The sequence below is a fragment of the Cydia amplana genome, chromosome Z (genome assembly GCF_948474715.1).
Source record: "Cydia amplana chromosome Z, ilCydAmpl1.1, whole genome shotgun sequence".
Lineage (NCBI taxonomy): Eukaryota > Metazoa > Arthropoda > Insecta > Lepidoptera > Tortricidae > Cydia > Cydia amplana.
In genome coordinates, this window is record NC_086096.1 from 497,588 (window position 1) to 641,766 (window position 144,179).

At 38.0% G+C, this 144,179-nt stretch overlaps 4 protein-coding genes across 5 annotated transcripts; 1 reads left to right on the forward strand and 3 right to left on the reverse strand.

Annotated features, from left to right (window-relative positions):
* Window positions 1-3,517: 3,517 nt before the first annotated feature.
* On the forward strand, window positions 3,518-38,473 carry LOC134660920 (LIM/homeobox protein Lhx9-like). 2 transcript variants are annotated; one of them, XM_063516802.1, is made up of 7 exons: window positions 3,518-3,589; window positions 13,940-14,119; window positions 14,646-14,780; window positions 17,494-17,709; window positions 18,614-18,756; window positions 25,272-25,501; window positions 38,308-38,473. In XM_063516802.1, exons 2-7 carry the CDS (start codon window positions 14,040-14,042, stop codon window positions 38,461-38,463), a joined length of 960 nt encoding a protein of 319 aa, XP_063372872.1. In that variant the 5' UTR covers window positions 3,518-3,589; window positions 13,940-14,039; the 3' UTR covers window positions 38,464-38,473. The 2 variants fall into 2 exon arrangements, with proteins under 2 accessions (XP_063372872.1, XP_063372873.1); XM_063516803.1 differs by lacking the exon at window positions 3,518-3,589 and adding an exon at window positions 10,140-10,340.
* A 4,902-nt stretch (window positions 38,474-43,375) lies between these two features.
* On the reverse strand, window positions 43,376-50,711 carry LOC134661048 (uncharacterized). Its single transcript, XM_063516947.1, has 9 exons — window positions 50,558-50,711; window positions 49,165-49,317; window positions 48,029-48,164; window positions 47,594-47,721; window positions 46,829-46,954; window positions 46,022-46,186; window positions 45,613-45,755; window positions 45,202-45,283; window positions 43,376-43,497 (listed from the first exon to the last, which is right to left on the reverse strand). The coding sequence occupies exons 1-9, from the start codon at window positions 50,709-50,711 to the stop codon at window positions 43,376-43,378; spliced, it is 1,209 nt and encodes a 402-aa protein (XP_063373017.1).
* Window positions 50,712-56,776: 6,065 nt separating this feature from the next.
* Window positions 56,777-78,045, reverse strand: LOC134660944 (transient receptor potential cation channel subfamily A member 1). The gene is made up of 21 exons (XM_063516831.1): window positions 77,880-78,045; window positions 76,445-76,535; window positions 75,979-76,048; window positions 72,442-72,567; window positions 71,902-72,042; window positions 70,957-71,112; window positions 70,621-70,860; window positions 69,675-69,782; window positions 68,819-68,997; window positions 67,991-68,155; window positions 65,816-65,930; window positions 65,201-65,370; window positions 64,444-64,588; window positions 63,899-64,153; window positions 61,200-61,488; window positions 60,370-60,575; window positions 60,043-60,231; window positions 58,548-58,820; window positions 58,034-58,193; window positions 57,232-57,362; window positions 56,777-56,911 (listed from the first exon to the last, which is right to left on the reverse strand). Exons 1-21 carry the CDS (start codon window positions 78,004-78,006, stop codon window positions 56,777-56,779), a joined length of 3,471 nt encoding a protein of 1,156 aa, XP_063372901.1. The 5' UTR covers window positions 78,007-78,045.
* A 61,105-nt stretch (window positions 78,046-139,150) lies between these two features.
* On the reverse strand, window positions 139,151-141,279 carry LOC134660928 (probable NADH dehydrogenase [ubiquinone] 1 alpha subcomplex subunit 12). Its single transcript, XM_063516813.1, has 3 exons — window positions 141,119-141,279; window positions 139,821-139,946; window positions 139,151-139,350 (listed from the first exon to the last, which is right to left on the reverse strand). The coding sequence occupies exons 1-3, from the start codon at window positions 141,233-141,235 to the stop codon at window positions 139,153-139,155; spliced, it is 441 nt and encodes a 146-aa protein (XP_063372883.1). The 5' UTR covers window positions 141,236-141,279; the 3' UTR covers window positions 139,151-139,152.
* Between the last annotated feature and the right edge of the window lie 2,900 nt (window positions 141,280-144,179).

The window sequence follows — 144,179 nt, forward strand, 5'->3', positions numbered from 1 at the left end:
TTGCGATGGGTGCTAGTGCTGCACTCTGGCGGCAGAACATTGCAATAATACTCCCTATTAGTTTGGGACTAAAGATCTCGTGATAAGAATTATCAAAGCGCCCTTTAAAAGCCCAGATTTAAAAAAAAATACACATATCGAGCCTCATCGCCTCTTTGAAATCCTAAAAATTCTGCATTTAAAAAATATGTTTTAGGGTATGTCACATATGCCGTATAGCCCGTATAGGTAATATTTAAATGTGCCCTATAAAGGGTTTAAGAAAAAAATCGTGTCTTGAATTTGACAGCTGAAGTAGATGCGCACGAATCTAACCTGTCTTTTGTCAGACAGTCTATAGAAGCAGTCATTATGACGCTAGAGGTGACACCCCTAACGATATATTAATAGGTGGAAATATCAACGGTACGTTATTTGTCGCCGCGTCTGTATAGGGGTGCGCTTAGGGTTGGCGGTTCGATGAAATTAAAGATATTTAATAAAAAAATATGCAAACGATATAAGTATATAGTATTTTTCTGGGGTTCAAGTTTTAATTAAAATTTTGGCAGTTTTAATGCAGTAATAAATATGAATTCAGTCCTAGGAATTTATATTAGTAACATTTTCAAAATGACAGACTAACAATAATTCAGTCTTATCAGAAATCTTAAGAGCAGACCCAATTATTATTATTACTACTTATAATAAACTCAAACCTGGATAAGTGAGAGACAGAAAGAGAAGATATAGGTTTCTCACTAACCCGAGTTTCAAGCTTACAGTGACAGGAGAGTTCTGTCTCACATAGGTATACTATAGGTATAGAGGTTACTAAAAATACAGCAGATAGTTACGAGCGTCGGCATAACTATATGTATTACTGACACACAAAACACGGCCTGAATTTTTGATGAAGACGGAAATTTGTTACATAGTCATATTCTTCAAAATATGATTTTTATAAATTAAATCCCATCAAAGCGAATAAAGTCGTTATCTTGTAGTACCTTCATAAGCTGTAAGTAGTAAACTTAAGATTTTAAAACTGTAAAACATTTGAAATTTTGTAACCGCTGAATTATGTGACAACCCTAGCAAAAGACTAATGGTTAGAAATATCAAAGAGTAGGGGCGCCACGCTGTCTAACATAAGAGTGAGCTCTCTCTACCCACACTTGGTATGGTCCTACAGGTCACTCTAATTGGATATGCGCAGGAACGAAAAGCGGCGCTTGTCGTGGCTAAAATTTCTTACGACCTACGTATAAGATCAAATGTCATGGTTTTCGTAATTCCGGAGGCGGTATCCCGGACTAAATGTATGGAGTTGTATTTTTTTTTTAAGAGGATAATGATACCTATTAACTTTATGAAAAATATGTTTATATAATTTATTGTATAAAAATAGCTACAATACCTCTATTTGCCTCTATAATAAAGAAATCTAAATTAGTTAATCGAGGGGGAAAATTAATTTTTTAAAGTTTTTTGTGTGTCTGAAATAAAAATATTTAATTTATTTTTTTATTTTATTTTAATTGTAAATAAGTAAAATAATGTTCTAAAATTTAGTGTTTTTGACGTCATACCCAGTTTCCCTAGTCTCAATACAACATTTTTTCCGCAATCGATTAGACATGGTTTTGATACATCCTGTATAGGTAGGTACCTAAATATAACGTGGATTTGTGGTTATAATACAAACCACAACCACAAAAGGTCTGTATTTCAATTAGTAAGCACTTAAGGCCAATTTCATCGAAAAGAAGTTATTTTTACCCGACTTTATAACGACTAAAAATAAGACTCGTTTCTCAGTAGGTAAGTATGTATTTTGAGTCCTGTCGAGTCTTTTTGAATCGTGACTCAAAAAGACTCAAATCTTGTAATATAGACGGATTTGAATCTTTCTACATAGAAATAAACATAATAGTAGTCGGTATTAAGAGCCAACAGGAGTGGTCATTTCTCCATACAAACGTACTCGACGGTTTCCTCCGTGGGTTTTGAAGCTAGAGCAATGATTTTTTCAACACAGATTAATATTGTCAATATCTGTGTCGGACCGTTTTGCTTTTTTTGATATTTTTGTTTTTTAAGGCGCTAGAGCCCTTCAAAAATGGCCAAAATGGCCTAATTGACTATGCCGCAATGAGAGGCGTGCTATTCAAAACTGACATCAATTAGTCAAAAAAGCAAAACGGTCCGACACAGATAATGTCATAATCATTTAGATTTCCAAATTTGGTTACGATTGGTTAAGTTTTGGAGGAGGAAACAGTCGAGTACGAAACCTCGATTTTTGATATTTTACGCAGGATTTTTCGCCTTGTCCTTATCGCACTAGTTTTAGGAGCCGCTTCCGTTAGCGAGACGGGTATATTTACCTAAAATATTTTAAGTTTAGCTCCTGTTGGCTCTTAAATGATTTTGTTTATCTATTGTAAATATTGAAGATAAACCACCTTATTAATGATGGTAGAAACAACGATTGTGTATAACTTCAAACTCGGGTAAATCCATTCTACCCTCTCAGCAAATATCTACCCTATTAGGTACCTTTTCTTAATACCGAAGTCACATAATCTGACAGATGGATTTACCCGAGTTAGAAGTTAAGCGACTCGATTGTTCTATAAGAAAGGCTCGAGTTTCCACAGTAGCTAAGTAGACTCGAGTCTTGAAACTTTCAAGAAATTTTGCTTCAATTTATTTAGGTACTAAGGTCATAAAACTGGATTTATCTTTTATTAGCTGGATTGGAAACTGGGATAAAAACTCATGTCATACCTACACAGGTTTTTTAAACAGAAAATTATCTGGTGTTGGTAGGAACTTGAGTCTTTTGAGTCTAAATTTAAATAACTTACGAAACTCTTGAAGTTTCAAGTCGAGTCCTTTATTGAGTCTCGTGTCTCGAGTTGAAAAAAACTCGAGTTTTGACTTAATTATAAGAGTCTGAAAAACCGAGTTGAGTTTGAGTCACTCGAGTGACTCAAAGGACTCGAGTCTTAACCAACACTAATTTTGAACTTGACAGACCAGGTAACTCTTAAAACATAACGAATGCCGGCAAAATACTGTATCGATATCGGTAACAACGAACACTTAAATTAAATAAACAATAAGTACGAGCAAGGAACGTACCCAATTTGTTTGAGCACATCGATTTGCCCATCAAAACTGCAATGTATTCACTTAAGTTTTATTGAAAATCCCTTCGAATAATATTTAAATCAATCACTAACAGTTACACAGTAAAATCAATCATAAATCAACCACTTAAAGTTAAAAATCGATTAAAAGCAGATTATAAATACGCCGTTATGGCTCAGATTGTCATGTTTGAATTTCGAACGCAGTCGTATTCGAATACCGGTTTCATCTCGCTTCGCGCAACGATTTTTTTGGTATCGAAAGAGACGTCTGCCTTCTCGCAGTTATGGATTCGGTTTTCAAGCGTCGCGTCGATTGTCCTGATTGGTCAGCGCGCAGCGTGGGCGGGGCTTACGTCTGGTCTTGGCCCCTTCAGTTTCAAAATCCGAACAGTGCCGCGCTCCTAACAGCTGAATGCGTATTGTATCGCGCGACGTTGCCAGTTCTGCAGGTAAATTTAAATTTACGAATTTGTGAAGTTTACTTTTGCGTGGCAATTGAAAGTATGACTTAGGTAAGTGATAGTTTCATGTCATGACTTGAGAAACAATTTATGTTAGACGATATTTCCTATTGGAATCTTATTTGATATTAATCTTATTAGTATCGATAATCAAGTCAATCGGTTATTTTATGATGTTACGGCCCTCAATGTTTTTAGTAAAACGTTTGATTGTAGTGAAATGTTTCATTGTCTTCTTAAAATACAAAGCATACATTTATCAGTGTATGGATTTCTTACATTTTTCTATTAATCATACACTGAAATGGATGTCGTATACGAAAGAAACAGTGAGCATGGCCTCTAGTGCCCAGGGCCGGGATCGAACCAGCGTCCTCGGCGTTCGCGGCTGATGCCTCAAACCCTACGTCACCCGAGTCACGGCGATATGGGTCGAATTTTCTCGAGTACAGTGTAAACTCCATATAACGTCACTCGATATAACGAGTCACTCCCTATACCGTCGACATTTGTTGGATATAAGTATGTAGTCGCTTTACTTCAATATTAATTTATCTCTATAATAACGAAAACACTCTATAGCGTCAAAAAACGTCCGGTCCCTTGAGTGTCGCTATATAGAGTTTACACTATAGGTACTTATATGTAATCTCTTAAAGGCCGGCTTTTAAAGAGTAGAAAAAATAGTATCACAATTTCCTATAATAACGTAGGTAATTCCTATATACGTCTAATTAAGTTTGAAATTATTTATGACTCGAAATTTATTAGGCTCTTCTCACTGAAAAGTGTTCAGTTTTTTTATTCGTAAGTCGAGCCTATTTTACTTAACCTCTCATCTATGTACTTATGATAAGAACTCTGACCTCTGACCGAATATTTAGTATTTTATTGAATTTATTTTATTATTTTAAGATCGATTTTTTTGCATAAAGCACGACCGAGGCTTGCACCCACGGTTTCTGACCACCGTACTCATAAGTACCTAAATATGAGAATCGATTGAAGCGTGACTCAATAAGACTCGAGTCTTGTAGGCCTTCCTTTTACAAGACTCGAATCTTATTGAGTCTTGTATTATCAATGTTGAAGGGTCTATTTAAATAAGCCAAGGGTATAAAAACATGAAGTTTATATGTAAATAACTCAAATCTTTACAAAAGACTCGGGTCTAAAAGAGGCTATAAAGTCTCGATTCTAATTAGGTAGTAATGTAAACAATGCCAACATGAAAATAACCAGTAAATAGTAAACAAAATACATTAACGTAAAACACTGAAAATAGAAAGACTAGAAATAGGATTAAATAGAACATCGCCGGAAGCTACGAGGGCCAAGGTTCGTATAACGCTATCGATCTAGGGCTCCATCAGTCTCAGACTGGGACTTATTTATAAATCTACAATTCTAGACTAACAAGAGACACCTACCTACATACTTACCTACGACCTACTAATACGTAGGTAGTTAGTGTTTCTTTGAGTAATAAAAAAAATAGTAATTTATTCAAAGAAACTTAAATATAAATACAAACTAAATATATAAAAAATAACTACCTACTAAAACCCGTCCCGGGCTGCCCCCGACGCAAAGGTGCCCATCACGCTCGCTGCGTTGCCGCGTTGGATTGCTTTTGAGTAATTACTTTGAAAACTCGACTGTGTTTTTCATACTCCTATAATTAAGTCAACACTTGAGTTTTTTTCAACTTGTTAGTGACCCGAGTCTTTTGTATAGACTTGAGTCCTCTTCATACAACTCTCATTAATTTAAAAAAAATGTCTTCATGTAAAATTGTATTTACTGATAATTTAGATAAAACCTAGGTACCTAATTGATGATCTCTGTTCGTAAACTCAAGTCCTTTTGAGTGAGCTTCGAAAATGGGCGTTTTCTAAAATAAATATGTAAAACCTGATTCTTTCAAATCTGGACGTTCTTGGGCTCATTATACTCAGAATCGACAGCATTCTCCATCCCAGCCATTCGCCATTAAAAAAAGATGTCCCAAAATGTCCATTCCATTACGTCATGTTTTAGTATGAAAAAAAATTTCACTTGTTCCTATGTGCGTGACGTAGTGGAAAGTACAATTTTCATACAAATTTTTGGGACATTTTATCTTATCATCAGAATTGATTATGCTAGTGATTCTGAGTTGAAAGAACCCATAAACACCAGGATCTGTGAGAATCAGGTTTTCGATATTTATTTTAGAAAACGCCCAAATACTGATCGATTCAACTTGACTAGATTTAAAAGACTCGAAAGTTTCTTAAGCGCAAGCTTTCGTAAACAAATGTAGACTCAAACTCTCGAGTCTCGAGTTTCTACCAACACTATGTGGAACTTATTTTTAAATGTAGAAAAACGAGAGACACCTACAATCACAGAATACGTAGTACTTATATAGGTATCGATTCTCTCGTAAATAATGGCGTAGACAATCGCCATCAAAAAATATCGCAGCGGCCAAGGAGGTCACAAATATCTGAACGAAACCTCGATTATCATGTACGCACGCACTAGATCCGATCTCCGTCATCCGATTTCGGAAAGAAATCAGACGGATCTAGTGCGTAAATTACCATAGAAATAGTTCTACGGCTACTTCGGACCATATTTTCACGGATTCAGATCGGACGTAGTGCGAAACCGCTCTGAATCGCTGTCAAACTTCGGTTTTGTAGGTGTCCTTTCTGTACGGTAGTACTATTACTTATTCTGTGGTTGTAAGAAGGTATATCGCGTTTTAGTTATGACGATTTTATTAAATCAATAACACACACAAACACATTTTTCTTACATTTTTCCATCCGACATATACATTGGATCGAGCAGTGTGAAAACGCTCTAACGAATTGTTACAGATCCATTCGGATTCGGATTATTCCGCTAATCCGTTTCAGACAAACGCTCGGTTTGAGCACAATTCGAATGGAATTCCACTTGAATTTGCGTTTCAGGCGATTTTAGTACAATTCCTGAAATCATGGGTTAAAGCACGTGTTAATGGTAATTCATGAACTTAGGATTAACTAGAAGAGTACCTACAGTCAAAGATAAGATACATTCGGCCTAATTCTAACGTTAAGATACGTCAAATATTAGGATATGGATCGGATACGTCAGTGTCAAAAGTGGCGTATTTGTTTGAAGAAACATCACTTTTGTCACTGACATAGATCTAATATTTGACGCATCTTAAAGTTCGAATTACACTTAAACAAATTTAGGCAAATTTTTAGAAAATTTGAATTTTTCTCCAACACACGTGGGTTTGCCAGAACGCTCAACGTTCAACGCGCGGACACAGGATCGTGTAACATATATACCACGCGGTCAAGTCTTGTGACATACGGCCTTTTTGCGCGTGCGCACAGTAATTAGCCGCGTGTCTGCTAATTGCTCTCATTAAGCTAAACCCGATCGTGCAGGGCGAGTTGATGGAATCGTTTAGCGACTTTTGATTTCTCTGTCGTTTATTGTTCTGATTTTAATAAAAAATATAACTTTTGGAGCGTTCCCACATAGTCCGAATCCATATCGGACATATATAAACTGTAAAAAAGTGGCTATTTGTGTTTATTTATTCGTTATTTTTTATTTGATCAAAGGAAATAAACATACTTACCCAAAACGTATGAGTTGATGCCATGAGGCATTCTCTAGCAGCCATCCGATATTCGGTATGGGATCGGATCGGACAATGAGGAAACGCTTTTTTGGTGCCACGGGAACTGTGGGGGCACTACTGCATTTCTCCTATACACGGTGTTTTTATAAAGTTCAATTTCTATAAGCCAACATGAACAAACAACTCAACATTTCAATCAGGTTACTTTGCCACATATGTGTAAAATGGTAGGTAGGCAGGCATGGTGGTAGGTGGCATAGGTATAAAATGCATCTTTCTTATCAGTTTTTGAAGAACAAAGAGAGCTTTTACGAGCTCGTGTGTTGAAAAATAAAAAATCTTGAAATCTTTTTGTTCCGTCTCGCAGTTGCCTGTTCAACTTGCTATATCGGTACGAATTAAAAATACTAATTTTAAAATCCCGCTTTCATTACATGATTTAGTTGTTGTGCGTTCAACTCTTGTGCCCATACCTATCAATCCTATAATACCCTTAACACTATTGAATCGGGTGTGCATAGAGTCACGTTCGGCCCCCGGTCCCCTAGCAACGAGGGAGGGGCCAGCGCCGGAGGCTGTCTGCGAGGCTCGCGACCCCGGCGGGACAAACGTGCCGCGGTACTCGGGGAAAAATCACGAAAATATTGCTCATACGGCTCGGCTGGTTTCGCTGTGTGACGTGAACAGTTGTAAAAGCATTGTGGATGTACGTAAAAAGTGCGAAAAAAATAAGACAGGGAAGTTTTTAAAGATGATTGACTTATTTTTTTAACTATTTCACTTACCCTTAGGCGTATATATTGTTTATATTACTGCTGTTTTGGCTGAGTGATGTGAGCAATTAAAAAACGCTGCGTGGAACGTAAAAAGTGCTAGAAACTAGAAACTCATTAAAAGAGGTACCTTACATTAGCTTTGTGAACAATTAGTAAATTTGACAATTTCACAAATATCCGTGTTGATGCTGGTGGGAAAAAGCGCGAAAATATTGTTCAAAGTCTCGCGAAAAGTTATTAAGTAGGTGTGTGTGTCTACCTCGAAAAGTTGAAGAGGCAACTGGCACGAAGTATGTGTCGTGAATTTCACAAATATCCGTGTTGATGCTGGTGGAAAAAGTGCGAAAATAAAAAACGAAAGGTATATTTATTAGTCTGCGCGAAATACGTCATTTTTGACACTGACGGATCGGTATCTATCTTATCACTTATCAGTGTGACATCTTTAAAGCTTTGCTTGAATTGGGCCGTAAGGCAAATATCGCGCAGGTAATTTTGTCGGATGTACATACATATTATTATATTCCATTTGAGTTTCAACTTTACTTATTCTGAATTGAAAATATGACCTAGGCTAGGCCCAACTCACCTGAAACAGTGTTATTTTTAACACACAAACTTTTGTCATAATTAAGTCTTTTACATGGTTTGCTTTGATAAAATGTGAGTATTTTAAATAAGTACATACGTAAAAGTTTTCTTAGGTGTGTCTTGTTTTATATCGAAATTTCATTACTTTTACTCCAAAAATTAAAAATGTCACCAACATTCTAATACTATGTTAACACTACACAGTATTACAACAATAAAAATATAGTTTTTTCTATCGGGTACGCACCCGATAAGAGTTTTAAAAATAAGCAGCTCGATGCCACCTTAAGTTAAAATGACGTAAGTGCCAATTAAATTTAAATGGAGATACGACGTTTTTACGTCGTGCAAACTAATAATAAACCTTATCAGACTGAAGTTAAATTTAATAACCGCACTTTCCTAGTATGTGTTTCCGAATCGGTATTAGTAATAATAAAAACCCCGTCGAGATAATGATTAAAGCGTATTTTGTATTCTAACACTTTGACGAATAGGTACCTAATTATAATAAGTGGGTCATTTCATTACACATTTTACTTTATGGTCGTTCGTTCGCTGGTTTCGAAAAGTCAATTTGTGTACACTCTTATAGGCAAGATACTTTTTAGGGTTCCGTACCCAACGGGTAAAAATGGCCCTATTACTAAGACTCCATTGTCCGTCTGTCTGTCCGTCCGTCTGTCTGTCACCGGGCTGTATCTTATGAACCGTGATAGCTAGACAGTTAAAATTTTCACAGATGATGTATTTATGTTGCCGCTAACAACATCCGTGGGCGAATCCGACTTGTGCATTTTTTTTCAGTACGTAAAACTAAAGTAAAACGCATGAGTGTCGTGGAACACTCGGTAGGAACGAAGTATGTACTTACAATATTATTATTAATAAACGTAGTACATTATTGATTAACAAATAGTAAATAAAAAAAATATCGAATCTGCTCTCAAAATTTCACAAATCCGTTCAGAAATGCGACTTGAACGACTTTTCTTATGTTTGTGGACCCGAAAGGCCCCTTAACACGAATCTGAAGACAAAATTCAACATCAAATCTTATTTTGCGATTTCCCTAAAAGTTGCGATTATGCCTTTTGAAGTGGGAATAATAAAGTTTTTCATGCAACCTAAACAGATTTTGGGTAAAATAGGTACCTAAATATAAGTATAGCTTATGTTTTCTGATGTTTGATATCCTTATAGGTATGCCCTGTTTTACTGGCACTAATAAAGTGCCGACTAATCGGCCAATTTTGCTGACTAGTCGCCGACTACAAATGAGGCCGGATAGTCGGCTTTTCCGACCAGTCGTCGACTATATCCCTAGTAAAAAAAACTAAAAGCTTTACTAGTTATCGATTCATTTGTGAGTTCGGTTGTTTTTACTGGTCCAACCTCGTAAAACTATCGATTGTGCTAAAACGTCGTAAAACGTTATCAAATATTTATACAATTAGAGTCCGATAGCAGTTTTGTAAAAGTTTTTTTCTCCGTTTTTATGGCCTTTTGATTGGCAGTCGATACTGTGAAATTATATTCGATGTACGTGTTGTTAGTGTTGTTATTCACTTATAACTGAGTTACGTTGAAAGGTTTTTAAAATACTGCTAATTGAACGGCAAAATACTTGTGACTAAAATCGCATATTAGAGGACAGGCAACTACAAAATTGTGCCCTTCTGTAAAAAGGTATGATTCAACACATTGACGCTTACGATGCAAGGAATTGCATTAGGTTACTAGTATTAACATTAATATATATATTGTTGACATAGTTGTAAGACCTATGTAAAATCTGTTAAATTAATATAGCATAGAAAAACGACCAATATTTTAAGTAAAGTTTTTGAAGTATGAGTAAATCCACAAAATGTTTTTAGTATAAGGTTTTAAAATACCAAAGACCACACCCTCAACACAGTAAGTAAATTATATCTATAATGATCCCAGTAACAATAGTAAATTAAGTTTCGTGTCAGACGCCCAATTACAATGGAAGCCAACTTTTTTGTTGTTTTTTTCGACAGAGCCAAGAAGCGTGTCCAACGGACTAGTGATATAATTAATTATTTTCCTATGCATGTTTTGAGCAATGCAGTTCATTGCTACCTTTCTAAAAAAGATCGTATATCCATCAAAAGCAGGGCGTATCTGTATAAAGTTCCAAATGTCACTTACGTCCCTATTCATAATAGTGCGTTTTGCGGGGGGTCACCATAAAAGCAGATTATTTATAATTAGGGTTTTTTAGAGTCCGGAAAACAATGACGTATGTGAGAAGTTTTTGTGTTATGTGTACAAGACTTAAGTTATACCTAATAAATACTTACTTACTTTGAGCACGTACTTTTAACTGTAATTCACGATCATAGTTATTTACCTGTCAGTTTAGGACGTTCAGTGTTATATTTTGCTTTAAAAGCCAGAAAATAAACTGTCAATTAATTAATTAATAGCGATTAGTTTGAGCTGGAGTCACATTTGTTATTCTAATTCAGAAATTGCTTCATTTAGATATCGATAACGCTCTTGTCGATATCTAAAAGTAACTTTACAAGATGGCGTTAATACGAATAAATATGTATATTATTCCTGTATCCATATACAATAACTTATTTAGCATATCATTATTCCGTCCCTCTGTATACAATGGGAATAATAATTCATATTATGTACTGAAGCGGATCTAAAAATAAACAAACCAATTTCGGCAATAACCGTAGCCCAGTTGGCACTTACGTTCTTTTTAAGAAGAATTTAAAAGAAATGCGACGTTTTTCAACTTAAGTGCCAATCGTATGAAGGTCCCTTTTCCCAGTAAAGGACACATATCTTTTAAGTCGATAGTTTATGCTGTCTCCCGATCGCGAGGTCTCAAAGACAATGGAATGTTTTTTTTCTTTTTGTTTGGATCGGGCCTATGGGAATACCGAAAGCATTTCAAGCTATAATGTTGGGCTGGTTTTCTATATACATAGATAGTTATACTTATACAGTGGAACCTCGACAGCACGAATCTCAAGGGAAACGCCAAAAAAGTTCGTGATAAAGAGGTTTGTCTTATATGGCACATCGACTTAGGCCTCCCTACCCTTTTTAGGGTTCCGTAGCCAAATGGCAAAAAACGGAACCCTTATAGATTCGTCATGTCTGTCTGTCCGTCTGTCTGTCTGTCTGTCTGTCCGTCTGTCTGTCCGTCCGTATGTCACAGCCACTTTTCTCCGAAACTATAAGAACTATACTGTTGAAACTTGGTAAGTAGATGTATTCTGTGAACCGCATTAAGATTTTCACACAAAAATAGAAAAAAAAACAATTAATTTTTGGGGTTCCCCATACTTCGAACTGAAACTCAAAAATTTTTTTTTCATCAAACCCATACGTGTGGGTTATCTATGGATAGGTCTTCAAAAATGATATTGAGGTTCCTAATATCATTTTTTTCTAAACTGAATAGTTTGCGCGAGAGACACTTCCAAAGTGGTAAAATGTGTGTCCCCCCCCCCCCCCTAACTTCTAAAATAAGAGAATGATAAAACTAAAAAAAATATATGATGTACATTACCATGTAAACTTCCACCGAAAATTGGTTTGAACGAGATCTAGCAAGTAGTTTTTTTTAATACGTCATACGAGGGGCGTTCAAAATATTCTCGGTATTGATATCTTACGACCTCTTCTAAAATTTCTTTCGTTACTGGCCGCTAAGGTTTATTCATTGACATTAAAAAAAAGTATAATTCGAACCGAGATAGTCTTTTGTTTTTCTGCAATTGCTGAACAAACATGAACATCCTGTGCGAATTGACAATGTTAACTAAATTAGAACATCGATGCGTGATAAAATTCTTGACAAAACAGGGTAAAAATCAAAAAACCATAAAAGAGGAAATGGATTGTGTTTACCGTGAGTCTGCTCCTTCTTTATCTACCATTCAAAAGTGGTCAAGCGAGTTTAAACGCGGAAGGGAGAGTATTGAAGATGACCCTAGACCTGGCCGGCCTGTAGTAGCTACTTCACAAGAAAATATTGATAAAGTGGAAAAACTTATATTGGAAGATGGTCGAGTGAAGGTAAAATCTATAGCACAAGTAACCAATCTCTCTATTGGTACCGTACATGATATTATACATGACCATCTTAATATGTCAAAAGTAAGTGCAAGATGGGTTCCGCGAATGCTGACTCGGCTTCAAAAAGACATGCGTGTAGCTTGTTGTTCCGATTTTATTGACCTGTGCGGTGAAAATCCTGATGAGGTGCTGCAAAGAATAGTTACTGGAGATGAAACCTGGGTTCATCATTATGACCCAGAGAGTAAACAAGAGTCCATGCAGTGGCACATTAAGGGTTCATCCCAAGAAGTTCAAGGTCATCCCTTCAGCTGGCAAGGTCATGGCCACGATATTTTGGGATTGTGAAGGAGTATTACTAATCGATTATAAAGAAAAAGGTGTAAATATCACAGGACAGTACTACGCTAACATTCTACGTCAATTAAAGGATGTAATTAAAGAAAAGAGGCGAGGAAATTTAACCAAAGGTATTCTGCTTCTGCATGACAACGCCCCCGTCCATACTGCTCATATTGCCAAGGCAGCTATTGTTGAATGTGGGTTTAAAACTGTTACTCACCCACCGTATAGTCCGGACTTAGCCCCCAGCGACTTCTTTTTGCTCCCCAATCTTAAAAAGGATCTGCGTGGAAATAAATTTTCTGACGATGAAGCATTGAAGGCGGCAGTGGAGGAGCATTTTTACACGAAAGATAAAAAATATTTTTACGAGGGATTAAAAAAAATAATTGATCGATCTTTTAAGTGTATGAACATAGGGGGGGAGTATATTGAAAAATAAAAATATCAAACTTTTCGTACTTGTTTGTTTTCATTCTCATACCGAGAATATTTTGAACACCCCTCGTAAATCGCCTAAATACGGAACCCTTCATGGGCGAGTCCGACTCGCACTTGGCCGCTTTTTTTTAGGTTTTCATTCGTCTTAAAGAGGTTTCGACGAGTTACACGCGAGAGGTAAAACGCATGCAAAATTCATGCTAGAGAGGTAATTATAGAAACGCATAAATTACAGTCTTATTATATTTTCGAGTTACAGAGGTTCGTTCGGAGGTAACTTCGCGATATTATAGAGGTGGAAAAACAACACGACTATTTTTCTAATTGTAGAGGTTAAATTTAATTTTTCGAGTTATAGAAGTAAAAAATGTACTGAATAGTCGTGAAGGGAATCGTTGATTATTACTTCGTCTTAATTAGCGGTTCATAAAGTGTTCATTTAATTATAATATTTATGAAAATCTTTCGTTAATTCAGGACCCAAGACAACATGGCCGACTCGACCGCATCTCCGCCAGGCCTGGACCTTGTTATTTGAGACATAGAGTCCAAACACAAACAGCCCAAGCAAGAAGCGATGCTGAAGGACAGAGACGCGGAGGGGTCGCCGGGGGTGCCGGACGAGTGCGCGGGGTGCGGGGGGAGAATACAGGATAGGTGAGGAAAGGTTTCCACTGCTTACAGTAATTACCGGCAATGTAACCCATTTCTCACAAACAATAAAGATTATGATTATGATTATGATTATGATTATGATTACAGTGACATGCGAATTCGCTTACGTCTAAATCTTACGGCCCGATTCGAACTTTAAGATACGTCAATTAATAGATCTAGAAACGAAATGGATTAGACATGTCAGTGTCAAAGGGGCACGGCTCCTGCTCCCTACTCCTGCCCCTGCCCTGCCCTTCGACTGACCAACCTCTCCAGTCCTCGGATACTACCTGCTGGCGGTAGACCGCCAATGGCACGGCTCCTGCCCCCTGCCCCTCGACTGACCAACCTGTCCTGTTCACAGATACTACTTGCTGGCGGTAGACCGCCAATGACACGGCTCCTGCCCCCTGCCCCTCGACTGACCAACCTGTCCTGTCCACAGATACTACCTGCTGGCGGTAGACCGCCAATGGCACGGCTCCTGCCCCCTGCCCCTCGACTGACCAACCTGTCCTGTCCACAGATACTACCTGCTGGCGGTAGACCGCCAATGGCACGGCTCCTGTCTCCGCTGCTGCGAGTGCCGACTGCCCCTCGACTCGGAGTTAACGTGCTTCTCGAGGGACGGCAACATCTATTGCAAGGAGGACTATTATAGGTAAACTACTTATACAACTATAATTAAAGCTGCTGCTAAGGCTGCAATCTGGCTGGATAACAATGGCTGTAATCCAGCGGAGCGGAGAAGAGATGTGGATTACAACCAATGGTATAGATTCCTGCACGAATCCTCTCATCTCCGCTCGTTTCCTCTTCAATGGAAAGGCAGCCTTGGGCCGGCGACAAGTTGATATACAGGGTGCTTCCTGTAACAGGGGCAATAAATTAAACTGTAGGCTGTGCTCCTCAAACTGACCAACATTTGTTCAGCAACTTTTGAAAATAGCTCATGTTTCGATTTTTATTACACTTTAAAGTTTATTCTAAGACGCAATGTATTGCAAATTTTGCTATGTTTAAAGCGTGACAAGCAAAGTCAAACACACCAATGTCAGCGTACATTGAAGGCAATATTTATTTTGTATGAAAAAGAAAGGATCATAATTTGTCTAAAGGATTCATAATTTTTAAAAGTTGCTGAACAAATGTTGGTCAGCTTGAGGAGTACAACCTTTAGTTTAATTTATTTCTCCTGTTACAGGAAGCACCCTGTATGTATATTTTATATAATTTTGCCAACGTTTGTGGTCTACGTTGGCAGGAAAATTGTAATGAATTTATTGATTATTTTATCGTGTAGGTACAAATAACTTAATACCTAGTGAATGAAAGAATGAGTGAATGTGTTTGAATATTTATAATAATTTAAGCTGTCAAAATAATTAACAGCAGAAAAAGGTGCATCTGTAAGATCGATCCAAAGCTCCTACCACCTTTTTCAAATTGGCCACGTTTTTCTACTGTCAAAATTGATTCACCATACTAATAAAACTTACCTCAGACAAAGTACATAAATACATTTGAGCTCTAAAAGATGTATTTGCAATGCGAAATTTAAGCTTAAAAGCGAAAAAATGCGAATTGCTAAAAAGCAGTGCGATTTATAACTTTAATTTATTAATTTACTGAAATATAAAATTACTTGCCACTGTTTTAATTTTTATTTCCACACGTAAAATACATACACCAGCATTTCTTCCGCCATATTTAAGTTCTTTTTGATTACCTACTGGTTCGCAATGAGATTACCTATATAGGCTATATATCAAACAAAAAGACGTGAATTTAAAAATGTCGCTAAAATCTACGCTGGCGACAAACAAGCGTATCCACACCGCAGTTAACATTTGTGGAGCAACACTATAGATAACATTAGATAGCTTACCTAGGCACTTACTGTTGCCCAGGGTTGCCCCACAGTTGCTCCACGAAAGGTAACATTAGATAGCTTATCTAGGCACTTACTGTTGCCCAGGGTTGCCCCACAGTTGCTCCACGAAAGGTAACATTAGATAGCTTATCTAGGCACTTACTGTTGCCCAGGGTTGCCCCACAGTTGCTCCACAAAAGGTAACATTAGATAGCTTACCTAGGCACTTATGTTGCCCAGGGTTGCCCCATAGTTCCTCCACGGAAGGTAACATTAGATAGCTTACCTAGGCACTAACTGTTGCCCAGGGTTGCCCCACAGTTGCTCCACGAAAGGTAACATTAGATAGCTTACCTAGGCACTTACTGTTGCCCAGGGTTGCCCCACAGTTGCTCCACGAAAGGTAACATTAGATAGCTTATCTAGGCACTTACTGTTGCCCAGGGTTGCCCCACAGTTGTTCCACGAAAGGTAACATTAGATAGCTTATCTAGGCACTTACTGTTGCCCAGGGTTGCCCCACAGTTGCTCCACGAAAGGTAACATTAGATAGCTTATCTAGGCACTTACTGTTGCCCAGGGTTGCCCCACAGTTGCTCCACGAAAGGTAACATTAGATAGCTTATCTAGGCACTTACTGTTGCCCAGGGTTGCCCCACAGTTGCTCCACAAAAGGCAAAGATAACTGCGGTGTGGATGCACCTTGTGATCCGACCGATGGAAAGCTAACACCTGTTTGTATTTTTTAAATTGTACCATCGTCCACACTGGTAACTGACAATTGTGAGCCTTATTGGAAGGGTATAAGGTTTACCGATGGTCAATTAAGGGTGCCGTTCATCGCCGACCCTACCTGTCATCCAACATGACATTTTGACACGCGCGCCGTAAGATAATATTGCAATTATACCGTATGTTGTGCCGATGCTTCAAATATTGACTAAATATTATCATAACTTTAAAAGCTTATATATAATATGCGAATATGCGTTTCGTTCAGAACCGAATGAAGATGTATAGTTAAACATTACGTATATACTAAGGGCGTCCGCTATCTGGCTGGCGCGGGTGCACGGAGCGTGCAGTCGCACGCGTCCGCGCCAGGTAGAGTCTGTGCGGAAAGAGAAGAGTCGTGAAATGTATGGGATCCAATACATTCTACGACTCTTGTCTTTCCGCACAGACTCTAACATTGCTCATCTAGGTATCTTTCGTAAGCCCGCTCACCCGCTCCGTGTAACCGCGCCAGCTAGTGGACGCCCTTAAACGTATTTTTTTTTCCAAATTCAATTCAAAAGCCGTTGCATTGTGCCATACACGCCAAATATCAGTAAACAACAACCTTTTCGTAAACCACGATGCCATGGTTTTGCCAAAAAAATATCAACCGACTGTGCTAACGTTAAGTTAACTTAACTTACACACATTGATACAGTGAAAACTTTCCGTATAGCTTGTACGCTAGGGTTAACCTTAGGTCAGAATTTCCCGATTGTTCCAGAATGTTCTGTGTGAAGCGCTGCGCGCGCTGCGGGGCCGGCATCACGGCCAACGAGCTGGTCATGCGGGCCAGAGACGCAGTCTACCACCTGACGTGCTTCTCCTGTGCGGCCTGCGGGAGTCTGCTGTCGAAGGGGGATGTGTTCGGGATGAGGGACAACTTGGTGTACTGCCGGCCTCATTATGAGCAGGACTATGATGATGATAGCGTCTATAGGTAAGTAAAGGCATCGCGGCCAATGGTCATGCGGGCATGAGATGCAGTTACAAGAATCACTTTATGGGTCAAAATCGCATGAAAGTGCGTTCAGTAGTTTTTGAGTTTATCGCGAACATACAAATTACAAACACACAAACAGACAGACGCGGCGGGGGACTTTTGTTTTATAAGGTGTAGTGATAGTCGGTAAGGTTTAGGCGGAGTATGTCACTGTCTTAGGACGTTACGTCACTTTCTGAGATCGTCACTTTCTGAGTTCGTCACTTTTTTAGCATGCACGTGGAACAGTGCGCCTGCACGAACAATGGATCATAATTAGCATTGGAACCAGCAATCATAATTATTAGCTGTACGGCATTCGGCCGCTTTTATGTATGACGTATGACATATATACAGGCTGTTTTTTTTTTTATTTGCAGTATTGCTTTTGCAGTCTGAATCCGGACGTCAATGACAGTTTCCCGTTATCGTCTATAGATTCGTATTTCCCTTCTATGGCCACTGAAAAAAACACCCTGTATGTCATGCATTTACAAAAGCGGCCGTATGCAGAGCCCGTATCATGAGTCACTGATAGTGTCAAAACTGACATATACGCTATCGAGAACGTAATTTACTTTCTATACAGCTCGTTCACACTAATATGCGAGTACGAGCGAGATGTATAGAAAGTAAATTACGTTCTCGATGGCGTTTATGTCAGTGCCAAACTGATGGTAGCCGTACAGTACAACTAATATGATAGCTGGTATCTATTGTTCGTGCAGACGCACGTTGCACGTGCATGCTAAAAAAGTGACGAACTCACAGAGTGACGTCCTAAGAAAGTGACATACTCCGCCTAAACCGTCGGTAATCTGTTGTTTAATGTCATAATAGTGTGATTGTATAATGTCCCCAGGTGCCAAGAAATGGACAGCGAAGGGTCTCCCTCCCAGTTCTACGGCGGCCCGAGCCCGAAGGGGAGACCTAGGAAGAGAAAGCTCGCCCAGTCACCAGACGACATGCAGGTTCAGACCATGAGGATGGCCAGTACGGCGCTAGGTTAGTAAAGGGGAGGGGGGAGGGGAGACGGGGGTTAGATAGGGAGACCTGGGCTTAGCCAATATGACAATTTTAAGGATGACACGCTAGATCGGGCCGTGCCCCGGCCGAAGCGTCCGAATATGTCCTTACATACACGCAATATGTTTTCGTACATTACATCACGGTTATACGTAAAGTGTCATTCAATAGATAACTTGCTATATAACCATGTAAACAAAAGTTACTAGTAAATTGACATTCAGTGTGAATTTTAGTATGGCGGTTTTTTTACATAGTTAGAGTCTGTGCGGAAAGAGAAGAGTCGTGAAATGTATGGGGCCCAATACATTCCACGACTCTTCTCTTTCCGCACAGACTCTAACTAGTTTTATTGAATGACACTCTAGAGTTTAATAGCGTTCTACGGTATCTTCAACTCAATTATTACAAACTGGGAAATAACTTTATTTACTAACAAGATAATTATATACAGTAGTATTGATAAAAGAAATTAAAAACTAGCTTAAATCTAAAATAGGCCCTTGAGGCATTGTACCAACTGGCGACATTTCCTCGCTGTATAGCAATGCTGATACGTTGTTCGATCGTACGGTGTCGTACGTTCGGTCGGTGTACTTCGGTCACCAGTTACGTCAACCAGACGCTTCGCGATTTCTGCGAACAACTTATGCGCGCTGGGACCCCATGGACCTAGAGTTTCAACTCCAAACGGTACAAAATGGTACTCTCTACGGAGGTTCTTATATTTGCTACGTTTTAAAATTTCGGCGCTTTCCGATTATACAAACTGTGACGAACTAAAAAAGTATCCACGCCGCCAACGATACACAACTTTACTATAGGCTCGTCTAGATGCCGCTTAAAATTTAGCTGAAAACCTCAAAAAGGAAAATCGCGCCCCACGTCCCAAATGTCAATTCATCCCGTCTGAACCTACTAATGAATAGACGAGACACTCCCAAACATACACCCGTCCCGTTCTAACACTCAGCCACCCAGTTTGGGTGAAGAGTACGGGTGTAGTTTACTTCGTTCTGGGCTAGGTCGGGGTTGTTTTTCATGGCTCGCCATTGAGAGCGACCCGATTAAGCTTCGGGACAGTTATTTACCGTTATAGCGTTTGATTGTGGGGATTTTTTGTGAAATATAATTGGTTGTGAAAAATGTTTTTTCGGATTTTCGGGGTGATTTAAATAGTAAAAGCAATAATATAACTCTATTTATTAATCGACTTCCAAATCTCAAAAGAAGGTTATCAATTCGGTTGTGTGTTTTATTGTTTTTTTTTATTTTTGTTATCATAGCAAGTTTTATGGACAAAGAAGACTGATGTGCTTCGGCACACATATTTAAGAGTCACACGAGCATAGCGGTCACATGAACATTCAAGGGCTTGTGCACAAATTACGCGAGGTTCGATAGGGAAGGGGGGGGGGGTCACGAAAAAATCACGACAGATCACGTTGGGGGAGTGGGGTATAAGGACACCTCACGTGTATTTTAGCCAAAAACCTCACCAAAATATCACGAAAACACCTCGCGTGATTTGTGCACAACCCTCAAGTTACTTACTCCTATATTTGCTTACCTATGTTTGGGTGGTAGTGGTCGCTACTCACTAGATTTTATAATACAATACAATACAATAATGCACAACACAATGCTCTTTATTGCACACCTCACATAGTTTACAATAAATAAATATTATAGGGCATTCACACAGATTGACTAAGTCCCACAGTAAGCTCTTGTGGGTACTCAGACAACGATACATATAATATACAAATACATAAATACATAGAAAACACCCAAGAGTCCCAAGACTCAGGAACAAATATCTGTGCTCATCACACAAATAAATGCCTTTACTGGGATTCGAACCCAGGACCGCGGCTTCACAGGCAGGGTCACTACCCACTAGGCCAAGCCAGACCCAGTCGTGAACAACAAATGTAGAGTAACATAAACAAAGATCATTGGATAGAGGTACCAACAGGCGGTCTTATCGCTTAAGAGCGACATACAGTTAAGGAGTTATACATAAGTACTATAAGTAGCGAGTAGAACAAAACTTCTACTCAATGCTCAGTACACAGCACTGGCTCTTGTAATAATAGCGTTCAGCTCATTTTGAGCACCTCGCCCGCTAAGCTACAGTCGCCATCAAATATATCTGAGCGGCCAAGAGCTCACAAACATCGGAATACGCCTGTACTTACCTACTGTAAAGGTTTTGGAGTGCGTGTTCAGATACTTTTAAGCGCCTCGGCGGCTCCAACACAGAGTGGCTAAAAATAACTGCATTCTCGTTGCCAGAGAGGTTTTGGGTTTGGGATTATACTGAGCAACTTTTATTATGGGACCAATGCCGAAATCGCGCGAAAATTAGGCTGTTTCATACATTTTTGCTGGTCCATTTTCTATGGGAGGGAAAAACATCGCGCTTTCGGGGTTGGTCCTATACTAAAAGTTGGCCTCCCTGGCAACGGGAATGCAGTTATTTTTTAGCCACCGTGTGTATCTGATGGCGACTGTATTAGTGTAGGTACTTGTTTGCAAACACTGCTAAAATCGAACCCTTTTTACTGCCGTTTAGAATTTTTCAAGAGTTGACTAGTAAATTTTTCAAAAAGTGCTATAACCCGCATCAACTAGTTGACTTACAACGTTTTTCTTCTAACACCTTATTAGCTTTATTGATGGTTCGGTACACCGATGTAGATACGACACGACCTTCATATTCAAGAACGTCGTAACCGCCATTAACTTTGTATGAGATTGCGCCGTTTTTAAAGTTGTTTATAACAAGTGTGTGCTGTGACATCAGGGCTCTTGAGCTCTTGTCTTTTTAAAGCCACGTTTTTTAGATTGATAATGAAAATGGTGTTATGACACGTTTTTTGACTGCCCTCTCTATCGAAGTCCCCATGTATTTAGGTACTTGTATACAAGCACAAAAACAATTAGGGCCCGGTCCCACTAACCCGAGGTTAACCCCTTAACCCAGTGTCAAATTGTATGTAACACTAAAAATCGGAAAATTATTTATTGGCTTAACACAGACCGACACAGGTATCACTGGTCGTGGTGGCGCCTCGGGCTAACTAATGTCCCAGCTAAATATCAAAACAGAGATTTGTGAGACTACCATACCCGATGGAAAGTATATGAATAAGTTTGGGGTAGTTTGGGGGGGAGGGGGTAACCTAAACTAGTCGTCTGGAATAATATCTTGCACAATCCTTACTTATAAATTAAGTTCGAATAAAAATTACATAAACAATTACAATAACAGAACAAATCACTTGAAGTCCAAACCCGCCAGTTGGCGACACTCATAACAAATAACAAAATGATAAATATACTCCTAATAGTACATTCTTTGATCAAAAAGATAACTGACGGCCCCACAACGGCCTAAAACTAAATTTATAAATTTTTTGTGACTTTTACTTTAAACCGGGCACAACGCAACAAACGTCACACGGTTATAAAAGCTAATTTAATAATATTAGAGAATATAATCGCGTGAACAGAAATAAAGTTGAGTCTTTATAGTTTTTTGAGTAAAGATTCATACATCGCTGGCGTGTGGTTGAGCAGCGAAGTGGATCGACCTAATTATTAAGTTTATAATTAAATATATTGGACAGCCAGAGTGATTTAAGTTGGGTGTTGTGTAATTATTTTTTAGTGTCGGTTTCTTACAATTGGTTTGGATAACGGATAATTAATATTATTTATATGGGATTATTTTGGAGTTGTGTTTGTGCATTTTACAAATAAGTAAGACAGATTTAAAATATTCGATATATATCGAATACTTATGTCATATACATATGTATATTGCAAATTTTTTCAAAAACTTCTAATTGATATTTAAAATATGTATATATAATTAATTGATTGAAGTACTTGTTTTTTTACACAACTTTGGGAACAAATCAAATTATTTTATTAAATATTTCGATTTGTGTTTTTTTAAGTAGTCACACTTCTATATATAAATTATATACTGAAAATAGATGGCATATATTAAAGAAAAAGCGGCCAAGTGCGAGTCGGACTCACCCATGAAGGGTTCCGTATTTAGGGGATTTATGACGTATTAAAAAAAAACCACTTACTAGATCTCGTTCAAACCAATTTTCGGTGGAAGTTTGCATGGTAATGTACATCATATATTTTTTTAGTTTTATCATTCTCTTATTTTAGAAGTTACAGGGGGGAAGGGACACACATTTTACCACTTTGGAAGTGTCTCTCGCGCAAACTATTCAGTTTAGAAAAAAAATATATTAGAAACCTCAATATCATTTTTGAAGACCTATCTATAGATACCCCACACTTATGGGTTTGATGAAAAAAAAATTGAGTTTTAGTTCTAAGTATGGGGAACCCCCAAAATTTATTGTTTTTTTTTTCTATTTTTGTGTGAAAATCTTAATGCGGTTTACAGAATACATCATCTACTTACCAAGTTTCAACAGTATAGTTCTTATAGTTTCGGAAAAAAGTGGCTGTGAGATACGGACGGACAGACAGACAGACAGACAGACATGACGAATCCATAAGGGTTCCGTATTTTGCCATTTGGCTACGGAGCCCTAAAAAAGTGGCACATAAGCGTTGCCGTTGACGCCCCTTGGTTTTAGCAAAGCAATAGCACTGCCAATCCATGTTACTATTTTATTCAAAACCTTTTTAATTTTAATTTTATTACACCTGGCACAATTGTATATTATTAACATTAATATCTAACACACTATAAATATAAAGTATCTTCAAATGATATCAAGATTATCCTTATTTTTCAATTTCTCGGCTGAGGCGCTTCGTAGCTAATTAGCTTAAAAATAGACAGCTGATTTGCCTTTAGATGTTATCTTACAACCTTCTAACAAAAGCTTAATTACATAAGTATTCAATTAAATATAAGCCCTTTTATTAACTTAACTATTATACATCAAGTTTTTGTTAATGACCACTGACCACCCTAAACGTTTTAAGTTTTCGGTGTTTCGGGGCTATTAGAAACATTTGTCTTTCAATTATGTTTATTAATAAATACAAATGATGAATGACGTTCGTTTTTTTGTTAGTTTACGATGGGTTTTGATGTAAACAGCGTATAAATATTAAAATATTTTATTCAAAATGTAGCCATATTTTTTTAATGAATACTTGATAGGAACATACTGAGCAACTTTTACTAGGTATGCTGGGACCAACCCTAAAATCACGAAAAAAAAATACCTCTTCCGCAGAAGACTAGCTTAAGGGTTGAAAAACACCCTGTACGACACACTCATATTTATGTAAGTCCTACTTTAATTTGTCTTTTCCAATATAATATTTAAAACTTTTGCGTTTTGAACACATATTAACTCACATTTATAGACGGGTCTATCGCGAAAATTATTTTATTACTTACCTTTATTCACCGACGACGTTTCGACACAGGATTCACTGGTCATGGTCGCGGCTAACTGATGTCCCAGAAAAATGACAAAACAGAAATAAGCTATACCCAAAAAAAGTTAAAATATTTTAAGTAGATATTTTTGACATTCGGGATCACGACCCCAAAACCCCCCAGTACTAGACGGCAACTTTCTTTTAACATTGGGAATCGCCCACAAAAATGGTCTTATTCAAAATCATTAGATTATTAACACAGTCAACTCCGACGAGTCGTAAACCTTATTGCTAAGATAATAACGTCGACAAGCAATCAGTTTGTGTAGTGTGCTAGTTCACCGTGCAACCACATCCCAGGCGCGGGAAGTCTCAATGCGGTTTGGTTCGCTTTTTGCTGTAATCTTTGGTTCCGGCGGATGCTAGGACAATGGCATGGCATAGGCACAAGACTGTTTCAAGAAGGCAGAGAGGCCAATTCGAACGAAGGTACATTTTAACATCAAAATATGTATTCGCGCGTGCGAAAAGCGCTCGTGGCCTAGCGTTAAGAGCGTTGGACTTGCAATCCGGAGGTCGCGCGTTCAAACCCCGGCTCGTACCAATGAGTTATTAGAAACTTATGTAGGAAATATCATTTGATATTTACCAGTCGCTTTTCGGTGAAGGAAAACATCGTAAGCAAACCGGACTAATCCCACAATAAGGCCTAGTTTACCCTCTGGGTAGGAACGTCAAATGTCAGTCGCTTTCGTAAAAACTAGTGTCTGCGTCAATTCTTAGTATTAGTTGCCAAGCGGACCCTATAGGCTCCCATAAGCCGTGGCAAAATGCCGGGATAACGGGAGGAAGATCTCCGAAATATATCCATACTAATATTATAAATACGAAAGTGTGTCTGTCTGCCTGTCTGTTACCCTTTCACGCTTAAACCGCTGAACCGATTTAGTTGTAATTTGGTATGGAGGGAGTTTGAGTCCCGGGGAAGGACATAGGGTAGTTTTTATCACAGAAATCACCTTTTAGGGGGGTGACAAGGAGGGTGAAAGTTTGTATGGGGAATCCAAATTGTTTAAACTATAGTCTCCTTCCAGAAATCCTCCACCGCGGCGACCTGTCTTCCTCGATGGAGTCCCTGGCGTACGACTCCGGCGCAGCGTCCCCCGGCTCGGTGAGCAGCACGCGCACCAAGCGCATGCGCACCAGCTTCAAGCACCACCAGCTGCGCACCATGAAGTCCTACTTCGCCGTCAACCAGAACCCTGACGCGAAGGACCTGAAGCAGTTGGCGCAGAAGACGGGGCTTTCCAAGAGGGTGCTACAGGTACTTATACTGACTATACAGGGGTTAGCCATTGGACAAACCCTGAAATCCCACGATGTGTACCTGTGTATCTGTCTGTGGTGTCGTAGTGTAGGTCCCAAACGGATGAACCGATTTTCGTTTAGTTTTTTTGTGTCATAGATAATTTTATCCCGAGTTTTCTTAGCCATGTTTCATGAAAATCTGTTCAGCCGTTTGAAGATCATCCGCTCTTATAATCTTATAGTCGGGGGGTTTTTTTAATTTTTAATTTTGTTTTTTTTTTTCAATATCGACAACAAAAAGAAACATACTGTATTAATCATTAGCAGTGCTTTTGACAATTTGTTTTAAAATGTCCGCTGGTCCCTACAACTTTTTATACGGTTAATTCGCTTTACCACTCAAAACATTTTTTTTTTGCGTGGTCCTTCAAAATCTTCTTAAGCGGGCTTAGAAATTTCTTAGGTGGGTTTAAAAAAAAAGGTTAAATTACTAATTTTGATGAAATAAAACTGTTAAAAAGGATTATATCGCGTATATTGAATTTATACACATCCCGACTTTTCGAACCCTTTACAACGTTCGTGGTCATACTAATTTTGATACCTATATATTACTAATAATAACTAAATATGTATAAAACAATCCGAAAAACATTCCCGTATCGGGAATTGAACCCGAGCCTCCAGGGTGAAAGCCAGGTATCCTAGACCGTACAGGATTGGTGTGGCGATGCGAAATTACGGTACCAGTATCACAAAACAATTGGCGTCGTACAGCGCCATCTATTATTGCAACTGTCTATCCGGGGCTATTTTTAACAGACTTCAAAAAAGGAGGTTATCAATTCGACCGTTTTTATTTTATTTTTTGTATGTATGTTACCTCAGAACTCCGTCATTTTTAAACCGATTTGGAAAATATTTTATTTTCATCAATATACTCATTGCATTTTATAATAAAGCTTGTAAAAGTAGGTACCTATTCGTAATATTATGATAGATTGATAACAATTGCCGTTTCCTGTCAAGGGTTTGTGAAGGTATGTAAATAGAACCCTAATTTTTTTTTCAATACTTCAGAAGGCACCGCAATGTTTTTTAAACCTACATTTTTTTAGTTTTTGTATTTTTAAGCTAATAATTACTTTTATTACTGCGAATGCGAATTAACATATGTTATTTTAGCTGTCGGAACTCTCTTACCTATTTTTGATGTCCGTCGTTCTCATTTTCAGTACAGTCAGTAGCAATAGTTCCTAAGCGGGCGAGGTGTTCAAAATTACCTTGACGCGCTCTTATTCTCTTAGCAATAAAGTCGCGTCAAGATCATTTTGAACACCTCGCCCGCTTGACGACTACTAGTATTAGTGTAATAAGTAGTTAGAACGCCATTGGAAATCGTTTAAATAACCTTCCTTTGGTCCTAAATGCGTGTAATCCGAGTTTGCTTTGACCTCCGGCATCAGCAATAGAGATACGAGAGCGATAGAGATAGAAACAAGCGAGTTACGTGTACGATAGAGATAGAAACAAGCGGGTCACGTGTACGATAGAGATAGAAACAAGCGACTCACGTGTATGATGGAGATAGAAACAAGTGAGTCACGTGTACGAAATTCCTCGTACAAAGCGTCCTTTTTTAGGGTTCCGTAGCCAAATGGCAAAAAACGGAACCCTTATAGATTCGTCATGTCTGTCTGTCTGTCTGTCTGTCCGTCTGTCCGTCTGTCCGTCTGTCTGTCCGTCCGTATGTCACAGCCACTTTTCTCCGAAACTATAAAAACTATACTGTTGAAACTTGGTAAGTATATGTATTCTGTGAACCGCATTAAGATTTTCACACAAAAATAGAAAAAAAACAATAAATTTTTGGGGTTCCCCATACTTCGAACTGAAACTCAAAATTTTTTTTTTCATCAAACCCATACATGTGGGGTATCTATGGATAGGTCTTTAAAAATTATATTGAGGTTTCTAATATCATTTTTTTCTAAACTGAATAGTTTGCGCGAGAGACACTTCCAAAATGGTAAAATGTGTGTCCCCCCCCCTGTAACTTCTAAAATAAGAGAATGATAAAACTAAAAAAAATATATGATGTACATTACCACGTAAGTGGGAACCAGGCACAAACCTGCGTGATACATACTGCACCAGCTGATCACTACATAATAGGATGCGCGTGTGTGTGTGCGCCGCCTGGCAATTCACCACGGCAGGAGCGGCGCACGCACACAATTATAGACAATAGGCGCGTGTTATCGCTTATCAAATCTGTCGACTGGAGTGCGGGCCTCGCTTATGAGTGCCCCGAACAGGTGGTAGATTTTATTATTAGCCAATTTCAACGCATTTATAAAGACTGCGAAATAGTAGTCAAATCAAAGCGCGGTTATATGAGAAAATCATGTGAATGGGCAAATAGTAAGATTAAATTTATGAGTAAGAGACGAAACGAACTGTTTAAAATCTGGAAATCTGACCCGCACAATTTAAATAACAGAATAATATATAATAAATACCGAAATATGACTAATAAATATATAAATAAGGTTAAAAACCGATATTATCTAAATAAAATAAAGGATAATTTTAAAAACACTAGAGTAATATGGGGAATAGTCAACGCGTTATGTGGGAACATTAGTAAATCAATAGAGGACATTGTTATACGTGCATTTCAGTGCCAAGAAAAGACTCTGGCTTGTAACTTTGCTAAAGAATTTCAGCGTAATCTAGACTCAATTACACAAATGTGCAACACACCAATTCTAAACGAATCCAAATACTGTAACAAACCGGATGTAGTCATGAGATTAGGAAAAATAACAAATGACGTGACAAATAAAATTATAAGGAAACTTAACAAAAATAAAAGCCCGGGCTACGATGGAGTTCGAGCCGTAGATATTAAATACATTGCAAATGATATCACGCCTTTAATTACACACTTAATTAATACATCCCTAAATTCATGTACTTATCCAGATATATTAAAAATAGGAACTATCCGGCCGGTACATAAAAAGGGTTCAAAAACCGACTACAATAATTATAGACCCATCACAATACTTTCGTGCATTGACAAAATAGTCGAACGTTATGTAGGTGATAAAATTAATTTATTTTTACAACAAAATAATATTATTAACAAAAGGCAATTTGGCTTTCAAAGAAACAAAAGTACTGTTCAACTTTTAGGTCAATTTTGTGATGAAATAAACGGGCACTTGAACAAACAAAGACATATATTAGTAATTTTTATTGATTTTAGCAAAGCTTTCGAAACTTTGTTGTACAATACCTTATATAAAAAACTTGAACAGAATGGAATTCAGGGTCCCCTTTTAAAATGGTTTACAAGCTACCACAGCAACAGAGTTACCGCAGTTAGGCTAGGAAACTCTTATAGTGACATGATAAAAACATCAAAAGGCACGGCACAAGGATCAATAATTGGGCCGACCGAATATATTTTATATGTCAACGACATGTGTAATACGGTCGGAGAACAGTATGTGTACCAGTTTGCCGATGACACTTGCATAGTGGTTGCGGATAGGGATCTAAAGACTGCCTCACAAAAAATTCAAGATATATTCGACACCCTCTGTAAGTGGTCACATGACGTTGGCCTAATCCTGAATGCGGATAAAACGAAGGCTATGCACATACGTTCTTCACATAACAAACTTTCCTACATTCCAGTAATTAAGGCACACTCACACAGTTGCCTACACATACAACACATAAACTGCGACTGCCCTACTATAGATTTTGTGAAAGAACATATGTACATTGGTTTATTAATTGATTATCGGTTCAATTGGCAACCACATACTGAATACGTATGCAATAAACTTAGATCTGTCCTAGGAAGGCTAACAATTTTAAGACATAAGATACCATACAACACCTTACGAATGTTATACCTCTCTCTGGCTGAATCGGTAATACGATATGGGCTAAACAGCTACGGAAGATCATATAAAACCAATCTTGCTAAAATATATAACCTACAGAAAACACTGTTGAAAACCATTGTGCCTAACAATATAAAAGCAAAACATAGTGATGGCTATTCCCACCTTTTCCAATTTTGTAACGTGCTTCCCGTACAAAACCTAGTCAAGTTAGCAATGCTTAAAGAAAATTGCAAGGATAATATATCTGATTTAAAAGAATACAATCGTAACAGTAGGTTAAGAGGTTTACCTCACTCACATCGATTTATATTACCACCAACAAAAAATGTCTACGGTATGAGAACCAACTATTATTTGCTTCCAAAAATATTAAACACCCTTCCGAAATATTTACAAGATTTATACCTAACCAATCCTGAATCAAATAAAGATGTAAAAAAATACCTGTTATCATCTAGTAATTATGATTATATTTTATAAAACGTAACTTTAATGTAACATATGTACAACTTTATAACATAAGGACCTATGTAGTGCATTTAGTCCGAACTCTAGCTGTAAACAAGCCATTTTTGGCTTAGCAGTTAAGATACATGAAACTCTGCGATCCATTTAATTGTTTAGAACTTTAATAAATGAAAAAAAAAAAAAAAATGTAAACTTCCACCGAAAATTGGTTTGAACGAGATCTAGCAAGTAGTTTTTTTTTAATACGTCATAAATCGCCTAAATACGGAACCCTTCATGGGCGAGTCCGACTCGCACTTGGCCGCTTTTTTTAATTTAACCCTGGTTTTCAATTAATTGCAGTCTTGATAACGGAGTTTATAAATTATGTAGTTCTAAATAATTCCCAAACATTTTATTAAATTAAGGTGAAGTGAGTTCAGAAAACGGAGTTTTAAAATATTCGTAGCGCTTTTTTGGATCACCGTACGGCTGCCATGAATGGTATAAGCAATCTTGAGGCCTTTTTCTACGGAACTCAACGATTCGAATCCTAAGTTTTTGACTTTCGCTCGATAGAAAACAATCACGAACATAGGTCTAAAACGGACTTGAAATATTCGTAACAATTTTGGCACAAAAGATAAAGATATGAAATTTGCTTCTAATAACGCGCAATCTTATTCTTGATGGAACTCAGTGATTCCTTTTTTTTTAAATTGAACATTAAATAAATATATTCAAAGACATGATATCAGCGGTCCCGTGCACGCAACTTCTTTGATTCAGATGGCCGCTGGCCTCGGACGAAAGCGGACGCATCGCGCTTTGGAGCTCCATGACAGCTTACTCTTGACAAATAAATCATGTACGTATACGAAAAAGTATACCAGTAGACAGTTTGTATTAAAAGAAATAGGGTAAATAATTATCATCACGTAGAGCTCGAGTTTCATTTTAAATTAGATTTGCTGTTATTTACGGGGCATAATGGTTGAAAAACGCAGTAAACTAGAGACAAACCAAAGAAAGTCTGCAGCGCTAGATTAAAAGTAGTTTTTAAAAATCAGTATGCGACAACACCACAGAAAATGGATTAAATAGTCTTGATACTTGTGAAATTTCTACCATATTTACCGTCTATGAAAAAATTAAGCTGTATGCACAGCTTAATTTTTATGGTAAAATAAATTTCATTCCAACAATAGATGTCACTATTAATATGTAGACATATACTAATATTGATAAATAATATTGGAAGAATGTGACATTTGGCTTCATCAAAATTAATAAGCTTTTGTAATATCCGCGACGGCGGTAAATAGGTACAGAGGGCCTACCGCGAACACCGAAGCGAGCATCTTTCTCTTTTACTCCCATTAAGGCGTAATTAGATTGACAGAGAAATTGCCCGCAATTTGCGAACTAAAGTTTTCGGAAAAACGAAATAAACCATTAAAACAATAAACATATATTAAAAATTAATTTTAGCTTTAACTAGTAGGTACCCATGCCGTGAGCATAAGCATGGAGGTTGTGGGTTCGAGCTCAAAACACGGCTAGTACCAATGAGTTTCTCGAAATGTTAGAGGAAGTTCATAAGTATGCCTATACCTATTAGGTGTGTTCAATTTGCTGTGAAACCTTTGTCTAAACCAATATTATATTATCTAAGTAGGTACATATGGTGAAGTATTAAGATGTTTCATTCCACTTACCCGTCATCAACTCCAAATTTTGTAAACATTGTCGTTTTTCAGCTTGAATCGCCTCGTGCTGACTTTTTACAAGTGTAAAATTATTCGTCACGCGGAAAAGTAACTCCCGCACGCCGGTTTTGTAAGGTTTCACCATGTTTATTCCGTTCATCACAAAACACAATGAATATTTAAACGATTTTGACAAACACATACCATAGTGCATGACGTTTACTGACTGCTTAAAAACATTGCCATATGTAGTTTTTTAATTCGATGTCAAATTATTGCGCTGCAGACTTTCTTTGGTTTGTCTCTATCTTAAAACAATACGATTACAATATCATTTAAGTAATTTGCTCCTTGAAATTCCGCTTAAAATGAAAAAAGTTTGAAGTATCATTTTAACTGATTGGAATTAATTTTCATTATGCTGGTATTAATATAGCGTCATTTTAAAAACATTCCTACGTGACTTCTGTACGTCAATGAACTGTGATGACAGATGACAATTTTGTGATTTTGTATTTATGTTAGAGAACTTTTGTTCTTCAAATATTACCTATTAACATTCAGTGCCGATAACCTATCGGGTATTTTATGATTTCGTTCCCAGGCCGGACGACCCGATAGCCGACCCGAACGTGGTACTACAGCTTTATATGACGACATTTTTGCGGCCTATTTTGTTGCAGTTACATGCTGTTCTGCAAACCTTCATGAAATCAAGAAAAAATAAGCGGCTATGGTCTAGCCTCAGTCCTAGCGAGTTTTTGCGGCTTTTGAGACCGAGATATACTTACCTACGAGGCTTACAGGCTGGTTTGTGTTTGTGGTTGTTTGGATACATATAAACAGTATTATACAAATTTACTAGGTACCAAATAAACAAAGTTCAAGTTCAATGACATCCTGAGCATATTTAATTTTTATACCACGTCGATGACAAACAAGCATACTTACGTCTGATGGTAAGCAGTCTCCGCAGCCTATGGACGCCTGCAACTCCCAGAGTTGTTACATGCGCGTTGCCGAGCCTATCACTCCGTACCCTCGTTGATAACTGGCCACCTTACTCACCGGCAGGAACATAACACTATGAGTGGGGTAGGGTCTAGTGTTATTGAGCTGCGGTTTACTGTAAGGTTGAGCTCTGCTCTAGATCTGGAATGACATCCGCTGTGCTGTGCCCTACCAGTAGGTGATGATATTCACAGTACCCATACCTCTCTTTTGGACGTAGTTCAAGGACATACCCTCTGTCCATATACCTTAAGTATTTGAAAACAAATTAGAATAATTATCCTAAAGCACCCAAATATAATTTAAAAGTATAAGATAATCTATATATGTAAATGCATATACAATGTTTGCGTAATTTTAAGATTTTTTTTCAGATTAGTTTACTTTTTACTTTAGTAATAAATACATACAAACATGAACGCTGAAAACAATACACTCTTTTTGTTTCGGCAGTCGTGTAAAAAGCGGTACCTACCGTACTGCTTACACCGTAGCTAAATCAGTCCCCGCTTAGTGCAACATTCTATGTATATCAAATTTATCTGCAATCCTAATACATACAGTAAGTAAGTAGGTAGGTTACATTTCTACATGTATAAAATACAATTTACCTACATTAAAATTTTGATAATAGTACCTATTTTCCACCCGCCAATTTCCACCCTGCCAGGACTTTATTTATTGATAAAGATAAAGAAATGTTTATTTGCAAAAATGTAGTAATGCATAGGTGGACAGTAATTCTGGATGCGTACAGTTCACTTGTAGAAGCATGCAATTTTTTCTTATTAGCTAGGTACAGTCACCTGGAATAGTATCGATACCTTTGGGTTCAGTTGGCGTAAAGGGCAAAATTTTAGTATTCATAAGACGCGAAAAACAGCGATTTTTTTTAAATGTTGATATTTATATAATATTTTTGTTGTTTATGAAGCTACATTTTTAATGTGTATTAGAAAAGTACTCAAAATTTTAGTAACTTTACCCTGAATTAGCAGTCATTGTATGAATTAAATATGAAAGAAGTTACTCAATGTCCTTTACAATTGGTCAAAATCACTATGAATGTCTTTTACACCCATACATTTTTTTGGTAATTTAATGTATCTTGTTTAGTAGGGGGTCGTAAGTGACATTCTCAGACTATTTTATTCCAAATTCGGGGTGTATTAGTTACCAGTCACGGTAGTCACGTTAATGAAGACAGTAAACTAAATATCCCAGTGCTTAATGCTAGCCGCCTTATACAGGGTGGATTTTCTTTTTAGGTCAGTGAGGGCAGCTACCAGATCCCGTGCTGCTACGAGAAAACGGTCTTAGAAGACTTTCCTTCGATTTCAAATTAATGAAGATTGGCTTTTACAGATTTTGGAAAAAACATACAGGGTGCGAGAAAAAGGAAATTTTTGACAAACCTTTTTTTTATGCCAATCGATCCCATTCCTATTGAGAATCAAAAGCTTGTACGCAATCAGAGAAAAAATCCGGCTAGAAAAATCCCAAAAAGCGAGGAAAACTTTTCCCAGACAATTTGTATGACAATGAAAACTTTTATTTTTCACATGCTATTTTTGGATTCCAATCGATTCCATTCCTATCCAGTATCAATAGTTTCCTAGGGGGTCAAGTTACGGTAATGTACTAAAAACTACTAAGCCACAAATTAACTGCAGCCTATGGATCAACTACACTAAACGGGCTCTCAGCGCCCTACGCGTCCAATATAATAATAGCTTTAGGATGCTGTTGGGGCTGCCGCGCCATTGCAGTGCATCGGGAATGTTTTGCGAGAGACGTACGGATGGCTTCCATGCCATAATGCGCAAGCGCGTTGCGTCCTTGGTGAGGCGCCTGCGCGGCAGCCCGAATAGCCTCCTTCAGACGGTGGCAGAGCACCTAGACGGCCCTTTCCAGCTTCACTGGGATAAGCTGCACAGGGCGTCTATCTGACTGTTTTTATGTATTATTAGTTTTAATTTTTAATATTATATTTTTTACTTATTGTTATTGATTTTAATTTTAATGTACCTATTTATATTGTTTTTATTCTAATTTTGTTAATTAATTTGATTATTGTGTAATTATGGATCACTTATCTGAAATAAATGAATTTATTATTATTATTATTAATAAAAACTTTTTCCATACATTTACTAGAGTCTGGCTAGCCAAAAGATAGATAGCTTTGTTGAGAGATATTTCATTGTTGTATCACCAATTGCCTATGATAGAAAAAAAACTAAAAGTCAGTTGTCAATTTATGTCATTTATTCAAATTGTTTGGGGTTTATAATGGGTTTATTTTAAATAATATTAATAATGTCTATACTGAGTGAGGTCCGCAAACTAATATTTAAGCTCGTAAATAATTACGACAATGTGCGAAGTCGACGTGTAGCGTTGTATGACGAAAAACTGCAATGTTTACAAGTCGTAAGCAAATGTAAACAAACTAGGAGGTTGGGGCTCTATAAATATTATGATACTTAGCATTTAAGCAAATTTGGCATAGTACTTATGTATTTTTGGTGATGGAATAATAATACGGTATCATCGAGCTAGGTCTTATTTACACTACATTTAATTTTTCGACTTGTTACAATGGTATATGGTGAGAAAGTGTTAACATATGTGTAGAAATTATGTGACCTGATTTTGAGTGCACGTCAACGTATATTTAACTTATATTCTTAGGTACCTTACGTGTGCACAGAAAATGTAAAATGTTTTCTAGTATCAAAAATATAATTCCTACTACAAAAAGTGTGACCAGCCCAAGATTTTTTTAATTTCCCGCCAAACATTTGTGTAATATTTCAGTAGCCAGACTCTATGGAGAAAACGTGAAATAATTATTCACAATTTTCTATCTCGCCCATCAGTCCTACAGCATTGTCTTCGTACAGTATTATGGTCCTTAAATGTAACAGGGCTCATTGTGAAACAATTAAGTAAACGAATTAATTAAAACCGATTCGGTCTTTAGTCATTAAGTATTAATTATCAGTTCGTCCTGATATGTTCCAAACTTTGTGAGTGTGTTTGAAACGAAGCATTGTTCTTTATTTCAACTAGTTATTGTAGCCGAGCTCAACCAATGACACAAATAATTAAATTACCCACAAACAACAACAACTTCCACCGCTCAGAGACGGAAAATAAACAGTCATAACATAACCCTACGCCAGTCAAGCTGCGTATCCGATGAGAATCAGGAAAGCGACGCAATGGGCAGTCGGTGATACACATGTTTCGTTCTCCTAACCAACAAGAAATGCGAGCCGGAAAGGTTCAGAGTGTATTATGCACAGGCTAGTATGTTGTCGCAAGACTATAAGAGATTACACTGCGAGTAAAACAATAATAGTTGGGGGAAAAACATTTGAATGGCAAACATTATATTTTGGTAACAAAGGACTCATAAAACTATTCATTAATTTGGCATTATAGACCTTTACGTCCATAATCAAAGATAACTGCGGAAAAAACTCTTAGCGTAAATGCTTTCAAATTTAAGGGCAAAGATTACATTATAGTAATAAAGGTCACAGAAAACGACTTATTTGATATTATACACCGCTACGTCCATGTTATTTGTTTTAAATTTAGAGTTAAGAAACTGATTTGTGGTAGTAAACGACAGAAATATTAGAAAATTCCTTTACAACCTGGTTCACCTCGTATACTTATGGTTAAATCATTTTAGGGCGGGTCGTAAAGGGCAAGTAAAATAATATCAATAGGAAAATATGTCCTTTACGACCATCTTGACGATACGACATGGAAAATTTTATTATCATGACAAATGACGGGCTTAAAGGACGACAAAAGACTTGTAAGTCCTTTACAATAGTATTAATATTTAGTGGTAATAACTAGGGATGTACCGACTAGTCGGGAAAGCCGACTATGCGGCCACATTTGTAGTCGGCGATTAGTCGGCGACTAGTCGGCAAAAAAGGCCGATTAGTCGGTCTATTATTAATTACAGAAAGCAGGACATAAATAAAATAAAAAGCCAATATTAATCAAATGTTACATGCCCATTTTACTCAAATACGTATTTAGGTTACAAAATGAGCTTGTGTTCATATTAAATTCATGTATAGGTAATTATGTAGGTGTATCGTCGCAGTAGCATAGAACATCTTTCAGTTGATATTGAAAGCGCCACGACGCAAGGAACTTGAATAAATAAATCTACTACAGTTGCCATACATATATAATCTTTATCGGGAAGTAACGATTATGAATTTGGCCGACTGGCCGACTAGTCGGCTAGTCGGCCAAAACCATAGTCGGTACATCACTAGTAATAACCTTTACGATACTATCTTTGAACTTATAATTTATAACTAACTGGTCATTTACGCCCCTTGAGCTAAGCTGTTTTTGCAAGCTCATAGTGTAAAAATTGGGTCGTAAAAGCAACTTTTCTCGAAGTATCGAAATTTTAACTATGCAGAACGCCTAGAATTCTGAAAAAAAAATGTATACATAACTCATTTTCGTCAAACTGTCCTTTGCGCCAATTGAATCCAAAGGTATATATATAGATATCTATCTCTTTGAAGGCCGCAAGAATATGTGACGCGCTCTTATGGCTCTACAAATAAGGTCGTGTCAGATATTATTGAGGCCTTTCGTTGTGTAACATATTATTGCAGGTGACTGTATTAATAACTAAATAATAATTATATACAATTTGAAGCTAAGGTAAGTTATATACTAATAACATCATCGGAATACACATATGAGTTCATTGAAATTGTCATTGAATTGATTTTGCGCCTTATCGAAAGCCGGACAGAATACAGTTGGTACCTAAATAACGTATTACCTACATCTGAAGACTTCTGTATTTATTCGGTTTATTTAGTATGCGCAATGCGTATCTCAACAACAATCAAATGAATTAGATTATTTACATTTAAGTACGTCACGTTTGACATTAACAGACAAGGAAAGCAAGATAAAATGTATTGTTTCTCTTTCTTCTTTCAATGGAACGCTTTTACAGTTCCTGTTCCTCTAAAAAGGCCAATGGTTAACACTAAACTCAAAATGCTCTCATCTGCATCTTAAAAAAAACAGCTTGGGTCACTGACCTGTCCCAGTAAAGTGAGGTAGTGTGCGTGAAGTGTGCTTGTGTGTGAAATGGGGTAATTTGACAGAATCTGAAAATTTTCCCCGGGCATACCTCGCCTTAATTACCAAATAGAAATCTTACAAACATTACATTAAATAAACACTTACATTAAAATTAGCTATAAACTAAATCTGGGTCTATCGCGAAATTTATTTTATTTACCGACGTTTCGACACAGCTTTCACACTTCGGGAAATAAAGGTACTTAATAAAATAAATTACGCGATAGACCCGTCTATAAATGTGAGTTAATATGTGTTCAAAAAGCGAAAGTTTTAAATATTATAAAACTAAACTTAACAAGGTCACAACTTAGTCAAACAACTGGTCCCGCGTCCTTCCAGACGCAAAGGTGCCCATCACGCCTGCAGCATTGCCACGCTGAGTCGCGATAGACAGCCTCTGCATCAGGAATGACCCGAAACGAGGATCATGACCTCTCCCTTAAACGCTGCCCCAATTCGCCAAAGAAAATTTTGGCCTCAGCACACCAACACCCTACGGACACAACACACACCGGACGTCTTCACTGCTAACGGGACAAAAATATTATTAGTTCTAAATATAATTCCTTTTCCAGGTATGGTTCCAGAACGCCCGCGCAAAATGGCGTCGCAACATAATGCGGCAAGAGACCAACCCCACCCCCCACTCCATCCAGCCCCCCACCCTCATGCTGGACCTGCAGGCCCTCGACGAGAACCACCATCCTGTGCCCTTCACCGACATGTACTAATGACGGTGGGCAAAGATACATTTTGGGGCAAAGTTGTATGTGTAAACGAGCATGAGTATATCGGAATTATTGTGGGCAAAGATACCATTTTTGGGGTAATTTTATGAGCGTGCCTGTCTGAATGTGAATGTATATGAGTGAAATGAACTTTTATTTGTCATACCTTACTTGGTTACAAGCTGTATGATGAAAGTCTTTAGAACCAAACGTTATGTTTGAAGAGCCCATTAACGATTCAACGTGCACACTAGCGCCACTGCTAAATAATCGTAATAATTTAAATTTAACGAAAGATATTTTAAAAAAAAGGGGCCGCTACGTACTGTATTTTGTATTTAAGTACCTTTTGAATTGGTACATGTAACTAGTTTTTATGTATGGGAGCCCCTCTTCAATATTTATTTTATTTTGTTTTTTTTTAGTATTTGTTGTTATAGCGGTTATGTTCCTGTTAAAATTTCAACTGTCCAGCTATCACGGTTCATGAGTTACAGCCTGGTGACAGACAGACGGACAGACAGACAGCGGAGTAATAGTTGAGTACGGAACCCTAAAAACCAGTTTCATAAGTTACTGTAATAACATTCCTTGTTACACATTAGTACCTATACCTATGAAATAAAACATAATGTCATCCCAATCCAATCCTTTCGGAATAGTGTGTTTGATAAAAGATGGCCACTCGTGTATTTATACTCGTATAGGTATTTATTGTAATGTACTTTATGTACTTTTTATAGGTAGATATTGCCACTCTCGTAATTTTTTGCAAAATGAGTATGGTAATTTACAAGACGGAATTATATACTTACTTATAAATAGTAAAACAGTATTAAACCTAGCTAGATACATTATAGTTTTCACAAATGTAATCATAAATTAGTATTCCTAATAAGCTCAAGTTTCGACAGGATTATTACTTACAGTACAGTTTAAATTATCTTTAGTATTTCTAGAATACCATCTATTTATTTATGTTCCTGTAAAAATAGTACCTACTGTCATAGGTCATTTAGCGTAGAAAGCCTAATAATATCATGTTTGTTCCAATAGTTTTGATTATTATGTATATAAGTGATACTAGTCATGTTATTAAAACACATACTAAGCCAATTAGTAACCCGTTTTAGATATAAGTAATAAGCCGAAAGCGACTCTATAAAGAGTAACTCATGCTAGAACGGATCAGGTCCGGGCCGTGGCTTCTGGCACTTCGTTTTCTATGACGGTTCTTTTTCTATGGAAAACATCACGTGATTATTGCCATAGAAAAGTAAGCGCCGGAAGCTCCGGCCCAGATACGGCCCGGTCTAACGTGAGTCATCCTTTATATTGGTGCCGACTAATAACAGTAATATAAAATGAATTTATTGGTGTAGTGTAGACATTAAGAATATTGATCTAGATCCTCATAGTTTAATTGAACATGTAAATATAATATATTGTAACGAGTAGAACCATGTAGTGTGAGCACGAGTAAGGCCCCAGATACACTTGTAAGCTTTAAATGAGATAACGATATTCATCTCTCATTCTGTAGTATAGGTGTGTCCCTACTTAGGTAAGTAAAACACAGTGTATCTTAGGCCTAACTTACGTCATGTCGTAAGATGTCCCTGCCTTTGATGTGAGTATTTTTTGCAACACTTATAATTGGTACAGTTAATTGCTTAAGTCCCTACAGTTGTTTTAAATTTTTTTGGTTAGGTACTTTTGTAAATGATGTTGCACTAATGTTTTGAATGCTCGGTACTTATAATATGTAGAAATAAAATAAAATAAAATGTTACAATTGGGCAAAGTTCAGACTAGAAAAATGGGTACAATGGGCAAAGACGAATTATATAGTTAATACTTACATATATATATTCAGTTTTTACTTTTGAAGGTTTTTAAGTATTTTACAGTACATATGGTTACTTTACCGCACTAGTGCGATATGTAATTACCACAGTACGCAACTATGTCGAAAATTTAAAGGGCCCATGTACTTACTGTACCTACAACGTTGTACGATACATGTGCGAGTAGGTAATTCGCTTTCCCTTCGGCCGTGTTTTAATTTATCGCCACTCTTTTCGAATTTCCTATTTTTCGCACTTGTATCGTAATGTAGTATAAATTGATAATTATTATAACTTACAAAATGCATTCATATCAATTTTAACTGTTTAGATCGTAGCTTTAGAATTACGGAAACCTATTTATACATGAAAGTTTAATATATTGATGCAAAACATTTAAACAGTTTTAGTTAAATTCCGAATAGAAATATATGACTCTCTGCTCAAGATCGAAACTCACATTAAAGTATAGACGTGTCTATCGCGAAATTAAAGTATAGACGGGTCTATCGCGAAATTTATTTTATTAAGTAGGTACCTATATTCACAAAAAAAAATATCTTTGACGTCGATTGTATTACCTACACCAAATTCAACTGCAACGGCGTCGCCAAGCTCTCAATTCCTCCCCCCCTCCCCTCGCCACACTCTCGTTTTCTCATTTGCTATTTTGGCCCCTTGGCCCCTTGCCATTTTGGCGCCCCTCTTGCCATCCGGCGCCTAGAGCGGCCGCTCCACTCGCTCTACCCTAGATCCGGCCCTGAGCGGGCGAGGTGTTCAAAATTACCTTGACGCGCTCTTATTCTCTTAACAATGAAGCCACGTCGAGATCATTTTGAATACCTCGCCCGCTTAGCAATAGGCCTTCGATGTTATCAGAAAGGTATTGTAATATCGGAGAGACAAAGATGTTCACAAATATCTGAACAAAGACAATCATATCCAGACATTATAAATGCATATTCAGATATTTTTGAGCAACTTGGCCGTGCCAATTTATCTGATGGCGACAGTACACAGCCCTATTCTAAGTAGCAGTCATAGTATATTGTGTCGAAGTCTAGTCAAAGGTCCCACTTTATCGCTTACCATTAAGGACGAGATTTGCTTGTACTTTCATACGAAACACCTGTCAAATAGTCCGTATGGCAAGCGACAATGTGGGACGTTGCTCGGAAATGACACATATAGACTTTGTTATTTTAAATATTTATTATCTTTCGCCACATCAAATTAGTGTTTCCCGTGAACTGAGAGGGACCCGGCCCGGCCCGGTAGCTAGCTTATTAAAATGTCTACGTTGGTGATAAATATGGGTCGGTATGCTAACGAGATGACTCGGTGATGAATCTATTTCGACCACAGACAAGAGAATAATACAAATATTTATTAATGCCTAGAATGGTTAATATTGCTGCTTAAGAGCCCATCAACGTGCACACTAGCGCCACTGATAAATAATTTTGATTTTTAAAATTTAACGAAAGATATTTAAAAAGGGGGCCGCTACGTGCTGTATTTTGTATTTAAGCTTTTGAATACATTAAACTAGTTTTTATGTTGCTGGATTCGTCGGTCTGTCACCAGGCTGTATCTCATGAACCGTGATATCCGTTGCCGCTGTAACAACAAACACTAAAAAGTACGGAACCCTCGGTGGGCGAGTCCGGTTCGCACTTGTCCGTTTTTTTCAATTTGCCAAGAAAAGTTTAACCAGCTGTCAACCGTCCGTCAAGCTGATGAACCGATTTAAGTGTGATTAATTTCAAACGTGTCTTGAATCTTGATGTTTTTGATAGGTAATATATGGTCCTTAATTATGTTTGTTTACAGTTATCAATGTTATTATTATATTAGCTAATTATGTTTGTTGTACCTACGTATTACGTACCAATAATAACTCTTTGGATCTCTACAGTCAAGTTGGTACTCCAAAATAAAGCGCTAAGGGTCCAATAAATCTAAAACGAGTCTTGGGATATTGACATTATGCCAAAACAAAGGGCCCAAGGCGGAGGGTTCAGGAGCCCAATTAGCGAATAACTGACCCTCATAATGTATTTGACAGCTATTTTAAAGGAATTTTAATCAAGAACTATATCTCTGTCTTGCCACATTAATTTAATACCTAATGATGTCGATTTCTTGTCTAATAGGGAATATTACGCGAAATTCTGCGTAGGAACGCGACTCTCCCAAAATAAGTCACAATCTAAGGCTCTACCGCAAACGAGAGAGTCGAAATTTTGGTTATCTAACCTCTCTATCACTCTTACATATTCGAGAGATAGAGAGGCAGATTGCTGAGCTTTGATTTCGCGTTTCCCGGTAGGACCTTTGTAAACAAACCGCCTTTATGTATGTATGCTTAGATCTTTAAAACTACGCAACGAATTTTGATGCGTTTTTTTATAGTTATAGTGATTCAAGAGGAAGGTTTATATACAATTAGTTAACCCGTGCGAAGCCGGGGTGGGTCGCTAGGTTGATATAAGTGTCATCTAGTGACCAGTACTGGAAGCACAACGACTGTGAACGGTCGTTGCGTAAAACTTTTTTATGGTTTGTGATAGTTACTCGCACTTTACATAGATGGCAGCAGTAACAGATTCTTACTATACTTGGTTAAGGTTAACCTTTTGGACGCCAATGACCGATATATCCGCACCGATTAATCGGTCACAGACCACAGAGCAACATCGACCTACGTGCATATACATAAAGTTCAACTTCAGTTTTGACACTTCAATGATGTGGCGTCTGAGTGACAGCTTTTGTGTTTGACACGGCGTGGAAAAGGTTAAGTTATTGGTGGTTATTGTTTAACTTTTTTAAATTGTTCTAATATAAGCCGTCCTTAGAAAATGAACTGATAATATTGTTTCAGTCATATTATATTAATGAACACTAAATAAATGTTCAAGTATGAGACTACTTTCGCTGCTTGCCATAACGGTTTTCCTGTGTCACAACGAATGGCACTGTAATAAAGTTCAAAAGCAGACCATGCTTAAATCATTTATTGAATATTAACTTATAGTACAAAATGGAGTTACATATAATACATATTATATAACATTATTGGTGCAGGGCTGCTGTATGTAATTGAGACAGAAGCCGCGATTGGCGATATCTAACGGTGCTTCTATGTTGTCCGTGTGAAACCAGAGTCGGAACGGCTTCACTGTACCTGCAAATGTATAGGTATTAGATTAGTACATAACTATAGTTAGTAAGTAATCGTTATGCACATTATTACATGGAGTTTTACCAGATTTCTTAGACCCGATTTACACACTGATTAGGGTTAAGTGCGAGCAAAGAGTATAGAGTGAATAGAGAGTTACTGTCATGGTAAATTATGAAGCCCCAGTACATTGACTGCCATCTTTTGACAAAAGATTAAAACTGTTAGAACGCCATTTGACTTTGACCCTTATTCTTTCATTGATATGTGTTAATTTGTTAAATATTGAAATTAACGTAAGCGGACCCTACGGGTCAAACGCTAGGAGGATGATGATTGAAATTAACGTTAGAGTCTGTGCGGAAAGAGAAGAGTCGTGAAATGTATGGGATCCAATACTGGATCCAATACATTCTACGACTCTTCTCTTTCCGCACAGACTCTATCTACCCGAGTATAGGCCAAAGTTTATCGCGCCATCGCTCAAAAAAATTGCACCATACCTTTGGGCCTATACTCTCGGGTAGACGGCGTTAATTTCAATTTGTGGAACTTTCTGTACAATGTGAGGTGGCTTGGATACCTAGTATACCTACAAGAGATGTAAAGGAGGTGATTTACATGGTACTTGTACAGTAGGGTGGAGCGTCGTTGTATGGGAAAAAATAAAAAAATGATTATCAATGTGGAACCGGTACAAAAAGTTGCAGTTTGTCATGTAGATTATAGTGATTATATCAAGTTTCAAAATAAACACTACTTTTAGCCCTCTTCCCAGCCGCTAAAGAAATTAATAAAGGTAAATTTTCATCAATTATTTAAATATACTATTTCACTAATATGTTACATTTTATTGAAATTATATAATACTTAATAAGCATTTAATAAGTTATTACCAAAATGTTTGTGCCTTTTTCAATATTTATGAAATAATAAAATTTCAAATTTTCATATTAAACAGCAATTTCATGCAAAACAAGGAAAATGCTACAGTGTAAAAAATGTATATGAGTTATTTTTTTTAGACGTTCTTGTGCCAAAGTAACGGTGTTATTGATTACGAAAAGTATCATTTTACTGCAAAAAATGGGTTACTTATATGTTTAAATGAGCGTCAAATATTGCCCTTCGGCGTCGCTTACGCCCTTTTTGGGTCATGTTCACACGTATGTTAGGCATATATTTACTTTTACTAGTAGTATTTTTATTATCTTATCACGTTCAAAATAGTTTTCACGGTTCTGTAATAAGTTGTAAACTGCAATTTGTGCACAATATCCGGGTTAAAGGCCTTTTCCATAAAACCTCTATTTACGTGGTTTTACCATGTCATAAAAGTATACGTTATAAACAAAAATAAGTATAGGAATCGAGTATATCTGTAACAAAAAGATGTTATTTAATGAATAAAACTTGTTAAAAAAAAATAAGCATAAATTAAATTTATTAAAAATATACAAATATTGCTATATATAATCGAATAGTAGAGGGCTAAAAGTATATACCAATATTTTTTTTATTATTTTTCCCTTAAACAATAAAAAATTAGACATCCTTTTAGAGGGGTTCCATTGCTATATTCAAGAATTTTGGATTTCGCTCCACCCTATTGTACAGGGTGACACTTAAGAACTCATTTTCCTGGTGTTGTAAACCTCTCTGCTAGGTCTCCTGTTGTTAAAGTAATCATTTATAAAGGTATCTTACTCATGACGGTGGAAGCCTGCATGGACAGTTCGGCGGAGAAAGTGCCCCCACATATGCGGTCCGTACAGAGCGCTTGAGCTGGCTGAAAGTACAACAGAAGATTATGACACATAACACATTCATCAGTAATCACACCCTGGACCCCTGGAGCCTACTGGCCTGGCCACCACATGGTCTAAGGCGGCTGGCGGCGCGGCAGGCGGCATGGTACATGGCGTGCTTTATTCGTTGTCCACTTACCGCCAGTCGCCGCCGCCGATCGCCTTGGACCAATGTCGTGGCCAGGCCAAGGGTGCGGTCTCAGAGAAATTTTCTCATCCGAACGCTCCGATCGTGGAATGAGTCCACTGTCGCGGTTTTCTCAGGATTATATAGCACGTGGTTCTTCAAAAAATAAGTGTGCATACATACCTGTACTCGCCCAACATTGGACGCACACGGCACCAGTAGCCAATCATTGGCACACGCGTTTGGTCCAACTCCGGAACCGACCATGGCGTTCACTGGTCCATTACTGTTGCCGGAGATGGTGAAAGCGCGGGAACGGTTGTTCACTAAAAATAGCGGTTATGAATAAGAATTAAGTGTCGACAGTCGACACAATGTTTGTTAGTTCTTTGAGAAAAAGATCAAAAAATTGAACCGGTTTCTGATAGTGGGAGCTTATAAACAGGATCACTAATAATAAGAATCAAGAATTGTCTGTTAAGCTCACCCTGCACATTGATCGATCAGTTATCCTTCTTATCTAGTCTGATGGAAAGAGCTGGTCTTGAGTCCCTAATGAGGATTAACAGACCACATCATTAGAGTAACATACCCGTGTCAGGACACGCGGAGTACTGGATCCCACAGAAGTTCCTCTCCATCCTGACGCAGATGCCGTAGTCCTGGTTGCTGAGCTGCAAGCCTGTCGCCGGGTCGTAGTTAAAGGATTTCAGCTGCCCGGAGACGCCCGTGTAGTATTGCAGGCAACCTTCGTCAGCTGAAAGGTTGTGTTTTGTTACTTTGATAATTGATGGAAAAGAGAAAAAGCTTTTAGAACTCGAGCAGTAAATTGTGGCGCTCTAGAGTCATGACCAAGAAAAAAATCTTTATTCTTCAATGAGTATCTATATTTTAATGCACATATTAATGTTAAAACTACCAAATCGGTGGCTTAAGCCAGTAAGTTCGCAAAAATCATCGCGAGAGAACCTCTACCTATATGACCGAAAATTTCAAACGTGAGTCCAATCCAAACTGACCTAGTTGAAATGTATAGCCACCTGAAAAGGTACTTAACCTTTTAACCGCCGTAGACTGATATATAATACATACAAAATCGGGCTCATTTAATAAGACAAAACTTCGTGTAACTTCGTACCCCCCGGCGACACGAGCACGCTAGATGACGTATTCTATGGCGGTTAAAAGGTTAATAAACACTTAATTTTTCAGATGACGTTTATCTGTACTACAAAAATCTGGTAAATCTCAAATTGTATTTTCTGTTTATACTTAAGGTCCAAAAAACAAATTAATAACAAGGTCCATAAAACTAGGGAGTTTCCCTGGCTTCAAACTACGAACGGTTTGAAAAAAAACCCACCAGTGTCTAAGTGAATAATCTTCTACAAGTATATACCTCTATAGATGGTGCTGCACGGGATCTGTGTGACCTTGACCTTCCACATCCTGGCGAAAGCCGCCCCGCTGGTCACGAAGGTCAGTTTCACAGGATTAGTGGACCCGACCCCCGCGTCAATGTACACTGGAAAAATATTAACAATCAGACAACGGGTCTGTTTCATCTTAGCGTTTATGACGGCATCCTCAGCTGTTGATTTTTGTAGCTAATCTCTCTGAGTATTTCACCTGCACTTCGCATTATTATCGTTTGTTGTTTGTTGTTTACGTTTGTCGGAGATATTTATAACATAAAGAGGAAACAATAGGACCTAAGATACGGCCTTGTGGTACACCAGAAGAAATGATTCTCGGATCGCTATGATATTCACTTTGATACTCACATTGAATTTAGTCTATCAAACAACATACAAGTGACTTTAGTGAAGTATTTCGAAATCCGCAAACTTCTAGTTACTGGGCCGAGAACTGAATATGACAAAGGCTTTTACTGAGTCCAGGAAGGCCGACATAGGCCCCATCGTCATCGAATGAGTTGAAACAATGTCCAAACCTAGTAAGGGCATTTACATATTTGTGTGTTTATCAAAGCTTGCCCCTGAGTAATGGTTATTTTTTATGTATTTAAGTATTTATATTGTATGTAGTACCTACAAGACAAGCCTTATGTGGAACTTCGTCAATTTGTGTTAGTTGTCCTATAACATTTAAATTTTTATTGATTATAATTTCGATAAGAAGAATAACGGCATGTTTACTCAACTGTGACTGCCTTGGTTGACGCCGCATATAGCCGGTATGGGGTTGCCACCGGATACTATAAACTGATCTTGATTGCACACATTGTTGACCGGCTCGGGCCCGGCTATAGTGAAGCGATTGAAGTCTAACCTGAAAAACGCTTTTTATATCCATAATGTCATTTCGATATCTAAAACAATTAGCGCTCACCTACGAGCCAGAACTCTCTAAAAACCAAAAAATATTTAGATCAAGTGCCCTTTGATAATATAAAGCTAATAATATCATTTCTGCTCACTCAGTTTGAATGTACACGAAATAATACGTCACATTATTGTCACTACCAGTCCTTATTCGAAATACACCCGGACATGACTTAATAACAGTGAGAACCGGTAAGTAGTAGGACGAAGGATTCTCCCTGATTAAGCCGTAAGTATTATTGTCACAACCGTACCTTATTTGACATACATCCGGATGTGATTTTATCACGGTGAGCTCGCAAGAACCCGTGCCATCGTAGGATGAAGGATATCCGTTATTCACGAAGTAGGTCCCGTTCTCTGAAGTACTGCTGCCACATGACGTCATAACTGTGACATAAAGATTATTATTCAGTTAGCTGAGTGCTGCAACAGTAATGCTGCAATATCAACACTGCTGCGCTTACCTTTGTTCCACCACTTCCGAGTGTGTCTTCAGAACAGATAGTAGTACCTACTTCGTATGGCCTTACTTCTTTTCTAAGTAGGTCACAAGCTAAACTTACAAATGCAGCACAGCCCGAAGCCGTTGGTGCAGTAACCGTTAGCGGAGCTCCCGCGGGCGCTGCACTCCCGGGTCCCGGGCCGCGAGACGCGCGCAGTTGTCCGAGACTCCCCCGTGACTGACACAGATGTGACAGAATGACTTACAAATACAGCACAGCCCGAAGCCGTTGGCGCAGTAGCCGTTAGCGGAGCCGCCGCGGGCGCTGCACTCCCGGGCCGCGAGACATGTGCCGTTGTCCGAGACTCCCCCGTGACTGACATGGATGTGACAGAGTGACTTACAAATGCAGTACAGCCCGAAGCCGTTGGCGCAGTAGCCGTTAGTGGAGCCCCCGCGGGCGCTGCACTCCCGGGCCGCGAGACATGTGCCGTTATCCGAGACTCCCCCGTGACTGACATGGATGTGACAGAGTGACTTACAAATGCAGCACAGCCCGAAGCCGTTGGCGCAGTAGCCGTTAGTGGAGCCCCCGCGGGCGCTGCACTCCCGGGCCGCGAGACATGTGCCGTTGTCCGAGACTCCCCCGTGACTGACATGGATGTGACAGAGTGACTTACAAATGCAGCACAGCCCGAAGCCGTTGGCGCAGTAGCCGTTAGCGGAGCCCCCGCGGGCGATGCACTCCCGGGCCGCGAGACATGTGCCGTTGTTCGAGACTCCCCCGTGACTGACATGGATGTGACAGAGTGACTTACAAATGCAGCACAGCCCGAAGCCGTTGGCGCAGTAGCCGTTAGCGGAGCCCCCGCGGGCGCTGCACTCCCGGGCCGCGAGATATGTGCCGTCGTCCGAGACTCCCCCGTAACTGACAGAATGACTTACAAATGCAGCACAGCCCGAAGCCATTGGCGCAGTAGCCGTTAGCGGAGCCCCCGCGGGCGCTGCACTCCCGGGCCGCAAGACATGTGCCGTTGTCGCCCGAGGCGCCCGCGCAGCCGCCGTTCGGGAACGTCACCACCGTGAACACTGATAGGACTGCACATATCTTTATATTAATACTCTGACTATGTTTATATCATGTAACACCTTGAGCTATTAAGTTCATAGTATTCCAAAATATATGTACCTACACGACCTTATTGCCGGTGTCATAGACATGTGAACTATTTTTGGAACATTGGCTTGTAAATAATATTATGTTTGTGAACTCGACCGTATCTACGTACTAATAAAGTTTGCAAATAAATAAACGTTTCGTTTCTTTTCTAAATACTTTACGTCTTTCAAAATAGATATTTTAGCTTTAAGTTATCACCAGAGATGGGAAGCAGCTTGTTCAAATCAAGCACCTTGTGATATAGAGGATATAAAAATATCACTAAAATGGGAAAGACAACATGAATGTACATGTACATGAATGTAACAATAGGTAGAGTCAGTCCGAGATAATTCTGCAACGATTTTGATAGCACACGCAGTGCAAGTGTTATTTTAAACGTCAGACTTCTATGAAATTTTGACGTACCTTTAAATATCACTTGCACTGCGTGTGCTAACAAAATAGTTGCAGACTTACCTCAGCCTATCTCTAGCTGTCGGAGAAAATGTTGAACAGAAATCTTTCAAAATATATAAGTTTAGCTAAGTTATTTAAGGGCTTATATTATATAACATGAGAGATAGAGGAATTCAATCCAAATTTCCCAAATTACCAACAATTATATAACTACCATGAATGTAAACAAACCGCCATATTGAAATATGAATTTACTAGTGTCTTTTATTTACATAGTTAGCAAGTTCCACAGAATGACACTTTACGCCTGCACAATCCACAACACGATAATTTTGCAGATTGGGTTTGCACGACGAATCCAGATCCGGTTAATTTCATACATTACGGAACCGAATTGCGAACCCTAATTGCGGAGAACAATAGGAACATATACATACAATACAGTAAAAGTCTCTTTCTTAAGAATCATATCATAGAATTACCTATATTAAATTAAGCATACTTTTAAATCTACGATAATAATCAAGCATTTTATGACTGATCAATAATATATGGTAGGTACGTTCGCTGAGCGCGTTCATTGAATAATGAATAGTCAATGAAGGTGTTGGCATATGAAACCACTATGAAACTGCATATAATTCTAAACTATCTACTAGTCAAACACAGTCCACAGTCAGTTTAGTCACCTATTAAAAAGAAAAGTTCATTTTTAGCATGTCTAAAATTGAAAATAAAACAATTTTTCCTTATACTTACATCGATTTTCCCTCTGTGGCCAGAATCTCGTCTTTTCCTCACCACTCTTCAAGTTCCCGAGTCGCCATTTGGGGAATCCATGTTGTTTTATCCCGAACCTATCATTACCGTCACAGTTACCGAACACAAATACAAGAACTAATAGAACTATCATTGTCTCTGGCAAATAACACTTTAAAACTTACTTAGGTTATTTAAATACCTGTACTAGTTTTTACGTATGTTACAAGTATTTTTTGGCGCCAAAATTACTAAAAAATGGGTCAGTGTCAGTTTGTAAATGTGTCACATCCGCGTTTCGGAACAAAAATCGGTGAAACCGCTGTAGTTACTCGATGTCAATTTTTTTTTTTTAAAGATACATCTGTTTTGTAATTCTACTAGTAAATGGACGTTGGAAAGTGCGAATAGGGCATTTATGACGTACGTTCGGAAGGGGAACAATGTGTTTTCTCTATTGTGGTTGTACAAAGGGTAATTTGGTGTTAATTTTGTCACGCCGCGTAAACGCCGGTTAATGTACAATCGGCCACGGTTTGTGACTTGCTATCTCTTCCGACTCAACTAGGGATATAAAAACATATGTGTCAGTGTAAGTTATCAGATTAATAGGTTGTAATAATAGTTCAATGGTGTCAGAACTTACACGGCAGATGATTCTGGTGGTCTACCTACTGATTGTGGTGAACCGATCTTCGGCAACCACGTCTGTGCGTATGTGATGTGCAGTCGAAAAGCTTGCGTAATTTCCACAATGTAAAAAAACTTTCGGAGCCTTCTCATATTCATTAATAAGTTTCCTTATTTTCCTGTAGTTTTTAATTTTCCTAGAAATTAAATAATTAATGTTGTAGACCTTACGTGAAAAGATTAGAAAGTGTCGAAGTTTTTAGTCATCCTGTAGCTTTTTTTGGAGAGCGATTTTTCTGCTCTAGATATATACATGCAGCACAAGCGAGCATTTAACCCATGATATATGTTCCCCACACACATATCAAAGGTTAATTAGACCTGACTGTACCAAAGGTACACATTGTTAATATTTCACTTGTCAAACGATCCAATATTGTTAGCTCTCACAATAAACACGCATGAAATAGCTATTATATGAGATATATAATTGACATACTCTCACCACATCCGCATTGAAGAACCCAGCGTTAGGGTAAATTGTTCATTGTGCCAGTAATAGATGATTTACCCAACAGATGAACTATAAAGAAAAGGAATAAGTTCCTTAAAGGGATAAGTTCCTTAAAGGGATAAGTTCGCCTTTGTACTGCATATCCTGTGCGACGTTTATGTGTTGTACAATAAAGAGACATACATACATACATACACATACATAAGACGAATATAAGACAACTCTAGGTTACCAGTACCACACATAGGGTGCGGTAGCTTTTTCGTTAAATATGTAGGTATTTTACTACTTTATTAGCTTATTAAATAAGTAAACAAGTAATTTAAGTAAATACAGTCAAACCTGTATAAGTGAGAGCTCAAGGGGCCAGAATATTTTTCTCGCTCATAGAGGTTTATGTTATGTTATGTTTGTTTTCTCTAATCAGAGTTTCTCACTCTTAGAGGTAAGGGATCGGACATTTCTCGCTTAGGCAGGTTTGAAAAATAAGTTGCAGTGATATATTCTATTACTAAAATTACTTATTCAATACAGCTAAGTAATATTTATGGAAACCAAATTTACTGTGGATTTTGTTATCGTGATTTCCCGTTCTCGAAAGATATTGAAATTGTTATCGTTAACATTTATTTTTTATTTAGACAGAGATTCCTAGAATGTGTTCAACCATTCTACACAATCAATAGGTACGTAGGCAGGCACTGAACAAGTTTGATCGAAAATATCGGTTCACGACGCCCATTATAAGTAGGTATTATTATGTTGTAAAAATTAAACACAGGTTTGTAGCTATAAGTATTTATTAGTTTGGTATACACAAAATATTCCGTATGGCGTATATCTATTGATATTGATTCCTGTTAAATATAACTATATAAGTCCGTACTTGTATAAAACTATCATATATAATTAAATGACTAGTGTAAATCCTTGTATATGTCTTTGACATGTAATTTGACACTTACTTATAAATAATTTAATATTTATTATAATAACGAAGAATAGGTATAGTTCTAGCATAGTTATACAGATTTAATATTTATTTGTATTATGGGCGCTCTCAGAATATGGATTTCCAATAAATGTACTAATTATAGAACGAAAAAGAAGATACACTATTTACTGTTTTTTCGGAAGATGAAAAATATACACTTTCAAATTTAGTTTAATAAAACGAACATCATGTTTTCGGAAAATGCCCATAGGTACATATTAGATTAGATAAAATATTTTGGAGTTAAGTAGATATTTTTCGTAGCATATAATATAGGTATACTACATAACATTAGAATTATATAAAAACAAATGCTTATTTAGCAATTTTTTTAATTATAACTAAATGTTGGTATCTCTGAATAAGCTCTTAAAATTTCACATTTTATGTTTACTTATAATTTATAATCAGAGATCGGACAGATGGGCGTCATTGCTCGCAGTAATGTGGACAAGACTCCAAAATTGATTAAATAATTAATCATTTAATTATTTTAATTAATTTTTTACTTCAGATTTAATTTTGTTCCCTCGTCAATAAATAGCACTTAAATATATTATTAATATAAAAAAATGAGTACCTACAGAAAATTTGGAAAACATACTGATTAATTTCTTTAATAAATTTAAATTATAAGAAATCTTTGTGTTTTTTATTGATTAGGAATCAAAATTAAACCTCAGGTAAGAAATTAATTAAATGATTATAATTTAATCAATTTTGGAGTCATGTCCACATTATTGCGAGCAATGTCGCAAATTTGTCCGATCTCTGTTTATAATATATTGTATTTATTTTATCTAACAATAACAATTCTAATACGATACGACATACCCCTGGCAGGATACGAACATACAACTTTACCTACATGAGGCCTTCTCTCATGCTCTGGGCTGTAGTCCCCACGCTGGCCCAATGCGGGTTATGGACTTCACTTCACAGTACTTCAGACACACGCCTTTGAAATTCTTCGCGGTAGGTATGCAGGTTTCCTCACGATGTTTTCCTTCACCGAAAAGCTAGACATTACCTACCTACATCATATAATTTTATTAAAATTATAAATTAAATTCATCATAATATCCGACTTTTTTTTGTGTCTTGTATTGTCAAAAAATTTCATTTATTTATTTCGAAAGCGACTTTACCAATTTAGGTGATCCTTTTTTGTTTGTTTGACCGGAGTTGGTCCCCTTGGCATCAGGCAAGGATTTAACGGGATGCTGTAGGAATTAAGGGGATTCTCATTCCAGTACAGGCAGGTACAGTCAGCAGCGGAAGTTGCTAAGCGGGCCAGGTGTTCAAAATGATCTTGACGCGACTTTATTGCTAAGAGAATAAAAGCGTGTCAAGGTAATTTTGAACACCTCGCCCGTTTAGCAGCTTCTACAAGTCTACACTAATACCTAAGATTTTTTATAAGTAGGTACCATTTTAAGGTAAATTACTTGCTGACGGAAAGAGATATTTGATAAAGTTAATTTGCCGATGAAGACCACTATGATTTCAAACTATTTTGCGAAATCAAACATGTGTAGTAAATACCTATCCATACCTACAATTAACCAGTATTTGAGAGAAAGAGACTGCAAAGGTTTTATAATATACTTTTACTTTACAAATAGACAAATGTCATGCCTTAATAATAAATTCAATATTCTAAAAACTGCACTCCAAAAATACATCTCGTAAAGGCACTACCAACCTAGAAGACAAATTTTAGTAAAAAATCGGCAACTTCTTTCAGATGTCCCTAGGTGGCACTACCTTGCATTCATTAACATTTTACTTATATGTACTTACATCCGTAACAACATATTTACTTAGTTTATTTTATAAATAACAAGTGTTTTGTTTTTTTTTTTCAAAACTAGTTTTTGATTGATAGACGGTTTTAGTCCATTTGATTTTATACTTTAACACAAAAATAAGTAAATATTGACGACTTAACCTACGATTAGGTAAATAATTGTACGGTACGTCTTAAACTTGGAGAGATACACATTTTGATTGACTTACAAAGCGATTTTTTCTGATATTCAATAAAAAAATCTGTGTAAAACTACTAATTAAGTAATTAAAAAAATTGCCGTCCATCGGTTGCCGCTATAGGCTGGAACATTTCTAGACTGATCATAATCATAATCATAATGAGCTGAAAGGATAGTGTTATCTAAGTGATCTACAATCGAGTTCTTATAATCGTAAAGCTGGATTAAATTGTAAATTAAAATATTTTTATATCATTGACAACCCTACAAAGTTATTTACATTTTACATTGACACATGGCATGTCATTTAATAGGATCTACTTGCTAGGGTTGAAACATACAGATTTTTTCGCTAATGTTTAACAAACTGTATCTCAAGAATGGTTAGAAATATTAAAGTGATTAATGAGTGTAAAATAAAGTACGTAGCCTAAACAATTCCCCGTTTGCATAAAAGTCCTTCGTTCTGTTCCACCCGAAATATTTATGAAATCAAAATATAGGTAGGTACATTGTTATTAATTAACGAAATAAATTTAAATAATATAAATAATAAATATACAGCAGCGAATATACAGTCAATATTTAACAAAAATAATTTAAATAATATATAACTTGTGCTTATATAATACGTGACAAAAACGATCTTGGCTCTTAAATAAAGTAAAATTCTTATATTTTATAAAACTGGTCGTAAATATGTAATTACATTACTAAAAACATTAATACCTATTTGTCGTATTCTAGATTAATAGCATCTTAGTTTTACATAAGTTCCTAAACATTAAACAATCTAAGGTTCCCCTAAAATAAATATACATTAAACTTAATTAAGTATACTGTACAGCAAGAATGTGTTGCACAACAAAGGCCGCAAAAATATCTGACACGATCTTATTTGTAGAGCCATAAGAGCGTGTCACTTATTTATGCGGCCTTCGAAGAACAACATATTATTGCAGGTGACTGTACAGGGTAATTATGAATTGATCCGGTTTTTTATTCGACAGCCCAATATATTTACTATTTTTACCTAAATGTACAAGAGACTTGTACGAGAAGTAGACTCAATATACCATTGCAGAGCGCTTGTGAGAGAGATGGAGGCGTATTCTGATTGTTATTACTCGTATATGTTGTGAATTTCTTCAATCAGAAACGTCGCTTCTTATCAGTTTTTGAAGAATAAAGCAGGGCTCGGAACCGGTTTTTTTGTAAAATCCAAAATAGCCCATTATTTATTATTATTTTATGCTCTTTACGTAGGACTGAATCATGTATTTAGGTAACACCTTCGTATTATTAGATTGTCCCATTAAAAATGAAATAATAAACCAAAGAACGAAAAAGAACGAAATAATACCGGTATTTTTTGTATGAAGAAAAAACCGGTTCCGAGCCTTGGAATAAAGTGAGCCTTTACATTGTGGTGTGGTGAAATATAATAAAACCCGACTGATTATAATTATAAAGACGGTCCTGCCAATGCCAAACTCAGACGGTTGGTTGGTTGGTTTATACTTAAGTACACGGTGGTCCACTATTATAAAGTAACGGGTAGTCTATTTGTAGACGAATTAAATAGAAATATTTAATTTTAAAGTTTAAAGTATTTATTTTACTTACTGATTATAATATATAAATCAGCCTCAAGCTAAACTCAATACCGTAACTTGTCACTAACCGTCTGAGTTAAGCGGTAGACCTATTTTAAGCTATCCTACATCGCTAGTGAGACGAATTCAGTAATATATAGGTTAAGTAGGTTACATCTGAAATACGTTAAATCTGTCAACCTGAATTACGAGTATCATCCAAACCAAAGAAATATAGGTACAGTCGCCATCAGATACTTACATCGGAACTGTACATAAATAATATTATTTATTACCCACATAATAATCTAAAATTATTATATAGGTAGGTACCTATCTGCCTGTTTCATCAGTCGGATAGCGAAAACTCAATTCAAGTCCTGGTTTCAAAGACAAACATTTAGCTAGAAAGGTCTTTCTTATTTGTTCCGTTTATACAAACTCCCGTCGATAGATAGCGTTGTGTGTCGAGCGCTCTCAGTGACAGATGGCATTTTAGTTTTTGTTAAAAGAGGGCGCTGTCCGCAGTTTCTTGCGGATGCGCGGGGAGCTCCACCGTGGGACCACGCGGGTGTCACCCGGGGACACGCCCTCGTCTACGTCATCGGCTTCCGTTTTTATTTCCATTTTCTGAAAATAAATATCGGTACATTATGTACTTATTAGTAGTAGAGGGCAGCACAGGAGCCTAAGTGTCAATTTAAAGTTTATATATATCAAACATAGGTACAAAAGTGTCATATAGATCATCCAATGACAAATGGGCATGCGTTTACTGCAGGAGGCAGTGTTTGAAGAATCAATGTCGAGTTTAAGTTTTCTATGTACATATTTAGGCCAACAGGGAAATCAGACGTTTGGGGAATTAGACGTACAATAAACATTTGGAGATTGGACATATGGGGACTGGACATTCGAGGCCAAAATCGCCGGAAGAAGATTCGCCTTACCTGTACCACAAGCCGTATCAGCATGTGCTGTTGTTCTAGAAGTTGAGACATCTCCCGTAATCTTCTCTTCTGCTTGTCTAGTTCTGCGCTGATGTAGTCTTCACTGCTCTCCAGCACGAGATCGAGACTGGCTGGAATTTCAAAAACCACAGTATAGAGACTATAGAGCTTGTGACAATTTCAACAAATTTATCATATATTATAAATTTATAAGATAAATAATTATTTTATAAGAGCAGCCGATGCAGCAGAGTCACGTCGTTTTGTCGACTAAATAACTAGTGTTTAGTTTTAAGTTTATAAAATACATATGTATGTTAGTCTGTAAGGTATTTGTAATTTGGGCCTTGTAGCCTGATTTAAATTTCTAAATAAATAAATATATTAACACATTATACACTAATTTATTCTTAGAGTCTGTGCGGAAAGAGAAGAGTCGTGGAATATATGGGGCCCAATACATTCCAAATTCCTTCTCTTTCCGAACAGGCTCTATTGCAACTGTAAATTTCTAACATCGGATTGACTCTAGTCATTTTGACAATAAATAAAATTGCATGGTATAATAAATGTGAAGACGATAAACTTCTTGTATTGTTTAAAAATTATATACTGGTACTATCTTAGCACTGTCGACTAGGTAACGACTTATAGTAATTTCTTGTCGCATTTTTAAAACATAAAACCAAATTGCACCAATCAAACCAGGGTATACACAGACATAACACATTAAATCAATGCAAAAAAGGAAGATCCCGACGAAGTAAGAAATGTCCGTTAGTATCAATGATGAAATACGAACCGTCATCAGTAAAGGGATTGCAGAACCACTTCCTCAGTATGAGGTCCAGGAAGCCCAGCTTGCAGTTCTTGTTGTTGGGGTACTCGATCAGCTCGTTCTTGTCCACCTTCTCCAGGAGGATGGTGGGCAGCTTCCGCTCCAGCTCAGTGTGTAACACCACCTGGAAATTACAGACAAGACCATTGACTAAATGACCCCAGGAACCGCATATTACGACCGATATTGCTACATTGAATCACACACGCAATATCACGTAAATAGACTGATACTAGAAATCAGGTCTAATAAAATTCCTTTGTGTTTCAGAGATGTTCGAAATAACATATTATAACATATTACGCTATTATAACCTTTACACAGATAGATAAGAACTTTGTTGTAAGTGTAACAAAACAGTTCATATTTATGCTCAACGTAATTTGCGGTTTTGAACGCATAATAGAGGGTTCATGATATGTGTGTAGATGAACTATTGTACTCGTAAATCACCTCAAAAACTGTCTACACTACTCACCTGCATGGCCAACCTCTTCAACTGCGCGTTCCTCCTAACACTCTCAATGTCTCCAACCGCCAGACCGATCAGCAAATTCATCAGAAGAATTGGCATTAACACCATAAAGGTCCCCAGAATCACAAACGTCGGCATAGGGAACGGTAGGACCCTATCCGTCTCTGATTCATAGTAGGGCTGCACGTAAGTACCGACGAAGTCTATCTCGCCCAGCATCATTGCGAACGTCCGCATCAGAGACATTGGTATGCTGTTGAAAGACAAGTGGTGACCCTGAAAAGATTTAGATGTGACAGTTGAAATTCGCAATGCAGTTCGCTTGGCGGGTATAAAATGTTTTTTTTTTTACAAATTATAGACGGGTTAATAACTTTAAGAAGAATATTAAGAATATATAGCTTAGTAAAGAGTACTCGTAACGTAATAGTGTAGGTACTTGACTAAGTATTGATTGTAATTTGCTGAAAGCTTGTTATATTGTCACAAGTCTAAGTATTTGTATAATTTGTACTTAAAAGCTTTTTGAGTACCTATGTATCTATCTACCGTTCAAAGAGTTACTCCAATAACTAATTACATTTTTACACTATACGCTGTATAGTGCCACCATTTTTACCATTTTAACCACCACCATTTTTAATTTTTATATGGTGGCGCTATCTATTTGAGAATAACCTTTGGCCTATACTCGAGTAGATGGCGTTTGCGACACCGTTTCATATTTAACAATTTTAACACATATCAGCGAAAGAACATGGGTCAAAGTCAAATTAAATTTTCTTTATCTACAAAATTTACTATGACAATAACCCTCTATACTATATATTATTCTCTTTGATTATAGTAATATCGAATAGCCAGTTGCACTTCATGATCACAATATTTTATATAAGCAACATAATATATTATTTACTGTTAGCTCAAGCTTATCATGACGTCATGATCGCAAGCAAGCAAGGAATATTACTTACACAAGCGAGTCTGTAGAAATGATGCCAAAATCGCGTATACGCGTCCTTGGCGTAAAGAGCACATTTTGTCCAGTAATGTGTACAATAACTTATAAAGTATTGTTTATACGAATGATTGTTTTGTGTAGGTACCTATAATTAAACATATTTGAACATTTCTACAGCCACGCTTAAATAGCTAAAATACGAGAAAAGCCGTTATGCGACCAACCAATCCCTTTCAAGGGTCATTCGCAAAAAATATGTCTCTGGTCTAATTTCCGCGACCCATACAAAATGAAAAGAGTCGTGGCAGTGAGGTTGGCATTGGCAACTGTCAAAGGTATGCATAGATGGTGCCATCTTAGCTTGCCCCTTTTCCTATGAGATTTGGCTCAAATGGCTGGTATCCAGGGCATACCATTCCATTAAAAAAATTGACACAATTGCTATGCCGGTTCTGCTAAATACTTTGACCGGCCAACCCCATTAGACACCAGATATATTCTCAGAGGATGACCCACAAATAGGTAAACAAATGTTACTTTAGACAGCAGTATGAAGAAGGCGAGTCCAAAGGCGATGATCAGTATGGAGAAGACCATCAGGACTTTGAGCAGCGTCTGCAGGATCTCCAGGAACATGACCACGTAGATGCCGACCGTGTCGAACCTCTGCAGCAGGAGCAGCAGCTCGAACCAGGACAGGAACACGGTGATCGACGCGGCAGAGAACTGGAAATAGGTATTGGCAGGCAGTCAGCAGCAGAAGTTGCAAAATTACCTTGACACGCTCTTATTCTCTTAACAATAAAGTCGCATCAAGTTCATTCTGAACACACACAATTGTTTTGCCAGAATACATCTACCCACCTGTATCTCAGTGTAAAACCCAAGCACCGTCGGTAGAACCATGATCGTTGAACATACGTACAGCACCCACGACACCAGATTTGACGGATCGACCATGTAGTGCCACTTCTGCTCTTTCATCTTATACGCGCCTAGTACCAGGCAGAGCGCGTTGTGAATCAAGATGGCCACCGTACTTGTATACATGGTTACTAGTACCTCGAAATCTGGGGAGAAGCACATTTTAGAGCACATAGATATCAATGTAAGCAAACTACTGGCTGCCTTTCCATTGAGGCGGAGACAAGAAACCAATCCGTCGATTCGCGCAAGTCTCTTCTCATCTCAGCTCATCTCCGTTTGAGTAGAAAGGCAGCCTTAGCAAGTTAGCACTATTTATAAACGAGTAACGTACCTACGATTTTTGCGGGAGTCAGTAATGAACCGTTCCCACAGAAGTAGGAAAGGGCTCTAAGTAATGTGTTTGATTTAAACGTAGCTACGAGTATACAGTATATTATAGCATGAAAAATGTCTCGTTTGTCCTATTTCTCTGTCATTTGTTTTTCATTAACCAATGTCTGTGTTATACATGCGAATTCGATGGAAAAAAATTGAAGTTAGACATATTATACAATCAATTTTTGAAGTGAAAACTTCTTTAGTGGCGCTGTGCACTTTTTGTGATGGGGACAAAATGTTAAACTCGCGACAGGTCACGTGACCGTAAGATTCGTAAGACGGACACGTGACCTGATCGAAAAACTGTTACAATGTCATTGAGTTTTCACTTCTGCCGGCACTCCCGGAGTGCAACTCGTTGTTTTTTTTTAAATAAATACTGTACTTACTTGCATGAAAATCTCCTCTGTTCCTACAGTACACCTCCGTGCTATTCTGCCCTGTGTCATTTGTACCGGTCTTATTTGTATTCTTCGTCTCACACTTGGCGTCATCAAAGCTCGAGTCTGTATTAATCATCAGTAAGTACGAATACACCGTCACGAACGTCAGGAAGATGCTGTAGAACAACAAGTTGGCTAGGTGGAAGTATTTCCCGTACGAGTGCCATTTCATTTGAAGATATTTCTGGCTGAGGGGGTGCGCGAGGAGTTCTACTCGTCCGTGGGCTACCATCGCCTGAAATGTCATGGTTTAGTGAGTCCATTGTGAAGTGCCTCATGAGGTGATTCTCGAGGAACCACATGAGGCACCTCGAGAGCCTCGGGAAGCAAGTGCCTTTATATACAGAGAGTGAAGAGTGAAGTGTTTTATGGCACATTTTGTAATGTACAATAAAATTACTCTCACAATATAGAAACGATATGGATCGGATATGTCAGTGTAAAACAAGTGTCAAAAGTGACGTTTCTTCAAACAAAAACGTTACTTTTGACACTTGTTTGACACTGCCATATCCGATCCATATCCACGAGCGAAGCGAGGAGGAGTGTTAGGTAGAACTGCGACCCTACAGCGCGCGAGCCGAGCGAGCGAAGCGAGCGTGCCGCGGCAGCGACCGGCGAAGTGCCAGAACCGACTTATTTTATAATACGTTTTATTACCCTCTCGATTAGTCTCGATCATGAGAGGAGGCCTGTGCCCAGCAGTGGGGCGTTTATATTTTGCTTATCAATTTTCAGTAGGCGTTTATATTCTATGAACATTATATCGTTATGAGCATTAAATACTATACAAAGTGATCATTATACTAATTGCCTGTTATGCAAATACATTACTATGCAACTAAACTATTATTAATACTGAAATTATGAAATTTGTTCTTATTCATTTTGTTTTTATACTAAATAATCATTTCTGCTTTCAAAATTATGCAAAATGAAAATTCGAAAATAGTTGTTATTAAAAACATTACACACCCCGTTTCTATATCTAATATTTGACGTAAAGTGAAGGCACTTATCCCTTGATTGCCCACCTAACATTGTTTGATTGTATGTAACACATAGTGAGTTGTATTTTACATGTGCTTATATATTATGTGTGTGTTTGATACAAGTGTGTGTAACATGTACAACCCACAACCGGTGCTTATAAGCTTTGCCATGTGTTTTACCATGAACTGAGGGGAAAGGGAACGGAATAATGAGATACTTACAGGGATTATGTTACACTTCGATGAGGTTAGGTTGGTAAATGTTAACTTTCTATACAGGTTGTTTTTTAGTCACCTGCAATAATGTACAGGTACTCGTGTCGACTTAAGACACTACCTTCGGTCGTGTTTTAATGTATCGCCGCTCGTTTCGAATTTCCTATATTTCGCACTTGTATCATTTAAAGTATTAATTACGAAATGTTCTATAACCAATTTTATTACTTAAGAAAGGTCAATACGGGTAAGACCGAACAAACCAACTAACTAATAAATAAATGTTGGTATCACGGTATCACTCAAATTTTCGACAGTAAAGAGTTGATTAATTATCTCTTTTATTATGTTTATTACACCTAGTGTTGACTTCTTCACTCATGCCTACTTTCTTCCTCATGTGCACCAACAAGTTTCATTTGACCTCAATTCAAATATCTGTAGAAATTTCGTTTGTATTCAAAATTAATCGTCGAACGATGTGATCAATGCCGCAATGTTGACACATGCTGAGTGGTATCCTCTTTGGGACAACAATTGCATAACTATGTAACATGTTTATCATCTATTAATATAAATATTGTGTTGTTTCAAATAAATTATTTTCATTTCATTTCATTTCAATGGCGGTCATAATTTAAGTTACTATACATACTTATATTATTAAATTAAACTCTTTGGTCGCAAGATGCGATTATTACGGTTCCTAAATACATCATAGAGAGCTTATGACTAAAAAAAGGCCATGATAAAGCAGTGTATGTATACATAATAAAGATGATTGGATCAGGGTTAAATGATATCAGGTCAAAGTTTAGTAACGCAAAGGAAAACCAAAACAACTAAGTACATGACACTATTTCCCAGTTCATGGCATTAGTGACATACACGTGACATACACATGAATGGTGACAACACTAAAATACATTTGAAACCTGGACATTTTTACTAAAATAACAGACGAGAGGACTAACAAAGAACGACCAATGGATTTCTTGTCGTATGAGGCGCGAAATATTGACCTTCAATGACAACACTCGTGCACTGAAAATTTACCTATTTCGCACCTCAATCCTCATCTCATCCTGTTTTACCCATGATTCTCAATAGCATCAATGCAATGCAATGCACTGGCAATTGGTCTTGAATGGGTATCACTCCTTCTCGACCCCGAATCAGCTATATAGCCACAAAAAAATAAGTAAACTTATTTCTCTATGATTATTGGTAACATTTCATTTGCTTTTACAGACAGAATTTTAGCGTAGCATTGCAGCAAACTGCATTGCTGCAAGGAAATGTCAATTATCTATGTAATTGCAGACTGCAAGATGTTCTTTGCTAGCAGATTCCGTGTCATAAAAGACACATGTTTGTCATGTATTTTAGTGTCCCACAATCCCATGGCTAAGCTCCAAAGTCAAGCGTCAGACTCACGTTGACCACAGACAACGGTTCGGGTCTATACTTCGGGTCGTTCAGCGCGACCCTCAGCGCCTCAATCTCCTCCTTTGAGTGTTGGTAGTTGCCAAAAGAATACTTAATCTGTGACAAGAATATACTATTAATAAAGTTTATACTACTTACGTTCAACGCGGGGAGCGGTACGGCCTGTGATTTGGGGACGGCGTCCTGTTTCTTCGTTTCGTCGTCCGTTAGGACAGGGCAAAGGGCTTCGAAGTTGTATTTGATCTAAAGTGGAAAAGCCGCTTAGTGTTTAAGGTCAAAAGTCATAAGAATCGTTGGTCGTAAATATCCAGGATTCTTGGTCCAATATTGTTTACATGTAGATTAAAATTGTAGATCATAAAATTAATCAAATTAGCAACAAGTAATACCTATTTATTCCGAACATTTTTTCACGCGGTCACGCGGAAGCTGTATACAAGTTTCCAGCTTATTATCTCTCATTCCGAGGTCCCCTTTTTCGGTTTTAACCCCCGGACCCTCTCACTGCAAGCGTTACCTGTTATTGTACTTACGTAGAAGCTCTTAGAGTCCTTCTTACAATTAGCCTTCGTGATGCACTTGTCCTGCACGGCCTCGAAAACGCGGGGCATGTATGCGATGAGGGCGAGCGTGACGCACGGGTGCCGGTCGGACCTCAGCGCCATTACTTCGTGAGCCCTGGATCAAAACGTGCAGCTGCAGGGTCACACTCAGGAGAACTGTGCCAAAACTTATATCTACATGTAAACAAATTAATTTGTGCCTATTTAAGTTTAATTCTAAGGCTTGTAATATTTTGTAGCATTGCCTGTAAACATTTTTCAATGTGGTGTTAAATAAAAATTTTCTATGTCTATGTCTATGTCTAAAATATCGGGCACACGCCAAAACAAATACATAGTAAATACCCTGGAGGCCTGTTCAATTGCATTGTATCATCAAAAACCGGCCAAGTGCGAGTCGGACTCACGCATGAAGGGTTCCATGCCATTACACAAAAAAAGCAAAAAAATTACGTTATTATATTCTGTTTTAGTATTTGTTGTAATAGCGGCAACAGAAATATATCATCTGTGAAATTTTCAACTGCCTAGCTATCACGGTTCATGAGATACAGCCTGGTGACAGACAGTCGGACGGACGGACGGACAGACGGACAGCGGAGTCTTAGTAAAAGGGTCCCGTTTTTACCCTTTGGATCTTTTTTAGTGTCAAAAGATGTCACCGCACCGTCGCTCTTGTCGAGGCGAGCGAGACGACGGGCATTAATGAACAACTTGGAAAAGATACCTCTGTTCGTGAGTGACCATAGCCAACGCGGCTTCAGGGAACTTGTAATAAATGGCGTAGTCGATGGCGCTCATGTCCATGTTGTTGTAGCTGAGGCGGCAGCCCATCGATAACAACAATGCAATGGAGTTGGGCTTGTTCTCCATCGTGGCCAGGTGGAGGGGCGTGTTCTAAGAAAAAAAGAAGTAAAACGTTTTTAAAATCAATTACGAATTCATTCGTCATAAAACTTCTTCCTATTATGAGTAATTCTAGAACTCTAAGGGCCTCTTGCACCATTCACTAACCCGGGGTTACCGGTTAAACCTGGAGTTACCATGGTTACCAGTACAATTTGACACTGGGTTAACCGGTTAAACCTGGAGTTGGCTGCTGCTCGGCCACGTTGGCGCAACTGCGCAGCGACGCCATTTTCCATAGCGCTGAATAGACACCGATGCTCAGAAGACGCTAGTGTGGGATCTCTGTGTACAGTCAGCAGCAGTAGTTGCTAAGCGGGCGAGGTGTTCAAAATTACCTTGACGCGCTCTTATTCTCTTAACAATAAAGTCGCGTCAAGATCATTTTGAACACCTCGCCCGCTTAGCAACTATTGCTGCTGTACGTAGTGCTTACCCCATCTTTATCCACTTGGTCCAGCAAATGCGAGTGCACAGATCGCAGCAGCTCGATGGTCTGCGTGAAACCGCTCATGGCCGCTAAGTGGAGCGGGTTCCTGCCGTTGTGGTCCCTGTTTTGACGGTTACAACATTAGTACTAATAATGGAACAATGGGCAACGTTAAAGGTGTTTTCAGATTGCGACTGAAGCATTGCTGATGTAGCATGTAGCGTTGTAGCAGCAGAAAACGGGTCAGGTACTTTTAATTTAATTGATAAATTATTAGCTACATGCATGAATCTTTTAGCCGATGATAATCGATTCAACTTCCCGTAAGATTTAAATATTTAAATGTGGCGCGCGCGCTGCGCACCACGAGTAAAAACGGGGCGTCTTTTAAACATGTTTAATATACATATATATATTATGTCGTAACGACAGATAGTCGTGCGTTGTGGCCTGTACATTTACATGGAGAACGAATCGTCCTGTGCCCTTCTCGTACATCTAGGACTGACTATCTGTCGTTACGACATACGTAGTGGGAACGGGAACGCAGCCTTACTGGTTGCTGTTGAGTTAGAAAGTTCAATTCCTCAACGCATTTTATCAACAATGTTGTAAATTATGATAACTCCCGTGTTCCAATGCTGCAACATTGCATTTGTAATAGCACACAGTCGTACCTAATCGACATGTAAGTACTTTAATCTTTAAAAGACTTCTTTTGTAAAACACGTTGACGCCCCGAATTTTTATTTAAAGGTGCGAGTGCGAGACGCTGTGGTTAGGTCGGTCCTTAATTCATACCTTGCCTGGTCCTTAATTCATTTGGTATTTAGGTATCAATGAACAATGCTTGCTTTGAAATCAACCACGAAATCAAGAAAAACATTTTGGCTAAGCAACCCTAAAAAGTTTCATAAATTTCGGCTGATCAGTCAATGATTTATAGTTATTAGACAGCCAAACGGTCTTAAGATTGATTCTATTGTTAAAGTTGTTTCGTAAAACCTAAGCTGTCGCAGTTTGGCAAAACTTTGAAAAACCTCTCGGTACTGGAACACTGACTTTATCTTTCGATTTAAAGATAAATATAATTATGAGATATAAATTTGTGACGATAACAAAACACGTACTAACATGTACAGACAACAAAAGCAGAAAAACAGAACATTCAGTGCACCACGAAATGGACACAACTCGTCACAATGGTAATATGGGGCATTATCTATGAAAAGGGATCTTATTGTCGATGGCGCTTACGCCGCACAGCGTCGCGAGGCATTGTATTTATATCGGAGCATCGTTAATAATGGCGTAAGCGCCATCGACAATAAGGTCCCTTGTCATATCACATACTCACATTCATCGACAACGACAACCACAAGCACTATACATACCTCGGCTGGGATAAAATTCACCCGCAAGCCCCTATTTTTCAGCTTTTATAGTAAAGAATAAAAGTTACCTACCATTAAAGTAAGAATATGCCTCGATTAGGATTCCTATTATGTCCCTTCGGGTAAGCAAACGAAACAAATTGTTAAATTGAATTTTCTATCAGAAACCCTTTCATTCTGTTATCTTCCAACTGTTTCCCTTTGGTTAAACAATCCTAACAAAGTGTTACGTCTAATCTTCTATCGAGCTCTTACACTCTCTAGTTTGCCATCCATTCCCTTATCATACTCCCATATCTAAGCAGCACCGCGCCTAGGTTAAACACCAACCTGGTGTGGCCGCCCGTGAGATACAGCCCATTGGCAGAGAGACGAATAGGCGAACGGACAACGTAACTCAAACTAAAATGATTAAATTTAATCTTCTAGGAATGTCCTATAACGTAAACGCATGAGTGGTCGACCTAAGAGGAGCTGGCAGAAAAATCCAACCATGTTTTAACAGCTGGCCAGAAATTGCACTTAATCGGGAGTAGGGTTTGCAATCCGGATCCGATATGTATGAAATTATCCGGATCTGGATCCGGATCCGCGGATCTTCCCATACATTTCGGATCCGTCGTGCAAACCCTAATCGGGAGGAGTGAAAGTATAAAATATACAGGGAAGCTGTTTGGCCAACGGTGGGACACTATATGTATAGGCTTAAAAATGTATCAGCAACTCTTTCATTCTCTTTACTTTCATCCGTGCCCAAACAATTTTAACTGACTTCAGAATCCCAGACCTATGCAGTAGTGCCCCTCGGTTCAGCAGCAACTGCACGACCCTAGTGTGGCCCTCGCGCGACGCTATGTGCAGCGGCGTCAGGCCCTCGCCGTCGCTCTCGTTGATGATGAACGTGCCCTTATCAGAGTCTAGAAGTTGGCAGGCTGTGTGGTAACGCCCGTATCTGAATAATGTCAAAACAATTTAAAATGCGATCATTATATGGTCTTCACTAGTAGTTCCACTTTCCCAAGTGATTCTCGAAAGCACGAGATACTGTAAAAATACCCAAATCACCAAAGGCGAGCCTAAAATATTTGAGGAGTTTGTCATTTCTCTAGGATCCAATGATCAGATTCTGAATTGATGACAATTCGACAAACTTTGAAGTAAGAGTTACACACGGCGACATTTGCAGCTATTCCTTAAGCGATACTGTCGCAAAAATGCCACGATACAGTCGCGATGCTGTCGCTGGTCATATATATACACTCGGACATGTAAACACGATTCTACATTTCTACTTCAATACAGCCCCGCGGGCGGACCGCGAAATCCGATATTCGCAAATTGTGGGGATCCTTCCCTTTTACTCCAATGAAGGCATAATTAGAGTGACAGAAAAAGATGCCCGCCATTTGCGAACTTCGATTTTCGCAGTTATAGCCCTGATTCAGCGCGATACAATATCGATACAGTCTCGACGTAATCCGCGGCAAATGCCTTCAAACATTTCCAAATTGGTACCGCCATCTTCGAAAAATTTATCAAGAAACACAAAAAAAAAATTGAAAATTAAACTCCTCCTTCGAAGTTTTCAAGGAATGCTTAAGATATCAAGTCATACCTGGCAGCAAAATGCAGAGGGCTTTCGTTATTGTTGTTCTTCAGATTGATACAGGCTCCTAATTTGATGAGGTTCTCTAGGGACCGGATGTGGCCCTCGCGGCTCGCGTAGTGGAGGGGGGAGCAGCCGGCCATGTCCTTCTCGTTCAGGAGTTGGGCTAGGCTCTTCTCGCAGCGGTCCTGGAGGGGAAATTGGCAAGTGACGGTTTTATAGCGATGTTCTCCTAGGTCTGATATGGTTAACATGGTATTCGACTGTACTAGGTATTTAAAATAAATTATTTTACACCAGCATGCAATAAATAAAGCACCAGAAATTAACAGAGAAACTTAGACAGCAGCTATTTCTATACACAATTTCTATTAAAGAACCCGTATAAAATTATAGAGTAGGTAATTTGATCGTGACGTCAGATGCTAGTGTTTCAATAAATTCCATAGAAGCATAATCGTTTCAGTTGACTTGGAAACGAATTCTTCCAGCCTGCTGTAACGTTGCGAGAGTTGATGTACAGCCTTATGTCCGCGGATCTGGCATATCTCTATCGATGGTTGGTTAAGAATTCTGCTATTACCTTGCAGTTGGCAGCGAATTCTTCCAGCCTACCACCGTTCACCACGACCAGGTACAACACGTTGCGAGAGTTGATGTACAGCCTTATGTCCGCGGATCTGGCATATCTCTATCGATGGTTGGTTAAGAGTTCTGTTATTACCTTGCAGTTGGCAGCGAATTCTTCCAGCCTACCACCGTTCACCTCGACCAGGTACAACACGTTGCGAGAGTTGATGTACAGCCTTATGTCCGCGGATCTGGCATATCTCTATCGATAGTTGGTTAAGAGTTCTGCTATTACCTTGCAGTTGGCAGCGAATTCTTCCAGCCTGCCACCGTTCATCACGACCAGGTGCAACACGTTGCGAGAGTTGATGTCCTTCAGCCGGATGTCGGCACCCAGCCGGATCTGGCAAGTATACAGTTGGTAAGAACTATATTGTCATGAGATATAATCTAATGGCGTTATTCATAAACGTCTGCTAAGTAAATCAGCTTATGATCATCGTTTCTCCCTCTCTATGACATAGCAACAGATTGGGACAAACGACGATCATCAGCGGATTAACTTATCAGACATAATTGTCTTCGGTTACCGCGATAGTTACTCATGAAATAAAACAAGAATAAAACTATTAAACCTGTAAAGGGTTCGAAACGTCGGGATGTAGTATAAATTCAATATACGCGATATAATCCGTTTTAATAGTTTTATTCATAACTTATCAGATGTTTATAAATAATGCCGTAAATATACAAGAAGACTTTATTGAATTTGTATTTTGAGATATAAGTGTTAATTAAATCAATTAGTCAATAATGTCTGTAAGGAAACAACCCTCACAACCCTCGACAGAATCTCGTGGCGCAAAATAATTAGGAGAGCCGACCTCATGCACTTAAAGTGGGATGGAGCAAGGAAGAAGATAAAAAATGTCTCTAAGGAAATAGTATATTACGATACAAGTGCGAAAATTAGGAACGCACGTAGTGAAAATTACAGTACAGTAGTGAAAATCTTCCTTAAAATATTAAGATATTGTCCATCTAAATATTTTAGTATTCTCTACAAAGTCGTTAGTTTTCGGGATGTTTCTGTTCATAACCTTCCCACCCAGCATGTGTACCGTCCGCCGTCCCTAGAGGCAGCGAAAATAAAGGATTAACTTCTTTTCTCTTCTAAAGTGTTGTCTGAGCTCTCTCGGACCAAATATCACGAGCAGATCTGAAAATCTTCTTAACTTTACCAGAGTATGAACTGTTCTCCATCCAGCTCTGGAGGCGGCCAGAAGAAGGGGCGATCTTCTCTCCTTGTCCAGGGGGTTGATGTCGGAGCCCTCCTTCACCAGGTAGTCCACGATGTCCGGGTGGTCGAACATGGCGGCGCAGTGGAGCGGCGTCATGCGCTGCACGTCGCACGAGGTCAGGCAGGCCAGCTTCTCTTTTGGCTGCATTGTAAACATCAGTTTGACGATTTCAAGAGCGCCCTGTGGAAAACAGAGGGTTTCGAACATTAAAATTGAAGTGGACAACTATAAATAAAATAGCCTACCAATCCTGTAAACATGCATAGGTTAACCAACTTGGGCACACGCCAGATGCACCGGTGTAGACAAGTCATGTTGTTGTGTAGATATTTTCGCTCCGGAGCGCAGGCACAGCTCCACGGCCTTGATGTCGCCGCCGTGCACCGCCGAGTGCAGCGGCACGTTGCCCTCGTTGTCGTATAGCGAGATCATCTGGACGATACAAACATAAGAAACTCAAAATTCACAAATAAACGGGACTGAAAATTTCGTGTCGTTTTTTACCATAGATGGTAGGATCCTAATAGATGTGATATTCGCGTGCGTCCGTAAGGGACAAAACGTAGGCAATGCGACACTATGATTGGTCGAATTTATTTGTTGCCCACCATAATCCATACTAATTTATGGTGGGGAATAAAAAAAAGGGAGACTGTGACAAACAATAATAGCGCTTTCTCTGCTACTCCTACTGAAAGATACATAAGACTATCCCGTTCGGTCATTTCCCCCCACCCCTCATGCCTGATCAGTTAAAATACTAGATTCATGTTTCTTACTAATTTGCAGCTGCCAACTGTCAAATGAGCAACATGTTACACCCGCTAGGGCGGCGCCACAGGCGTGCATGGAACGAATATGAGTATTGGGCGCCGATGACCGCTTCTCGTCAAGTATTTCATAACATATTGTCAATTAAAACTATTCGTATGTGCAGCCCAGGAACTCCCTCCCCGTTCTGAGAGGGTGGGGGGTGGGTAAATGACTTCAGTGCCGTCAACTGGTGTGAATAGGGACGGCAGGGGTGAATGAGAACAAAACATGAAGTGAGATTTACCTGAACATTTCTTAAAATCCACCCTCACAAATTTTATCATACAACATCTAGATACTCGTACTATTATTTTCAATTTGTATTACGAGGGAAGTCTCATCTCAAGTTTTGTTTCTATTCACCCCTACCGTCCCTATTCAACCCCCGTTTGATGGTGTTAAGTCTACCTGCTCCCGGGTGCAGCCTAGAGACTCCCCCCACTGCAGGAACACCTCCATGGTGCGGGAGGAGGCGTTCTTGGCGGCCTCGTGGATGGGGTAGTAGCCGTTGTTGCACGGGCGCTTGCAGATGGCGCCCAGGTCGGTAATCTGTGGACGTTGTCAATGTGCTAGCTGTTTCACACTTCTCAAATCTAAAGTAAAGCAAATGTAATGTGATAAATTTTGAAAAAAAAAACCTATGACTTCGAAACTTTCCTTCGTTCGTTCCAAACCAGTATAACGCCTGGTCAAGTTTTAGATATTACCATTACTATGGGCACTATGGCATTACACCTGGATAACATTACCAGAACTCTTAAACCGGGCCGTCCGGGCCGGAGCTTCCGGCGCTTACTTTTCTATGACAGATGACAGGTGATCACGTGATGCGGCCCGGCCACGGACCGGTCTGTGAGTCATCCTTAAGTCGTGGCCATGAATGACCAGAGCTGTTTAACAGGCTCCTGTAATTCGACACCTGGATCGCCTGGGATAGAATGACCTTACCAGGACTCTGGCGCACAGGTCGTGGTCATGTATAGCGGCGAAGTGCAGCGCGGTGCGGCCGTGCTCGCCACCCAGGTCCACGTTGAACTGGCTCTTGTACTTGGCGAACGTCTGGAGCACCGACACCTATACAAGTAAGTGGTTTATTTGTAAGTATAGGTTAAATTACAGTGCTGTAGGCCTGGCATATGATTGGCGCGACAGTATCTCGCGACTACCTACACCTACCCGTCTATTTCTAGCTATATTAATAAAAGAATATAAAGAAAAAGGACTCTAAACTTCGCTTCGCTTTACAGCGCCATAGGTTTTTTGGTAAAAGCCAAACGTTGAAGGAAGAAGGAAGGTTTCGTTCGGCGAAAGAAAATTAATAAGCAACCTAATGAAGCCCTTAAATTCTTGGAATAAAAATCGCCCGCACTGTTAACGGACAGTTCGTGAACCTTATTACAAAAGGCATAAGGTCCACCGATGGTCCGTTAAGAGTGATGCTGTTTATACATGTAGGTACCTACTGTGCAAATTAATAAAAATCCATGGATTTCTCATTGTCCCTAATATGTTGAGTGGCGAAAAAGTTACCTAAAATGAAGTAGATATACATCACTTTTTAAAGGTATTTTGTTTAGAAAGTAATGCTTTTTAAGAACACCCGTTTGTTACAGCCAATTCTTTCGAAAGTAGCTCAACCGCCGCTTTCAAGTCAAATGCGACTGGTATTTTTAAGACTATCGCCCTGCACAAAAAGATAGCATTATGAACTCCTTGCTTATTCAGTGCTGCTCCTGCCTACGAACCAGGGGGTCCCGGGTTCGAATCCTTGCAAGAGCATTAGGTAATTAGGTTTCGATGTTTTGTTTCTGAATTACTGATGTTTTAATATATTTAATTAGGTATTTATCTTATTTATCTTAATTATTCACCTAGGTACTTAAGCTACCTCATTGAGTTTACTGTGGGGTCTGTGGGAATAGGTCGCTTTGTGTATGATTGTTCCTTAAATATTACGTCATCCCAGGTCACATTTCGTGCCTCAACACAATACGAGAAAAAAGAACGAATGAATTCTTGGTACTCGGCCAAAAAGCCGAAATAGGTAGGACGTCCACACAATTTGTTTCCGAAAAGCGTTGCTTTTGAGTCCATTGTGAAAGCTTTAACATTAATTGCAGTAAGTATATAAAAAAGTTTTAAAAACTAATGTTTTAACTAAAATTACAACTATTACAAGTAATTTAACTGGAGACCGATTCAGTTTTCACTTTTTATTTTGAACTGGTTTTGATAAGACCTCTACGATCGTTGGTGATTGGCGCGTATCTCGCGCCTCACTTTTACTTCATTTCGCATTCGTCAATCAGCCTAAGCGATTTTCAAGTCGTGTTATAACCATTTCAAAACTATAACAAATTTTTAATAGGGAGTATTACTGCAATGTTCTGCCGCCAGAGTGCAGCACTAGCACTCATCATAAACCATAGAGTAACTTATAGATACTGTGCCTTAAACTGTTTTTGACAAGTTTTCACAGACAATAAAATATGACATTGATAGATACATCAAGGCGGTTTGTTTACAAAGGGCCTGCCGGGAAACGCGAAAATCGAAACTCCGCTATCTGCCTCTTTATTGCTCGAATATGCAAGGGTGACAGAGAGGTTAGATAACAACATTTCGACTCTCTCGTTTGCGAAGACCCTCAGATTGTTAGTAAATGTGGTAGTGGCGCCCCCTACGCAGATTTTTGCGTAATATTCCTAATTTAAAAAAACCTCTGAAATCGGTTAATACGTTGAGTCGACGTATTAACCGATTTCCGAGTCGATACGACGTCACACACGTTAAACTTATAACATCTTCTTTTCTTCTCATTTCAAACTGCACTATAATGTTCACAATAAATAAGTAGTTGTCAATATAAAAACTGTCTAGGAACGTCTGCAGTGCCCAACAATTGGCTCTATACTAACCGGTACACTTAAATTTAGCATTTATTGAACCTGAATAGCTAATATGTTGACAACGAGAAATACACCTGTGCGCTGAAGAATCGTATTCCCAAACGAGGACCTACAAAATAAGGCCCACGCATGCATCTGGGGGTTGGCTGTAATATTTTAATAAGGCCTGAGGGCTAGTTCACAGCGGGTACGAGCTCTAGAGTCAGACCAAATTAACTTTAGGGTCAAAAACTTCTATGATATGATGTGAGTTAAGGTTATGCGACTTTTCTGTAGATATTAAAATACAAATACCTAATTAAAACATAGATTGGAATCCTCAAACGGTGAAACTTTTGTTCAATAACAATTAAACATTAATATAAAGTCTTTATAGAATTCCTATTTTTCATACAAAATAAATATTATCTTCAATGTAATTATCATTGTGATTGACGTTGCTTGTCACCCCTTAAACATAACAAAATTCGCAATACAGCCAATACATTGCGTATTAGAATAACTTTAAAGTGTATATTACAAATCAAAACACAAGTGGTTTCTAAAAGTCGCTGAACAAGTTGATCAGTACAACCTACAGTTACATTTTTGCTCGTATTAACACTTTAAACTCTCGCGTTTTGTACACATATTTAATTACACAAACGGGTCTACCACAGCTGGTGCAACTAGCTGAAACTGTAACGTCGAAATTTAAGGTAAAAACAATGAAACTATATCGCGGTACACCCGTATGAATTACATATTTTTGCTCGTATCGTATTACAGGCCACAGCCGGAATACATACTGAATAGAAGACTAGCTTCTGCTCGCGACTTTGTCTGCGTGTGATAGTAATAATGATTGATAAAAACTATCCTGTTTTCTTCCACACCTACGTAAACGTTTCAGCGGTTGAAGCGTGAAGGGGTAACAGACAGACAGACAGAGTTAGTTTCACATTTATAGTAATAGTATAGGCCCGTGCGGTTAGTCTTTAATCAACCATCTAGAATATCTAGATCTAAGCTAATTCCAGCCCCACAGCCAAATAACGCGTGCCCGCGCCCTAATATCCCTTGACCTTCGTCTCGCATTGTAATCCCCTTGTCCTCAATAAGATCCTATCTCCATACAAACTCCTTTTACACACGGCATTTGCACATTCGGTTGTCAATAAAAGGCGTCAAACACGTATATCTGTCTAAGCATATTAACAGTCACGTTGTATAAATGCTGACAGAGAACCAGCGATGAAATATACCTACATAGGCGAAACTAGCGGCCCGCCCCGGCTTCGCACTGGATACATAACACATCTTAACAAATTATTACACACCTGAAACTTTCCTCAAAAATCACTCTATTGATGATTTGAGAGGTGAAATCCGCATGAAAATTCGATCATCCGTTCAATCCGTTATCGCGAACATACATACACACAAACAGACCGACGCAGCGGGGGACTTTAGACATTTAGGTTACAGATAGAGTGTGCGGAAAAAGAAGAGTCGTGGAATATATGGGGCCTAATACATTCCACGACTCTTCTCTTTCCGAACAGACTCTACTCGACAAGGAACACTCGGTCCTTACCTTATTCAGCTCAGTAGCCAGATGTATAGGCGCCTGGCACTTCACGTTCCTGATGCCGGTATCCACGTGTCTGTACACAAACACGTGATTACGGTAAGAGTGCGCAGTGGAGTTGGAAGGGTTAGGTTACAGTGCGCCATGAAAATTCGTGTTATATATCGCGCCATAATAATATACCCATCCAATGCCACGTGACGTGATTAAAAAAGTAAGGAATAGGGGGTTTATGATATGTTTGTAGATAAACGGTATTAACGATGGCGAGAAATAAATGGGGCATTATCCATGAAAAGGGATCTTATTGTCGATGGCGCTTACGCCGCACAGCGTCGCGGGGCATTGTATTTATATCGGAGCATAGTTATTAATGGCGTAAGCGCCATCGACAATGAGATCCCTTTTCATATGTAGATAACGTCACAAATGTTGACAATAATGCCGGTGATGGTAATGACGAGGAACTTACTGTTGCAGCAAGAAGTCAATAGCGTCCAACGCTTCGTTTTCGACGGCCACGTGCAGCGGCGTGTTGCCATTGTTATCTTGTGCGTTTAAATCTGAAACATACATTACACCTAAACCACCCTCACTTTATCGATAGGTGAAAACCGCATGAAAATTCATTCAGTAGTTTTTGAGTTTATCGCGAACATACAAACACACAGACAGACGCGGCGGGAGACTTCCAGATAGGTTATGGGCCATTTTATTTAAAGTTGTCCCCTACACTTTTTTTCAAACTTGGGATTTTTTATGTTATTTCTACTCAGAATCATGAGTTCTTTTGATCCTAATAGGAGAAAATAAGTGTTCCAAAATTTCCATACATTTTTCGATCTTTCCATTCCGTGACCGCCACACAACGTCTATGAAAAATGGTAACGGAATGGAAAAAACCTTGGGACACTTTTTTTCGCCTATTAGGATAGAAAAAGCTCGTGATTCTGAGTAGAAATAACATAGAAATTCACAAATTAAATTAAAAGTGTAGGGGGGACAACTTTAAATAAAATGGCCCTTATAGGCGTTTCAATATTGTACTGTACTGTTGCTCCTAAGTCACGCCTAGGCAAGCTATAACTATAGGTATGGTCGACGTCAAAGATATTATCACACTTTTGCACCTTACTCCTTTGTAATAAAGCGAAAAATGTAAATATATCTTTGACGTCGACTGTACACGTGCTAACGAGCTCACGCACAGCGAAAAAGAAACAGATTTAATACCACAAAGATTAATGGTATGCGAATCAACAAACACTGTACTACCATAGAGAAAAAAATACATAGATTGCTCACTCCATACATCAGTTTTAGTACCAAAAAGAATATTAGCATCTAAATAGCATCGAGTAGCGGTACTATCAGTACTGCTACTTGACAAATGTAGTACTTTCTTTATATTAGCTGTGGTCGTGGAAACATAAATTATTGGTTTTCCATCCAGCCCGCCGCGCCGTTCCCATTACTTGTATTGGTATTTCTAATACTCATTCGTCGCACCGAGACATTCAAAGAAGCACAATTCTGATAGCTTCAGATGCCCGAAGGACAAACCGCCCAGAAATAGGAGCTCCGCTTTACGGGGCTCCGTCTAGTTAATTTGTGAAGGAAATGTGGCACCGTTTAGTTAAGTATGAAAAAAACCGTTGCTGAATGCCAGATAGGTATGTGCCTTCGATGCCTAACCTATCAAACAATGGGTGAAAAAAATGTCACCGTATTTAAGATTTTATGCGCTTAAAATTTAGTTTCCTCTTCGAAAGTGTGATGAAAAACATTGTGTGTAACCGGGGGTAAGAATATAGTCCAATATGTCCAATAGTTCCTATCCCCCCCCCCCCCTCGTTGCACAATGTACTATCGCTGTGACCGCGTGACGTGTCAGGTATTTTTCCTACCTCCGCCATAGTTGGTGATGATGTGCAGGATGTTGGTGGTGTTCCTGGCGGCGGCCTGGTGCGCGACGGTGCGCCCCCTGACGTCCCGGACGGCCAAACGCGAAGGCTCGCTTAGATATAGGCGCATGAAGTCCTCGGCGTTACCGCTCTCCGCAGCCTGCGGGACAAAGTTGTTGTAGGTAAAGTCATAGAGAAATATAATAAGACAAGAGTGCTCACTCCATACATGAGTTTTGATGCCAAAAAGACTATCAATTTCAGTGTCTACATCTAGCATCGAGTAGCGGAACTATCAGTACTGCTACATCTATTGTCAAGTAGCAGTACTGATAGTTCCGCTACTCGATGCTAGATGTAGACACCGACATTAATAGTCTTTTTGGTATTAAAACTGATGTATGGAGTGAGCAATCTATGTATTTTTTTCTCTATGGTAAAGTTTATTGAAATTGTAGGTAAAAATGTCAAACTTCAACTACCCCTATGTCATACATAGCGAGGGCGGCGTCCGCTAACTGGCGCGGGTCAATGATAATATTATAAAGAATTATAAATAATTGGCGCGGGTGCACAGAGCGGATGAGCGGATTGGATTAACAAAAAATAGTATACCTACCTACTCGTTACATTTCTAAATACATTAATGAATATGCTAAACTTCAAAAATAATGTCTACACAAATTTTACGTGATATAAATGAAGTGTCGTCCCTAAATAGGGACGTAGGGATGTAGTGTATGTACAAGTTTAGACGGAGGAGTACTTGTCTCAAACATCATGTCATATGATACTATACCTGTCTCGGGCATACATAGCGCGCGTAACGATATTTAGTCTGTGGTGACCTGACAGCTCGTGTGGAGCAACTCTCGAAAGCGGGAAGTTAACTTAAGAGTGGGCGCGGCTGTGTATGTTAGCGAGCCAGGATGTAAGGAACACTCAATAGCATATACCTCAGGGACCATCAATCGACGCGGGAGGTACTAGAGGTACGAGTAATCTAATTTTCAAATGGAAATAAGAAGTTCCAAGAACGAGCATCACGTACCTTACCACTGCCCCTTATAAAACCAAGTCCCCCGCCGCGCCTGTCTGTTTATGTGTAATATCTGGGAGACCGTTCAAAGCTCGGAAAACATATAAAAACTCGAAAATGCGCGTTTTCCTAGAGATAAGACCAAGCTAGATCGATTTTTCGCCCCCGAAAACCCCCATTTAGCAAATTTCATCGAAATTTTCCGAGATCCCCGAAATATATATACATATAAACATATAAAATTTATATGTTTATATGTATATATATTTATTTATTTATTATTTATATTATAAATAATAAATAAATAAACAAGAATTGCTCGTTTAAAGGTATAAGATGTATGTTCGCGGTAAACTCAAAAACTACAAAACGGATTTTCATGCGGTTTTAGCTTATCAATATTGAAGAAGATTTAAGTGTATTATTTGTTACGGTTTTGTGTAAACGTGCGAAGCCGGCGGGGCGGGTCGCTAGTAAAAGATAAATTGCAACACTTAAATCATAGAGAAATATAAGTAAAGAAAGAGTGGTAACTTCATACATCGTAGATGTCGCGGCAAACTAGAACTCTAATGCTCAACAATTTTCAGCTAATATTATAACCGGATGCACCGAAACTTTACTCCTTCTGTTTATAACATTAGTTATAAATTGTTTTAGTAGTACATTTTTCGAAAGTAGCGACACTTGTGACATCTAATGTCAACTAGCAGAACTGATAATGTCCGCTACTTGACGCTAGATGTCGACTACAAAATAACTCGCGTTTTTGTAAGAAAACTGATGTATGGAATGGAGTTACCACTCTTTCTTTACTTATATTTGTCTATGACTTAAACCGAGTTAGTTTTCTTTAGAACCGAAGATGCCTTTAACTCTAAACGGGGAAATGAGAATTCCAGCGCCGTGCGATCCTATTAGAATACAAGACGGGTTATTTACTAAAGCACCCGGTTTACTTAGAAATGCAGTCGGAAATGTATCGGATATATATGCAGTTTTATCTTATTTACCTAATATTTACATACTAGCTTCTGCTTGTAGCTTAGTCCGCGTAGACGACAGGGTACTTGACTGCTATCTAGTCAAATTAGTTTCTTTTCGAACTGTCAAAACTATTTTAATATTTTGCTACTATGGAATTTATATATATGAAACACTAGCATGTCACAATCAAATTACCTACTCTTTATAGTTTACTACGGCTTTTAATACGAAAATTGGTTTAATATAAAACGTTCTAGGCTAGAACGTTTACATATTTTACACACATATGTTACGAGGCAGTCTCCAGTGCAACCCTCCACAGATAACGTTTAAATAAATGCGTAGGTAATAAATAATATGACTTATTTGAAGAGGCCATTATTTTGGCAATCCGAGTTGGCAACAAGCTATTTTGGCAACATACGCGGTGGCCCCGCGCGTTTTGCGATCGCCTTTTTGTTTAGGACTGGATGTTTAAGGACCACCGCACACTAGCGTCTTTCTAGCGTCGGCGTCTAGTCAGCGTCTATGGAAAATGCGTCGCTGCGCAGTTGCGCCAACGTTGCGTCGAGCAGCAGCCATAGAGTTGACTAGACGCCGACTCTCGAAAGACGCTAAGTTTGCCCTTAATAGGGATACAGACAATCTTATAGTTTAGGGCACGGGTTCCCAAAGTGGGCGCGACGACATTTTATAAGGGGGCCGCGGGGCCTCGGGAAATTTGAACACGATTACCGAATAGTTCTCCGTTTCCTTGCATCGAAGCGAAAAGGGGAGCGTGCTGGGAACTTCATTTTAGGCAGCAGGGGGGCTGCCTAAGAAAAGTTTGGGAACCCCTGGTTTAGGGTTAGGGGTTTAGGGTGAGTTTCTGTCCCTTCATTCGTGTCTTTGAAGATGGCCGTCAAATATTAAATGTATACTTTCAAGCGGTCGCTAGTGGCCGCTATAAAATTCTAAAGTGGCCACTTTTTTTTAATTTGTAGCCTCTGCCTCTTTCGCACTCATGTAATGTTCGTAAATGTGATCATGTGAAACAAAACTCTAAACGGCAAAGAAGAAACAATCATCTGTTCCTCTCTTCTTATTATTTTGTGATAACACACTTGTTACGCCGGTTTTGCGGCCATATAATAAGTTAATAACATTACGGTTGTTTTCCTAAATTGCGTAAGACGTACTCAAAGAATAGAAGGTCCCAAGTCCATTTTGTTTTTCGATAACAAACCTGCTTATTATATATTAGTAAGTTTCAAAACAGAGTTACACATACTCGACTTGCCTTATTTTTCGTCTCAAATACAAAGTTTTGTTTGCCTTTAAATAAGGCAAATGTAAACTGTGTTAAAATTCATAATTATACAACGTTATTTTCACTATCAAAAGGGTTAAGTGCGAACTGTAATGTCATCATATTTAAAGGAATTTGAGTTGTAACAACGGTCGCTTTAAAGCTATTTTCACTATATAACCACCTTTCAAATACTGTCTAAAATAGAAGGTAGTAAGTAAGTGTGAAGTATGTATACATTTAAGCCGTTTTTGGTTTTAGCAATATTTTAACGAGAATATTGAAAGCTTCTTCAATTTGTAGTAATTGGTCTGATGAGAAAATTGCGTAATTCTGTTGATATCTGGTGATATCTATCAAATTTACACGAATGTTCTGGAACACGTGTCCCATTCCCATGCGGGTAATTTAGAGGTTGAAAATGATTTTTATTTGCATGTATTTTAACTTGGGGACAAAATGTTAAATCGTTTTCCCTAATGTGTAGGTAACATGTAGGCATTTTATATTATAGATAGCAAGAGTTTTCGGCTAGGTACATAATCAATTATTTGCTGTACCTACTTTTTATTTCATAAATAAGTTAAATCGAGGTTTGTTTAGATTATTTTAGAGGGACAGAGATTAGATGAAGATCTTTAATACCTTTTCAAGCTTTTTCATGACGCAACCTCGTTGGCATAAAATTTTCCTTGCGACCCCTCCAACCCCCCCCCCCCCCCCCTCTCCGTAATAAAATATAACCCACAGCCTTCAACAGATATTTTGTTTACTTGTAACCTGATATTTTGTTTTTAATTAAAGCTTGACGAACAACACAGGTTGAAAAACACTGAAATAAAATATTGTGGGGTTTTATATAAGAAGCAACAAATAATATACAGTCAGCAGCAGAAGTTGCTAAGCGGGCCAAGTGTTCAAAATGATCTTGACGCGACTTTATTACTTATTAAGAGAATAAGAGCGTGTCAAGGTAATTTTGATCACCTCGCCGTACCGGAGGTACCCATGGCCAATCGGAAATAATTTTAACAGCTGATGTTTTTAGTTTAAAGGATGTATAATTGTACATTACCATGATTCTAGTATTACATATATTATATACGAACTTGATTCCAAAAAAATATCGGTAATATGCTTTTCGGTATTACTACTTCTTCTTCTTCTTCTTCTTGTTAGGGGCTATATAAGGCTCCAAAGCCTATGTATCACTGCGACCATCGCTGGTCTATTGTGATCGCCACCTACTACAACTCTCGATCCAAACCTGCAATTTCAAACAGCTGCAGGATCTTTTTGAACTCGAGAGACTTTACCTCCTCCGGGCGCAATATGTGCCCGCCCAGGATTAAGTCACGAGTACGCATTAGGCAAGGGCACTCTGTGAGGATGTGCAAGGGCGTCTCCTCTGCCTCCATACAGAGTCTGCACCGCCCCATGTCACGTTTCCCCATGGTGTGCATGTGCTTATTTAGGCAACAGTGCCCAGTAAGCACCCTTACCAAGTTGCGCAGTTGGTTCCTAGACAGCGCTAAGGCGTTCGAGGACGCCTTTTTGCTGAAGGCCTTGATAAGCGCTTTGGAATGGTTCAAACCTGTTGTTTCCCTCCAGAGTGGAATTGTTGTGTATTGACAGTAGGTCTTTAGGGTGAGCCGCGTTAGGCTTTTGGGGATACCACAAAACGGCTCAGGACTGTAGTTTTTCCCTTTAGCCCCTGCTCGCGCGAGCTCGTCGGCCTTTTCATTTCCTACGATACCCGCATGCCCTGGGACCCAACATAGAACAACTTTGTTCCTGGCTCCAAGGTTGTTCAATAGTTGCCTGCAGTTCTCAACCAGACTCGATGTGGTGACATCAGAGGTTAGGGCTAAGAGTGCCGCCTGGCTATCCGAATGGATATAGATTGTGTGATTACCGTAGTTGCTTTGCAGATTGATTGACGCACATTCTATATAAGATGGCGTATACCTCCGCCTGGAATATAGAGCAAAAACGTCCTAGGTTATTACTACTTACGTATGAGTTTTATATAAATTCGTTTTTAGGTCGTTTCATAAGCTTATATATATATATATATATATATATATATATATACTCACGTATTTCGCGTCAATACGTAACTATGTCGAAAATTTTACGTTGAACGATATGTACCTACATGTGATTGGCGACAAATTCAAACGCTTCTTTCGATCGTGTTTTAATTTGCCGCCACTCGTTTCGAACTTGTATCGTAATGTACCTACTATAAAAAACCGGCCAAGTGCGAGTCGGACTCGCGCACGGAGGGTTCCGCACCATCAACAAAAAATAGAGCAAAACAAGCAAAAAAACGGTCACCCATCCAAGTACTGACCCCGCCCGACGTTGCTTAACTTCGGTATAATTAAGTATTCTTGCAAATAAATTATATTGATTGATTGATTTGATTGATTGTCAAAAATCACGTTGTTGTATGGGAGCCCCACTTAAATCTTTATTTTATTCTGTTTTTAGTATTTGTTGTTATAGCGGCAACAGAAATACATCATCTGTGAAAATTTCAACTGTCTAGCTATCACGGTTCGTGAGATACAGCCTGGTGACAGACGGACGGACGGACAGCGGAGTCTTAGTAATAGGGTCCCGTTTTTACCTTTTAGGTACGGAACCCTAAAATATCAGGCTATTATAATTTAATGTTTCGCGCTACCGTAGGTAAATCTCTACCGGGTTAATATAACTTCATTACTTGACTAACCCTCAGGGCCGCGTTACATAGTCCCGTACATTTCCGCCAAATGAAAAACCTACGTTGTATATAAGTAAGGCCAAGTTAGTAATAAGGCGTCATTTATTCGGCTGGAACCGCAGTACAATCAGCAGCAGAAGTTGCTAAGCGGGCGAGGTGTTCAGAATTACCTTGACTATGCTCTTATTATCTTAATAATAAAGTCGCGTCAAGATAATTTTGAACACCTCGCCCGCTTAGCAACTTCTGCTGCTGACTGTACATCGACCCTTTCTAAAGGGAACCCGTGTTCACAAATATGGGAACACGCACTTGCCTATACAATAGACAATAGAGCCTTGGCAGTCCTCCAATCCTCGTTTACAGAATTACAAAATATATTAAATAATGCATTTAGCATCAATGGTCTAAGAGCTAGCCACGGAAATAGGTATGCAATTTATAGAGCAACGAAATCCCTCTAGTTAGTATGCCATACTATCATTATTAATTAATCCGGACGCCTGGCAGTTGTCCAGCGATGGGTGTGGGAGTGGATGGACAACAAAGTGGTTGTAAAATCAATTGAAGGTGTGCAATTTATAGAGCTCTGTGTTTGGTGTGATATAATAGCTAATTATGTATTTAATTCAAATATAACAATGCCAGGCGTTTTATTTTGGGGAAAAGTAGCCCATAATAATATTGGATTATTATACAAATCAAATTTAACACAAATTTAAGAATTTCACAAAAGGACCGTCAAACATGAAAAAAAATTGTATAAAAAATACTAGTCTAGAATGTTTCTAGAATAAAATCTAAATGTCAAATAAATAAATAAAAAACACATAAAAAGTACAAACATCGGAATATCCGTAATAATGATAGTATGGCATACTAACTAGAGGGATTTCGTTGCTCTATAAATTGCATACCTATTGCCGTGGCTAGCTCTCCGGCTACAAGCAATACAAACAAATGCAGCCAGTTTCAAATAAAACGATAGCTAGCCAAGGTTCAATCGTCTCAACAGGTACGCAAATGAAATGTATTAAAAGTTCGGGTTCAACGGTTTATATATTGTGTTTCTGATCCAAGTTTGAATCGCCATGGATTTGTGTAGTTAGTGTAGACGGTGTTATCCCGGATTTGCATATTTCAATATTTTGACTCGAAGGATTAGTTCGGGGATGTTCGCAAGGAAGTATTAGTTATATTATATTATTTCGCTCTCTCCTTTATAATTTAAATTCGTTTTCATTTTAACTCAACTTTGTTGTTTGTTAACAAGCTCGGTTATCCATAAAATCTAGTTACGCTCAACTAAGATTGCTCTGAAACTTTGTACAGTCGCCATCAGATATATCGGAGGGGCCAAGGTGTTCACAATATCTGAACACACGTTCTAACGCCTTGACAATAGAGACTACATTTCAGCTTTGTCCAATGGCTGTAAATACCTAGTAGTCGGCTAATTGGACTAATATCAACCTTTTCACTCCACCAAACAAAGCCGAAAATCCTTTACCTCATTTAGCTCCAGTTACCTGATATTAGCTGCCTACTTTATATTACTTGGGTGGACAATACACGAACGAATGACAATACACGTTGGTACATTATACTTATTTCGTTCAAACTTAAGCATACTAGCGACCCGCCCCGGCTTCGCATTGGAAGTATTAAATTCAGAAATAATATGTGGTTGCGTAAATGATTTGCATGTGTGTTATTCCAAGATATACATATAATCGCCCCCGTATCTCCTGAATACTGCGTTATACCTTACGTTTTGGTACATTCAAAAGCGGTAATTTGTCCTCGTAGGGTGGAATCACATCTGTCAGCATCGAGCCGCATTTTATATATGAGAAATCGCTCGTTAGTATGAAGATGCGTACGCATGCTTTCAGCTTTCCGATCCGTACGCATCTTCATACTAACGAGCGATTTCTCATATATAAAATGCGGCTCGATGCTGACAGATGTGATTCCACCCGTAGTCTGCCTCTTTCGCACTCTATTTGCGAAAAATTCAGATTTGTGATGACTGCCCTTTTGGACACTTCGATTATTATATTTAAGCGTAAGGTCCAGATAAGGGGGTCTAGCCAAGATGACAACCGTACATCTACAAACGCCGCCATCGACAAATCGGGAATTGGTATGACAGACGCTATGAAAAATCAAGTGACCTTCCATACACTTCACTTTCGAGTGGCGTTTTCTATCAAGATTTACACTTGGCTAGGCCCCCCGTTGCTTGTCCGTCATTTGTATTTATTCGGTAAATAAGGGGAGTGTAGGTTCCCACAAATAACTTGTACGTGGGTAGGACACTGAAGACAAACTCAAATTGAGAAAATAGCTTTTAAATTGTAATAAATGGTTAAACACCCACAACATTTAAGTGGAAGAAAACAACCCTGTGGAGTAAACGCAAATAAAATAAAAAAGTACATATTCTAATTTGTATATGTACAAGGTGAACCGAAATAACCGAACTTTATATTATGTGTATTTAGTGATAGGATAGTTTCTATCCTTGCATTTGTAACACCTACTGCATATGTAAATTTATTAATTTCCGCTACCTAAAGGTTGTCTGGAAGAGATCGCTTTTTAGTGATAATACCGCCTGTTGTTTACCTCTGCTTGTGCTTCTGTTTTCTTTTTGAGGTGTGCAATAAAGAGAATTTGTATTTGTTGTTGTATTTGTAAAAAGGTCCAAAATCAAAACGATCTCCACCTAGCCGACCTTTACCTTTACCTACCCTCACCTGTATTTGTACCGACTTCTGTGTTATAGAGTTTATATAGATATACCTATGTATCTATTTATGTATTGTCCAAATATTTATAAATAAACATGTCCCGGTTTTAGGTAAATAAATTACACTGTCAACTGCACATTCTGTTGTATTCTGCTTCGGTTTTGTTTTTATGTTCTGTGTTGTTTTGTGTTTGTTTTAAGTGTCAATGGGTACACTGAAAATCAGCGTCGTAACACGTTACACAACTCATGTGCTACGACACATGCTGAGTAGTCCCTGGCGCACACGACAAAAAAGTGCGATTTACGGCAAATGATGATGATGGAATTTCCTTTTGCAGAGTTGCTCCTTTTGACTCACAGATTGATTTAGGAAGGGGAGCCAATCGAATTTTTGATGCAAAATGTTGTGTTCAGGGCATTACACTGAATGCATCGATACCATTTTCACCCATATCCGAGACGACATGAACGAAAACTAACGATTTTAGGTTTAGATGTATTTATTTCGTTATATGAAATTGTTGTTGGGTTGTCCAATTTAGCTAGAACCCTAAATGGCGTAACAACGGTGCGTGATTGTACAGTTCCATACAGTGCTTTATCTACACATATATTATAAGCCCACTATGATGTGTCCAGGAACCGCATGTTACGACCGCCATTGCGGTATTTGAGCACACACTCAATAAAACGTCATCTCGGCTGATACTATGAATGAGGTCATATCAAATCGTTTTTCAGATATGTTAGACATATTACAAATCAATCATTGTAAAACACCTTACATTTAGCACAGGTTTCCTCGCGGAAAATAATTATCCATTGTAATCCCGGCTATCGATCGCACGATTTATACAACTTTACTATGTTGCAAGGTTGCAGCAGGTGTCAATATCAAGGATGCCGAGTTTTATAGACGGGGTATCGCGTTACCAACTAAAGGGACACTTTTCCCCACCCTCCCCTCTCAGCCACGTGCCGGTATTCTTGTGATACACGAGGCAACCAAACATTAAAGTCAAACGTCAACGGAGCCGCTATCTATGTATTTGATGTTCTTTATTCTATATCAATGATACTGACTGAACACCCAGTCTCCAAATTGCATGGCCATTTTACGAATGAATTTAATTCTTAATGTGCCCATGCAATTTTACAGCTCGCTGTATATTACTGAATACTGTGTCAATTTCAGTAAAATTAAATTCACCATCGTTATATTAATTACTAATGTTATAACTTATAAGCAGGAGTTGAAAATAGAGTTCCGGTTATAATATTAGCTAAAAATTGTCGAGCATTAGAGTTTGTGTTCGCCGCGACATCTATTGTCAACTAGCAGTACTGATGTGTCCGCTACTTGACGCTAGATGATTTCGACTACGAAATAACTCGCGTTTTGGCAAGAAAACTGATATATGGAGTTACCACTCTTTCTTTACTTATATTTCTAAATACTCCAACATACATTTCTATGCAAGAAACAAAAGAGCGTTCCATACTATCGCCTATGGGCAGTACATAATATTAGAAACCGGCCAAGTGCGAGTCGGACTCGCGCACGAATGGTTCCGTACCATTAAGCAAAAAACGGCATAAAAATCGCGTTTGTTCTATGGGAGCCCCGGTAAATATTTATTTTATTTTGTTTTGAGTATTTGTCGTTATAATAATAATAATAAATAAATATTCTTTATTGTGCACCATACAATTAAAAATACACAGAAATTAAATTCAGATTAAAAGCTAGGTAACAACAGGCGGTCTTATCGTAAGAAGCGATCTCTTCCAGACAACCTTTCAGTAGCAGGAAACTAAGGACTTACGACATTGAACGGGTAGAGCCGATATACTCGTACATTTAATAAAAAATAGAATTAAAATAAAAACAAGACGAAAACCATTACATACTTTAATATAATACATAAATACAAATATAATAAATACATATATACATACATACATAAAATATTATACAGGCATAAATAAAGGCAGCGAAAGGTAATGTGATTTTAAAAGAAATTTGAAAATGGGAAGGGATTTAGCACGTCTAATGTCTAATGGCAAAGCATTCCACAACCGAACAGCACGAAAAGTAAAAGAGTTTATATAAAATTTTGTAATTATTATATATAGCGGCAACAGAAATACAACATGAAAATTTCAACTGCCTATCTATCACGGTTTATGAGATAAAACCTGGTGACAGACAGACAGACGGACAGACAGACATACAGGCAAACAGATGGACAGTGAAGTCTTAGTAACAGGGACTCGTTTTTACTTTTTAGGTACGGAACCCTAAAAAGGTCGTATGTATCAAAATAAGAGCCAACAGGAGTGGTCATTTCTCCATACAAACGTACTCGATTGTTTCCTCCGTGGGTTTTGAAGCTAGAGCAATTATTTTTTCAACACAGATTAATATTATCAATATCTGTGTCGGACCGTTTTGCTTTATTTGATATTTTTGTTTTGTAAGGCGCTAGAGCCCTTCAAAAATGGCCAAAATGGTCTAATTAACTATGCCTCAATGAGAGGCGTGGTTATCAAAACTGATATCAATTAGCTAAAAAAGCGAAACGGTTCGACACAGATAATTTCATAATCATTTAGATTTCCAAATTTGGTTACGATGGGTTAAGTTTTAGAGGAGGAAACAGTCGAGTACGAAACCTCGATTTTTGAGATTTTTACGCACGATTTTTCGCCTTGTACTTATCGCACTAGTTTTAGGAGCCGCTTCCGTTAGCGAGATGGGTATATTTACCTAAAATATTTAAATCTCAGCTCCTGTTTCGTCTTAAATGTAAACCGCGCTCAAGATAACAATGTAAACAGTCAACGAGTCAACTGCAAATTGTGTATTATTAATAGCTCTGGTAAATGAAAGATAAATCTGTAAAGTGAATTGAATGTGTTCTCCGTCAACCCTAGTTCCACTGCACAGTGTACAGTCAGCAGCAGAAGTTGCTAAGCGGGCCAGGTGTTTAAAATGATATTTACGCGACTTTATTGTTAAGAGAATAAGAGCGTGTCAAGGTAATTTTGAACACCTTGCCTGCTTAGTAACTTCTGCCTCTGACTGTACTAACAGCAACACTAAAGTCTATTTTTTTATTCCGTAGACTAAAATGACATTTAATAGTATGAAATGACATTTCATGTTCATACTATGAAATGTCATTTTAGTCTACCGAATAAAAAAATAGACTTTAACTGTACATCGGTGGACCTTATTACAAAGGCACAAGGTCCACATATGTGCAGTTAACAGTGTAGGCGATGGCACATAGCTTTACATAAATTCCGTATACTCCAGCATTGACAGCGACGGACTAAACGCACAGACAAGACATCCTCCAGACTGAGCATAGTAGCGCTACCCCCTCTGCCACAAATATACGGTATATAGTTTTACTTCATTTTCGAGTCAAAGTGTCTTTGTGTGACGTCCGTGTCTTTGAACTGACCAATCACGGCACGGGACTCGCTCACCTCGTCCCCCGCACCTCAGTATTTTTGGCAGCTCCGTCTAGAAGATTCCTAGTCTATGGACTAAACAGACAGCGCATTACAGAGCTTTTACGATGAACGCGAGCACCATGTAGATGTAATTTCACTTGTAAAATGCTTTGCGAGGAGAAATAGTGAGTTCAGTATATCCTTCGCTACTTTATACAAAAAATTAAAATAACTACTTATCTATAGAACTGATTGAAGTTCAAAAACCGGCCAAGTGCGAGTCAGACTCGCGCACGAAGGGTTCCGTACTATACAAGAAACGTATTTTTTTTTGCCGTATTTCGCGTAATTGTAAAGGAACCCTTCGTGCGCGCGTCAGACTCGCACTTGGTTTGCTTTTTTAGATATTTAACATGAGTATTCATTGATTATCTACCTGCTACTACACGACCACTTCATCTGAAACATCATAGAAGGGAAAATAAATGGAAGGAGAAGGAGGGGAAGACCAAGAAAAAGTTATATGAGCCAAGTGAAGGAGCATGTAGGGGCCGTGTCGTACCAGGACGCTAAGGGGCTGGCTTCGGATCGACCAAGGTGGAGACAACTTCATCACGCTGCACCGACAAGATCCCAGCTCTTAATTGAATGATGATGATGATTCATTGATTCCCGCACGTCTCCTCTCATCGTCGCCTCAGTGGCAAGCAAGGACCGGAACCGCTTACCGTAATAGGTACGTAGGCCGAGGTGCTCAAAAATACCTGAACGCGTTTTCTAACGCCTTGACAATAAAGGCGTGTTCAGATATTTGTGAGCACCTCGGCCGCTCCGATATATCTGATGGCGACTATACTTATTATAAATTGGCCAATTCGGCCACAAAATTGGATGATGATTCACGGACTGTTATCAATTCGTCAGAATTCACTTTAATTTGACACGAACACGGACCCATTAACCGATTACGAAGCGATAGTCCCAGCGCCGACATCAATTTTTTATTATTATTATAAATGGGCTTACTCATGACATGACCACAGACTAGCCGAGGCGAAGACGTGGCCTACGATGGAGCGAGCTCGCCCAGAAGGTGCCTGATTTTCATCCTTGATTTGAAGGTTGCCGGGTTATATGAGCTCGGAAATATTATAGACACCGGCAAAGAATTCCATTCCATTCGTTGTGGTTCGGAGAATTTGAAAGAATAAAACTAGCCTAATAAAACTAGTCAACACAGGTAGAGTCTGTGCTGAAACAGAAGAGTCGTGGAATGTATGGGGCCCATTATGGGCTATTTTATTTAAAGTTGTAGTCCCCTACACTTTTTTTAATTTGTGTATTTCTATGTTATTGCTACTCAGAATCACGAACTCTTTCTATCCTAATAGGAGAAAAAAATGTCCCAAGGTTTTTCCCATTCCGTTACCATTTTTCATAGACTTTGTATGGCGGTCACGAAATGGAAAGATCGAAATATGTATGGAAATTTTCGGACACTTTTTTCTCCTATTAGGATCAAAAGAGCTCATGATTCTGAGTAGAAATAACATAAAAATCCCAATTAAAAAAAAAAGTACATACCTATAGGGGACAACTTTAAATAAAATGGCCCTTATAAACAAAATACAACAACACAAGACGTTAGACGACCACGTGCCCAGTTCCACGGCCGTCGCTCGCACTATAGCAGCGCATCAGCTCATGCGATCTACAAAGTGCATTTGGTAATTACATTCTAATAAATGATTACTGTAATCAATTACTTTTATTTAGCCCCTTCCGAAATTTTATTCGTCTGGTTTATTGTCATCATTCGTTGTTAAGGTCCCACACAGCAACACACATTCACTGCTAGCAACCCGCTAGGGGGTTCTATATTAACATAACAATTTCCTCATGGGTGATGTGAAAAGCAGTATGTGTCACATCAAATGCACCAATTAAATTCAATATATATGTCGGAGCGAGACACCAGAAAGACGTATTGCAGCATTACAGTTCATAGTTAGACGCCTGTAAAAGTCGATTAGCAATGTTTGACTATGTATTATTTGCTTGTAACGAAATAATGAAGCTGCGTAGTGAGTAACGCCACCATCTATTGGCGTATTATTGAACTAAAATGACAGGTAGAAGGCTTTGGAACGTCAAGATGTGTATCTTGAGTGAAGGTAGGCACGAGCAGGCATTTTTGTCGTTATGTTGGTAGACTGGTCAGGCAGGTTTACCAACTTGAATTGGAGGCGGGAGCCGTTGGCTCCGCCGCTGGAACTGGCTTCAGTCTTCTTGATCGGACCGCGCTAGAGATCGGACGTTAGCCAAGCTCGTGCCTAATTCGCTACGTTCCTGAAGGCTTATACCTGAAGGATTATTCTGAAAGTTTATAGATTCTCACGTTCTTTAACCGTTTATCTAAGTGTTTTATTCCAAGTGTTATTTTGATTTCTTATGTGCCATTAGAAGCTTACTTTTGTAAAATAAAGATTTGAACGATTTCAAGTGATCTTTTTATTTTAAATAAAATCATTTTAGAATAGTGATTGGTCGTTTTGATAATTTAGTACTGAAATATAGTAGGCACTAGTATGGTTAATGAGTCCGAATATTTATTTCATGCGTTGGTAGCATACCTACTATTTTGGCTGTGAAGTAATACATCTAGGTACTACCCCCACGCGCCCACCGCCATCGGGACCATCCTTCCCCGACATCAGCAAGTGGGATAGATGCGGAGTTTCATGTATTGCTTACACAGCCACCTGGGAGCGTGGTGTATTTCTGGTGACCTACATTCCATAATCTGGACACTTTGTAATGGTAAGCTCACGTGTCTAACCTTGATTGAATGGTGAGTGTAATTCATTGTTATTTGGTGAGAATTATTGTGAAATTGTGAATTATGATTGGGGCTGTCGAACAGACTGGTCGTGACGTGACGTCATCTCTGGTATCGCCACGTTTCTTTATAATTAATTTTTGTAATCCATTTAGATCGAGGCGATCTCGAGTTATTTTGATTTGAAATCCATACTGTTAATTAAAACCAAGTATTAGCTATCACGACGTGATATTATTTCATCGCTCACTTGTGAATCTACCCTCAATAATTGATTTGAAAATACAATTAATTTTTAAAATCCGTTGAAATCTAAGTGATCTTAAGTTATTTTGATGTGAAATCCATATTGTTAATTAAAATCAAATATTGGCTGTCGCGACGTGATATTATTTCATCGCTCACTTGTGCATCTACCCTCAAAAAATATTTTTTTCATGATTATACAATGCACCGTTAGAAATTGATCCTGCTGATTTGCCAATGCAAGGATTATGTAATCTTTACCCTGTAACGTTTAGTAATTAATAAAATTGCGACAAATTATTGCTCGTAATGCCGTGATAGATCACAAATCGTGCATACTATGGAAATATGAGCTACGCATAGAAAATTAATGTTACAGTGTCCTGCAGCCAGAGCCGAGCGAACTTGCAGACATCATACCATTACGCCCGTGACACAGAAGCAGCTGTGCAGTATCTTCTGTGCTGGAGATTTGGAAATAAAAGGACAGGTTTCGTTCTAATTGTTTATTAGTGAATTTTATTTTGAGTGTAATGGCGAAGCATAACAGTCGAACGTAACTAATATGCTGTCACTTTTCGTATTGGCCCATTTTACCGTGTTACTTATTTTTGGAACACGTGTTTGTTCATAGAATGAATTAAAGCGCACTCATTGAAGTTTAAATTTTATTCTGAGATTTTTGAAGTCCCGTATACATTGGAAACATGTTTTTTGTGTCTGTTACCTTGCATTTCATAAACCTTTTGAGTTTAGCCTGCATTCATGATAAACCTGATACCGTGCAAATGATGATTTCAGTATCAGCCAGCTATGTTGAACCACATCGTGTCTCTCGCAATCTGCCGCAGCAACGGCAACGGCAAGCGGAAAGGATCAGCCTCCGTGCTTGGGTTGGACCTCACCACCACCACCTTTGACTTGGTCGCGTGCATCATACTTTATTAAGCTGGTGAGCAGTTCCTATTTCGTTGGGATTATTTTGAGATGTCTTACATCTGTTTAGAACTCTTGAGCGAGTTTCTGTTGTAAAAGCTAAAGTAAAAAGCGATTTTCAGTTATTTTGATCAGTAAAGTTCAGTTTCAGTCGATCAGTTGACGCTGATAGTGTCAGTAATTCTGAGTTACATGATTGTAACACCTGTGTTTATTTTCTTTTCGGGATTCACTCTTAACAATTTTTTTTGTGCTTTCGATGGACTGAAAGCTTGTACTTTCGTAGGACTGAAATTACGCCCGATGGACTGGGCACTACTCTTTTGCTTTCGATAGACTGAAGGCACGCCCGATGGACTGGGCAATACTGTCATGCTTTCGATGGACTGAAGGCACGCCCGATGGACTGGGCAATACTGTTTTGCTTTCGATGGACTGAAAGTATGCCCGATGGACTGGGTATTGTTTAGTGACCGCATCAGAAGTACCGGAGCATGTAAGAGGTGCACGTGGTCTGCTTTTTATGTGCAGAATGCTCTTTGCGAGGAGTAGCACTTACGCGGCTGAGATGGTTACTTCTGACGAGGGTCTGGTATCTGCCAAAGGACTGGCAATGCACCGAAGGACTGGTGTTGTTTTGTTAAAAATGAATTCCCGTTTATGTACTGTGTTCATATGAGTAAAATTGGAACTATCAATTCAGAATGTTAGTTATTTTAAGATGTCTTACAAAAATTTAGATCACATATGACCAATTTTTTTTTTTTAATGACAGATAATTTCCCCGTAAATTGATATTGACGACAATAGTAGTGATACTGCCGAGCAATGAATTAGAGCTGTTGTTATTTGTGTTTTTGATGTTTGGGATTGTTCTGTTTTCACATAAATTTGAAAGTATCCGCCAGTTGGAGGCGATGATTATTGGTGTGTATCCGTTAGATAGCGGCGATGATTACTGATGATTATTTTTATTTAGTCGTTGCTCGATGGACTCTTTTTGACTAGAGAATTGAGGATTGTTAAAGTAATTTTGAACAATTATTTTTCTGGTTTGATTGATAACAAAGTTTGATTTTAATAGTAATTTGAGTGAGACCCAAATTATTGGTCAGGAATGACCGAGCGATGAGATACTGTGCTGAGTATTTTGTTACAGAATCAAATGCATACACCCACACACGAGGACGTGTGTAGCGCAGGACGGCCGTGTCGGAGCGAGACACCAGAAAGACGTATTGCAGCATTACAGTTCATAGTTAGACGCCTGTAAAAGTCGATTAGCAATGTTTGACTATGTATTATTTGCTTGTAACGAAATAATGAAGCTGCGTAGTGAGTAACGCCACCATCTATTGGCGTATTATTGAACTAAAATGACAGGTAGAAGGCTTTGGAACGTCAAGATGTGTATCTTGAGTGAAGGTAGGCACGAGCAGGCATTTTTGTCGTTATGTTGGTAGACTTGTCAGGCAGGTTTACCAACTTGAATTGGAGGCGGGAGCCGTTGGCTCCGCCGCTGGAACTGGCTTCAGTCTTCTTGATCGGACCGCGCTAGAGATCGGACGTTAGCCAAGCTCGTGCCTAATTCGCTACGTTCCTGAAGGCTTATACCTGAAGGATTATTCTGAAAGTTTATAGATTCTCACGTTCTTTAACCGTTTATCTAAGTGTTTTATTCCAAGTGTTATTTTGATTTCTTATGTGCCATTAGAAGCTTACTTTTGTAAAATAAAGATTTGAACGATTTCAAGTGATCTTTTTATTTTAAATAAAATCATTTTAGAATAGTGATTGGTCGTTTTGATAATTTAGTACTGAAATATAGTAGGCACTAGTATGGTTAATGAGTCCGAATATTTATTTCATGCGTTGGTAGCATACCTACTATTTTGGCTGTGAAGTAATACATCTAGGTACTACCCCCACGCGCCCACCGCCATCGGGACCATCCTTCCCCGACATATATAATAAAAGCAAGTGTACAATGTGCGTGCCGCTAAAACTCAGAAATGAGCCCCGATACGATCAAGGAAGTTATATGGTGTGGTAGCCCAATATCTCCCGTCCATGAAGAAGTTTCCCGTTTTTACCTGAAGCGTGTGCTTTTGAAGATATAAGGGCTGAAAGTTTCGCCCAGACCCAGACCCAGAAGTAGTTGTTTTGTTTTTGAATTTTGAACCTTAACTTAATAGACGAAAGTTCAGAATAGATCGTGAAATATATCCCTCCAAAAATTTGTACCTGGTGTGGTGTCTCGGGTCTCGGAGGCTAGACATTTCTAGAACAGTCCAACACATTCGAGAGTATTCGAGAGCATTCCATAGCATTTCAGAACATTCTGGAATGTTTTCGAATATTCGAGAACATCCTAGATCATTGTGAAACATTCCAGAACACTTTCGAATGTTCTGGAATATACTGGACCATTCGACGCCTTTTTTGTAGGGTCGGAGCGGAGCTACCATTGGTAGGCGTATATAAAACAATAAGAATCGTCGTGAGGTTCGAATGTTTGAGAACGACCTAGAATATTCTGGAATGTTGTCGAATATTCGGATATAGCCTAGAATCCAGGATCTCAGATCTTTGTAGAACGTTCCAGAACACACTGAAATGATGTATAATGTTCAAGAACATTGTGGACTATTTAAAGCCTTTTTTGTATTTCCATGAAGAAGATTCCTGTTTTTACCTGAAGGGCGGCGCTTTTGAAGATATAAGGGCAGTTCATTCGCCCTCTAGACATTTTTAGAACAGTCCAGAGCATTCGAAAGTATTCGAGAGCAATCCACAAGATCTCAGAAACATTCTGGAAAGTTGTCGAATGTTCGAGAATATGCTGGAATATTGGAAGCATTTGATTTTTTTACAACTACCACACAATCACATGTCAACTCTCTGAACGAAGCCGCCGGGTACCTCAGCTAGTATTTAATAAAATAATTTGATTTGTTCCCAAAGTTGTGTGCAGAAATTATAACTTCAACGATATGTGTCTGATCAGTGTCTTGAATGTTAGATGTACTTAATTTGGTTTTATGATTATATTTACTACATAGGTAGTTATTAGAGAATGGTACTTTACTTTTGATACTGACTGTACAAACAGCAACACTCTTAACTGTCTATCGGTGGACCTTATGCCTTTTGTAATAAGGTTTACGAACTGTCCGTTAACAGTGTGGGCGGTGGTACATAATGTCTAAAAATCTGGAAGACCGACCTTCGCTCAGAAAACATATAAAAACTCAAAAATGCGCGTTTTCCCAGAGATAACACCTAGCTATATCGATTTTTCGCCCCCGAAACCCATATAGCAAATTCATCGAAATCGTTAGAGCCGTTTCCGAGATCCCCGAAATACATATATTATATATGTATATACAATAATTTCTCGTTTAAAGGCACCTATACGATTCCATTGTCACGTCCCAAACCCTTTGACTAGACAATGTAATTATTAGATGAGGATCTAGATAGAAAACGTCATTAGATTTGTCTCAGCTGTGGATGTTAGATAGATGTACATATGTATGTATGGTAACGTATTAAAATTAGTTGCGAAGCCCAACTGCAGTTGTGTACTATTAAGTTCGTTTAATGGTATAAACGCACAAAACTAATCTCAAATTTAATTGAAATTGTCGTGAGTTATACGAACACTAAGCCAATAATACGGTTAATAACATTCAATAAAAAACAAATAATTAGGAAGATACCTATATCATATACTTACTTCAGACCTTTATTTTAACACACTTATATTAAATTAATTGTAGGTACTTAACAACTGTAATGTGTATTGGGATATTTTCAAGTCGGGTTCATTTTGAAAATTGAAAATCACTACATAGTATAAAAAAACCCGCTGCCCGCTGTCTGTCTGGATCTTTATACTACGCAACGGATTTTGATGCAGTTTTTTAAATAGATAGAGTGATTCAAGAGGAAGGTTTTTGTATAATTTGTTAACCCGTGCGAAGCTGGGGTGGGTCGCTAGTATCTACTAAACTAGAAGCACCTTCTACTGTAGCAACAGTAAGCCAGATGACTTGGTAAGCGTAAGTTTTGTAAGTAAGTGCAAAATAATAAGTACTTCAGGTTTTACAGATAATTTCCTTTCGAAGTTACCTAAGTACACCTTTATAATATGACAAGCGACCCGCCCTGGCTTCGCACACAAATTATACACATAAACCCTCCTCTATCGATAGGTGAAAACCGCATGAAAATCAGTTTAGTAGTTTTTGAATTTATCGCAAACATACAAAAAGACGCGCCGGGACGTCCGGAAAGTCCTTTCTTTTGTGTAGTGAAACAGTCAATTGAATAATTTGGTACCCAAGTACGGCAATAATTAATATACTTATGCCAGAAACTTATTTAGGGTTTCATTTGGAACCATTAAATATGTGTTTTTATCCGAATTCGATTAGTTTAATTCTACTTTTAGCTCGTATTTGCACTGCCGCACCAAAATACCGCAAACCTCAATTGATTTTCGTACACGGTGTCGTGTCACAATTTATTGCCGACATTGGGGGTCACGACCTCTTAGAAATTCCAGTTTAAATAAGATTCCATTTGAGGACTAGGTATCATTTACGTTAGTTACGTACACTGCTTTATCTACACAAGTACTCGCATATTATAAGCTCGATATGATGTGTTCAGGAACCGCATGAGACTAAATCATACTAGAAATTAGACCAAATCAAACTTCATCTTCCAGAGCTGTACACAATTTTATTTTTACGAAATAATTGAGATTTGCACAGATAAGACGAAAGACGTCACAAATGGATTCACCTTTTAATGAGACTTGTTTCAGAGTTAATTAACTAAGATTTCTGTTTATTTTAAAATATCTAGAGTGTTTTATCGTCTTGTTTTGTCTGCAGTATCTGTGTATTTTTAGTCATATTCACCTCCCAGCCTAGACCCGATTCAGATTTTACAACTTGTCACGGTTTTGATACGACCTTTATGGTTGTCTTGGTGATTGGCGAAATCACGCACAACTTTAACTTCATTTCGCATGCAACCATCGTGAGGGATCTTGAAGGTCGTACTAAAACAAGATCAAAATTGTAAAAAGATATTAAATCTGAAACGGGCTCCTCCATATAGTAGCTCTTCATAAGAAACAGGAGGTCCCGGGTTCGAATGCCGGTAAGGGCAATTATACCATCAGGAGTGTCAGTACAGTGACAGCGCCCGCGTCAAAGTCACAACAGTAATGTCGCAAAAGTAATGCAGCTGCAGTGGCCACCCGAAGTAATGGCTCCTCTAAAGTCTATTTTTTATTCGGTAGACTAAAATTACATTTCATAGTATGAAATGACATTTTATGTTTATACTATGAAATGTCATTTTAGTCTACCGAATAAAAAAATAGACTTTATACGATGCTACCAAAACCATTCCACGGTGGTCCACTAAGATGGCTTATGGCGCGGCGGGATGGCGATGGGATGGCCACGTTGTCGGTTTTTCGTCCGCACATCAAAGGTAGTGGTCTAGCGATAGTGTGTACACATCTACAAGTGACCCATCCCATAGTGCGTGCTCCATAGACTAGGAATCCTGAATCCTCTAGACTGAGTTTAGAGCAATTATTTCATGAAACCGATGCTGCCAAAAATACGGGGGTGCGGGGGGACGAGGTGAGCAAATCCCGTGCCGTGATTGGTCCGTTCAAAGACACGGACCAATCACGGCACGGGATTGACTCGAAGATGGAGTAAAACTACCGTATAAGTGGCAGAGGGGGTAGCGTTACTATGCTCAGTCTAGAGGATTCCTAGTCTATGGCGTGCTCTCAACCATCGCATGGCTATATCGCTGGCATTACCCACCACCCACAGATTCGTGCAATTAAAAAAACTGTGATTACTTTTTGAAATATTGCGTTGATCGTCAATTTAAAAGTTTTTCGTTCATCCTGTTTGTCAAAGAGCGGGCGTGACTCGACCAATTAATAAAATTAAAGCGTTAGGTACTTACGGCGCCACGGGGTTATTTGTATTAGAATGTTAAAGTTTATTTTTATTTCATTTAGAGGGACTATCAATCTCTTGATCGCGGGTTCAACGGGTTATATCGGGTGGAACAGAACGAAGGACTTTTACCCAAACGGGGAATTGTTTAGGCTACGTACTTTATTTTTCACTCATTAATCACTTTAATATTTCTAATCATTCTTGAGATACAGTTTGTTAAACATTAGTGCAAAAATCTCTATGTTTCAACCCTAGCAAGTAGATCATATGATATGAATGACAAGACATGTGTCAATTAAAAATGTGGATAAATAACTTTGTAGGGTTGTCAGGTTGTCACTGATATAAAAATATTTCATTTTAACGATTTTATTTTACAATTTAATCCAGCTTTACGATTATAATAATTACTCGATTGTAGATCACTTAGATAACACTATCCTTTCAGCTCAATCTCTAGAAATTTTGCGCCAGGTATGTCTAATAAGGCCTATAGTTTCCCGTGTGGGTTAAAAATGGTCATCTGTCTACGAGTACCATCTGGCAGTTTTTGTAAATCCTAATGCAAACAAACTATAATTACTAATTTGTAAAAATCTCTCTCAATGGTTAACTTATATACTTAATTTCCGCAGAAAAGATGCCAGTTTTCCCGAACCCTGAACGGGGTCGTATCTCGTCGCATAATTAATTGATTGTCATAATGTAATGTTACGCATAAAAGTCTTTTCGCATATTTTTTCTCCAGTTGAATCAGAAAGTATTTTCGAATATATTTTGCGTAGGTTGTGTAGAACAGGGTAGGTTAGGTTAGGTTAGGATTCTTTCATAATTTTTCAGAAATGTTAATAGTTTCAGCACAATAACAATTATGCGAAAAGAGTTTTATGTTTAACATTACATTATGACAATAAATTATTATGCGACCCAATATGGACCCGAAATGCACGCCGACGTTGCTAATTGCAGTCGGATTGCAGTCCGTCTGTATCGGCCAAATAAGGTAATTTTTGTAAGTGTGTAGGGGGCTAGGGGTCTTCTTTAAATTTATAATTTAATAGTTATAGTATAAGAATAAGAATAAATTCGTTTATTCATGGCAAAAACTACATTTCATACAAACGCATTACAAAAAGTATATTAAAAACAAAAAAATAATTATTTTCGATACAAGTGCGAAAAAGAGGAAATTCGAACCGAGTGGCGATAAATTAAAACACGACCGAAGGGAGTCGCACGCGGACATCGCACGAAAAGTGCTATTTTACGCACTAGTGTAGAAAAGTAGCCCCATATGTGCTGTAAAAGTATATTATAGTTTACCACGAAATGGTCCCGCCTCAGCATAATGCTAACCCGAAAGTCAGCGCTGGTCTTCCGGCGAGACCATTTGTGGGCCACGAACGCAACCGTACCTACAACACGGCCCTACAAGTACTCTGAACGCGTCCACTTTGCGCTCTGCGGTGGCGATCAGCGCCATCTAATATTATAGTTAGACCCACAACGATATAAACACAAAGAAGCAAGCGGAGGGTAGTATACTTATAAAATAAGAACAAGGCATAAATCTAGCATAAAATATGATATTCATAGCGCAGCCAAGGCTTCGTCTTATTATTCTAAAAGCGTTTTGTACTGACAGCCCGATTCTGATAGAACAACTTGCTACAGTTTTGATCTTATTTTGATACAACCTTGAAGAGCTCACGCTGATTGATGCATGCGACATGAAGTGAACGTCGCGCGTGTGCGCGCGCCAATCACAACAACGATCTTCAAGGTCGTATCAAAACCGTAATACATTATTAAATATGAATCGACCTCTAGGTTACAGAGATTTTCAGATTTATAATTTAGCTTCTAGCTTTGAGTGTGAACTTTTAACTACAGTAAATAAGGTTTAGAATTGAATGGCGATGTTTTAAACTTATTAATTCATTGTTAAGGCCACCTTTAAATTGGGCGCGATTTCTAAAATAGGAGTTGATTTTAAACAGTAATATTCAAAATAGTGATTAAAGTGAAAACTGGGCAATACATTTACATCATCATCATATCAGCCAGAGGACGTCCACTGCTGGACATAGGCCTCCCCCAAAGAGTGCCACAATGGCGGGTCTTGCGCCACCCGCATCCAGCGGACTCCCGCGACATTTACCAGCTCATACAATTACCACAGAGTTTAAAATAAAATACAACGTGTCACAGACGTTAACGAAAACTGATTTACTTACAAATAAAATTATTTTATGGTTATTTTATCGTTGGTAGCCTAGTCGGGGGTTCAAACCCTAGCTCGTACAAATGCGTTTTTCGGAACGTATGGCCGATATAACTATATTGTACAGTCGATTTCGTGGCAAAACATCGTGAGGAGAGCGAACTAATCCCAACACGCCCTAGTTCGCCATAGTTCGGTTTAAAGATCTTTATTTCTCAAAAGAATAACAATAATTCACATACTTGAGAAAAGAAAACATTACACGCATAACTTAGCCATAGTACTTAATCTAAGCTAAAATCTAAACTAGTAACCGTATAGTTCGTTTTTTAGCATTAGAAAGAATGTAAACAATCTTAAAGTGTCTTTTTATTTAAAAAAAATTGAAAAAGCTTTAAAAACTTAGTTTATGAAAGAAAAAGAATGTAAAAGATCGTACATATAATGATTTATAATTCTAACATGTTTGCTGTGACATATTTTTCAATTGTGATTTTTAATAAAAAGACATGTCAAGATCGCTTACCTTTTTTCTAATGCTAAATACGAACTATAGTCTCGTAAAAAAATAAGGCCCCGGACTAATCCTTACTGACTTTCTATTTATACATGAACATTTTCTAAACATACTAGAACAAATTAAATTATATTCAGAAAATATTTTAATTTGTTGTTATTTCAAGTAGAAACGTATTTTCTAAACACTTTCTAATGCACACTTTAAACTAAAATCACGCCAAAATAATTGACTCAGGCAAGCGATTACATCATTATGAGAAAAATCCAATTAACAGTGGAATTGTTTAGAAATTCTCAGACACTTCGGTCGAGTATTTTAGTTTTAGTCATGTTTGGATATAGTTTTTGACAATAAAAACAAAATAAATAAAATACATTTCGATGACGGGTGGATGGGCGTGTTGAATGTATTTAGATTAGGTACTTATTTTTTTGGCTATTTATTTATTTACTGTCGAAAATTTTTTTCGGTAGATTTTGATAAAATTTGTAGAATTTCATGATTGTGTACAATATAAGCGGATTTTCACCGTAGGTCCTAAAAAAACCTCTGCGATAAGAAAACATATAGCATTTGCCTAGCTAAGCAAAAATGTTGACCAGTTGGTTTTTGTATTTGTTCTGTCCAAGGAGCTATTAAAACCTACAACATTTTATGGAAATCTAACGAAAAAGAGATATTGGCTCTTTTTTTAAATAATTTCGTAGTTAATTATTTTTGATCTATTAGTAGACGCAAAGCTTATCAGTTTTTTTTATTTGCCAAGAAAAGAATAAAAAATATCGATAAGAATTTGGTCGTTATTAGAACAAAGCATTCTTTTCATAACTTCATTTGTCGTGTCTTGTTACCTTTATGGTTTTTTTTAATATACAATTTATTACTATAATAGGTAAGAACAGAATAAATAAACTAAACATTAAAATTAAACCTTTATGTTTTAATTCACCCCATTTTCATTAAAGGTTCAACATTTGTTTTGATTTGTTACGAAAACATATTATTAATAATTCAGCCTGTATGTTTACCTACTCGTACGTCCCACTGCTAAAATTAAAGGATACGTTTTTGTGACACCATCTCCTACTTACATGATTATTTTTGCTATTTTTTAATCTACAAATCGCCTTTTTATGGTATTTTAACGTAAAAAAAAAGATAACTACTTATTTTGAAATTTCTTTTGGTGCTGTAATCCAGTAAGTAAACCCTTTTATTTGCGTTCTCTAAATTTGTCCATGAGTGTATTTCATATCTAGAATAATTAGCTACCACCAATTACTAAAAAAATACTTTTCTCCAAATTTCGCAATAAGAACCATCAAACTTTTTTCACGCATATAATGCCGTTTAATTATTATTTACATTTTTACTTTTATTTTAATTGGACACTTACTTGTAACATTTCTTCAGCGGACACTCTATCCAAATTGCCGAGCCCCAACATTTTCGACCAATGGCGAGGCAGCTTTATGGCGCCACTTTTCAAATTGTGCAAATTCCGCAACCGCTTGGTCGGATTAAACGAACCCATTGCAATTAAACAACCAAAATAATACTCTTTTTATTCTTTTATTCAATTATTATTATAATAATAAAGTTAATTTTCACATGGGAACGCGCGCGGTGGAAACGCGTAGCGCGCTCGGCTACATGACGTCTACTAGTGCTACGACGCTGGGTGCTACGCTTCCGCGGATCTCGTCCTTGCAATACCCTTGGAATGTCTACTTTAACTTCAACGTATAAAGTCTATTTTTCATTGTCATCTACATTAGTGGAACATAACGTTAAGCGATAATTGAATTTCTATTCTATTCCATACACAATATGGTGTATTTTAGAAATACATAGTGTTTTTTATATTTTTTTGTGTTTACAGAAGTAATTTTAAATTTAACGGTAACGGAATGGAAAAAGTGACGGGTAAATATGTTGTTCTTAATGCGAATAAATTTGAATAGAGAATATGAACAAATAACAAATAGTGGGGTAGGACGTGATGTATTTTTATTCTCCTGCAATATGAGGTGAATGACCTGGTCTCCGTGTAGAAATAATAGTGTTGTTTTAATTTTCTTCTTAGAGTAGGTACTTTAATGATTTTACAGTAGTTTCTATGCCAAAATTAAACTAGGTAGGTATCTACATGATGTATAAAATATCTTTCTAGGAAAACCTATAAAATCTCAAAAATGCGCGTTTTCCCAGAGACAAGACCTACCTACCTACATAGATTTTTCGCCCCCGAAAACCCCCATATAGCAATTTTCATCGAAAAATATAAATAAATAAATATACAAGTAAATAAATGATTATATAATATTATTCGTTAATGTAGATTAGATTAGATCCATTTATTTCTTATCTACCCGCGCTGTGTATAATTTATAAATTGTTTTGTTTTGTTTTAGCGCTCACTTTGTACATATTGTAAATATTTAGTTTTTAGGTTACATACATAAGTTTAAATCCATATAATTATAAGTTTCTCATATAAGTAAATTGTTACAATTCTTTTGAGAAATAAAGATCTTTGAACCGAAAATGTACCTACATTAAATTTTACATGTCAAAATAAAATGCATACACAATATACAAGTTGTATACGATTTATTACATTCAAAATATCAAGCTAACCTGTTTCACGGAGAAGCTTATTTATCATCAATCACAACTGAAATAATAAGATAACCGTAAAACTAATTCAATATAAGGAAAACCAACCCTGCGTCCATACAAATAAAACTTCATTTTCAACAGCACAGAATTATTTTAGTTCGCGCCTGTCCGTTACGTCATTTCGAAATTTAAAATTTTGCTTAAATGGACTACCACGAACGCCGAAGTTCACAAATAGCGGGCATCTTTCTCTGTCACTTTAATTAGAGCTTAATTGGAGTAAAAGAGGAAGATGCCCGCTATTTTTCGAACTTCGGTCTTCGCGGTATACCTTCAGTTAAATAATCTGTTTGAAAAAGGACTTTATAGTAATACAAATAAGGTACAAGTTGCTAAATTATGGGTAAAACGCTATGATGTAATTTAACTATTTTGTGTTAACTTTCGTGTGGAAAGGCCACGGCTGTGAAAGTCGTGGACAAACTGCGGTGGAATCTCCGTAACAGGGCTCAGAAACTGTTGTATTTTTCAACCCGTTTTCGTTCATTCCCCCGGGAAAATGGGTTTCGTTTGCGTTTGCGGCTACCGGTTAAAGTTGTTCTATTGAGATACTAGTTTGCGCAAAACCTTAGAGGATATAACCAAACGGAGTAGCCATTAACAGGCGTTCCCCTCTGTCGAAAATAGGCGGCCAATGGTCATACACAATGTATGGACTGACGTTTATCTGACATGGCTATTTTGACGTAACGCATACATTTGACGTGCCCCTCCCCCGCAAAAATCGGCAGACTGTTTTGTACAGAAATTTACAGACAAGGCGTCTCCGTTTGGTTATATGCTCTAAGCGCAAAACTCGTTTGTTTTTCGTTTTTGTGGAACAAAATAAGCCGACTAAATTGATAATATCAAAGCAAGATAGAACGAGTAAGAATTGCTAGAGTTAGACCAAGAACATCTGTCTGTCTGTCTGTACGCAACTGATGTTGATGCGGTTTTTTTAATAAAAAAGGTTTATGTATAACTAGCGACCCGCCCCGGCTTCGCACGGGTTAAAAATTATACATACACTAGCGACCCGCCCCGGCTTCGCGCGGGTTAACAAATTATATATAAACCTTCCTCTTGAATCACTCCATCTATTAAAAAAAACCGCATCAAAATCCGTTGCGTAGTTTTAAAGATCTAAGCATACTGCACTATAGCATCTGAACACGCACTCTAACGCCCTGACAATAGAGGCATGTTCATATATTTGTGAGCACGAGGGATGTGTTTTAAGAACCAATAGAACCACTATTACCTACGCGGAGCGAGGAAAACAAATTAAGTGATATTATTGGTCCTTAATAAACATCCAAACGCTGCGTTTATCGCATAAAAAAAAACAATCGCGCGCTTAACACATCTCTATTAATGCCCGTAGGTCGATGTTGGTCTGTGACCGATTAATCGGTCTTTGGTGTTGAACCTACGGTGCGTAGGTATATATCGGTCATTAGCGTCCAAAAGGTTAAAAATTGTAAACGGTAAAATGGCCGTAACATACAGACATGGACGGACGTACGGACGGACGGGCGGACGAATAGCAGCCCTAAAAAAATATTTTGTGTCAAATGTTTAAAGCATTTGGCAATATCACCGCCATAACCAAACATAAATCATTTTCACAATGATTTATAACTCAAGATAGGTTATAGGCGTTCCAAAATTGAAGCGCTTACCTTGTGACAAATTGGACAAGTTGCCTTTAGACGCGGCTGGACAAGCGAGAAATGTGCACGTGCTGACGAGCTCCCGCACACCGAAAGAGAAAGAGGCGACTTTATGTTTAACAATGAGTGTGACAAAGATGGATGGACTGAGGAAATTAATCAAAAATAACAGATTTCTTCGCAGGCACAGAAATATTTATGGAAGTATTTTTTGTGCTCCTCAAGTATGAGTATAACCTATCTATGGTTATATAATATCATTGTCATTTCAGCACTTTTTTCCCTCCAAAGTTCAATTGAAATCGTAACTCACAAATACAAACGAACACCAAAACCCGTCACACAATGCGGGTACATTCAGCGAAATTAACTTGAGGCCTATAAACTTTGTGGTACACGTAAATGTAAGGGGGTGTTCACATTGGCTGCGGTCCGCGCGCCGCGCCGGTGTGCTAGCGGGACATCCCTACACTACAACTACACATCGTGTTAAACCCCTAGTCACAGTGAGCAACCTTCATGGGACCATCATCTAAATAAGGTTAATTAATTAATTACATGCCTCAAACTTGAGACAAGCTACATTTAAGTACTCCAGACGTGTAGTGCCTAAGTACTTACTGCCTGTTGTCTCTTCCACAACCGCCACTCACTTTAATTTTTATTGTTTGACTTTATTGTAGTTATTAAGTTTTTTTTATTTTATTTCAATAGAGTATATTAGTAGTTATACAGACTATTACATTCATGTCACAAAACGATTTATATTGTTTATTATATGGAACATTCAATCGAAGGAATTTTATTTGGCGTAAAAAACATAAATTAGGTACGTTATTAAGTTTTTGTAGTTTAGTTAAGTCGTTAACCACGGCCCACGGTTTGTTGTGTTTTGCTAATGTTATAATAGTGTGTCTTTTAATTTACCTTAGTTAAAATATGTGGCTTAGCCGTTTTGTTACTACAAGAACTATTATATTATTAAATTAAAATGAATTGTGAATAAAATTTTCACCTTACATGTGACGGTAGCGAAACGGCACAGCCACATAATTTGACTAAGATGTAGAGTTTCAGAAGTTAGGGCTTGTACAGTTAGAAGCTTGGCTCTACAAGAGATCTGATAACTTTTTTACAGTGCGATCCTTATGGTTTCGTCTTGGCAACATTTTACATGAAAATATTTTTGGTGGGATCATATATTACAATGTCAGGCTTTACAAACAGATTGGCTAGTGTTGGAAAACACCCCGCCCAAGTGCATAGCGCTGTCCCACTCGCACACCGCAGCGGTGTGCGGTCCGCAGCAGTGTGACATCGGAGTAACTCATTCGTCTCATGCTGAGTGTGCGATGTCGATCATATCTCGTATTTGTAAAAGAAACCTTAAATATGTAACGATAGAGTTGATTTTATTTTTACCGGTGTAAACAGATAGGATGTTTGGCAAGTAACAGATGGAAAAGGGTGGGTTTATCATTATAATATGTTCGGCACATTTTTGAGATATTTGAACACACAGTAACAACTTTAGTATTTGTCCCAGGATCCTTCAGAATATGTTATTTTGAGGAACAGTCACCTGCAATAATATGTTACACTGCGAAGGCCGCAAAAATATCTGACACGATCTTATTTGTAGAGCCATAAAGAGCGTGTCACATATTTTTGCGGCCTTCGAAGAGTAACATATTATTGCAGGTGACTGTACCTAGTGTACCTAGTTCTACTTACGAAAAAAGTCTTACGTTTTAACATGTAAAAAAAATATTATATATTAATTAACAATACAACTGTTGCAGATTATTTTTAACATGAACTGTATAAATAATATAATATGTAATATATAATTATGTAATCACGCGTTTTCAATTAAAAGACACGTCAAGATCGCGTAGTCTTTTTCTAATGCTAAAAAACGCACTAAAGTCCTTTGTTTGATTCGTCTAACTATATACATATATCTTAGGTCAAAGAAAAGAACAAAATCGGGTTATAATTTAGGATTCAAGCGTTTTTCTTTAAAAATACCTATCTTTAAGGCAGTGTTTTAATATCCACGCTGTATTCGTGCTTAATTTAAAAACTATTAAAAACTAACCAATACAAACGCTCTCAAGTCGAAAACTAATTTAAAGTCGCGCCGGGATTAAAGGCGTGAACTTCATAAATCCCTCAAACAAGGTTAACGAAACCATATTCAGACCGGGGAATATTATACTAATCTGATATTAACAGCGGAACTTCGCATCAAAAATTCAAAATCTCTCCGATGTCTTAGGTCAGGTGACCTTTCTGAAAATAAGACGATTTTGAATAAAAATGCAAGTTTCGATATACCGAAGTTTCGGCCGAAACCTGCCGAAATCAAAAATTCAGTGGGGCACTAAAAATGAGTTATGTTCAGGTCATTTTTAATCGAGCTGCTCGCCTAACTAACTACATAGGTATACTACAGACTTGACTGTGTACCTGTACATTGTACAATTTTAAATCTACTCATGAACCATAATACAACTGTATTAAAGTATTAGCTTTAGCCAGTCCAGAATGCCTGTTATTCTCGAACAATCAAGTTAATAGCTCGTCCACGCTTTACGTTACGGTCAGTTCGCGGCGACTCGCGTTTCACTACCAACTCGATAGATGGCGGTGCGTTTCAGTAGTTTCAGTACCCTTCCTTACTATGTGTTTACCGTGGACGTATCACGAACTATACCTACCAGTCTTTTTCTAACAGTGTGAATTATTATACTTCGTGTTTTTTGTATTTAGAAAGAATTTCGCAGAAGTAACCTTGTGGTTCCAAATCGGGCACTTTTTGCGGTAAACTCTTGAAGTACCTAAATTATTGTACATATAGTATTGACCATGCTATGCATGACATTGTATGTCTTTCCCATCACAGAACAAGTGGAAGGCCTGCGCGGGACCTAATAAAAACCACGCTTAATTAAGCCCATCAGAATTCTGAGTTCTTTCTAATGAAAAAAAAACCGCCCAAGTGCGAGTCGGCCCGCGCACGAAGGGTTGCGTACCATTACGCAAAAAAGCGGCCAAGTGCGAGTCGGACTCGCCCATGAAGGGTTCCGTATTTAGGCCATTTATGACGTATAAAAAAAAACTACTTACTAGATCTCGTTCAAACCAATTTTCGGTGGAAGTTTACATGGTAATGTACATCATATATTTTTTTTTAGTTTTATCATTCTCATATTTTAGAAGTTACAGGGGGGGGGACACACATTTTACCACTTTGGAAGTGTCTCTCGCGCAAACTATTCAGTTTAGAAAAAAATGATATTAGAAACCTCAATATCATTTTTGAAGACCTATCCATAGACACCCCACAAGTATGGGTTTGATGAAAAAAAAAATTTTTGAGTTTCAGTTCGAAGTATGGAGAACCCCAAAAATTTATTGTTTTTTTCTATTTTTGTGTGAAAATCTTAATGCGGTTTACAGAATACATCTACTTACCAAGTTTCAACAGTATAGTTCTTATTGTTTCGGAGAAAAGTGGCTGTGACATACGGACGGACAGACAGACGGACAGACGGACAGACGGACAGACAGACAGACAGACATGACGAATCTATAAGGGTTCCGTTTTTTGCCATTTGGCTACGGAACCCTAAAAACGGCAGTAAAAATCACGTTTGTTGTGTAAAAAAATATGTATTTTATTTTGTATTTATTAATTTGTTGTCGGCAACAGAAATACATCATCTAATAATAATTTCAATTGTCTAGAAATCACGATTCATGAGACACAGCCTGGTGAGAAACAGACGGACAGATGTACGGACAGCGGACTCTTAGTAATAGGGTCCCGTTTTTTCCATTTGGGTACGGAACCCTAAAAATGAAGTATTAATGTAGACACTACATGTAGATGGGGGTTTCCAGAAAAAATGGTACCATTTACTTTTTTTCGAAAACCGTCAACTTTTGGGTTATTTAGACTCAGAATCACAAACTGTACTATTGAATTAGACAAAGAAAAAAAGTGTCCCCAGTTTTTCATACAAATTATGGGTGTCAGTTTTGTAACGGTCCACACAAAACATCTATGAAAATGTGTTACAAAACTGTCATTTTTTGGGACACACTTCTTTTTGAGTAGAAATCACCCAAAAGTTGATGGATTTTCGAAAAAAAAATGGTTTACTTACACTTTTAAGTGAAAATGCCCAGATACGTGACGGTATTTTTCAAAACTTATACATATAGTCCCTAATGATAACATTTCATTGAAACAAAGGGTCAGCTGTGGTTAAATATACCTCCATCAAATTGCTTAAACATTATTTTCTATAATGTTAATATCCAGGGAGGAAAATGGGGACTACATTTGTAAGGAGAAGCTGTCGCCCCGTTTCCTCTTAAACTAGGTACCTAACGTAAAACGTCTCGGATAGCAAGATGCAGAGGTGCCGGTTATTTACGAGCCACTCTGAACACTGGTGGGTCGTGTTCGACGCCTCAGAGGAGGCGTTCGTGTCTACAAGTACGGGAGATACTAGTGTTGTGTTGGTAGGAACTCGAGTCCTTTGAGTCTGAATTTAAAGAACACGGCTCTTTTTCACGAGACTCATCGCTTTAAAAACTTCTGAGTCTTTTAAGTCCCGAGCCGAGTCTTTTGTTAACTCTTGAAGAGCAGCTCAAAAGGACTCGAGCTTCCGAATAAAGACTCCGTCAACAATTTAATTGGTTTTTCCTAAATAACAGTAAAGAAATTAGTCGTAATTGTATGATTTGGTACCTAATCCACAAATTATACATAATCATAATAAAATTACATGTCAACTACAATAATTATGTTTAACTGAAATAATTAATAATATAGGTACAGGCAATGCATTTCGAAATTGTTTGTCAAAAAATTAAGAGTTCTCTGAAATTGACTCAAGTCTCTAACAAGTTGAAAAGAACTCGAGTCTGAAAAAGTGAGTCGAGTCTTGAAGCAGAGGACTCGAACGACTCGAGGTAACTAACACTAGTAGGTACAGGTGTACACGCTGTCTGGAGGTCTCGAGTTACCCTTCAGTACTGAGTACATACCTACTGCTATATGTACCTATACTACAATAATAGGTATAATTTATTAGGATCACACCCTGTGTATTTTAGGAATGTCGGCAGTTTGAAAATTGTATTAAGGCGTTTTTATAATTTTAAGATTTGACATTTTTTATATTTATTTATAGATGGTGATTTCAAAAAAAATGGTATATAACTTTTACTTTTTTTCGAAAAACCATCAACTTTTGAGTTATTTAGACTCAGAATCACGAGAACGATTGAATGAGACAAAGACAAGTGTCCCCAGTTTTTCGTTTGTACTTACAAATTTTGGGTGTCAATTTTGTAGGTAACGGTCTAGGGGTATTCATAAATTACGTCATTTCAAATCAGGGTGGGGGTTTGGACATCAGATGATGGTAGCATGACGTAGGAGGAAACGGGGTCATTCGAGGCACGATTTTTGGATGATTTTAGGGAGGGGGGAGTCAAAAATCGTCAAAAATAGATGACGTAATTTATGAACAGTCCCCTATACAAATTGTTGGTGAAAATGCGTTATAATCCTGACATTTCTTTTGGTACATATTCTTTTTCTTTTTAAATCGATAGTCTTAGTGATTCTGAGTAGAAACAACCCAAAAGTTGATGGATTATCGAAAAAAAGTAAATGGTACACTTTTAAGTGATATGACTGATAATAATGTTAAATTATAAGAAAGTGATAAAGTACGTAAATATGAAACAGTTCGTACCTCGGTCCAGCGGCACTGCGGGTGCGGCACCGGCAGCGCCGGCAACGTCTGCGCTCTCCGGAATATCCACATCTCCACATCGCTGTTCCTCTTCTACTTATATGAGTGCATTCCACCACAAATATACACAGGTATGTATCTACTCTAACTATCTTAAAGTACACTAGATTTTAAAGCTGCGTTTTAAAAATAACATCTAGCAACTCCCAAGTATTTATATAGGGCATGCATACAGTACTTACACATATTTAATTACACAAACGGGTCTACCGTATAGTTTCATTGTTTCCGTGACTGGTGCAACTCAGCTGAAACGTCGGAATTTAAGGTGCCAACAATGAAACTATACCGCGGTAGACCCGTTTAATGTAATTAAATATGTGTACAAAACGCGACATTTTAAAGTGTTATGTAGTACCTACATACTTTTACTATGGGACTTCTATCACTACCTTATTAAAATTAAGTTTTAAAATATACCCAACCGTATGATGCTTGTGATATTACCTACAACAATAAGTCGGGAAAAAAAACAAGTAAAGCCTGAATTAAAAACGCAACGTATGCGTAGGTGTATTATAAGTTATAATCATATAGGTAATTAAAAATTAAAAAATCACAAAACTATTCTACAATAGACAGGTCACTTGACGTAGCAAACTATTTATTTGGTCACTAGTAGAATGACTAGATCGCTGATGACCACCATATCGCTCATACTCCACATCTCAAAATGACCGACTCGATCGCTGAGTGCGGGTCCTTTTTAACGTCCATCTCATCTATGTATCTATTCTATACACCGTGTTTTTTTTTGATTTCCGTTAATTTCAAGGGTGCATTCCTGAGCTTAAATCAAGTAACTTTCTCAAAGACACCGATATTCTAATTAACTCCATTTCGGAGATAATCAATAATTTATTTTTTTCCTTTATGGCCTCTACAAGCGTGTACACTTGCCTTAGGGCCGGTTTACATATTGATTAGTGTTTATAATGAGTTCATACATTTGCTACTAAACTTAAGTACAATCTCGGTCGATCGATGTTCGAAATGACATTGATATGTCACAGATTTCAATTGTTTGGTTGAGTTAAATGTAAAGCCCGTGTTACAACAACGCTATATGCTACATTTAATTAGTTTTTAAACTTAATTTAATTTGTAAAAAAAAGCAAAAAAAGAAATTTTTTTTATAATTAACTATGCCGTTTAGTTCTCTTAAACGTACTTAACCATACCCCGAAGTTAACGGAATTCAATAAAAACACGGTGTATATGTAATTGTCATCTCATCTATGTATTTGTACTACTACTAAACTGAGAGATAAAGTGTCAGAGACACATACGAGGGTTTTAGTAAGTTTTATCAAAACTTATGTCAATCACAAATTAAACGTAAACACCCACTAAATAATCCCGTCAAAATAACCGTCACTTTGTAAAGTTGTAATAACACTGGCATTGGCAATGAGAGGATTATCTACCAGACGAGGGTTGTTGATTATCGGACCATTGTCGATAATGTGATTGTGTTGTGGACATAGCTGAGTGAGCGTCGCGATACGTGCATTAATGACCTACGACGTACTTACTATACAGTGTGAAAAAAATGTACGGGCCCTGGAGCCCCTTTCTCAAAAGCTTGTAACTTGTAATACAAGTGGAGGTCCCTTTCTAACAAACGCTGCCAAAGTGACATCCACTTGTATTACTAGTTACAAGCTACAACAGGGAAAGGAGAATTTCTTTTATTTTTTTAAAGAAACAATATTATACTGCATTCAAAGATTTTTTATTCAAAAAAATTAAAAAACCCCGTTGAACCTTCATGAAAAATACATTATAAGTCGACCAAGCCTTACGTCATATTCAAATTATAGGACGTGGGTCTGATTCGGATTTAACAAATTGTTATGGGTTTGATACGACCTTGTCGATTGTCTTGGTGAATGGCGCGCATTTCACGCACGACTTTGACAGCACCGATCGTGGTTCAAGGTATCAAAATAAAATCAAAACCGTACTAAGTGGCTAAATCTGATTCGTGCTCCGTCTATCTGAGCACTTCACACAAATGAGGCTTTATCTAAGCTTTTTATATACAATTTTCTATCTGCTGACAGTTTTGTGGGTGCAGCAGCGCAGTTTCATCATTATCTCGACGTATGAAAACATCAAACAGTGGAAAACATCAACCGATGGCCGTCGGGGCGGACAGGTTCTCGAGTGGCGACCACGTACCGGAAGGCGCAGCGTGGGTAGACCCCCACAAGGTGGACTGGTGACCTGGTAAAGGTCGCGGGAGTCCGCTGGATGCGGGTGGCGCAAGATCAGTCAATGTGGCACTCTTTGGGGGAGGTCTATGTCCAGCAATAGACGTCCTCTGGCTGATATGACGATGAAAACATCCAATACGGAGTCTTTTGAGACGTCGCATTGAGATTAATCCACATGTTGTTTAATCATTTAAAGTGCTTTTTCTTGTACATATATATCTCCGTAAAGCGTGACCTCTCGTTCTTCGTAAACGCTTAATAATGCGGTATCTGTTAAGTTAATTTTAGTCTGTGTCTATCGTATATACCTATTACTTACCTGCCAAAACTAACATAATACACTACACATATACAGTACAGTCAGTGTAAAAATATAGGAGCAGAAATCATCTCAAAAATATGTCCCATAGCTCTTATGTCAGCGAACTAAGAACTATGGGACATGTTTTTGAGTAAGTTGTCTACACCCATATTTTACACTTGACTGTAGGTACCTAAATATGTTTCTACAAAGCCTTTTCAGCTTTGTCAAAGGTTTTTATCATTGGATTAAATGTAATTTAGCGAATCATGCGATAAGCTAGTTATCTCGAGTACTAACACATTAAGGCAAGCTTTTTACGTGAAAAATAATGACGACACGACACGGTTTTTACACAAGTCATTATTTTTGTCATTGTCTGATGCAATGAAGTGTAAACTTATGATTTGTTGTGCAACAACGAGATGGCGGTATCGTGTACTCTGTAGGGCCGGTACAGACGGACTGCAACCCGACTACAACTTGTATGGGAACTGACGGCCTACCGCGAACCAGGTTCGACGTGTTGCCTCTCTGTCGCACTTGTAAATTCGTACGTAAGTGTGACAGGGAGGCAACACGTCGAACGTGGTTCGCGGTAGACCATCTGCACGCCGACACATATAAGTTACAGTCGGGTTGCAGTCCGTCTGTATCGGCCCTAAGACCGACTAAAGCCAGAACATTAGAAAGGAACAAAAAATATGGCGCGTCGCCTGAAACTTGCATTGGGAGATTTTACATTGTCGTAGTAGAGACACGCGCGTGCGTAGAGACTAGCGTGGGGACTATAGCCCAAGCCCTCTCGCGCGTGAGAGGAGGCCTGTACCCAGCAGTGGGACGTATAGGCTCAAATTATTTACTATTATTATAGTAGAGACAGTAATCTTTTGAAAGTACTCCAAGACCGGTCAAGGTCCTTGAAATGAAGCGGTATAGCGTTCGGTTTTGCCCTCATCAAATCTCAGCGCGATGTACAATTCGCAACGCAACTTGAAAGCGCCATCTATGACAAAATCCCTAAACTACTTACCCGAAGTATCCTGAATGGACTCTCGGCGAGTAGGCAGACATCGCCAACATTTTTGTCTAATGGAGACAGCATGATTTGCAGCTCGCCTCCGGGATCAACAATCTTCGGTTGGCGTTCACGACGATTCAAGTTCATCACCCATTCCTGTAATCATCCATAACTGATATTAATCATCAACAACGTTACGTACATGTACATATACGTATGTTTTGAGGTGTAACAAATTTATAAGGCACCATCCATGGAGTTGGAATAGAAGAAGAAGTAACTATTAATTTAAAAACCCTTTACACGATTAGGGTAATTTGCCAGTAACTGGCCACCAGCCAATAACTGGCCACCATAAACTAAAAATGAATTCTATTGGTCAGTTACTGGCGAATTATCTATGCCAAAAAATACCTTACATCATCTTGGAAAAGAGCTGATAGTCTTTATACTTCTAAATCGATTTTTATCAATCATAGCTAACCACTGCAAGGAAACTCGCTTGCACGTAAAAAAAACCGCATCGAAATCGGTTCATGCGTTTGAGAGCTGAGATACGATGCCACAAACAGACATAAGTGTCAAACGAAACACCCGTCTTTTTACGTCGAAGGTTAAATACATTTATTTAACAATGGTACACAAAGAAAAAATTAAATAATAATTGTAGTTATAATGTAGACGTATATACGTGATTTCTCTTTCGTGAACTAGTGCCTGCGCTAATTCTTGGGATTAGGTTACCGAACGAAACAGGCTTCCGTAGTGGCCAAAAGCCGCAGCTATCCGTGCGGAGAAAAGAAAAGACATATGAAATTGACAAAAATCTCATAATGCTACTTGTTGTTGCTAAGGCGCCTTAATGACCATTAAATATAACGAATTGAATAAAACCCCTCACAGAGATACGATAATAACTCCCACTTACTCAATTACCCCGTAATTTACGAAATCCGAGAAAACATAATAAAAACAGCTTTTACTGAAAATTATTAAACGAGGTTAATATAAATAGTTTAGGATTCTTGCATACGCACTCGTATACACCTCATTATTTATAATAACAAAGTATCATCTTAATATGTAAGAAGAATATTTATATAATAAATCAGGGTCGAGATACCTAACATACATAACATGTTTTTATATACCCAGAGGCTCTACCTCGAAAGGCGAAAATCGAAATTTCGCTATCTGCCTCTCTATCGCTCTTGCGATATATGCGATGACTGTTCATATTTTGCATTGGTTTTGACCTTATTATTATAATATGTACTAGCAACCCGACCCGGCTTCGCACTTGTTACACAAAGCCTCGTATACCTAAACCTTCCTCGAGAAATAATCACTCTATTAATAGGTGGAAACCGCAAAAAATCCGAAATCCGTTTAGTAGTTTTTGAGTTTATTGTCTTAGGCAAATGTGAAATCTTTCTGGATCCATGCCATTCGTCCAGTGCTTATAATTTTTCATAAATTGTCAAACTTTCAGCACAATATTAATTGATATGCGAAATGATATGGTTTTATGCGTAACATTCTGGTAACATTAGTTTTATGCGTAACATTCTGGTAACATTACATTAGGACAATCAATTATTATACGACCCATGCAATATAGACCCGTTAATACAACAAATTGCGTCAAAATATTTTCAATGATGTTAATATCCAGAGATGAAAATAAGGACGTTTGTATGAAACAGCCATTTCGCGCGGGTCCTTAACTTTCGTCTTAAGGTGTGCTAAGACAGGCTCGCGAGGTCTACTTGTGACCTCTGTCAGATGTATACCTCGCTATTAGTTAGTAGGTATTAGTCAGCCACGTGTCACCGTCTTCAAGTCTAGTGGAGTAAACTCCCATAAGTTAGGAAGTGGGCAATTTCTCTAACAGTCCCCGCAACAAGTATTGTACGTGCCTCAATACGCCGGGGCTAGCATGCCTTCATATTTCTTCTTAAACATTATTGTAGCTATGGCTCGTGGAGTTGACATCACGCAGTGAGCAACATTATATCATCATGTAACAAAAGCGCGATTTTGTAAGTAACAGTCAGCTTGGCCTGTAAATATGGAAGTCTGATCACATGTTGAGACATTTCTTATATGTAATATGTTGTTGTTCTACGGCACCTCAGAGGAGCAAAGGGCCTTCAAAGCTCGCGCCACACCATCCTATCTTCAGCGATCCTTCTGGCCTCGCTCCAGGTCAACCCGGCTCGTAGATCATTTGCGACGGACCGCTGCCAAGAGTGACCATGGCGCCCGTGGCCACGGCTTCTTTTGTCCGGCGGTTTCCAACCGAAAGCGATCGTTGCGTTATTCATTTCCCCTCTTCAAATCGGGCATATATCCATCTCCATTTCCGTGTCGCGATTTCTTCGTCAATGGGTGTTTGCCGGTATATACTCCATTGGTCTTCATTCCAAATCGTTTTTCATGTAATATTGGTTGTATTACTCATTTACCTAGGTATACCTAGGTACTAATTTTGTCACAATTCGTGTTCTCTGTATTCTAAATTTCTCGAGTGTCATGCTAGCACGGCCGCCATATGCACGACAAGGCAAAGTAACGATGTTGAGTTATTACCCTCTTACGTTTTACCCCGGGACGTGCCCCGAACACTAACATTATACAGGGTGGCTTTGTTTTGGCTGACCTTACTCCGAGGGATAAATATCACACTGTACTTCTTTTACTATGAGCTTGGAGCACCACCGGGAAGGGAGTCGGCTTTCGCACTATTTCCCCTCTGCCGAGGCACATGCCCAACTGGGCATGTACACAACTATAGCGCGGTGCGTGTTGTAACTCATCCATACACAAAGAGGTCGAGTGTGTCATATTCTCTGTATGTGTGTCGTCATTACAGATTCGATTTTGTATGTAGTGAGTGAAAAGTGCGACTGTGTGGTGTGTCGTATGTTTCCCCCCGCAAACAATGGCGGAATGATTTGAAATCATTTTGGCGTAACCATGGCAACGTTACAAGAAGAAAAATATATCTATCTATATATCTATCTAATACCTTTAAACGAGCAATTCTTGCATAATTATTTATTTATGTATATATATATATCGGGGATCTCGGAAACGGATCTAACGTTTTCGAAGAAATTTGGTATATGGGGGTTTTCGGGGGCGGAAAATCGATCTAGCTAGGTCTTATCTCTGGGAAAACGCTAATTCTTGAGATTTTATATGTTTTCCGAGCAAAGCTCGGTCTCCCAGATATTAATTATTAATTATTAACTGACCATCATTGCATTGTGTTATTAACCAAACTGAGATTCTGTCAATAGAGTGTCGCGGGGGAGGTACCTACCTAAATCCATTCGGGGCGAGATGGATCGTGTCTGTTCTGTATGTTATTTATTAGTGCTTCGTACAAAACTTTGTTCACGAAGCACTTATGTGATCACGTCGGTCTTTTTAGGGTTCCGTAGTCAACTAGGGACCCTTATAATTTCGCCATGTCCGTCCGTCTGTCCGTCCGCGACTTTGCTCCGTGATCGTTAGTGCTAGAAAGCTGCAATTTGGCATGGCTACTCGATGCTAGATGTCGACTACGAAAAGAATAGTCTTTTTGGTACTAAAACTGATGTATGGAGTGAGCACTCTATTCTTACTATATTTGTCTATGGTATTAGGTACTGACCGTGAGCTTGCGTTTCCTGGGTGCCGGCGCGTCGGCCGCCGGCGCGGTGAGATGCAGCCGCCTTGCCCACTGCCACATGCTCAACACAGGCTACCCTGAAAATAAAAACAATACGCTACTTTTTAGACTACCTTTCTACTGACATATAGATATAATGATATCCTTACATAACACAGTTTACGTTATTTACGAGTATATCTCTGGCCGCCCAGAGACCTATAAAAGGCCTTCCATTCCATTCCATTGAAAGATTATACTCGCTTCGGTCGTGTTTTAATTTAATCGCCACTCGTTTCTAATTTCCTATTTTTCGCACTTGTATCGTAATGTACTAATGTGGTAGGTACTATTATCTCCTCAAAGGATCATCAGGGTAAAATTCACATATGTATTTTCATGTCACTCTCTACGTCATATAGTGACATGAAAATACTGTAAATGTTGAAGTGAAGAGCCCTTGAGGCCTACTTACAGAATCACTAACTTACACCTTATAAATCAAAGTCCGCCGCCGCGTCTGTCTGTCTGTATGTTCGCGATAAACTCAAAAACTACTGAAAGGATATTCATGCGGTTTTCACCTATCAATAGAGTGATTCTTAAGGAAGGATTAGGTATAGTTTGGCGGGTCGCTTGTAAATTATGAATATATAATATGAATTTTGAATTTTGTTATGCCGATGAGTGTACTGTGTCATTATCTATTCCAGCTATCGGTACAGAAGTAGGTACACAAGTCCTGGCCGGGCGCGGCCCCATTAACCGATGAGCGATAGCGTCATACTAATTTGATTACTTTCTACTTGTTGACAGTCTCCATGAACTTGCCAAAAGCTCTTGCCTTTTTAATTGACTTGAAATAAGTTTTTGCAAAAAATTACATTTTTGGTGCAAGCTTTTAGCGCTGACTGTACTTCTCTTTCCACAGACAACTCTAACTAAAAAAATCTAACGCAGGGGCATAGCTGTAGTTGACATACAATAAATATTGTCAAAAGATTTTCAGTAATGTATGGTAATGTTAATATCCAGAGGAGAAAATGAGTACTACGTTTGTATGAAATGGCGATTTCACGCGGGTCCTCGACTTTCGTCTTAAAGATTATTAAAGGCCTCAAGGGGGCTAGAAGATGTTTGTAAGTTGCGACATAGTGTTAGTTACAAAACTAATGTCGTCGTGGGGACCTTTAATTGGCGTAATTACGCGAAGTGGTACAGATGAGGCTTCCCGGATGATTAAGTGGTACGCCTACGCGCTGCGAGCCAACAACGCAGGAATGCGGCATTGCACACGTTTATACGGTCAAGGAAATTCCTTTCAGTATACACTTTCTGAACTGAAGAAAGTGTATCTGTTATTGATATTATGAAAAATATTGTACATTATACAATCTAATGTAGGTATATTATAATTACCCATACCTAGTGAGGATATAAGGGTTACGCGTGAAACAAACATTAAAAACATATATATTTTTGGAAGCTCGTAACTCGTTTAATAATAGAAAAAATATAATAAAAATATTTTTGACAATCGTTTAACAAGTGTGAGGGACAGTGAACCGCATCCAAATTTCACAACTCCAAGTAAACAGCGTGTTCATCCCCGTGCCTTTTTCATCTTACACTACTCTAGCAATTAAACCTTACTGCCTTCATATCAAGGTCTACATTACCGCAGCAAGCAATCATCGAGTCGCAGCCATAAACGTTCTATCTTTAGAGCTTTTCACATTGCCCGATACGATATCAGATGTCGGATGGAAGTAAAATGTTGGACATATGTGTTTTTCTGTGTTTATTTCCCATCCCGCGATCTGCAGTTCTGGTTAGCCTGAGACCTCGCGCCTGCGCTCGCGCAGCTGATTAAACTAATCTAATGTGCTCGCGTACTTACTTGTGTAAGTCGCTGCGGGCTAAATAATAAAAAATGTCTACCTACCTACATATATATTTTCTTGTCTATATTTTGGAAACACTTAATAAATTTGCACATAACTCTTACTTCTTAGTATAAGTAATGTTAACTCATGTAAGTGAATTGTAATATTCTTATGAGTAATAAAATTCTTTAAACCTAAACCTATTTATCCATTTAATAAATAATTACTACTAAAACACGATAGATAACTCAAAAAGGCGGACTTGATGCGATATGGCACTCTCCTGCAGCTGTTTTTCTCACAGGTGCCCTCAGACTTCCAGTATCGGCGCGGCGCTTCCGATAATTTCAGCCACGTCGGAGCCCCCCGTCAGCTGTAGTCAGGGATCGGATATAGGTACTGGTATTTTTTGTATGGGAACCAAAACGGTATTTTTTCGTTCTTTGCTAATTATTTCATTTCTAATTGGGCAATCTAACAATACGAAGTAAACACTCAACTGAGTCATTTCGAGTATAAAATAATAATAAAAAAATGTGGTTATTTCGAGGTTTTTGCGAAAAACCGGTTCCGATCCCTGGGTGTAGTGTGAGTGACCGCTAAAGGCCGGCCTAACTACGCGGATGTAGGATCCGACATCCGATATCGCATCGGACAGTGTGAAACCGCTCTAATAAGGTCGAGATTACTGCAGCAGGGGGCGAAGTGAACTAATTTAGTCGAGGTCATAGAATGAACGTCACAAGGGGCTACGGGTGATAGTTTTGACATTTTCAAATGTATAAAAATTAAACACACCTTTTATTTATAGTTTTTTATGCTTTAGTTTTTAATTGTACTTCCTAAAATTTTAGTATGTAATTTTTATTTTAAGGTTTTTTTTATTTGTTTTATTATTCGTTGTTCACTGAATTTTATTTGCTAGAAATGTGGTAGGTACAGAGTTGCGGTATGCGGTGTCTGTGTAAAGTAGTCTGTGGCTTACAGTCTTTACATAGCACTAATGCTTTAATCTTTGTGTGTACAACTTGTTAAGTAATATTAAACAAGCACTATATTTAATTAGCAGGGACGGCGGCCATTTATAGGTTTAACTAAATTGATCCGATAGCGTCAGGTAATTTTGTAGGCGTAGAGAAATACCTAGGTAAATCTGTATTCTTACTTGACAATAACAAGTTGTATGAGAAGAATGGTAAAACTATTAAATAAGCTTATTGCCATACAACGTGGCAATGCTGCCAGCCTTCTGGGCACGCTGCCAATGGACGGCGATTTGGGCCAATTTTTTTATCTACTTATAGTTTATTTTTATGCTTAGTTTTTAAGCTTAGTTTTTAATTGTAGTTTTTAATTTTAGTTTGTAATTTTTATTTTAAGGCTTTTTATTATTTGTTTTATTACTTTTAGAATTTTAAACAATAAAACATATTAATCTATTGGTCAAAAAGAAATTCCACAGCTTATTATTACATTATTATTAAACGCGCTTAAAACTTAATAACTTAGCTTAAATTTTTGTCGAGCTGAAATAAGGTTTGGCAACGTCGGCTAAAACTTATTGTAGCTGGGTTTCTATGGGTTTTATTGTATGTACATAATTTCTCTACTGTAGAGGTTGTAAATATGCACCCTCAATCCCCTTAAGACGAAAGTGGAGGACCCGCGAAAACTCCTTTTCGTACAAACGTAGTCCTCATTTTCCTCTCTGGATTTTAGCATTATTGAAAATATTTTGACACAATTTGTTGTATATCAACCACAGCTATGTTGTTATAAGAATTAGGAGCTTTTAAAAAAATTTATGAAACCGGATTTTTGCTCCAAATTTTTACTATAATCAAAAAATCGAAAAAAGGCGAACGTAGGGCACAGATAGCTATGGTTAATATACATCAAATTATGTAAAAATATTTTCCATAATGTCAATATCCACGAGAGGAAAATGAGGACTATGTTTGTATGGAGAAGCGGCCGTCCCCTTTCCTCTTAAAGAGATTCTGAAGCAAAGAATTAGACTAAATAGAATTCGTAAAAGTGGCAAATTTTTTCATAAAATAGGTACTGTCGGCCAAAAATGTGGTCTACCACCGTACGGTTGAGGTTCGTTGGAACGTCATGAGAAAACAAGGTCGATTTTCTTTAAACTCCGTTAGAATAGTCAACCTTAGCGATCGTCAGATCTCGCAGAAACTTTTGTCAAAACTGGTAGACCACTTGGCCCACTGTACTATTCTCATATGTCTAACCTAAACATTAACTGAGAAGTAAATGGTTTTAGTTATTTAACATAATATCTAAAAGTACCTACCTACATACTATAGGTAGGTATATGTATTTAATTTCCTCGCTTCATGCGCGATTCTGAATGTATTCTTTGTTCATATTCTGACGTGGGTCGACCGTAGATCATGGGAAAATGGAACATGTGGCCTGGGTCAGGTACATACATACACATTATATCTTTATACACATACACTCGTGCATATTACTTCAAAGAGAAACGACAAGTAACTAATAATTCAACAGGTTAGGAGGCCGGGAGGCGGGGTTACTACTGACCTGTTATTAAAATCAAAATTCGCCTGATAATTCAAATTTTATGCTCTTATTTTTGCCTACAAGTATCAAAAATATCTTATCAAGTTATCACCCACAATGTCGCCAAAGAAAACACAGAACCGTAAGTAAATAAAGGCAACCGAGTGTACAGTCTGCATCAACAGCTACTTATTACAGCCAACTATACTTGGTCAAGCAAATTTTGTCAGTAGGAAAAGGCGGCAAATTTGAAAAATCGCGGGATCGCGTGTCATTTATATCTTAACTGTTTTGTTTACATTTTATCGTTGTTCGATGTACATTGCTGTTTTTTGTTCGTTTCGTAGGGATACCATACTTTAGTTCGCTTTACATTGTTAATGACATATCCAGCTTGACAGACTGTAGTTATAATACAACACAAACAATTTCTCGCAAAATAGGCACAACGGTTGTCGATTTGCGGAAAATGCCCAGCAGAGGTAACTAACCCCCAAACAACGAATGGACGGCTTTCTTTCCTTCTTATCGAACCGTATCATACCAGGGCCAGAGGAGCTACCGCAAAAACCGAAATTCGTAAATTGCGGGAATCTTTCTCTTTTACTCCAATATCCTCTTTATTTATTTTTCATCTTAAATTAGGGTTTTTTACAATATGGATATAAAATGTAAATATAAAAGCACTTAACAAAATCAATAAAAAAAATATTATAAACACGTTATAAAAAAACCTAACCTAGGGTGCCGCTTATATTATTATTTTTTTACTCATAAAAAAAAAGTATATACCTACAGCATTACAGCAACTGCGCTGCCGGCTCTTTTCTTGCAAGAGACAGGTTTTTTTGAGTTTTTTTGCCAACTGTACGGTATAGGTAATGGCCCGGATTGGCTGCCAGGCCGATCGCTGCTCATTCGTCACCCGAGCTTGCTTTGCATGCGAAAATAACTTCGTGATATCTACATTTTCTACAAGAAAAGAAATTATTATCTTCTTCCTCGCGTTATCCCGGCATTTTTGCCACGGCTCATGAGAACCTGGGGTCCGCTTGACAACTAATTCCAAGAATTGACGTAGGAACTAGTTTTTACGAAAGGGACCGCCATCTGATCCTCCAACCCAATCCATTCTCTTCCCCTTACGTTAGTTACGGGAGGTCCGAGTCTCACATACAAAAAAAAGGCCTTATGGGTTATATTCCGGTTTCCTCAAAATGTTTGATTTCACCGAAAAGCAACTGGTATTAAATATAAAATGATATTTCGTACATAAGTTCCAAAAAACTGATTGGGGTTTGAGCCCGCGACCTCCGGATTGAAAGTCGCACGCTCTTACCGCTAGGCCACCAGCGCTTTTTTTAAAGAAATCATTGTATATATACACGTAGGTACCTATTATTTTTTATCTTATTTCGATGAAATTTAGTATATTGGGGGTATTCGGGGGCGAAAAATCGATCTAGATAGGTCTTATTATCTCTGGGAAAACGCTCATTTTTGAGTTTCTATATATTTTCCGAGCAAAGCTCGGTCTCCCAGATATTTTTATTTATTCCACAGTACATTTAAATTGGTTCAGCCTAAGGGGACGGTATATGACGTTTTCGATTTAGACCTCACTTTGTGCAATCAATTTGTTCAATGAATGATTAATAACTGCATTAAATTATACGCAAATCTGTTCACGAAGAAGCCGTGTACCGGCTCTTCACGCCATATTTTTTTTTATTTCCTGTAATTCTCTACAAATCGACACTAAAAGTGTCCAAAAATCAAAATATGGAGTTCCGTTTGAGCAAGACGCATTACAGTTTTGTCTTTGACAGTAATTGAGTTGTTGTGGGATTTTGAAGGCTAGATAACTAAACTACCAGATTATTATCTACTTATATTTTTACTCACAAATACAACACAGAAATTCAATCCCAAATGTAAACTTTCGTATAATTTCCATACATTGACGACATCACTCAAAACTCTTCTTCGAGTCAGATGGCCGTTGGCCTTGCATCGAAGCAGACGTGTACATCGTCATAGCTCGTTTTTGACATTAATAAAGACATTTCATCATATACGCATACGAAAATGTATACCAGTAGATAAATTGTATTTCATAAAATAGGGTAAATAAATATAATCACGTCGAGCTCCAGTCAAATTTTAAATGTGAGTTGTTGTTATTTACGGGTCGTAACGGTCGAAAACAGCAGTAAATTATCCTAAAACAATACGATTACAATCGAATTTAAGTAACTTGTTCCTTCAAAACCCGCTTAAAATGAAAAAAGTTTAAAGACTCGTTTTACTGATTGGGATTGATTTTCATTATGCTGGTATCAATTTTGCGTCATTATAAAAATGTATATGACTTCTGTACGTCAATGACTTTTGATGTCAATTAATTGTAATCTTGTATTTATGTTAGAGAATATTATATGTTCATTTAAATATTACTCATCTATTAATACGAAGCGTAATTCGTTTAATACCTAAAGACTTGCAGTGTCTACACCTACTTTGTTGACGTTCGTTCCGTCTATGTATGCGATTACGTAACGTGCTGTTCTGATAATCTTCAAGAATCAAGATAATTAATAACGGCAAGACCAGCATTTAGTACCAGCGAGTTTTGCGGATTTGGAGACCGAGATGAAGCTTACAGGCCAATATCGCTGCGGCCTGGCCTGCTTATTGTTATGTGTATAAATCGAATGTTATATTAATTTACTATAAAAAACAATGTTTTATTTCAATGACATTCTGTGCGTAGAGGTATGTATGTTTCGGTGATTATAAGAATTATGTCCACACAATAATCGTGCAAAGCAGAGACTGCATTATTTCTTTACGGTATAAGCGGTAAGGAAAAACTCATTGGTATCCTGGCTCGTACCAATGAGTTTTTCGGAACTTATGTACGAAATATCATTTGATATTTACCACTAGCTTTTCGGTGAAGGAGGAAACATCGTGAGGAAACCTGCATACTCGTAGTGCATACATTTGCGAAGAAATTCAAAGCTGTGTGTGAAGTCCCCAATCCGCATTGGGCTAGCGTTGAGATTATTGTCTATACAGGGTGGTCCAAACCGTGACGTCCAAAAATCGTGGGCTATCATAATGTACCCCATATGTATGTTAGCCGATTTTTCGTAGTTTTCAAGTTATGATTTTTTAAGCTTTTAACTTTTCCTATGTAGGTAATATTCTCCGACCGTCCTTAGTCTGGGACCGGTCTGAAAACCAGCGCCGGGCACCTAGGCCCGGCAGTATGTGGCAATAAACAATTCTTATTCTTATTCTATTCTTATTCTTATTCCTATGAAATTCCGGGGTTCCCATACAGAGTAGCTGAAAAATAACTGCATTCCGTTGCCAGGGAGGTGTTGGGATTATACTGAGCAACTTTTATTATGGGACCAACCCCGAAATCGCGAAAAAAAAATTGGCTTTTTATACATTTTGGCTAGTCCATTTTCTATGGAAGGGTAATTTTTTTTCGCGGTTTCGGGGTTGGCCCCATTGTAAAAGTTGCTCAGTATAATCCCAAAACCTCCCTGGCAACGGAAATGCAGTTATTTTTTAGCCACTCTGTATGGGAACCCCGGAATTTCATATGAAAAGTTAAAAGTAAAAAAAAATCATAACTCGATAACTACGAAAAATCGGCTAACATACATGGGGTATATTCTGATAGCCCACGACGTGAGGAATCTAAAAAAAAATTTTTGGACGTCAAGGTTTGGACCACCCTGTATATAGGCTGAATTATTATTATTATTTATAGGCGGTACGGTACCGTTATTATTTATCAATACCGCTTCGTTTTGAAGGTACTATACCTGTTGAAATATAAAGTACGGTACCGGTATAAAATTGCAGCAGGTACAACAATTTTTTATAGGTGTACAGTCAGCTGCAGAGAAAAGGTACCACCCCTGCATACAATCTTCTATGCAGGGGTGACCTGCAGCTGACTGTACCTAAACCATCACTGACCGAGCGTAGGCGAAGGTCTCCGTTTCAGCTTGGGCAAAAATACTTTCGTTTGTTCGAATGTTCTCCTTTGCATATCACATTTCTCAAATATCTCGAGAAAATTTGTAAGCAGGTTCGGTAGTTGGATATAATTACTCGGTTTCTTTTTTTTTTATAAGTTCTAATAGGCAGAGATTGTCATAAAGGACTTAAGCGACAGTAGGGTCTGTGGTACTTAAGACCATTGTGATTATTCGTAGTGTCCGACCGAAGATTCGGTTTCGGTTTCGGTTTCGGCCATAAAATCATGTTTCGGCCGTAGTTTCGGTTTCGGCCAAAAAACGGCCGAATCTTTCGGCCTGGCCGAAACATACGAAATAGTACTTCGTATTATGAAACTAAACTATGTGACAAAGACCAAAAGTTGGCGAGCAAGTAGGACAACAATATTTATATATACAGAAATTTGTGTTTCGGTCGGACACTAATTATTAGGTACTTACTGATTACGCTGCGCCGCGTGGAACGTGAGGTGCGTTGGGGTAAGTACATACAAATCATTCAAGAAAAAAATCCCTTTTAAGATCACTCGTGTGTCTGCCCCTAATAGACTAATTCAATTGAAATTTGGTACACATTTTTCACATATGACAAAGAGTCGGTGATCCAAAGATGGACTAGTAACGTAAATAAATAAACTTTTAACTTTGCGGCCATTTTTTTGTATCGTGTGATATATCAGATATTAAATTGTAAGATATTTACTAATAATAAGCATTGGTCACGTAAATTATTTTTAGTCTTTTTTTGCAAGTATGAATGATATAGAACATTATTTCAATTATTTTTAAAATTAAGCCTATCCAAAGGCGACTTGGAAGATGTGTCATGGGGATCTATATTCGTTGGGTGAAAAACAAGTTTTTTTGTCTAATTATCGTTTAAAACACAATCGATCGGCAATAACGCGGGCACATAAAACAAAAAACTTCTTTTTTCACTCATAAAACTCCTTAAACCTAATAAGAGCTAAACAAAAACAAGTGCGAGTCGGACTCGCATTCTAAGGGTTCCGTATATTAAGTCCGTCTCACGCTTGACTGCACATTTCTTATAGATTTTCCTGACATATATAGGTAAAGAACTACTTTGTGTATTTTTTTCAAAATTTTAGATCCAGTTGTTTCGGAGAAAGTGGGCGGAGAATGATCATTTTTTGCCTATTTTCATGAATAACTGCTGAACTATTAATCCTAAAATTATAAAAAAAGTTATGTTTGAGATTCTTACAATGAGCTCTTTTATTTGATATGTAACACTATATAGTTTAAAAAACATATTTTTTAATTTTTTCATTTACCCCCCCCAAAAATGGCTACCGTATTTCAAATTCTCTAAAATACATTTTATTTACGTTACACGTCCATCTTTGGGTCACAAATTTACATTTGTGTGCCAAATTTGCATATGTGTGCCAAATTTCAACTGAATTGGTCCAGTAGTTTCGGAGAAAATAGACTGTGACAGACGGACGGACAGACAGACAGACGCACGAAGAATTATATGTATATGCACTTATCCCAACGCACCTCTCGTTCTACGCTGCGCGGGGTTCATTGCCGCTTCTACCGCCGTAAGTGTAAGTACAACTACATCATCAAGGCTACGATCGAAGATAATCAGTTCAGCACTGAAATAATAGCGGTGGAATGCCAGTATAATATTTAATAATTTATTTTAATTTTATAAATTTAATAGCAAAATAAATAGCGAATATAGGATACTCGTACAAGTAAATCTGTAAAGATCTTAGGGGTACATCAGCCGACATATATTATTAAATTTTATTTTGTCGGCCTTAATTAAATTTCCACCCTGCCGAAACTTTATTTATTTAAATTTTTAATTGAATTGATTTTTCGCCTTATGAATAACCGTATAGAGTAGTAAATAACATTTTACATCTGACTTAATGACATCTGGGTTTATTCGGTTTAACTTTACAAAACGCGTATCTCGACAAAGCCATAATATGCAGAAAATAGTTAACAATCAAATGAATTAAATTAGAATTTAAATACGTCACGTGTGACATGAACAGACAAGGAGAGCAAGATTTAATGTATTGTTTCTCTTTCTTCTTTCAATGGAACGTTTTTACAGTTTCTGTTCCTCAAAAGAGGTCAGTGGTTAACACTAAACTCAAAACGCAATCTTAAAAAAACTTGATGGGTCAATGACCTGTCCCAGTAAAGTGAGGTAGTGTGCGTGAAGTGCGCTTGTGTGTGAAATGGGGTAAATTGACAGAATCTGAAAATTTACCCACCTCTACCGTCACCTTAAGCGTGAAAAGGCAACAGACATACATACATTCGCAGTTTATAACATGTAGTAGAGATTACATTCAGTAAAACACGCAATGTAAACCATCCCTGAGCCCCATTTGAGCGCTTACGATAAAAACTCATAAAATTTATCTGATGTAGTAATAACAGTAGTAATAAACTTGGATAATACCATAAAAACAACCGCCTATTATTATAAATACATATTTAGTATAAAAATTAATAAAAAATAACGTAGGTCGGCCTATGCTTTTCAATTGTCATAGGTACAGTCGAATACGATATAATTTTGAATACGAGCTTCAGTCATGTGCAAAATATTATTTTAAATGACTGTACATAGAACTTTAAATCGAAAAAAGTGGGACCAAGATAACTCTGCATGGCATTTGCAATTACAAAGTTTGGCTATGTTATACGAAAGTAATATGACGTCTAATGACACTTCTTCACTTTGTTCTGGTCAAGTCGGTGCACACTTAGCTAAGATGGAAGACTCTAGTTAATATTTTACGGTCCCAATGTTTTAGTTTTGCTGTTAATTACTAAACTAAATAAATATATGCTCTAACTTTTTATGAATACGGCTGTAAATAAATAAATGTAAGTACTTATCCAAATAAAAACATACTTACCTATTTAATATACTAAATTTAATTCTTATGCCGACTTGCGACACTAAATTAAAAAAAAAACTCACCTCAAACTGAATCATGTGGCCGGCAATAAAACAAAATGTCGGTGCGTTCGAAAACCGATGTATGACACACGAGCGCGGGACGCGAGGTGAGAGTGTCCACTGGCTGGACGTGCGTCGGCCCAGACCACTGGCCCGGCGGTGTGGTAGACGCAGCATGACACCCGAACTGACATATTCTCCCTTGCCAACTTGCCTGGCCTAGTGGGTAGTGACACTAGTGACTAATAGTGACCTTGCCGATGAAGCCGGGTCCCGGGTTCCAATCCTGGTATGGGCATTTATTCGTGTGATGAGCACGGACACGGGTGTTTTCTATGTATTCAATAATTTATAAATATTATATATATCGCTGTCTAATTACCCACGACACAAAGCCTCATTGAGCTTATTGAGAGACTAACGGCCCGATTCGGATTTCGTAATAGACATCTGTTAGATATCTTTTAGACATCGCCAAGATACGATAACGATATGTTTAAGATCTAACCTGTCAAATTTGACATTTCCGCGATTCTGGAGATACTCTTGAACAATTTCCGCAAGATATTACTTAGAGATCTAATTCATATCTAATAGATATCTAACACGATCTATCGTAAAAGTGACATTGGTTGCCCGAATTGGGCTGCAAAAGAGAACTAGTTGAAATCTAAACTATAACGTATCTAGAATGGATCTAGTACGTGTCGTCTCTTGTGAATATCTTGAAGTTCGAATACGGCAGTTAGTTTGTGTAATAATACTAATAATCTCCTTTAATCTAATACCTTTAAACGAGCAATTCTTGTTTATTTATTTAATATATATATATTATATATATATATATATTTCGGGGATCTCGGAAACGGCTCTAACGATTTCGATGAAATTTACTATATGGGGGTTTTCGGGGGCGAGAAATCGATCTAGCTAGGTCTTATCTCTGGGAAAACGCGCATTTTCGAGTTTTTATATGTTTCACCCAGATATTATTTATTTACTTTAGTTATTCAATCTTTCTATGTATTTCTTAAAAGCTGTATGTTTTATTTATGTATTTATTTAACATTGTCTGTATATGATAACACTACGTTATAGCGAGGGAATATACATAAATGTCCGTGTTACAACAACGCAATTTATTAGTTAATTACATACGTTTTACGTGAAACTAAAAGAGAATAAAAATTAACTATGCCGTTCAGTTTCCTTAAATGTACTCAGTCATAGACTCTGTGCGGAAAGAGAAGAGTCGTAAAATGTATAGGGCCCAATACATTCCACGACTCTTCTTTTTCCGCACAGACTACCCCGAAGTTATACTAACTAAAACATAATCATTATTCGGTATTTCTCTAAGATTCCCACGATACAGGCAGGCAGTGCCTAGTGTGGAGATCACTGTACTGCTTTTATTGATATTCTGTATTGCCTGAAATAAAAATTTTTTTTGTTTTTTTTTAAGTTAACGGAGTTTTAAAAAAACCCTTTTCATACATATACAGGGTGTTGCCTGTAACACGAGCAAATAATTAAAACATATATTCCTCAAACTATAAAACTTTTATTAAACAACTTTTAAAAATTATGAATCCTTTAGACTGCCTCTTTTTCATACAAAATAAATATGGCCTTCAACGTACGCTGACATCAGTGTATTTGACGTTGCTTGTTACGCTTTAACCATAACAAAATTTGCAATACATTGCGTCTTAGAATAAACTTTAAAGTGTAATAAAACTCAAAATATAAGTTATTTTTAAAAGTTGCTGAACAAATGTTGGTCAGTAATCAGTATGAGGAGTATAGCCTACTGTTTAATTTATTGCTCCTGTTACAGGAAACACCCTGTATAATCTATGATCAAGCCAACCTCCCGCGTGGGAGGGTTGTTGACTGTTGTCCGACGGACGTCTATGACTGATGAGCCACTTTTACTGACTTTGTTGCGCAACAAAGCCCTAGGATTTATCCAGTCTAGATAAGATAGCCTTTTCCTAGATAACCCAGTATTCATCCACTACTAGATACTTCAAACAGACTTTGTTTTACCTTTTTTTAAAGGTTTGTGTTTTACCATGAGCCAGTTACCCTGGCCGCGTAGCCAACCTGCCAATCGCTTAGGTTCGCTCCGTCTCCGTAGCGATCGAAACGCAACTGTCACTGTCGCACTAGTATAGAAGAGTGATAGAGAGACACAAAGCGTTTCGTTGTCGTAGCGATAGATAGCGATTGTCCCCTTGGCTAGGCCGGCTGGCACCGTAGACCGTAGACGGGTGTACGGGCCAGGGTTCAAATCGCATTATCTATTTGTGCGCTGAGCTCGGATACAGATATTATTGACAGTTAATAAACTTTTGCGTTTGTGTATCAAAGCAAAAGGAGAATATTTTGAGAATAATTTGGGTGGTTTGGCCATCAATATTTGATGCTGACTTAACTAAGCTTCATTTAGCTCGAGGCTAGGTCGGTCAGTAAAACTTACAAGTGTATCTCGGGCCAAAGAGTAGGTAGAGTCTGTGCGGACAGAGAGTCGTGGAATGTATGGGGCCCAATACATTCCACGAATCTGGGGGCACGGCAGTGCCCCCGCCAAGTCGAGCAAAACAAAGAGGCACGGCCGTACCATCCTTTTCTCGAAGCGATTCAGGCCATTTTCGACATCCTGTAATTTTGTGCTGGCTGAAGCTAGAACTCTGAATTTTCAGTAATATATAGGGCTTAACATGCTTAAGATATATTCTCAAAAACATTCAATTCGAACTAGTAGTTTAACAATTATTGTACGTCAAAGTTCCTTATTTTCGACACTGACACACTCACTCACTCACTCACCTACGATCATCACAATTCTAAGGTACTTCTAGTATACCCACAAGCTTCAAATTTTAAACATAAGTAGTTTTCAGCTTATCACGCCATAGAAAACCTAAAAATATTGCAATATCAGTCACGTTTTAAAGATCTAAGAACTGCATAAGTAAGTTTGTAATCCCATATAAATATATGATATTACAAAGTTACTGTTGCAGTTCCTACAAATAGTAGGTAAAGTAAAGGTACACTACGATCATTGATATAGTATAAAGAACTAGATACCCAATCAGCCGCCAAAAATGGCCCCACAAAAGTAATGTCAAAACAGATCACGCATCACTTTTTCGTTTAGTCTTGTTTGAAACGCTCAAATGTGAAGTTGTCAATAATTACGAAATGTGCCGTTAAAATATGTAAAAATAACAATGATAAAACAAGGAAAAAGGATGGAATGTATTTCTTTTGGTTAGTTCTTTGGATAGCATTACATAATTTATGTAATCTGGTGGTAATTATGATTTTGAATAAATTAATTTGTTAGTACCAAAGAAGGGATGTCAAGGAACAAAAATCTAATGAGTCGATGTGAAGTCAATATTTTTTTTATTTTTATATGGAATTCATAAGGAATAATATTATGTTTAAATTCAAGATTTCCAAGAAAACCTATGCGACGTGCAAAGTGGACTGCTATTTAATTATAGCAAGGGATAGCGGTGATGCAGTTTTAAGGCAAGACAAGGCAAAACGGCACTTGTGTGTTCGGCCCATTTCCCTGTTTCTGACATATACACCACCAATAAGGGCTTATATCGACTAACTGTAAATGCTAAACCTGTCTGAACACAGTGACAACCACAGGATTTTTTTTATAAAGTATAGGTAGACTTTATTAAAAAAATCCAATCAGTACCTAAATGTCCCCGTGCACCCGTGCTATGAGTAAATGTAGATCTTAAATACACAGTTATTTAATAAGTAGAATTTATTTCAAGGAAATTAGTATTTAAAGACGTATACGAATTAAAAATTTAATTTGTTTGAATTTGAACCACGAATTAATTTTATTTGAGCTCCCGATTAAATTAAATTTGTTTTATTTATTACTTCAATTGGTTTTCCTGTACAGTAATACATATTAAAGTGTACCAAAGTGACTCCATTCGTTCACTATTCTCGTTTGACGTTGTTTGACGTAAATACGTTACGTTTAGTGCCATCGGACTAAATTTTTCAACAGTGTTAGTACTTATGTTTGCAAATTTGACACTTAATGTTTACGACATTAAGCTCTTTTCTGTACGAAACATTTATCTTGACTCAAAATTTACGTAAGCGTTTTTATCATCAATGCAAATGGTGCGAAACGTCATTGGGATCCACATTTGTTGACGTTTTTGTTCTGCTTTGTGTGTCTATTTCTTTTATATTATGTCAGTGACTACGATGTACGATGTGAGTATGAATAAAGATATGTTTAGTTATGATATGTGTATACATAGTATGGGTATGAGTACCCGAAAAGAAGGACTGCCTACAAAAAGAGATGAGATCCCATCAAAAACATTACGTACATGTAAAAAGGTGCCAGTCTCGCAACGCTTTTACTACAAAAAAGTTTTGAGATGTAATGTGACCAAGTCGGTTATTTTATTCAGTGCCAGGGGGTGTTAAAACCGTATCAATAAGATATCTTTAATTTGTAATACATATAATGACTTGGCAATCGCACATAATGCTTTACTCGTTCGTACTCGTAAATATGTGTAATGCCCAAACTGCAATTAGCGCTAGCGTTATGTTCAATTAGAATTATTTTTAATAGGTGACGATGATCCTTCTGTCATTATGCAGCCGTGCGATGGCCAAGTCATTATACGTATTACAAATTAAAGATATCTTATTGATACGGTTTTAACACCCCCTGGCACTGATTAAAATAACCGACTTGGTTTCACATTACATCTCAACATAAACATGTAATGTTTTTGATGGGATCTATATGTTGCGAAGGGCCTAGGGGTCCCATTTCAAGGGCCTTTTGTTATCTATTTTACTTATATTCTAATATTTTGATCGTTTTAACAATAATCAGTTATAACATTTCTGTTTTTGGATCATACATAGTTAGTTACCAGAATGCGGTTTTTTTTTTTTTTTTTTTGGTGTATTTATAGGAGTTTAGAGAGTTCTCTATCGTATCCATGGATTGACGCCGGGATGTCCCGAAGGGACATCCCGGGGGAAAAGAAAGTTTGCCTGAGTCCTGAAGGGACTCGGGTCTTAGCCTCCTATGAGGGTGAAAATTGTATACGTTAGGTTAGTCTGTTAGTCTGTTAGTTGTTAAGAGGTAAGTTGGTTGTCTGTCTGTATGACGTACGGGAGAGAGCGAATTAAGCTTCTTTTGTTATAAGAGAGCCAATGACCAGAATGTGGCTTACCAAGCAGCTTACCGGTACCGAAGCCTAAAAGTAAAACCCCGCACAATTATCATCATTTCAACAATAACAATGAGTCTGTACATAAAAGTTACTTGAAATAAATGATTAATTAATTATTATTATTTATAATTTGGCTTTACGTTTCCTCTTAACGAGAAATTTTAATTCTCTGAAAATAACACAAACTTATAATTTTACTCGATACTTAGATCCGAGAAGAAGAGGTTATATCCACATCGTTGCAGTCTGGCGAATTATTCAGCAGGCCATATCATAATATTAACGCAATCAAATTATTATTTATATCAGGGATCATTTATGGAGCTACGGTTATTTAGTTTTCTTTGAAATAGGTCATCTACCGGTCAGTGGAATTAAATAGCGACGGCCAAAGTGGCCAAGTTGGTACCTGCACTCACGCTCCGTGATTGTTACGCTATTTAGGATTCTAGCTGAAGTGGACATTCCATAGCTAAGTATGGAACAACCAATTTAGCTGGGACCCTAAGTGGCGTAACAATCCCGTGGCGACGGTATATATCGTAACACACCTTTAGTTACCATATAAATAAAGATGTTAATACTCCGATATCATTATTTTGCTCACAAATTTCATTAAAAGTAAAAATTACAATCGTTTAACAGAACTTATTATTTTCAAAATATTCTGATTCAGCTCTGATACTTAAACACAAATATTAAAGTTAAACAATCAACAATAATTAAACAGGATTAAATAGTAAAAAATCTGTGTCAACTTATTTGTGGGCCACCCTGACCTGACGAATGAAAATAATAAGTTTAAGTAGGTACTAGCAACTTATGAGAAAAACAAGTAATATATACCGTCCAAACTAGCCACAAACAAACGTAGGTACCTCACAAAAACAGGAAAATCACCAGCTTGATTGTTTTGAAAGAAACACTGCTTGCGGCGATTGGTAAACGAATCACTGTCTTGGCTTTCCTAATTCAATCATTATGTTTACCGACGCCACGGCTAGAGGGCACGGCGCCGAGCTACGCCAGCAATAAATGGCGGGATCAACTGCGCACAATACCTACCAGCTAAAACTTTATAAAACTTTTTTTCCTGTACGGGTTAGTTTGCATACACTGAAAACATAACTACTTAGCCGAACTCATTACAATGTTATTCGTAAAATAACTGAACTTAACTTTACTGAAATAACTGAATAACAGACAGTAACAGAGAATAAGAGAATAACAGTGAAGAGAGCTCACCAAGCAGTTAATTTCAACGATTCCATGTTAGAAGTCTTCAACCCTTTGCCAGGCAAGCAGGTAAATATGAATACATTAGCCATACTTTTAAATTACTATTTACGGACATCTGTGGGGTAAACTGCATCTGCCTGAAAAATAATTAAAGGAATTGTGATGTGATCGATGAAACAAACCGATGTCAATTTTATACCTATTTTTCTTCTCGTCGAGATGTTTAATAACATATCAATAACAGAAAATTTAATCTCAAATGCCTTCTGTACCAAGAAGTATTTAGCACCATCGCCCACACTGTTAACGGACAGTTCGTAAACCTTATTACAAAAGGCATATGGTCCACCCATGGTCAGTTGCTGTTTGTCCTTTAGGTTTTAGTTACGGTTAAAAACACATACATCACATTTGAAAGTATCTCTTTATTGATTCACTATTTAATTATTGTCAGCATTAATTACGTTTTCAGTTGAAGTGATTATTTATTTTCGCAGGACAACTCGGATAGAGACGAACCTGTGGGAAAAAAATTGTAGAGGTTAAAAACTGGAGTAAATGTCTTATACTTATGAAAAATGTTAAATATGTGACTAAGGGCCCGCTATCGGACGCGGGCGCGTGTGGCGGACTTTACCTACAATATCACCCGCGCGATACGTGGAAAGGGAAGAGGGAGGCGTTTGCCCAGCAGTGGGACACTCTAGCTACGCTCATATAAACTCATTGTTTCTATCACTCATAGTCACATTACCCTCCTAGTTTTTAAGTCTATAAAATTCATATGTATATTCGTCTGTAAGGTATTTGTAATGTTGCCTAATCTAATTTTTTAAATAAATAAATAAGAAACACCCGCGCGCGTGCGTCCGCTCTGTGCACTCGCGCGTCCTGGCGGACGCCTTTACTATATATACCTAGATATTTTTTTAACTAACCATCCCACACCGTGACGGACTGCCTGGTGGTGGAATAGGGGTAATACTGGCGTACGGTGCCCGTCATGTTCTCCACGGGGGGCAGGAGCCACCGGTTGTGGCACTCCGACTGTCGCATGCAGCACTTGATGGTGTTGCAGCACGGCACCTGGTCCGTCATGTAGTGGAGCCAGCCGAACCATTCTGGGGTCACCTTGGGAAAATTACGGGTTAGTAGGTAGCTACAATTATGCCAGTAGAAAAGGCACATTTCAAAAATGACATTTTATATTTGTAGTACGGATTTTTATGTTATTTCCACTCAAAATCAAGAGGTCTTTCGAGCGTATTATGGGAAAAAAGTAGTTTAATTTCCGTTACGTTATTCGTTCCTTCTATTTCGTTACCATCATACAAAGTCTATGAATTTTTCTAACGGAATTAAATAAAAAAAAGTTTTTGGTAAAAAATATTTTTTTATACAAGATTTTATCGCTGACTGTACTTCTTTTTCACAGGCAATGAATAGTACAATCGAGACAATTCTAACAACTCTACAAAATTAGTAGGTATGCGTTGGTTTATCACAGGGCTCCCGCCTGGCATGGCCTTACTGTGGGTCTAAGAGGTCGATTTGTGCGAGATTGTCCCATTATATAATTATTTATGTATAGGTATAGGTACCTGAGAGCCGTCATAGTCCCACTTGTAGTGGTCCGCGTACTCCACCCAGCGGCTGCGGCCGAGCATGTACCGCTGGTTCTCGTAGTACTTGTTGCCGTTCACGTCCCACCCCATCAGGCAGCCGTGCTGGTTAACACTTAGCGTTGTACTTATTTATAACTAACTGCTCTTAACCGGTTATCGAAATACCCTTTACTTACATCCTCCTAAGACCCTGCCATACTATTGAACCTTTAGCACAGAATAAGTAATAGTACCTACTACCGTACAGAAAGGACACTTTCTACAAAACCGAAGTTTGACAGCGATTCAGGGTCGAATCATGATATCCCTTTCTAACTTATGGCAGTATTCCTTTCGGCTATTTAGGGTTGTCAAAATTCTAGTCATTATCTTATCTGTGGTCGTGCAGGCAAAGTTGTGTCAACCCTAATAATTGGGTTTGGGCAGGCGTGTCTTACTCCGCGATTTCGTCGCTTTGCTACAGGTAGCTAAAAGTACATCCGTTCGGCCCCAATTTTGGGGAAAGCCATAAGCCGCGCGTGGCGCTGTCGCCACCTAGCGGCCATATCTGTGCTGATCGTAACAGACGCGTTTTGTTAGAGAGTGAGTCTTCTGTACTTAGTACTATTATTTATTCTATGGTTTGGGTTGGGAGCTTGAAGCAATACTGGGCCGAACGTAACGCGATCGTGACGTGTCTTTTAATTGAAAAACTCTTTGAAAATCAGTATCTATTAGGTACTTATGAAATCTAAAGAATGTAAATAACCGTAATTCGATATGTAATTACAAAAGCGTTTTTCAATAGTAAAACACGTCAAGATTGTTTACCTTTTTTCTAATGCTAAAAAAACGAACTGTAGAGCGGCGCACTGGTAGAGCTTGGCATGGAAACTTAGCAAGGTCGGACTCTAAACTCTAAGTAAGTACACATTTCCATCAAAACATTTCAAACTGTTTCTGAATTGTATGGTTCAGAGCAGCCTTAGACCCAGAGTACACCAGATACGTGTACGTAGACGTACTTTTCAGTTTCTTAGGGATATAATAGTAATAATACTAATGTGGGATGTTGACTCGACGATCATTGTTCCTATTTTAATAGTCTTGTCAGCGAACGGTCTCATAGCGAAGTCTCGGCCAACATCTAGAGATACTCGCTGGGTGGCTGGATCAAGGGTCAGATGCAGAAGGTGGTAATCTTGGACACGGCGCGGATCAGCACCGGCACCGGCAGCTTGAACCTTGCCTCGGGTAGGTAAGATAAGGAATAGCTTTATAATATACTGACTTACCTTAAAAGTATCAAATCTCCACAACTTATACAGAGTGTTTTTAAACCCGCCGTTCGCGCGGACGGTAGCGAAAAAGTGTTTCAATTTGCTAATCTGATGATATTCCGACAGTGACATCTTTTACTTCAAACGAATTGTTTGTAACAAGATGCAAGATTATATTCCTTGGGTTTTGTTTTGAAAAATGTTTGAAAATTTGTGACGGCTGTTTGACTTCAGTTTGACATTGATTGATAAAAAATTGCTTGAAGTTACGAAATCAAACGAGGCGTAATAGGAAATATTACGCAATACCCTGCGTATAGGGCGTCACTAGCACAATCACAGGGCCTACCACGAAAAACAAAAGTTCGGTCACTCTTGCATATTCGATCGATAGAGAGGCAGATAACGAAATTTATATTTTCGCGTTTCGCGGTAGGCCACCTGTAAACAACCCGTCTTGATTTATATTCTGGTCTTGATCATACCCCGAAGTTAAAGGAGTTTAAAATAAACACCGTGTATATAGATGGTCAAACCAATTTGTCAGTAAATAGGAACAACAAAAACTATACTCATCCTTTTCTTTTGGGTGCTAGTAGGTACTAGTGTAAGACAAAGATAGTATGACTCTCTCTGTCTATGTTTGAAATAAGACAGTCCTTTGACACACTGTATGTCCCAAGTGTGTGTAGGTAGGTATAGGTACTCATATTCGGTTTTTCTGATACAATTTTCTTAACTTGATTTACACAATGATACTGAATGAAACTATAGACCAGCCATTCTCAAAGTGTGTTCCGCGGAACCCTAGGGTTCCGCGACACCCCTGCAGGGGTTCCGCAAGAATAATTTAGAATAATAAAATAAGCATAATTATTATGCTTATTATTCTTATTAATAAAAAAATACACTTCTAAAAACTATTGTTTTATTGTAGGGTTCCATCAAGTATTTCGCTTTCCAAAAGGGTTCCGTCAAATAAAAAGATTGAGAACCGCTGCTATAGACAAATATGTAGAACTCCTTCACTATGAACATCCTTTGCTTAACCTACGTATAACCATCCAGGAATCAAAGGGTTTGGATTTAATAAAACACACAGTTTATAATAAAGCCATACGTTTAATACCATCTTACTCAATATACCTACCTACAGCTCACAGCCTTATCCCAAACCACGCCACAGGGGAGACAAAATATGCTGCTTTCAACTTTGGCACACTTTGGCACATAAATGATAGGTAGATACATAGTGTTTATACTTATAAATTATATTATTAAATAGGTATACATTTCTCCACCTTAATCCATTGCAATAAGGTGAAAAAGTGATTACCTACATATTTTATGGAAAACCGAATCTTCAGTGAAACGTATTGTACAAAATGTGTAGGAGGTACATTTTACATTACGGAAATTTAATGAAACATGCCGATAACACAAAAGAATGTAATTATTGTGCAAAACGGCACGATCGTATTTTATATGTACCTAATTGCATTTGACTTTTTTCTCCCTGTGACGTCTAAACTCTTTCATCGTAACAATACTTCTAAAACCACTTCAAATAAAACGCATCAAGGACTCGACTACATGGGCTTTTCTATTTGTTATATAGCTCACTTCGTAAGTATATTTATAACTATAAACATTAAGTACCTCAACGACATTTTGTGCTCATCATATCCGTTCATATTTGTATGTATATAACAAAATTCTACATAATTTCTTTCGATGAATCCATTGCGTAACGAAATATATTAATATACCTAATTGAATCACTAAATTTCGTTACACAAAGGATATATTTAAACTGTACACGTACTGTAGTTGCAAAAGACTAATCATGCACGAAAAAATCCATATTCATTACACTAAAGGCTTTTATACATTGCAGTCGAGTCCTCAGTGATTGAACATCTAAGGTCTTGTCCGCTAGCGTGGGCGGGTGCACGGAGCGGGCGCACACGCACGCGGCTGCCATTGTAGATCTAGGTAGTAGGTAAAATCCGTCGCACACGTCCACGCCAGTTATATAGCAACGCTCATACTACATATTTTTCGTTAACCCGCTCACCCGCTCCGTGCAACCGCACCAGCTAGCGGACGCCCTAAAAAAATGCTGGGGCGATGCAACATCAGATCTTCGAAACACTCTTCAAAATATAAATATGATAGTTAAATCTATAGTTACCGATAGGTACTTAAATTATTATTCCTAATCATTGTTAGTCCGACTGGAGTGCTGGTGGAATGCTTGGCTACATTCCTATTTGTGTGAGAATATAGTGTATTAAGTACATACCAAAAAGTTGAATTTTATCAAAATAATGATTTTTCCTTACAGAGAGTTCCTTAAATCTACAATTCTACATTAAGTGTACTTTAAATGTAAAACTTAATTACAAAATGGCATGTAAAAAAGATTAACAAAAAATAACATAAAATCAATCTTAAATATAAAAAGTAGGTAAATATTTATTTAACTGTTGAAGTTGAACCGTATAAAAGACAAATCAACAACATACGGCTAACTTCAAAAACCATTTTGGTTCGTCTGCCTTATGAAATAAAAGTTACAACCAACCCTCTAAAACACTTTTAAGATATAAATCGACATGACCCGTTTGTGCAAACACGACAACACTAAATAATAATTGTATTACTCTGCAACTTACCTAGGTACTTACTGCAAACCCTAATGTAATTAAATGTATCCTAAATTAAGTGTAACATATATATTCTTTGTAACTTTGGCTAAACAAGGTACGTTGCTCGTTAGAGTTAGACCAAGATAAGTCTGCAACGATTTTGATAGCACACGCAGTGCGAGTGTTTTTTTAAATGTCAAACTTCTATGAAACTGTGACGTATAAATAACACTTGCGCTGCGTATGCTATCAAAATCGGTGCAGACTTTTCTTGGTCTACAACAAAATTATGTGCGACTAATAATAGGTAAGAACCATTATACTCCGCAGATTATGTGCTGTCAAGGAATTTCATTTTAGTACCTATTCGTACCTTGTCACAGTGACAATGAAACTCGCTAGGGAGTCCCTAGTACCTCACCTCA

What these genes read in the sequence shown, in the direction of transcription:
- LOC134660920 (XM_063516802.1), top strand. Translation starts at nt 14,040, where the DNA reads ATGCTGAAGGACAGAGACGCGGAGGGGTCGCCGGGGGTGCCGGACGAG. An exon ending in TGCAAGGAGGACTATTATAG is followed by an intron (nt 14,781 to 17,493) that starts GTAAACTACTTA and finishes CGATTGTTCCAG; the next exon opens with AATGTTCTGTGTGAAGCGCT. An exon ending in GATGGCCAGTACGGCGCTAG is followed by an intron (nt 18,757 to 25,271) that starts GTTAGTAAAGGG and finishes GTCTCCTTCCAG; the next exon opens with AAATCCTCCACCGCGGCGAC.
- LOC134661048 (XM_063516947.1), bottom strand. Translation starts at nt 50,711, where the DNA reads ATGATAGTTCTATTAGTTCTTGTATTTGTGTTCGGTAACTGTGACGGT. An exon ending in CTCCGCGTGTCCTGACACGG is followed by an intron (nt 45,756 to 46,021) that starts GTATGTTACTCT and finishes CGCTATTTTTAG; the next exon opens with TGAACAACCGTTCCCGCGCT. An exon ending in GCAGGCTTCCACCGTCATGA is followed by an intron (nt 43,498 to 45,201) that starts GTAAGATACCTT and finishes ATACATTTGCAG; the next exon opens with GTACAGTGAAGCCGTTCCGA.
- LOC134660944 (XM_063516831.1), bottom strand. Translation starts at nt 78,006, where the DNA reads ATGCGCCTATATCTAAGCGAGCCTTCGCGTTTGGCCGTCCGGGACGTC. An exon ending in TGCATCTGGCGTGTGCCCAA is followed by an intron (nt 70,861 to 70,956) that starts GTTGGTTAACCT and finishes TGTTTTCCACAG; the next exon opens with GGCGCTCTTGAAATCGTCAA. An exon ending in GGTTTTACACTGAGATACAG is followed by an intron (nt 60,232 to 60,369) that starts GTGGGTAGATGT and finishes ACCTATTTCCAG; the next exon opens with TTCTCTGCCGCGTCGATCAC.
- LOC134660928 (XM_063516813.1), bottom strand. Translation starts at nt 141,235, where the DNA reads ATGTCACTGTCGGAATATCATCAGATTAGCAAATTGAAACACTTTTTC. An exon ending in GGAGATTTGATACTTTTAAG is followed by an intron (nt 139,947 to 141,118) that starts GTAAGTCAGTAT and finishes AGTGTTAACCAG; the next exon opens with CACGGCTGCCTGATGGGGTG. An exon ending in GGGACTATGACGGCTCTCAG is followed by an intron (nt 139,351 to 139,820) that starts GTACCTATACCT and finishes AATTTTCCCAAG; the next exon opens with GTGACCCCAGAATGGTTCGG.